The sequence below is a fragment of the Saccopteryx leptura genome, chromosome 2, assembly GCF_036850995.1.
Source record: "Saccopteryx leptura isolate mSacLep1 chromosome 2, mSacLep1_pri_phased_curated, whole genome shotgun sequence".
NCBI lineage: Eukaryota > Metazoa > Chordata > Mammalia > Chiroptera > Emballonuridae > Saccopteryx > Saccopteryx leptura.
The window spans coordinates 379,273,063-379,417,241 of record NC_089504.1 but is presented as its reverse complement, the minus strand read 5'-3'; the positions used below and the strand labels follow the sequence as shown (position 1 = coordinate 379,417,241).

Below are 144,179 nucleotides of genomic sequence, written 5' to 3'. Positions count from 1 at the left end.
ATGAGGTTAGACAACTAGGGCTGAACAGGACCTCAAATCAGTCGACTTGCCTCTTACTCAGGACACTCATCCACAGACAGACTTCACCAGAAAACCACAGGCTCTGAGGAAGCTTCATCACCGTGAGATCTCACTATAAATTCATATATTCACTGATATTCACTCTCACCCCTAAAAGGAGATAAAGCTTCAGTGGATGGTCCAGACAAGGAAAGTCCCTTTTCAGAGGCCTAAGGGGACTACATCTGAGTCTTTCTCATCCTTATTGATCTGGCTTTCTTTGCAGAACTCCTCATTTTGGGCTGTGAAATCCACCTTCCCAGAAGATGGGGTAGGATTCTCCCTAAGGGCTATTGGGCAGGGGACTAATTCCAGCCTATCAAGAAGCCAGCTTTATTTTCAGGTTCCTAAAATGAGATAGGGGACACTTTCCTAGTCTTGGCCATAGGAAATTCAGCATAAGAGCTGTAAAGGTGGAGATCTTCCAACTATTGAAGGGAGGTCATCAATCCTTTTTTGACTGAGCCAAAGTGAGAGGGCTCATCGGTCCTCCTGAAGTCAGACCATTACCTACTCTATCCGCCGTCACCACAGAGGACTACAGATGGGGTCTCCAGTTCCTCCTCGCTGTAATACATTTGGCAAATGGATAGGAAGGGTCAGAGCTGCCAGATGTTTTCAGTGAACCTGTGCACATGCAGCGAAGGATTAAGATCAAGTCGCTGATGAGTTTTCCTTGTGGACCTGCAGCCCCCAGCAGAAGTAGTGACCACAGGAGACAGGAGCCTCACCCTTCGAGGCAGGGTTTTTCCAGGAGATTTAGAGGCTTGACCTGGAAAGGGGAAGGCTGGTTGGAGCTCAGAAAGAAAAATACAATAAAAACTCTGTCTGAAACAGGTTTAGATAGGATCCCACGGGTAACAGAAAATTATGAGAAATTCCATCTGGGAGTCAGTTGAGCAGCATAACCTTGGTTTCTGCACATCTGTAAGTCCTATTAGTGCTTATGAGATCAATTTTCCTGTGGACTGGCTTAGAACTGTGATTACACTAAAGGGGTTATGGAGATATGAGAACTAACATATGGCTTCCTCCACCCCTCATTCAGAGCTTTCTTTGGGGTAAGAAGAATAAGGGGAGCCCCTACCCTAAATTGTTACCACCATCCCTGTGCAGGGGGGTGACTGTGTGTCTACCCAGCTACTGCTCAGTTTCCAGGTAGAGATGCTGGTATGTTGCTGCTGAAAGCCAGATCTGAATTTTCTCCCTAGCATCTTCACAGCCCCTCCAGGCCAGTGCTTTTCAACCCTTTGCATCTCATGGAACCCATAAACAAATTACTAAAATTCTGCGGCACACCAAAAGATACATATTTTTTGCTGATCTGACAAAAAAAATTGGTATAATTCTGATTCATTCACACCGGATGGCTATTGTTGTGCTGGTTCTTCTTCTTCTTCTTTTTTTTTTTTTAACAATCTCAGGGAAAAGAGGGCAGTGCCCCTTTTAGTCAGGTAGTGCATGTTAAAAAGTCTCGCGGCACACTGGTGTGCCCGTGGCAGCACACCGATGTGCTACGGCACATGGTTGAGAATAGCAGCTCTACACCCACGGCAGACAAAGGAACTACCAAAAAGCCTGAAAAAGGGAAACGCTTGCTAAGTGCCTTTCTACAACATATGGCCTACTGTCCTCACTAACGCTAATACGATGGATTCCTACTTAAACATCCTAGCAGAGGATTCCAAAATGGCACCAACTCCACTGTGCATTTTTCTTTTTGTTAGATCTCTGCTTTTACTAAGCTTGACTTCCCTGCACACACATACCTTGCAAATGGGCTGTACCAGATGGGCTCTTAATCATAGTAATCAGTTGGGAAATTAAATGTTGGAAAATCCAGCTAGCCTCCTGAATTTTCCCTCCTGACATCAGGATCTGAGCTGTCCAAATGTCCTGTATGAGACCCTGGTTGCCTTTTAAACAAGGGTCAATGTGATAGACCCGGGTGGGCTTCACATTCTCTGGTCATTGTGTTTCTTTCTCAGAAAGTGACTACTGCTCAGTTCAGTTTTGTTTTGATGCTGAAAGCTGCCATTCATTTCTCTAATATACAAAAGATTTGAGTCTTGGAGGAGCTCAAAACATTTACAGAAATGTACCAAGCCTTGTAACATCTCTGCCAAGCTGGCAGGGACTGGGTATTACTTTTGGGATTCCAGAGGAGAAACCGAGCTATTAAAAGGGGGCATTCCTTTGCCATGTCATATAGATAGGACTCATAACCCACTCTTATGCAGGGCTCTCCTGAAGCTGACAAATAAAGTAGGTATTTATTTATACTGTACTCACTAGCTTATTGTTCTGGTATTACACACACACACACACACACACACACGCACGCACACACACACGCCATGTTGTAAAATCCTGGTGTGTCAATATGTCTTCTTTCCATCAATCTCCCCACACTCCCCACACACGTGTATAACAGTTTCTTCTAGTGGGCAATCAATGCATGTAATTGATTGGTTTGTAATCAACTTGCACCTCTTTCTAGCATGGCTTCCTCCCTCTCTGCCCAGAAGGCTCTCACATTCTGCTCACATGTGACCTCCCCAGATGGCCCTGAGGTTCTAGCAGCAGCTAGATTTTTTGGTGATCCTGAAAGCACGACCTCAGCATTGATCCCAGGCTATTGCAATTATTAAAAGGCATAATCATGAAGAGAAAGTAACCTTGTCGTCTTTGAAGCAGACATACTTCAGTTTGAATCCTAATTCTGTCATTGGGAGACCCTGGACCAGTAAATTAACTTCCATCTATCTACTCATGTATTTAACAGGGATAACAATATTGACTTTGTAATCCACCAAGAGACTATTTATAATGAGGGAAAATATAAACAATTTGATATTTGTCAGTATGGGAATGGTTGAATATATGATAACACATCAATATTAGGAAATACTCTGTGGCTCTTTTAAAGACTAAACATATGTAAAGAAAGAAAAGGCAAATACTTTTCTAGGACATATAAAGTGTGGCCAACAAGTTGCAGAGAATATGTATGATTCTGCATATCTGAAAACCCCAAATTATGTTGTTATTATGTACAGGCTTACCTAAAGGTAAGGAATGAGACAAGTGAATGAGATAAACTATGTATAAGTGTTCAGAAATGGTTGCATGTTTTAATCTTTGTATTATCTCCAGCTCCCAACACAGTACCTTGCACATCATAGGGGATGATTTATTGAGTAAAAAAACAAACAAAGCAGCTTTCAATGAATGGTGCAATCAGGAACTGCTGAGTTAGGAAATAAGAGCACTCATGTGCATCATAAAGTCTTATGTAAAACTTGGAATATTTCTTAACATAGGGAGGCAGCAAAGTCCTTTGGGAAGAAATTGATCATGAGGCCTAGATTCCAGATCAGTGTTTCTTAAAGTGTGGTCTCAGACCACCAGCTGCCAAATTACCCAGGAAGCTGATTCATCAGACAGATTACTGGACCCCACCCCTGATCTGAATCTGACTCTCTGGTAATGTGATTCAAGTATCTATGTTGTAATAGTCTCCTTTTTATCTAAAAAGAAAAGTTTGAGAGTCACTCTTTAGATCCTAGTTTGACTTTGGGCAGATGACTGACTCAGCTTTCCAGAATTCAGTCCCGTCTCTACATTGTAGGGCTTGGTTCTCAGATACTCTTTTAAGTTGTAAAATTCTATGTCTGTGACTAATCCAATTCCCTGCCTTTAAGTAAGCCTGTACCTAAGCCATAGAAGATGGTCTATTCATACCAGGCCTGCGTTGTCCTTGGGTCCCTGGGCTATCACTTGGATTCATCTCAAATTCAGAAGTTGCTGGTTATCTGTATTGCTTCTTAATGCTTAAATTATATCATGTTTATATTTTAATACATTTGTGTTGTAATTATATTAACATAATGTAATTATTATAAGAAATAATGTAAAACACACACATGCACACACACATCAAAAGAAAGATGTTATAAAGGCCTAGGAACAGATACTGAAAACAACATCAATAAAGATTACTGAAGAAGACCAATAGAATGGCTCTCTGAAAATAGAAGAATGCATCCAGTTGTTTTCATGGAAATTAAAAGCCAAGAACACAGATGACTGCATTGAAAAGGGATTCTCTGGCATGTGCTATGTGTAACAGGCCAAGAAATGTCAAGTGATAGCATTCTCCAATAGATCCCACAGGTTTTAGGAAGACAAAATCCAAAACTGAATTGATCCCTCCTTTAGCCTTCAGAAGAGTTTCACAGAGTCACCAAGAAGTGGCTCTGAGTCTTAATAAGAGTTTTGGAAAGAGATTTCTACCTAAGGCAATGACTTTGAAGTCAATGAATCTGGACTTTGGACTTAAGTGCTTTTCACCCTATTTATTAGGTGTGTTGTCTTGGATGACTTCCTTAGCCACATGGAGCCCCAGTTTCCTTATTTATAAAAAGTGAATAATAATAATGAGGTCTATTTATAATGTTATTGGGAGAACTGAATGAAATAAGGCATGTAAAAGTGTCTAGCCTTGTGCCCAAGGCGTGCTAAGCATTAGGTCAATATTTAAGAGACAGCATTCCTCTTCGTACAATGTATAGCAGATAATTGTCCTTTGAGCCTGTCTTGTCTTCCTTACAGAAGCTTGACAGAGTGGTGAGTTAGAACTTCAAAAGGGTTATGCTTTTCAGAATTCTCAAATTTTTTTAATTTTAGAGTTTCCATGTTATTCATCTCTGCTTCTTAATCCCTTTTTTGAATAAAACCAAATCTCACACATGCATGATGAATCCATTTGTTAAAAAATGGACTCTAAAGACCCTTCAGAGTCTTGATGTCAGCATAGGGTCAATGATTTGGTGGCTGATGAATTCCTAGAGCCTAGGACACTGGCACACAGTAAGTACCAAATAAATATGCACTAAATGATCACAAGATATAGTGCTGTTAGTCACCATAAAGCAGGAAACAGACTTAAAAATATTTAAAGGTTGATAGTATATAGATAGCAGAGATGGAAGATGAAATCTGAAAATTCATTGGAAATCTTAGGTCAGAATGAAACAAGTCATCTGAAAATATGCTATCCCCCAATAACCTAGATCAGTGGTCGGCAAACCGCAGCTCGCGAGCCACATGCGGCTCTTTGGCCCCTTGAGGTTGGCTCTTCCACAAAATACCAAGTGTGGGTGCTACCTCAATAAGGAATGTACCTCCCTATATAGTTTAAGTTTAAAAAATTTGGCTCTCAAAAGAAATTTTAATTGTTGTACTGTTGATATTTGGCTCTGTTTTGACTAATGAGTTTGCTGACCACTGACCTAGATTATTGGGGTCATTTAGACATTTCTCATATTTCTACTAAACTCACACTCTGCCACCTCAGCAATACAAATGGCTTTTTAAAAATTCTAAGGGAGAATGTTACAACACCTGAATTTGAAGTCATCATCTTTGCAATTTTTTGGCTGAGAAGCAAGTGACTGAGAGCCCTTCGATTTGGCCTCTGTCCTTTGTACTGTCCCAGTCTCTTCCCTTCCTCTCTTGTACTCTCACTCTGCGTGTACATGTTGACTTTCATTTTCAGGTATGGGTCAGACAATTGTGTCTTGCCTGCACTTTCTTAGAAGCAAGTATCACATCTTTCTTCTTCACTGTTATGTAACCAGACTGTAGATCACGTGATAGCACAGAAAAACTATTTGTTATATAAATTAGACACTCACTAAAATGATCAGGGAGAGTCCACACCAGAGGGAAAAACTCATTTTTTTTTCAAACTCTATTTATTGATTTTAGAGAGAGAGAGAGAGAGAAACAGAAAGAAACATCCATCTGTTCCTATATGTACCCTGACTGGGGATCAAACCTGCAATCTTTGTGCATCGGGACGATGTTCTAGCCAACCGAGCTACCAGGCCAGGGCCAAAAAAACCTCATTGTTTTACCTCTCGAAGCCACAGTAGTCATTGTTACTGTACCCCACTATTTCTTATTTCTAGGCACATATTATTCTATATATTTCAGATATCGTTTTGATCACTGCTCCATGAGCTCTAACAGTCTCCGATCAGGTTCACGTCCTCCTCCTCTGCATCCTCCCACAAGTAGCCACTTCAAGGCTGCACCCACAATGGTTGGTGATTCACTAAGTATGGCTGCCTGACTCAGAACCAATGTGATCAGCACAAACCCATTCTAGACCTTCCAAGGAAGTAGAGAGAGCATGCCTCACTCATGCTGGCATATAGTCCAGTCCCTGACACATCAAAGACTCTCCATAAATATTGACTGAGGAAGGAAGAGTGGTGGTATAAGTGCATGATACTCAAAAGAAAAATATTCAAATGTTTCTGTGAAGCCAAAACGGCAGCACACTAAAATGAGCGTACTCTTCTCGTCATTCTATCCTGAATTCATTCAACAAATATTTATTGAATGCCTATTTTGTGCCAGCAATCAAGCTGGCAACAGTAACTTGAAGATGAATTACATATGAGTGGTAAAACAGGTCTGCATGGAATGTCTACTCTGGAGGGGGGGGGTAAATGGTGCACGAGTAATTAATTGCATGTGTGTTGGTGTTGCCAATAGGCAAAGAGAGTACATTTCTTGTAGAGGTGAAGAGAAGGCATGAAAGAGACAGTGGATAATGAGGGAAAGATGAGGAAAGAGAAGATCAAAGGATATTCAACAAAATTCATCTGCCCTTTTACAAGAAGCAAGGAACTTCTTGTAACCAAACATTGGTAACTCTTTAAACTAATGGCTTTGTGTGATCTCAAATGCTCTAGAGCAGTGGTCCCCAACTCCTGGGCCGCAGACCAGTACCGGTCCGTGGGCCATTTAGTACCGGTCCGCAGAGAAAGAATAAATAATTTACATTATTTCCGTTTTATTTATATTTAAGTCTTAACGATGTTTTATTTTTAAAAAATGACCGGATTCCCTCTGTTACATCCATCTAAGACTCACTCTTGACACTTGTCTCATAAGTTTGACAATTATATTTTAAAATACCACAGTTTTAACGCCGGTCTCATAATTTTATTTTGTCCATTTATCTGTCCCACCCTAAAGGCTGGTCTGTGAAAACATTTTCTGACATTAAGCCAGTCCATGGCCCAAAAAAGGTTGGGGACCACTGCTCTAGAGCAGGGGTTGGGAACCTATGGCTCGCGAGACAGATGTGGCTCTTTTGATGGCTGCATCTGGCTCGCAGACAAATCTTTAATAAAAAAAATAATGTTAAAAATATAAAACATTCTCATGTATTACAATCCATTCATTTCCTACCACTCATGTTCATGGTTGCGGGTGGCTGGAGCCAATCACAGCTGTCCTCCGGGACAACACCAAATTTTTATTGGGTAATGCGTAATGTACATGGGTCATTGTATGGCTCTTACGGAATTACATTTTAAAATATGTGGTGTTTATGGCTCTCTCAGCCAGAAAGCTTCCTGACCCCTGTTCTAAGCATATAGACATCTTTTATGCACAGTGATATTGACATGCATCCAGTCAAGAAACCCTAACATTCCCATTTGCCCTGAAGGGTTCCGTGTAGCAATGCAGAGGCTGGCAGCCCAGGGTTTCAGACAAAGGTCCACTACTTACCTGGCAGCTCTCTCTGGGTAAGTTGATTAATTTCTTCATACTCAGTATTTCTCATCTGACACATGTTGACCTGAGAATAAGTAAATTAACTGGCACTAATGGTTGCCCAATAAATGTTAATTACTTTTTCTCATTCCCTAATAGAAATACAAGGTAAGGCCCAATACCATGTGCTTTGCTCATATGTTTCTGTAAGACGAGGAGGATTCAAGGGCAGCATAAGCGGTGACAAGAAAAGCATACTTGAGACACAGTACTGAATAATCGAAGGTGAGTAGAAGACTTTGAGCAGCAATAAAGCAAAGAAGAAAGACACTGTTTCTCTGGGGATAATTTCTTAGACCACTTGCTCTAAATGTCAGTGTCTCAGGGGCAGTTATGCCTCATGAGAAGCTGGCTCCTGGAGGCAGTGTCCCTAGCCACGTAACTATCTTTCCCCTAACTTCTCAGGTAAGTCTTTCCACCAGGATAAGAGGCTCTAGTCTTCTCATAGAGCATGTGACTACCCTCACTTGTCTCAGCTTCAAGTCAGGAAGGCCAATGCCATTCTGATTTTGCTGGTGATTTATTTTATGAAAGATAAGACTGAGACAAAGAGAGAAGAGTGCAATCTGTAAGACTGTTGTGGGCTTCTATGTATTGTCCTGTCTGAATGGGTGTAATTGCGAAACTCAACCTTTCACACACCCTCATAGAGGCTCATTCAGAAGCCTTACAATAGCCAAGATAAGGAAATAACCTAAATGTTCTTTGATGAATAAATGGATAAAGAAGTTGTCCATTGATTAAACAGAATAATTCTTTAGCCATAAATAAAACAAGAAAGTCACACCATTTGTGACACCATGGATGGATGTTGAAGGCATTATGCTGAGTAAAATAAGTCAGTCATAAAAAGACAAAAATGGTATGATCTCACATGTATGTGAGGCATGAAGAAGTGTCATATATAGGCTCACAGTCAGGAAAAGGAGAGCAGAGTCTAAGCAAGAACAAGGGTCTCTCTAACTCCAAAGCTTGCCTTATGTTGCTCACCTCTGATCAAGTTCAATCTCAAAATCAAAGTGGGAAATCCGATGAATGCTTCAGAACATAGACTTCTTCTATAATTGTGACGCTTCCTACTTGTTGGTTCTCAGACTTTTATAACATTTTTATGAAAGCTGTACACACTATCCCTAGAAAGAGAACATGCACTATGTTCACAATTTTTTTGTATATGCACTTTTTAGGGAGTTCCAAACTCCTTAAAACTAAGGCTTCTGACAGGGATGAAGTGGGTAGAAATGGCTCCTTGTCCAAACCAATCAGGTCTATATAAAATCTATAGTATAAGCAATTCTTTACAAGCACAGAAATCCCTCCAAACAGGGGCTAGTCATGACAGAGACCCCAAATTATAAAGATATTCACAAAGGACACAGGTTACAACTTGATTTGTGCTGGATCTTTGAGTGAAAATGTGCGTCAGCAGCAGTGTCTAAGAGAGTAGGAAAGATTATTGTTAGAAAGAATGTCAATCCTATAGTTGGGCTGTACCCCTTGGTCATGACCTTGAGGCTCAAGGAATAATCTGAGCCAATTCCGAACTGAGTAGCCATTTCACACAGTCCACAGCCCAGCGGGACTCCACCCTCTAACCGTGCCACTGCGATGCTGCCATCTGCAGCAACTGTGCTGAGATTTCTCGAGCTCAAATTTATCATACCTGAGATTCCATTCTTATGTAAGAATCACTTGTCACTGCTGCATAAACTTCAGCCCCTCGCTGAGCCAAAGGTTCTCAGGATTTAAAAGGAAGGGGCCTGAATAAATATCAAGCATATTTCCTCTCTGTGAGTTCTGAAAACAAATCTTTGTGCCCTCATATGCCTCTCAAAGGAGGCTGTGATTTTTCTTTCTTTTTTATTAAGTCAGAGGTGGGGAGGCAGAGACAGACTCTTGCATGTGTCCCAACCAGGACCCACCAGGCAAGCCCTCTACCAGGCAATGCTCTGCTCATTGCTCCACTGCTCGGCAACTGAGTTATTCCAGTGTCTGAGGCAAGGCCATGAAGCCATCCTCAATGTCCAGGGCCTACTATGCTTGAACCATTTGAGCCATAGCTTTGGGAGAGGAAGAGAGGGAGAGAGAGATAAAGAGAGAAGGGAGGGAAATGGAGGGGTGGAGGAGCAGGTGGTCACTTCTCCTGTGTGTCCTGACCAGGAATCGAACCTGGGACTTCCACATGCCAGACCGACGCTCTACTGCTGAGCCAACCGGCCAGGACCAATTTTTTAAATTTCAGTTTGTGTCACCACTGTCAGGGGAAACCTGTTGTAGGAGCCACTGTCTTTTTGGAGGTCCTGTTCAAGTTCAGACCTCAGTGTTCCAGCTTCTGTTTACTTCATGAGTTTCAGCTTGCTCTTGTGATCAGCTAAATTAACCATAAAAGCTTTGACTCACATTACTGAAGTCTGACAGAGATGGTATAAATGTGGAGCTGTATGTCACAATATCGAAGGCTGCTGGCCTAAGAAGTAATATAGGAATGGCCATTCTATTTACATAGCACTTTGGGCAACCTAGAAGATTCCTTTACCTTAAAATATTGCAGGCCTTGGCCGGCTGGCTCAGTGGTAGAGCGTTGGCCCAGAGTGTAGATGTTTGAAGTCAACATAATAATCCTTCATGCCCAGGAAAATTATAAACAATGACTCCAACAGCCTCTGCTTTGCTTTGATTAAATTCTTTGCTTTTGTGTGAGAGGTACAGTGGTTCATTGCTTGGCAGAAAAACTTGAATGTGGCTTCCTGATGTTATTTTGAATTATGATTAATACATAGAACATTCACTATAAGTTAGCAAGATTTGCCTGAGTACTGGCCAGGTACCCAAGAGTCCCCAGAATAGACGAAGAAAAAGTGGGTGACATGGTCAGCATCTTCAAGGATCTTAACAATTTCTCAGAGGTTCACATCTTCCATTTGAAAGCCCAGCAGAACACAACCAGTTATATTTTTCAAAGTCTACTTTTAAAAACAAATATTACTTCTTGCTACTAATGCAAGCAACCGAGTTTGAATTTGCTTGGTTTTATATAAATATTTTTACTAATATATACTGTGTACATATTATTTGCCTTGTTAGGCATATCTTCAAGGAGCCTCACTTTAGTATTTCTAGACCTTACATTAACTTAAATTCTGAGTTGGTTGCCTCTGGGTAAAATAACAAAAGTCAATTGGAAAACTTTTTGAATTTTCAAGCAAATGTATGCTTGTACATTTTGAAGTTCCACTCAAGTACAATTTCTGTACGAATCATTTCATACAGAATCAATTTATTTTAGAAATTGCATTGGTATGTACTTATTTTTCAGGTACAAAGTACATAGTCAGTGATGCCATCTTCCCAGACTATTTGGATTTCTTGTGAAGTTTTCTAAGACAAATCGCAGATCAACATACAGTGGTAACTTGACACACGAGCACTTAAATCATGAGCAATTTGAGAGACAGTCACTTGCGGGATTTTTTGCTTTAAGTCACAAGCGAATATTTGAATCACGAGCTTCCACCACCCTCCACTAGAAGGCCTGCTGAATGTTCTAAAAGAGAGGAAGAAACAAACTTCTACGGAAAGGTTTTTGTTGAAACGGCCTCTAAGTGAAAGCAAGGAAAGTACGGCAAAACAGCCAAAAAAAGTCAGTGAAGCCCTGGCTGGTTGGCTCAGTGGTAGAGCATTGGCCTGGCGTGCAGGAGTCCCGGGTTCGATTCCCGGCCGGGGCACACAGGAGAAGCACCCATCTGCTTCTCCACCCCTCCTCCTCTCCTTCCTTTTTGTCTCTCTCTTCCCCTCCCGCAGCCAAGGCTCCATTGGAGCAAAGTTGGCCTGGGCGCTGGGGATGACTCTATGGCCTCTGCCTCAGGCACTAGAATGGCTCTGGTTGCAACAGAGTGATGCCCCAGATGGGCAGAGCATCGCCCCCTGGTGGGCATGCCGGGTGGATCCCGGTCGGGCGCATGTGGGAGTCTGTCTGACTGCCTCCCCGTTTCCAGCTTCAGAAAAATACAAAAAAAAAAAAAGTCAGTGAAGAAAATGATGATGATTAAGCAAAGTAAAAAAATATCAATTAAGTTAAATTTTACAATTAAATGTAGTGTTAGTGTGAGAGTAAGTTATGTTAGGTGTTAGTGCACAAAATGAAAACCTCCTCCACCAGTTTTCTCCCCATCCGCCAGCACCTTCACCTGACCTTGAAGGTAAATACACTTCATAAACCAGTTTATTTCTTTACATTCTCTCTCTCGTGTGTGTGTATGTGTATGTGTATGTGTATATATATATATATATATGTATGTATGTATTTTTTATTTATAAAGTATATTTTCTTAATTAAAAGCACATAAAACAAAACATTTGTGTGGTTTTGGGGGCAGAAATGGATTAATTGCATTCCATTAATTTAAATGGCAAAATTTGATTTCAACACACGAGCAAATTGAGTCACGAGCTCGGCTATAAAACGAATTAAACTCGTGTGTCAAGGCACCACGGTATTATAAAGAATACTTTCCAAAATAGGCATTGGGTACAAAACACAACTTTTCAGGAAATAAAAATATTTCAAATGAGGTACTTCCAACAAAAACGATTGTTGTTATGACATGAAAGCGCTTGCCCTAACTGTTCTGCATGAAAATGCCTGTTTGTACTTTCAATTACATTTATTTAAACATATAAGAATGATGAAATCCATGGTATGTATACCCATTAATGAAATTTACCAGTCACATTACATATTTCTAAGCAGTTTATAAAATAATGCACCAAGAATTGTATATATTCTTACCTAAGAACTGACATACTGTAGTGTCACATTTTTCTTCCAATAACTTAAGCACTATTTTGGGACCTTAGGCATTCAGAATTGAGTTAATTATATTCTTCACTTCATGAAATGTCAAAGCACCTTTAGATCCACTTTCCTTATGGTTAACACAGCAAGAAGAGAAGCAAATATTTAGAGTGACTAACTATCCTGGTTTTCCTGGGATCGCAGAGGTTCCTGGGACATGACACTGGCCCTGGGTAAGTCCTAGCCAATGAGGGACAAGTTGGTCATTCTATGGGTAGTATAATTCCATTTATAGTTGGGGAAACTGAGGTATGAAGAAGCAAAGTGTTTTTCTAAGTTTATCCAGCAAACTAGGAGCAAATGCGGGACTTGGTCTTCTGTATTCCAACAAGAGCACATTTGTAAGTAGGCAGACCCCTGCTGTTTCCTCTATACCTTACTTTCACTTGGAAGTGTAAGGAAACTGTCGTCTTTGCCTGTTTTTGTGTGCTACCATTCCAAAAGTGGTCGGTCGAAATATTGTGTGTTCTAGTGAATGGGGCCCTTTGTCAGTACCTCACGTTACTCAGGAGGAACGTTATCACTTTGTGCTTTAGAGTAGAATGACAGAGGGACCAAGAACTTACAATTATCACAGCTATTAAAAGCAGAGGCAATATTAGTATAAAATTCTGTTTACTCTACCAAGTACTTCTTAGATCACCAACTATCCAAAGAAACATGTAACTTCACACACACACAAAAAATCAACCTAAAAGAGCCTCAAGAGAAATGACCAGTTGGCCACCTGTTGAATGACAATATGGGAACAGCTAACATTTACTGGGGGCTTACTGTGTGCCAGGTGCTGGGCTTAGGGTTTTACATGGATTCGATCAATTCAGCCCCATAGTCATTTCATGAAGTAGCAACTAATGGTCCCATTGTACAGATCAGAAAAATGAGGCCAAGAATTGTTTAGTGATATATTCCTTCCATGTCATGCAGCTTGAGTTTAAACCCAGACAGTATGACCCTAGAACCAGTGGTTTTAGCCATCCACTATAATACTTGTAATAAAAGTAGCTGAACACCACAATTCCCAATGTCCAGTCTCTCAGACAGCTCTTTGCTAGGGTAAACCTAAGACTAGCTAGACCACACACTCCTGAAACGCACAGCAGGTGTGGTGGTCCTACCTGTTCAGGTCAGAAGGCATGAGGCTTTCTGGTCATCCAAGGATATCCAAGGATCTGAAGGAAGACACTTTAATCGGTGGATTAACCCCAGAGGGAGGTCAATTACCCTGCGACACCTGTGTGATTTTTTTCAGTACCTCTATTTTCTTCCTGAAATATGTAAATCATGTGTGTCCCGGGATTCTATGAGAAAGGACTGGGTAAGATCATGGGAAAGCACAGTGTGAACTGTGAAGTGCTTTGTACAGTTATCCCATAAGGAGCTACCGGAACAGCAATTTTTTCTAACGCCCTTGCAAAGCAAATGAGACACAGCTGCTAGAATGTTCTGGAAAGAGGCAGAAATCCAGCTCTTTAAACATCCATGGGGGAAAAACACACCTTCAAATTACCCTGCAGATGAACTTCCCAAAAAGCACACAGGAGTGTCATCAAGTTCTTCTGTGTTTGGTTCTAAAAGAGTTCCAGAGCACTGCAGAGATCAAGCGTGGCAGGCAGTTCCTCCACAGAAAACCCGGGAAATCCACTGCTCCCCTGACATTTGCAGGGTAGGTAGAAATACGAATGATATTGACACGAGGAGCAGATATGAGGAAGCCGTGTTAACTGGCTCTTCTCAAATTTTTGCAGAGGTAAGTCTGCTGGGGGGCAAAATGGAGGACTTGTTCTAAACTGAACAAAAGGAGGACTTAAAAAGAAGAAAAGAAAGTACTCTAAGGAAGGATGAGGTGTTCCTGGAATGATATGAAGCATTTTCAGCGACTCAGCCCTTGCCAAGGGGTGGCAACCATTAAATGTTTGTTGAAAGAATGCTAATAAAATCAGGATTCTCTGTAACCCCAGATCAAGAACTGCCACTAAAGAAAACGTTCAGCAATGCACTGAGGGGCGGTGGCTTGGTAGAAGTTGCTTGGGGTTGAGTCACAGACCCCTCAGATGCAATGGACTAAAACTAGGGGAAGCAGGACTGGGTCTCTGTCCTCTTCCTTTTTTCTCTTCCTCCCCCCCTGAAGGATTTCGGCCTTTCTGTAACCAGCTAAAAAGAGCAAGGGAGCTGGCCACTGGGCAACACGAATTTGTAGAACCAGTGAAATCAAGTTTCACGGGTAGCACAAAGTATAAAATATATACACTATATACACAAGTCTTGTGATGCGGGGGGGGGGGGGGGGAAGGCAGACTTTTGCAGGATCCTCGGTGCCTGTCTCCAGGTGGGTTAGCACTTAAGTTACTAGAGATGGAGGCTGGGTAGAGTTTTTAAATTCTCCGGGGGGGGGGGGGGGGAGACAATTACAAACGGTCTTAGGAACTCATTTAACTTATTTCTACCTTTATCTACCCTTTAGCCATAAGCTCTGTGCTAAAACTAACATCAATTTCTCCTGTTCTATACTAGTGTTTGTAGATATGGATGAGTATTTCTTTTCCCATTGAAAAGTGAAGAAAGAGCTTACATTTTCACATCTTAAGAGAAAAAAATTTAAAAGGGTTTAGAACTTGAGATTTGACATTTTCATATTAACTTTTTTTTTCCAAAATGCTTATATTGATTTTTTTTCTTTCTGGAATAAAGTCAAGAGTAAAAATATATTTTATGAAATATCAAATGAATGAATTGAATTTACATACTATTCATAAACTGAATGTTATATTTGTCAGGTGTTCTGCCAGCCAAATTGTTCCCCTTCATTCATAAATGACGCTGTTCCGTGTTATTAAATAACTGATCACCAGGAATAAAGGAAGCATGACATCCTCGGAATTCTCCAAAAAGCTGTTAAAACAAGCTACTACCATTTAGTGTTTCCCTTAAACAAAATTATTGTTCTACTCAACTTACTTTTGTTCTGAATAGAAAATTTTAAAAACTGGGATGAATTTTCTTTTAGTTTCTGTATTTTCTTTGCATTTTGGCATTCCTATGGGAAAGAGAAGGAATGTTCTCTTTTTCATCAACCAGAACAGTACCAGGTTGAGTCTGAAACATAACCAGGCTCCAAATAAACTATACTGTAACTTTCTAAAATGGGAAGGGTTTTTTTTTTTTCTCTTGTGGGACAGAAGGTGAGATTTTTTTTTTTCCTTTTGTCTTCAACCTTTGTTAATACCAAAGCATGAACCATATCTACATCCATGTTTGGAAGCATAAACTGAATTTCATGACAGCAAAGTAAGTGGACTCCTTGATTCTTACCAAGAGAACAATGTGCACTTGAATTTGAGTTGGATTTAGATGAGCAATTCAGTATCTTGGACAGCAGAATGAAGACTGGCTTAGGAAGAGGGATATAAAAAGTTCTGACACAGCCCTGCCTTTGAGGAACTTTAATGCTAGTGACCCTGTGTCCTAGGTCATTTAATGACCACTTTCAGCTGATGCTGTAAGGTTTCAGCAAAATCAATAAAAGGATTAGTAAAGACAGTTGATTGCCACGCTAAAGGAGTCTTGGAGCAGCAAGGGTTTTATCATGAGGTGTCCCAAGGTCCTCACACTAAACCCACAAAATTCAATCAAGGCACCAAGATGTCTCCATCTCGGTGTCACATAGACATCTTGGTGATGAAGAGCTTAAAAGTGCCCAATCACATCTTCTTAATATTTTATACCCAGAACAAAATGTGAAGATACCATGTAAAAGAAAATGATAAGCTCGCAGAAAGGCAATGGGAATTGGAGCTGAGGGCCAGAGAAGACTAAAAGCTATTAATGAACAAATCACTTTTTTTTTACGATTAAAAAGCCAAAACAAAACAATGTTCAGATATATTTCATAACAAAGACATGTTAGAACTGGTATGTGAACGGCATGTGACCCTTCCCTTACCCTCTTCACTGAGTATGAAGTTAAGTTGGGGGAGGGGGGTGTCTACATTTTTTTCAAAACACTAGCAGCTCTGCGTTATGGAATGTTCAGATTAAGTCAATACACTTATGTGACTGGGAATTGGAAACCTAAGTTCAGGTCTTCCCTTTGCCACTTGCTGGCTTTATGGCTAAAAATAAAGTTTTGGGGGAAGGGAGTGCACTACTGATGAAAATAAGCTCATATAGCATTTTTTGAGGAAGTTCAAGCTTTGCATAAGGTATTAAAAGCTGAACAAATATGAGGCCGTATCTACCATTAGTCATCATTTGACTTAAGCACCTGTAACATACCCTGAGGGGCACTAGATCCTGGGGATACCCAAGTGACTACAACAAAGCCTTGGTGGTTTTTATTCTATTATCAGAGCAGCTGAGGAACCTGCTCAGAATAGTAACCCAAAATAACCAGAAGTGTGGAAAAACTGCCCCTGAGAGCTTTTTAAATAGAGATTGCTTGATTAAAAAAATAAAAAGACTAAGAAGTAAGCTTTAATAACTTTTTAAAAAGTTTATAATGCCATTTTAAGACACACTTAGGTCAGCCAATATGAAAGCAAAATAAAGGTTTGGGGAAGGGATTAGGATGAAAAAAGAACTTTTTCTAAAAAGAGCCCTAGAGCTGCTCTGTGTTAAAGATATTTTGAAAATGATTAGCTAATTCTCTCCATGGGTTTAAAGATATGACTAAAAGTGGGGATCTAGAATAATCTTTCTGTTCTTTAAGTTCTACTTCTAGAGCTCTCTGAATGGTTACTAGGTGAATTAAAAGTCTTTTCTCTTTCCCTTACTTGGCCAATAGTTTTAATTCCAGATTTGGAAATGCATAGACATTACTATTTAATGTATCATAGACCATGAGTCACTATGAAAAGGACAAGTGTGTAAATCGTCTTGCCAGTGAAAAATCCTCTGCTCGTCCTATACCCTCCCCTTTTTTCAGGACAAAACTTCAGTTGTTTTCTCTCTTTTCCCTTCTCTGATTCATATCCCAAAGAAGTCGAATCACATAACGGCCGTGTTCAATGAAAACTATCTCCAACCCACCATACTTGAAGAATGTGATCTATTTTAAATTTGCATGTTCATTATCTTTCCAAGTAAATTCCCATCAGAAGAATTTGGTGCCCCTTCAGAGTCAGAATGCCACCTATACGCAACAGTTATGTGTTATGTCCCCTTAGCCAGCAAGTCTATCAATTAATTGCATCCATCAACAGCACCATTTTAAATGTGAGAATTAGCAAGAGAAAGAATGAAAGTTTATTTGAGCCCACTGGTATCAGGTGTGCTAGATGCCTTCTATAGTAATAGTTGACATTCACTGAATTCTTAATTAGTTATGAGATACCACTATTCTGTTTGACATGCATTGTTTCCTTAAATCCAAACTGTTCCAAGAGATAAATACTGTTATAGAACCCAAAACAGAAAAGGAAAATGAAGCTCAGAGAGGTTAACTAACGTGTTCAAGTTGAGGTAGCAAGTAAGAAGCAGAGAAGAAATTCAAACCCAGAACTGTCTGACACCAGAGTTTAAACTACATCTTCATTTAGTATTAAAACAAACAAAAAACAACAACAACAACAAAAAAAATAACCAGTAGCTATTGGCCTTGGCCAGCTGGCCTGGTGGAGAGAGCATTGGCCCAGCATATGAACATCCTGGATTTGATCCTGGCCAGGGCGCACAGGAGAAGCAACCATCTACTTCTCATCCCTCCCCCTTCTTTTCCTCTTCCCCTCCTGCAGCCAGTGGCTCAGTTGGCCCGAGCATCAGCCTCAGGCACTGAGGATAGCTCAGCTGATTTGAGCATCAGCCCCATACAGGGGTTGCTGGGTGGATCCGAGTCAAGGCACACAAGGGAATCTGTCTTATTACCTTCCCTTCTCTCACTTAAAAAAAAAAAAAAAAGGTAGATCTAATATTTCCATTATATATATAAGAAAATGGAAGCTCAGAGAAGAAGAGTAGGTTGATCAAGAACACATAGATTATTAATGGTTTTTGGCCTGGGATTTAAACTCAGGTCATGTGGACTTCAACACTTATGTCCTAGCCATGTAATCATTACAGTCCTCGAGATGAGTCACTACTCTCACTTTCGCTCCATAAAAATTATTCTCAAATCAACTCCAATCAATGAAGTTTTGCTCTGTACAGAGCACTGCATTTGAGACGTGGAGACAATATAAAATATTTAAATATACAGTACTGACTCCAAAGAACTTTACATTTTAGCTGGCAGAGAAATGGTAAAATAACATTCTGTGAATTGAATAAGAGCCTAAGAAGTGCAGGAAACAGCAGTGATAAGAGGGAATAAAAAGTTAATCAAGGAAAGCTTTTGAGAGGAGGGATAATGAGCAGAGTTGATCTCATTGCCTAGAATCTATGTGGCTATTTCTTATGCAGAAAGAGAAGACATTTGAAGAACCTACGGAGAGAAAATATAATCTTGGCACTTATGAGAAAGGTTCTGTTGAAGATAGGACTCATGATCACAGAGTAATGGAGAAGCAGAAGGACAGGAAAGGGTTTTCCTGTGGTTACAGCTAAAATGAGTAGCCGTGACTCTTTCCCTGGCAAGTAGGTATCCACAAGGCCCCAGCAAATACAAACTGAAAGTTATACATCAAGCCCAGACTCACTCTTTATAGAAGGGCAAAAGGGTGGAGGGAAAGGAGAGAAAGAGTCAATTTCCCCTAAATTCTATCCAGTCTAAAAGAAAAGAAAAAAATAACTTTTTTTCTGAATTAATCTTAAATATCAAGCTGTACCAGCTGAATGGGCCAGAATGCTAATTGCTTATTCCAGTTCCCATCCCTGCAAATCTTCAATTTAATAAAGGATAGGCTGTTTAAAAGAACCTTGGGGATGGTAAACATGTATTCTTAATTTCAAGTTTGTATGTAAGCTACATTCAACTTTTCTTCAATCTTAGGCATAGATTTCAGACTTCAATAGGACCATTCATTGAAATTTATCTAAGAACATAATTTTCTAAACTGTCTATGGAAGAACAAGAGGTACTCAATATGCTAATGAGTGTTACTAAATAAAACAGTTCTATAGTAAAATTACTTTGGGAAAGCTGAGAGCTTTTTTTTTTTTTTTTTTTTTTGCAGCATCAGACAAGTGCTTGTCCATTTTGTATGTTCAAAGAGGATATATTCAGAACTCATTTAACCTTACAGTATCTTCTTATTTATACCCTACAGACTTACTGTTCTAAGAAAGAAGCCATGTTTTCCTTCCTTACACAAGTTTTAAAAAGCACCTTTAAGAAGAGTTAGATCCAACAAGAACTGCAGGATTCCATACATTGGTGGGACATAAAAATGAGACTAAGAGACATGGACAGGAGTGTGGTGGTTACGGGGGGCGGGGGGAGGGAAGAAGGGAGAGGGGGAGGGGGAGGGGTACAAAGAAAACTGGATAGAGGGTGACGGAGGACAATCTCTCTTTGGGTGATGGGTATGCAACAGAACTAAATGACAAGATAACCTGGAAATATTTTCTTTGAATATATGTACCCTGATTTATTTATGTCACCCCATTAAAATAAAAATTTATTTATAAAAAAAAAAAAAAGAAGAGTTAGATCCAGGGATATTAATAATGGGTGGAGGAGAGAAAGAGAGGGGACTACCAACTGGCCATGACTTTGACCTTGTACTTGGGAATGATGAGCCTCCACTTCCAGGTTCTCCAGGTTTACCCTTGAAGAAGAGGGAGTAACAAGTCTCTCATGATTCATCCCATGCTTTTCAGGGTCACTCTCACAGCAACATAGAAAAGCATCAGAATCAGCTCAAGTTGGCCTCAGCTGGGGAATGTGGGAGACAAGGCAGGGGTTGATTTCCACGGGAGAGCCAAGAATTCTCGCAAACTGAAGGAGCACACAGAGTGAAGTCATTGTGTGACTGAACACACTGTATCAATTAAATTTTAGTGTTTTGCCCATAGTCTTTAAGATAAGCTCCAAGAGTTCAGATTCCTTCAGCAGGTCATTCCATATCTGTTGGGTGTACTTCTCTGCCCTCTCCCACACTTGACCAGAGCATAAGACCGACGCACACTGAGTATAATGGAATGACACTTGTTCGGATCCTTTGTGTGTTGTGTGGTGCTTTAAAATGCTGCCATTGTTTATGACAACTCAAGAGGAGAAAATGAAGGCACTGAAGGGAAACGTTTAGCTCTTAAAGTTCTATAATGAGAAGGAAATTCTTAGGCGAATCTTTAGTCTACAAGGATGTAATTCACTTGGTAGAAAGAATACCTTGTAATCACAACACTGAAATGGTTTATCTCCTAGCATAGCACATGTCTAGTTGAGTCAGACTGCCTACCCTGACTCTGCTCTATCCAAGTCAGAAATGTATAAAAATCCACAGTCAACTCCTTAACATATTATACATTTTGCAATAGCTTTAACCAAGATGTTTAGCCAGTAAGGACAATTAATATACCTCTTAATGTGCATATTATCTTGCCATATAACTATATTTATATACCTTTTCATATCTCCCAAATATTTTTGTCAGTTAATAATTCTGTTTTACAGATTAGCAGGTTTAAATAATAATTTAAGGTTGACTAGTACTTTATGGTTTATTAAATACATTCATTTGCATGTCTTATTTTATCCTCAGTATAACTCTGAGATGAATTTTAGAGATTGAGAAATTATCACCAGGTAAATACTTGTAGTGAGAATGAAACCCAGACTCTTCGATTTCAGATTTCACTGTCAGCTCCCCAAATAGGGAGGCAATACATACATTTCCTGAAAGATTTCCTTCATAAGATCATGGTGATCTCAATTGTTTTTCTAAACTACTAGTGCTTTGTACAATAAAATTGGTTCTTTATTGGAAACTGTCTTATTTTCCAATAATGTCACTTCTGTCTTATCTGTCCCATTCAAACATAAGTCTTATAATTTTAGGCATTCCTTGAGCTCTGATAGGCTGCTCGTATGGCAGAGAACACTCCCTCCCTTCAGACACTATACGCTACGTTCTGTCTTACTCAACAGAATCCAGCCCTGGCCAGCAGTGACCCCTTTCTCTTTCTTGAAAACTCTGGCCTTCTCACCCCTGCCCTTGCTTCAAGGAAGAGACTTTCTGATGTGCTTCTATAACATTAGCGCTGATGTCTGGTTATTGTATTGTATTTGTCTGTTTATATGTCTGTCATGACACTGTATTGCAAGTGTCTATCATATATTTCCTACGAGACCTTGATCATCTTGGGAACAGGAATCTTAGCTTACTTTGAATCTCCAGAATCCATTGCACAGTAGGCTATCAATAATCAATAAGTAAATAATCTAATAAAGTAACCCAAAACCAATTAAGGCAGTTAGTACCTTTAAGAAGTTCCCAGTCCCGCCTGATCAGGTGGTGGTGTAGTGGATAGAGCATGGAACTGGGATGTGGAGGACCCAGGTTCAAAACCCCGAGGTCACCAGCTTGAGCGTGGGCCCATCTGGTTTGAGCAAGGCTCACCAGCTTAAGCCCAAGGTTGCTGACTCGAGCAAGGGGTCACTGGGTCTGCTGTAGCCCCCCAGTCAAGGCACATATGAGAAAGCAATCAATGAACAACTAAGGAGCCACAACAAAGAATTTATGCTTCTCATCTATCTCCCTTCCTGTCTGTCTGTCCCTATCTGTCCCTCTCTCTGTCTCTGTCACAAAAAAAAAAAAAAAAAAAAAAGAAATAAAAAAAAAGTTCCTAGTCTCATGAGGGGGAAAAAACCTGTCAACAGATCATGACAAGCTACACGAGGAGTTGTATTTCCCCAGTACAGATGGGTTCAAGGGGCTTTGAGACCATAAACAGGAAGGGATTGAGCTGCCCAGGCAATCAGCCCTCCGAGATGATGATAGTTGGGCATGGTCTTCAGGAAGAGTAGATCACCGGCCAACGTGAGTGGAGAAAGAGGAGTAGTCGGGGGGTGGGCAGCAAAAAGACACAGTAGGTTCAGTAGAGTTCTATCTTTTTTGGTTGTATACCAACCCATTCTGTAGGGCAGCTGCATTCTCCCAGCCAACCGCATAGTCCTAAAAGCAGCTGCCAGTCATAGTGTCTTGTTCCTCTGGCCCAGGGGACTTCCCAAAGGTTTTACAAATTTCTCTTGGCTCAGAGAGGATACAAAACTGAGAGAATGAACCAATCCTGAGAGAGATGCTAAGGACAGAGTTGGATGGAGGAAGTGTGTCATGGAAGTGCTTGAGTCCCTGATTCTGGTCATTTGTGGAGTCTGGTATATTCCCACCTTTCCTGGAGTTTGGTATTTTACCTCAACTCAGTCAAGCTAGGATTCTGTCGCTTGCAAACACAAGAATCCTGATTAACAAAAGACCTTAAAAAATCTCCTACAACATGCACACAGATGGGCACAAAGTAGCTACTTAATATTTCATTCTTCAAATAGACTTTCCCCACATCTAGTCTTATTTACATGGAGACACAGGATTAAGTACCTTTCCCAAAGCCATCTAATCCTACTCACAACAGAGTTTACAATAGAACTTGAACTCTCGTCCCAGAACAACTATTCTGCACGAACTGTTTCCCTCGTCATTTGTGGCTAATTAACCTCAAGGTAAGAGGTGATAATAGGGTCATATGTGGTTTAAAAAAAGTGGACAAATAATTCACAATACGATTATAAAGTAATGACATTATTGTCTTATAATTCATTTAACAAATAGCCCAACATGCACCTGCCTCTGTGATAGGTGGGTATTTTGAGACAAACAAGGTATGCTCCTTGAGCTCTAGGTCACCAAATAGAGTGAGAAACAGTACAGCTTACCAGAGCTCATATACCATCAAATCAGGCATCTGGAAGAATATTTTACTAATTACTTTGCAATTGCTGTTAGGTCCCTTTTGAATCAATTATAAACTAAACAAAATATCACCTTATAATTTCATAGTTGCATTTAAGGCAGATAATATTTTTATTTTTTAATTGACGAGAAAGAATTGTTGTTCTGCTTATTTATACATTCATTGGTTGATTTTCATATGTGCCCTGACTGGGGATCAAACCTGCAACCTTGGCACATCTGGATGATGCTCTAACCAACTGAGCTATCAGGCTAGGGCAGTAAATTTAAATTTAGTTTTAATTGTAAATGATATCATTCAGCTGGACCAATTACACATGGCATTTCTTTTTTTGAAAATGCAAAACATCCTCCAAAGACAATGATTTTCCCTTACTAAGTATATTCAAAAGAATATGCTCTATGGGTTCTGAGATCTGTAAGATAGGAGGTTCAGAGATGCTCTGCCTAGTGCTAGGCAGCATCACTATCCTCAAGGGAACTCTACTGCTCTGGATGGGCAGATTTTTAATGTACTGCTAAAACCATAAGTTCTAGAATTTATATTAAATTTCCTGATAAGCCTATATCTTTCTAAAGGCAAGTGCCAGGATGACCTTAAGTAACCCTGAGTTCCTTCCAGCTATGTGACTCTGCAATTGCTTATACTAGATTTCTCCAAGCCCAAGATGGGCTGAAAAGCTATTTCTGTCCTATTTCTTTTCCTTATATAGGTCAAATCCTACTCCAACGAGTACCATAACAGTAACTACCTCATGGCCTTGCTATTTTAACAGCCTGATAAAATGAGAATCAAGTATGACCTCCAAGCCAGAGTTGGCTGTTACAGAAATTGACCTGAATATTATTTAAGCAAAGAGGCAGTTGGGGTCTTCAGTTCTTATTTTCATGGCACTGGGCCATTGCAGAACAGTCAGACTGAAGGTACAGAAAAATTACTAGTTGAGTTCAAACTCCAGGACTCACATTTCCGAATCAGTGACTCCATTATCCCAATAGACAATGCAGAATCAGAATGTCTGGGGACTCAATGCTACAAATCTCCATGTGACAATGGCATCCACCTTTATCTCCCAACTCCAGACAAAGAGGGTCAAGGCAACTTGCCCATTCTATCTCAATTTTATTAATAAGCCTTCTGGTCATACTAGGGACCCCTACACCTGAGGTTTCTTTCTCCATTCTTTCCAAGTAGGGTTGGGTTTCTGCTTCCTTTTGCATATGGTCATCTCCTTTCTTGGAATGAAGTGCTAGCTGCAGTTCTCAGTAACTTTTCTCTACATGAACGTAAACTCCCTGAAGGTAGAGACTTGTTGTTTGGTTCCCAGATGCACTTTCTGTCTGAGTCCGCGTGCTAGAATATAAGCTCCATAAAGTGTGGAATTTCACATAGTCCACTGCTTGTCATACAGTTAAGTGCTCGGTAATTATTCGTTCAATTAATGCATGAATACATGATGAACAGTTATTCTTTAGGACCTAACTCCCATGCCACCCTTCCTCTCCCAAAGCAGTTACGGGTCTTTCCTCTGACCCTAACTTAGTACTCTTTGCATTTCTCTATTATAACATCCACATGATACTTTACATGTTGTTTATTCTGTACCTGTTTTTCCAAATAAACCAAGAAAGATTTTATGGCAGGAGCTAATATTCTACACCTTCATATTCCATGTGCTTCAAAACAGTAAGAGCTCACTACATGCTTATTGCTTGAATAATGAAAAGAATGAATAGAAATATTTCTCTTGTAACAATGAACACGAGTGATTTATGATTTAACACCATAATTCAAATTCTGCCTGGACTCCTGAGCTTTCCAAACTGAAGAAGCCATGAGTCACTGGCTTGGAGGGGAGGGGTGTTTGTTTGTGGAAGGCTTGTTTCCCGACCTCGATGAATCACACAGATAATCACCCCAAGTGCATCCTGTCTGGGGAAGTAACCAAAACCCCTATTTCTGGACCCAATGGCATTTTGGTTTTATGAGTAAATGCCACTGGCATGCCATTAAATAAATGCCCTCAGAAAGCCCTCAGCCAGTGCCATAACCCCTGACAGATTACAGAGAGGAGCATTCTTGCAATTAGAGCACAGGAAGAAGGTGTCACCTTATTCGCCTTGCTTACACCATTGCTCTAGCCCAGGGGTTGGGAACCTTTTTGGCTGAGAGAGCCATGAACACCACATATTTTAAAATATAATTCCATGAGAGCCATACAATGACCTGTGTACATTGCGCATTATCCAATAAAAATTTGGTGTTGTCCCGGAGGACAGCTGTGATTGGCTCCAGCCACCCACAACCATGAACATGAGTGGTAGGAAATGAATGGATCGTAATACATGAGAATGTTTTATATTTTTAATGTTATTATTTTTTTTATTAAAGATTTGTCTGCGAGCCAGATGCAGCCATCAAAAGAGCCACATCTGGCTCGCGAGCCATAGGTTCCCAACCCCTGCTCTAGCCACTCACTGGTGACCTTGCCTCCAAGTTCTTTTCAAACATCTGATACATTCTTTCTCAAATCATACAGATAGAATCGTGTCATTCTCCTGAAGAAAAAAAGAAATGCAATGGTTCCCATCTTCTACAGAATAAAGACCAAACTTCTTAACTTACAATTTTAGGTCCTCTAGAATCCAGTTCTGATCTAATTTACCATCTTTATCTTCCTCCACTCTCACATAAATACATGCTCCAAATAGAATGAATGACTTTCTGATCACATACAAATTCAACACTTTGCTCTACGACAATGTTGCTTGTTTCCTCCTAGCATGCACAACCCCTTCCATTTATACATGGCTAGAACCTACATATTCTTGGTGCTAACAAATGCCACTACCTCCATTTTATCTGCACTCCTACTCCATTGCATATTTCTAATGTGCCTTATAAATACACACGAACCTGTTCATGTTTCTATTAAATCACTTCCCGGAATATATCTTGCTCTTAGTCATATGATTATCCTTCAACTCCTGGCAATGTCCACCATAATGGGCACTCAAAATAAAAGTTGGTTGAGTGGACAAACTGAAATAATTCAATATTTCAGTTCTTCTCTTTGGCTAGGAATCACCAGGAAAGGTTTGCTATAGGAGTTTCTTATTCTTGTTTCTCCTGTTTTATCTCTTACCTTCTTTCCAAAAAAAACATAATATTATGGAAATCTGAGACATCCAGTCAAGATGTCAAAGGAAGTATATCCTGTGCTTGCTTCCTCCCTGACATCAACAAGATTACAACTAAATTATAAAGCAACCATCATTGAGAACCACATAAAGACTAGCGGAACAGAGTTCCTATAAATAAGGATTTACAGAAGAAGCCATGTTGAAACTGATAGGAGGGGCTGTAGACTGGTGAAATTGATAGGAGGGGTAGGCAGAACCCAACCCATAGCATGGTGATTCAGAAGCAGGAGGGATATCTTAGCTAAGGATGTCCCCTTGAGGAACAAGAGGCACAGCCCCACACTGAGCTCCAAAACCCAAGGCATCCAGTGCCTGGAAGGGGAATCCCCATACCTCCTGGCTGTGAAAACCAGCAGGGGGTGGGGGGTGGGGGTGGGTCTGAGAAAGACAAAGGGTTGCTCAAGATCAAAGCACCTCTCTTAGAGGACCAGCACACAACTAATTTGCACAAACCCATTCACTCTAAACTCCAGTGCAAGGGCACAGTTCAAAAAGTGTCAGGGGTATAAGGAGAGAAATTAAACTAAATTGACTAACTTCACGGCAAGGACTGGAGAGGCAGGAGATGGGGCAACTCTCTTTACGGCCAGAAGCACTTGTTGGTTCCATAGTTCCTTTGTTGAACTCTCCTTCAAACCAGACAAACTGGAACAGGTGCGAACCAAATCTGCATCTCTATGAACCTGGCTAAAAACATTCACCGTGTCCTGGTAAGTCCCTAAGACTCCATCCCACCAACTCACCTTCTGGCCTGAGCCTTTTGTGGCTGCTCCTGCAAACCAGCAACCTGCTTTGACTCATGCTGTTGACTTTACCCAAATCTCTAAACGTTCCCTACAATCCAGACAAGCAGCGGCTAGCCTCTGCATGCCTTCCAGCACATGCTAAAGAGTACCCAAGCCCAGCCAAGCAGCACTGATCTCAGCTTGCATTGCCACTCCCCTCTAGCGACCCCAAGCCTGACAAAGTGATGGCTAGTCTTGGCCTGGAACTAAGAAGCCACAAACCCGGCGCAAATGGTAGCAGTTCTCAGTTCAAGCCATGGGGCCCACCAGAGGGTCTCAGGCCCAGCACAGTGGCAGCTGGCCTTGGTTTGCAGCACAGCCTCTTCTAAGCACCTTCAAGCCCAGCACAAGTGGCAGTCAACCTCAGATCATTTTGTAGCTCCCACCAAGAGGCCCCAAGCAAGGCTCGGCGGCAGCTGACCTTGGCCTGCAATGAAGCCCTTCCCAAGATCCTCCAGGAACAACACATAGATACAGGGAACAAACTTATGGTCGCCAGAGGGAAGGGGGGTTGGGGGAGTGGGTGAAAAAAGTAAAGGGATTAAGAAATACAAATTGGCACTTACAAAATAGTCATAGGGATATTAAGTACAGCATAGGTGATTTAGTAAATAACATTAAAATAACTATGTTATAGTGTCAGATGGGCACAAGACTTATCGAGGTGAACGTTTTTATGGCATATAAATGTCTAATCACTATGTTATACACCTAAAACCAACATAATATTGGATGTCAATGGTAAATAAAAAAAATAAATTTGAAAAATAAAACAAGAACAGGAAACAAAAAGAAAATAAGAAGAAAAACCTTTTGTTTCTGCAAACTACTTGTTTAATATCTAAGAATCTCAGAGGTGAAGCCTTCATTTCCAGTTTCCTTCCTCCGGGTATCCAGCACCTTGCAGCCCACCTTGCTAGGAGATTCAATGAGGTTGGAAGAAAAATATAATTTTGATAATAAAGTGAGAAAAAACCCCAACTAAGATGAGATTAGCTGTTTTGGAAAGCAAACTTTTAAAAAAGATAGTATATTCCCAAAACAAAGACTTTCTTGTTACTGGTTATTTGGGAACATCCATGCCATAGTTCTAATTTCAGGTTGAAGCCATTCCTTCAGTATGGATAGTGAGAATTAAGGCAATAAAAGTTTTCACTGCAAAGCACTTTGCTCTCCTTTCTGTTGATTAGTATGACTCTGGTTATGAGAATAGGGACATAGATGCAAAATGAGGTTAAAATCACCAAGGCCAAGGTCAGATAAAGAGAGAACAGAATGTCAAGAGTTGTACTTTCTCAACTGTCATGATTGCATCTGGGAGTGTGAATGAGACAGGCAGCCACTATGGCAGCATGAGAGCCATCTCCCTTACTGCTTCTCCAAAGGTTCCATCACGACACCACTGTTTCCTCTTCAGGACCAAGTCTTACCTATGCCACTTCATGGTGGTCCACTCTGGGAAAGTTCACAACTTCTTCATCAGTTGGGCAAGGAGAATAATACACATTACAACACAATGGGGTCAGATGTTATAAACTATCGAGTTCTGTTCAACTGTTAGTTGGTGTTCTAAATTCAAAACGGACTGATTTGGGGGGTATTTTTTTCCTTTCCTGACACCTGGGGTTGGCTAACTTTTTCTGAAAAGGGCCAAATGATAAATCTTTTAAGATTTGCTAACCACGTTGTCTCCATTGTAACTGCTCAATTCTGCCTTTTGAGTAGGAGAGTGGTCATTGACAACATGAAAATGAAAAGACGTGCTTTATTCTGATAAAACTTTATTGGCAGAAACAAGTGGCAGACAGGATTTGATCTCCGGACCATAGCTGCAAATCCCTTTAGAGAAAATGGAACACAACAGAGACAGATCTAAAATATTTCCCCGTGTGAAGATTGATATTGTAGCTTTTATGAGCAATTATCCGGAGACTTTCAGAAGAATCTCTTTAAGGCACTTTTCAAATTCAGAGTTTCAGTTTTGTACATTACAATCGCCATTTTCTTCATCGTCATGATTTTGTACCTAACTGAGAAGTGTTACCAAGAGAGGCATAAAAAAAAATGCTAGCTTCCTAGACCTACTACTTGACTATACCTTCTTCTGGGAAAGACAGCTCTGATTATTGTTAAAGAAAATATCAATCATACTTGTGGTGAAATGTCACTACATTTTTTTTTAACAAATTGGTCCTTTGAGCAAGATGAATTTTAATGGATTGGTTTATTAACCTAAAGGTTGAGCCAGAGTGAGATTAACTGAATGATTTGTTCATGATTAGTATTATTTATAATTATTTTACTTAGGAAAAAAATATCACCTTAAATGTCAGGATGTTTTTTTTTTAATTGCTTCAGATGAGATTCAAAATAATTGACTTGGCAAATGTCTTTTTAAAAACTCATTTAAAAATATCTAAAGCTGCTGAGAATCTGTCTGAAAGAGGCAAGATATTGATATTCATTACTAGGAACAAGGAGAAATTGATCCATGATTTTTTTTAACTACATGAATAGTAGTATATTGTGGTCACTTCCAGACTCTGAAATAGCTGAGAGGCTGATAGGGTGATGTGTTCGTTCCTCTACCCAATAAATCACCTAAGTGAGTATGCCATGTGAATATCAGTGTATTTTTTAGTCAAATATATATTTGTACTTATTTCATGTTAAAAGGGGAGTAAGTACATCCTTGACAGAAAAAGGGATGCACATATATGTATGGCTGGTGGTTTTAGAAAAATACAGTCTATGTACATGTTGTGCATCTAATCATGTGATTTAGATAACTTTCAAAATGAAGAGATGTAGGTCTTTAACTTAGGATCGCTATAAATATTCCATTTTTCAGTCAATTGGTGAAAAAGAAAAGAAATAAGAAGATACAGTAAAATATGAGAAAGTACACCTTTGAAAATATATAATTAAGGTTCTAAAATATAGATAAATCATTAAAGAAGCTTGCAGCAGAATAACAATGATGATGCCTGTAGAGTTAATACTGAAGAGTTACAAAATGTTGGTGCGTTCAGGTATAATCTCACATGTACCTCACATCTACATTTGAACGCAGGAAAGAAGAGTAGTGTCAACTTCCTTGACAGATGGGGAAGAAAGGGCTCAGTGACATCAAGAGGTCTGCCCGATCTGTACTGCCTTCCCCTCTACCATGCTGCTTCTGGAACCCAAGGGAAGGACAAATGTGCCCACAGGATATCAAAACCAATTCCAGCCTTCACAGGGCAACCGAATTAGCCCGACCCAAAGACTGCACAATCCAACTGCCCATCTGAGATCTTTCAATGAATATATAACAACTGGTCTGGAAAGAGCATCCCAGCCAAGGAACAAGGTGATAATAAACCCAGCCTCTTGTTTGCTTCTTTCAAGCACCTTCAGTCTGAGCAGGTGCCTGAGACTCAGTGTGACATTTACACAGGCAGCACAGTGTCCAGGACATAGACAGATCACTCTCCCAAGTGGCCTAGCAGATGCCATCAATCACTATCTGCATGTTTGAGCAATAGAAAGTGGAGTCCAGGGCAGGAAAAGGGCCATCTGAAGGGGGCTACAAGGGGAAGAGCACCATGTTTCCCACTTATTTGCCTAGAAAGTGCTGTAGAAATCGGGGGTTTGTGTATTCAAATTACACACACACACATACACACACACACACACACACACACACGTCCCTGAGAAGCTCAGTAGGAAGACACCCTGCTGAGAGGAGTAAGGATATATTAACTGATTAATTTTTATTAATGCCATCTTTTATATAGCTAGTAATTATAATCTATTAAGAGCATTTATTCACATTATCATACTCATTCAGCCCTTAGAAAAATCCTATAAGGTTTATCAGTAATATATTATTATTCCCTTCCTTCTAAAGAGAAAGAAAATGGAGACTCCACTAAGTCCTTGTTTAAGCTGATCTCACAAAGTGGCAGAATAACTTCCAACTCTTAGTCCATTACCAAGTGCAACTGGGGAAGGCTGGAAGGAGAGAAAGAAGGGAAAGTTTGAAACATTCCTTCAGAGCGGACAGCCCGAACCAGACCAAAATTCCTTCCAGTAGAGGTCCAAAGTCCAGACTGGGTGCAGCCACCGGACACACAACCAGGATGATTAGACAGAACTTCAGGCACACCTGCTCGTTTTGAATATCCTCGAGCAACTGTGCGTTCATTCACCCTCAAACTTCAGCCTCTGACTTCCCCTGAAGCTTCTGGAGGAGCCAAGTTGGAATCATCTTCAAACTAGTTTTAGTCTCTGATTCAGTTCACAACCCCTCCCCCCCTTCCAGCTCCAAGGTCAATCTTTTGCATCACATCCAACAAGCATTTTTGTGTGTGTGCACCTTTGGGGCTCCTCCTTCCACTCTCCTCTCTGCACTGCCTTCCCGCCTTAATCCCTCCTAACCACCCGGGGTCTGCAACATGCACTCCTCCCACCCTCGGGGCTCCGAGCCTCTCGAGCGGAGAGTGCCTCTGTTGTCCTTGCCAGGCACCTACCTGAACTTCGCAGCCACAGGCCCCTCCTGGTCGCCCCTCAGGAGCTTGGTTTCTGTTTGATGCCACAAGCCGGCATCCAGGGCCTGCGAGCCATGCAAGTCTTCCAGCTCTTTGTTACTTTGCCTCCTTAGTTTATAACACTATTAATCACAAAGCACAATAAAATATGGCATCAGCTGTGGTTCTTTCCCGTAGCCTCCAGAAGTGTTATTTCAGACCCCAAGATTGTAACAAAGAAATCTCACAGCTGAGCGCCTGAAAAATCAAAGGGCTAGAGAAGAAAACTTCAGCGCTTCCAAAATTCCGCTGCCCTCCGGGGGCTCCCCCTTGTGGGAGACGTGGAGCATGGCACGGCGGCGGTCAGGGCCTCCGTGGGAGGAGGGTCAGAGAGAAAGGGTGCATGCACGGCAGGGGTATGACCCAGAGGGCGTGGCGTCCGACTCCAGCCATGAATAACAGCCTCTGTGTGAGTTGCAGTGTCGAGGCCCTCCATAATTCATCAGGGAAGGACTTTGGGGACACAGAGGTCTCAGTGCCTGGAGGTCTCTGAGTCCAGGTGAATACAGCATGAATCACGAGCTTGCACAGCTCATGCTCTGTATGCAAAGTGGACCACTGACAACCATTTGCCTCTGCTTCATGTCCAATTCTGTCACTGGCACAAATGTATCATAGAGTCGGACACTGACACAGGGCTGTGCGAGGGAGACAGGCGTAGCCTCCGCCGTCTGAGTAAAGGGTGATCGTCCAGTCTCCTGGACTCCCGCCAGGGTGAGTACACAGACTTTTGGAGTCCTGGTGACATACTGCTCCCCACTTTTATAGAAACAGACCGTATGTCCAAATAGTATCTTTTCTCCAGAGAGATACCATCTTATTCATTCTCACCTACCCTGATGGGCAGGCGGGAAATCAAATACATTACTCTTTCTGCAAACAGAATCAGAGGCACATGCAACCAAGAAAAGAGGCCAATGCACTGAAAAAGAAAAACACATCTGGCGATAAGGGGCTGGGTTTCCTGACTTCCTCCTGCGCCATGTGTCTAGACTAGGCTCTGTCTCTGGAGAGAAGGGGAGATGGAGCTCGCTGGCCTTCCACGGCGCTGGGTGAGGAGCTGCACCACTGAGGAGTATTGGTTGACTCCCTAGCCATGAAGATAGCATGCTGGCTGGGACACAGCGAGAGAGACCCAGACTGAGGCTGCAGGAGAGAATCTGCTGTTATATCGAATGTTGGGAGACAACCAATGGTCCTCTCGGATGTTCTTTATTTACCAGAACAGGTAGTGGGGCCAGAAAAAAATTTGAAGAACGACAGCTGTGCTCTGACCGATGTTTGCCACATGGATTGTGAAATATTATCTCATTTCACTATTACATCGTTTTTGAGATGTTGGTTGTTCAGTGAGGTTAATTCCAATTTTATAGGTGAAGGAACTGAGGTCTGGGTCTTTACCATAAAATAAGTGGCAGAGATAGAAATCAAACCTAAATCTATTTAGCCGAGGGCTCTTCTTGCCACACCACACTGCCTTGGTGACTCTTTTGGCCATCCTGTGGAGGGAACTCTGGCGGGGGTCAATATAAAACACCTCCTATTAATGTTAACAAACCACATCTCATACCGGTTCCCACTGAGTGCTATGAAATTCCACTGTCTCCCTGATGCGGGTGGCAGCTCTGTACGGAACCATATGGGAAGACTGAGCTTGGAGATAAATCATTAAACTATTAAAAACCACAGCCTTTTCACGGACCTTTTCTCCATAAACAGCACAGACACTACTGGAAACAAACACCCTAGGCAAAAGGAGCTATGTGCTACTAAAATGATGATGATGATGATGATGATGATGATAATGAAGAAGAAGAAGAAGAAGAAGAAGAAGAAGAAGAGGAGGAGGAGGAGGAGGAGGAAGAGGAAAAAGAAGAAATAAGGACAAGTCAATACAAGCTACTGATCATGAACTTAATAAATATTCCTTAGATCTATATTGCGCTCTGGACTACATATGAAAAAAGCAAGCTGCCCTGAAGACAGCAACAAGGATTTGAGAATTCAAGGAAAGCTGAAGAAACAAAACAAGAATCCCCTTTCATGCACATGGATCTGAAACTGAGAACCTTCAGGATAAGACTGCTATGAAAGATGAAATGAAAGTCCAGAAATACTTCTCAAGGAGTACATATCAGGATCTGAAGCACGTGCAGGCTACTGTATTAGGGGGTGGAGGACAGGAAACCAATTGGTAGCAGGGAGACTCTTGTTCTCCTTTGGGCTGGTCAGAGTATCTCATTCTGCTCTGGACCCTACACTAGGCAAAATGGAGTGGACTGAACATAGAATGACCAAAGAAGAGAATGGAAATCATCTCATGGGGAATCTGGAGAACTGGAAATGTTTAGGCAAATAAAGATAAACTCCATATAGGAAATAAGTCCTACCTTCAAATATCCAGAGGGCTCTCAGGTAGGGAAGGAATGAGACTTGTTCTGCTGAGCTTAAAATGAAAAAGGATGGAACCAATGGGGAGAAACTCCAAAGAGACTGCTTTTTGACTCACAGGAAGAAAGACAGTCTGCTAGTTCAATCCCAAATTGGAAAGATCACTTCCTGTCTGGACAAGGTTAGAAGGCTCTGCCACCTGTAGTTCTTGGGTCAAGGAGAATGCCAAACTCAAAGAACTATTGGACTGAAATAACCCTTGGGGAGACCTCCAGCTCTGAGAACATTTGGGTCTATTAATAACCTCAGATCCAAAAGGGGAAAGAGGACAAATGAAACATATGACAGCCTCACACAGAGCATTTAACTCCTATTGGTAGATCTCATGGTCTAATATGTTCAATGATCATGGACATCCAAAGGGCGCTAGCTTCCTCTTCCTCTCTTACCCTCAAACAGAATGATTGATTTTTACTATCTTAGGTAATTCCAATATTTAAGCACCTTCTAAGTGGGCAAATGCCCTTTAGTATAATGGAAAACACAAATAAAAAAAAAAAGCCAAACTCTCATACTCCAATTAGTTCAAAGAGAATCTGAGGTTTTAAAAAAAATGTTGCCATCTTGTCAAACACCCTTATCCCTGGCGTCTGAATTTCTGCCATAGCTTCTCTGATTGAGTATTGTCTAATTTCTCTTTGAAGGCAGCCTCCCAAGTTAATTTCATCATAGACCACTTTCACAGAGAAAGAAGTAAAATATACACATATAAAACATATCATCAAGACATGGAAACAAAGGAAAAGAAAAATGGTACCTTTAATATGCACTATGTCAGAGTTTAAAGACAGAACCTAAAATTAACCAGGATTTTAAAAAGCCGGAATGATAGTAAATTTTCATAAACATCACCTGCAGTTTGAGTGGCCACTACTTACGACACATGGTACTAGTAAAAAAGTATAGGTGAAATTGTTGCCTGTTATGCTATCTTTTGCATATATAGGTAGGTATCGCAGTGCATGTAGGGAAGGTAAAAGAATGGGGGGGATAGACAAAAATGTTGAAGGCTGCTAATAAAGAAGAAAGAAATACTATGGAGCTCTGAGGGGTGCTGGGACGTGGTATGTGTTTGGGATTGCTTACATTATGTGAACTGGGGTAGATGTGTGAAAATGAGGGGGAAGCTGACAAGGGGGGAAGACAAGAGGAGGGAGCATGAAAGAACTGACCACTGGACAGGCCTTTAGTAAAGATGATAATGTAGGTAAGTGTGGTACTGGCACCCTCCCACAAGCACGTCAAAATTACAAATAAACTACAGAACAACCATCATTAAGAACTACCTGAAATCTAGCTGAACAGAAGCCCCATGACTAAAGATGTACTGAAGAAGCCACCTCAAGACAGGCAGGTGGTGTGGAGATGCAAAACAGGCTGGTCCCACACCCACATGTGGTGGATAAAAAGTAGGAGGGATATCTCAGCTGTGCAGCTCCTCCCTCCTGAGGGGCCAGGGGTCTCAACCCCACACCAGGCCCCCAAACTCAGAGCTCCCGTGTCAGGAAGAGAAGTCCCCATAACTTCTGGCTGTGAAAACCAGCAGGATTGTGACTCAGTGAGACAGAGGGCTGCTGGAGTCCCAGGAGTTCCTCTTAAATGACCTGCACATGGACTTACCTGATGATGGACTCACTCGCTCTGAGCTACAGTGCTGGGCAGCAGCTTCAAGATGTGAGGGAGATATGGAGAGGAACTGAATTGTCTGGCTTTGAGACAAGGGCTGGAGGGGCAGCTCTCTCCCAGACAGAAGTGCTGGCAGAGGCCAGTGTTCCTTTGCTGAGCTCTCCCCCTGCAGGTATAGGCCAGTGCCATACCTGTGTCTCCATCACCCTGCCTCACCCTGTTCCTTCCACCCTGAAATATTCAAAGTGATGAAAAGCAAGGATCTACAACCAAGACTACTCTACCCAGCAAAGCTGTCATTTAGAATCGAAGGACAGATAAAGAGCTTCCCAGACAAGACAAAACGAAAGGAGTTCATCACCACCAAACCAGTATCTCATGAAATGTTAAAGGAACATGAAGAAGAAGGAGGAGGAGGAGGAAGAGGAGGAGGAGGAGGAAGAGGAAGAGGAGGAGGAGGAGGAGGAGGAGAAAAGAGGAGGAGGAGGAGGGGAAAGGAGGAGGAGGAGGAGGAGAAGAAGAAGAAGAAACAGATAAAAATATAGAAAATAAAATTGTAATAAATACATGTCTATCAACAATTACTTTAAATATAAATGGATTACAAGCTCTGGTGAAAAGACATGGGCTGTTGCATGGAAAACAAAGCAAGACCCTTACGAGTGCTCTCTATAGGGGACTCACTTTAGATCAAAAGACACACATAGACTAAAAGCAAAGGGGTGGAAAAAATATTTCTTGAAAATAAAAACAAAACAAAATCCAAAATTGGGGTAGCAAAATAGACTTTAAAACACATGCTATAATAAGTGACAAAGAAGGGCCCGACAATTCCACTTCTGGGTATTCATCAGAAGAAACCAAAATGTTAAATTTAAAAGACATATGCATCCACATGTTCACTGCAGCATTATTTACACCAGCCAAGATATGGAAGCAGCTCAAGTGCCCATCAATAGGTGAATGGATGAAGAAATGACGTATATATATTGATACAATGGAATATGATTCAGCCATAAAAAAGAATATAATCTTGCCATCTGCAACAACGTGGATGTACCTAGAACATATTGTGTTGAGTGAAATAAGTCAGACAGAGAAAGACAGATGCCAGACGATTCCACTTATATGTGGGATCTAAAAACCAAAATAAGCAGCAGAACGGAAACAGATTCATAGGAACAGAAAACATTTTGATGTTTGCTGGATGGGAGGGAGGATGGGTAGGATGGATGAAAAAAGGGAAGAGATTTAGAAGTACAAATTAGTGGTTACAGCGTAGTCATGAGGATGTAAAGTACAGCATGGGGGATATATTCAATAATATTGTAATAAGTATGCACGGTGTCAGGTGGGTATTAGTTTTATCGGGGTGTTGATTTTGTGAATTATGTATATGTCTAACCACTGGGTTGTATACCTGAAACTAATATAATATTGTACTTCGATTGTAACTGAAAAATAGAAGAAATAATTTAAAAACACATTCACAATAGTTTTCTGAATTGCAGAACTGAAATTCAGAAGATTATTTAAGTGATGTGATTTCTATTATGTAATTTCTATTTAATTAACTGCATCCACTTTATTGTACACACTCATTTTTAATCATACCCAACTGGAAAAAAAGTCTTTCCTTATAACGTTTGAATATTGTTATAACCATATTCAATGCAACTCTTACTGAACAAACAATAAAAACAAACCAAAAACCTCTATATAATTTCTACTAATAAAAGTAATATGTATTTTTCTGATTTCTTGGATCACAACAAAAAAAGAATTGATCTCTGATTGAGTAAAGGGCACAGAGGGCTCAAATAGAAGAAGGAAAAACACAGAGGTTAAAGATAGAGGAAAAGGGAGAAATATGGAATCAGTAAGGAGACTTCCAAGGTGGAGAGAAGGGAGGAGAGAGCCCACAGTGTGGTCCAAGATACCTGGGATGTTTCAAAGGCCATCGCGGGGTTTCAAGAGATGGTGAGAAGTGGGGATAAATGGAAACTCTGAAGAGGAAAAAAGAGGCAAGAATGTAGGAGATTTGAGTGGAACAAAGCAGGAAGACTCATCACAAGACTTAGTTTCTCCATTTCTGTGAAGACTCATTTCTCATGGGAGAAGAATCAAGAGAACCTTTTTGGTTACAAAAAAATGAAAATCATTAGAAAAATCTGAATCCACCCATACATCCTATCCTCTCAGATATCTTATAGAAATAGACATCAAAGTGTTAGTGAAAAAAATTATGAATCGGAATTACTATCAGTCAATCAACAATCATTTGTTTAGTAACTACTATAAACCAAGGACTATGGGAAGCAATAGGTACGTAGTTGGGACCACTGGGCCTTTCCTCATGGAGATCACAAATAATATGGGGGGTGGGGGGGAGGAAGACAGCCAAGTGCAAAAACTATTGCAAAGAAGTACAGGGTGCTGCAGAGTCAAATAACAGATATACAGAATAGCGTTTTTACTTTTTACCTTTAGAAGAGAAAGAGATGTGAGAAGCCATAGAAAATCAGGAGTAGTCAGTCCATAGGAAGTTTCCTCCTGGCCTGAGAGTGTCAGTGTAACCCCTGTCAACTGTCTCGTGCCCAGAGGAAGGTGGCGGATACTGAGACCAGCAGAGGACCTCTGGGGCCATCAGTGGGCAACCAGACTGGGCAAGGTGACTGGCTTCACTGCTCAGGGACGTAAGGAGGCTGACGACGGAAGGAGAAAGCCTTCTAGCTAAGTTCTTCCCCTCTGTACCCCACTGATCCTGTCTTTAATGACCACGTCAGTTCACGTGGCCTCCATCCATGCCTAAGTGAGAGACTAGTTCCTAAGGAGCTCCTCTAATCTCCCGAATTTTCTGTCCACCTTGCTTTTCTCCTTGGGTTCTCAGATGAGCCCAGGGCCTCTCATCTGCAAGAAACACTTGTTTTAGGAAACGATTTGGCATTTAACTTGGCACAGGTAGAGCCTGCTGAATTCTTTTAAGCCAGGCCAGGGACAAGCCCTAAATCTGCCAAGCCAAGTGGTGTCTCCTCTTCAGAGGAGAAGGGGGCCCGCTTCAGGCAGTCTCTGAACGCAAAAAGAGCACAGTCCATGTTTCCGAAAAATCTGAACTCATTCTCACAGGCCAAGATGACCCACATGTGTCCAGAGGTACCAAGAGCAGTCCTTCAGTACGGAACTTTCTTACTCAGACAGAAACTAAAGCGTTCCAAGGTCAAAACTGCCATTTTTAACTTAGAAGACAAAGAAATCAGGGCACGACTCATTCGCAGGTGGTTGAACCAATTTTTTTTCAATGCCTTTATTGAAAAGCTTGGCACGGTGAGCATGAGGGTTGGTGGGTGCTACTAATCCTCCTAGAAGTGGGTTCATTCGAGAGCCTGCAGCACCCCTTGGGCCAGAAGCTCTCCAGCAGTTTGCAGCTCGCATGGGGTGCTGGCCAGCAGAAGGAACTGCAAGCCCATGCTTTGCAGGAAAATCCACGGACTGAAGTTTGCCTGGTTTTTAACTACACAGTTATTTAGTTTTCCTATACCAACTAATGAGAGGAGATATTGGCATTTCCAATCACGAAGAGAAAGAATATTGTAGGCTACAAGCAGCTTTCAATGTGCAAAACCAAATGGTGTTGTAAAAAGAGTAAAATTTCCTGTCTTTTATTAAGAATACAGTTGGATCCTTAAGAGCTGCTCATCTTCAGGGGATTTCATAGGTCCCTGGACAGAGATCAGCCTGAATCGTAGAGAGAGAGAAGCTCTGCGCCTCTTTTAAAACTAACTAACTAACTAGCAAGAGCCTAGTCGTCTGGGTTTTGCTTATTGAAAGAATATTCTTTCTTGTCCTGGAGTCAGCATAAAAGAATGTGGTGGGAACAACCAAAGTGTCCTTCAGCAGAGGATTGGATAATGAAGATGTGGTCCATATGTACAATGGAATACTACTCAGCAGTCAGAAAAGATGACATAGAGCCATTTATGACCACACAGATGCATCTTGAGGATATCATACTAAAGGCTTATAGTAAGTTAGACAGAAAGGGTCTAGAACCACATGATATCACTCATGCAGAATGTAAAACTGAAAGTAACAAATGAACAAACAATACTAAGTGAAATAAGTCAGATGGGAAAAGTCTAGAATTATATGATTTTGTTCTTGTAAAATATAAAACTTCAAGCAACAAATGGACAGACAAGACAAACAAACAAACAAACAAAACCTTATAGACACAGACCACAGTATGGTGGTTCCCAGAGAGAAAGGGGGCTGGGGGAGGTAGGAGAGGGTCAAGGCGGTCAAACATGTGGTGATGGAGGAGACAACATAATATACAGATAGTGTATTATAGAATTGCATACTTGAGACCTATATAATTTTATTAACCATTGTCACTCCAATCAATTTAATAAAATTTAAAATAAAATACAGACTGGTGAAAAAATGTGCTGCCAGGTTATCCCCCCGCCCCCCGCCAGAGGTCCACAGTGGGATACCATGGAGACAAGTCCTGCGTTCCTATACCGTCATCTTTAATCTTGGAGGCCAGTAAGGTGCCATCCTCACCTCCTTTCCCAATGCCTACTGTCTTCAGGTGGCATGACAGCAAAGAACACAGAATTTAATTGCAAGCCATCTCCCACATCATTGTTAAAGCCAAGGACATGTGGTATCGGAGCCCCGACTTCTGAGTAGGAACTAGTGACAAGCAAGGTGAGAACAGGAAGTAATTTAAACACTCAAAGCCATCTGGTGCTGTTGGTTCAGCAGGATGTGTCATGGCCCTTTCTGTCCATCGTTTTCCTCTCAACTCTTTCTCAAAATTTCCCCAGTTCTGTGGGCAGAGAACCCCACTAACTAAAAGCAACCTGATTAGCAGATATCACCAGTAAGAGTGAGAGCTAAGCAGTGACAAACAAATCCATCCAAGGGCATCACCTGCCTATGTCTACCATCCAATTTCTGATTTTGACTCACCCTATGTCAAGGCTACGTTCTACCCATAATGGGGGTAAGTTTACACAGCCCCGGACCATTGTGGCTCCCTCTTTGCTTCTCAGCAAGAAAGTGCAGAAAGTTCGGTTTCTCCCACTGGCTATTGGACCAATGCCCAATTTGACAGTGACTCTATCACAGTTAATTCGTCCCACACCCATCCCCTCTTTCATAGCTGCTTAGTTGCCCAGCTCTGCCCATTCTTTCTGCATTGTATTTCTTGAATTGGTCCTTTTCTTTTATTCCTGCTGCAGTTATTCTTGCTGAAGTTGTTGGGTTTTTTTCTTTGCCGGACTTCTGCTATATCTTCCCATTGGGTTTTCCCATACTAATGTCTACCCAACATAAGCCATTCCACATGTGACTTTTAGATTAGTCTTCTGATGCATGTGTCTGATCAGGTCACTCTTCCATTCAAAACCTTTTGGTGATACTCTGTTGCCTACTATTCACAGTTCAGAATCACACAGTAATTCTGCATTGCCTACCAACCAACGTCCAACAAATAAATGGACAGCTTGATTCACAACAATTAAATTGTCCAATGATTCACATGTGCAACCCTTTGAATAAAGGACTGCGACTCAGAAAGTTGCTGAATCTTCAGTAGCCCACGTGCCAGAGGTAAATTTCACTTTTCTTATCCAAATAGCTTTTGCTCCTATGCACCGTCCTTGTCACAATCAAAAAGTCCTGTCCTCTGTCTACTCTGAATTATTCCTCATGCTCTTGAATTCTGCTGTCTTTAACTATTGTTTGAAATGCGAGTTCCAGTCTCATAAATTGAGACTAGTGTAGTAAAAAAAAAAAAAAAGGAAACAAGTGACTCCCAAGAAAAACACAGCAAATGACAGCATATTTAGTGGAGAAGGGCTGGAACTGGAAAGTAAGCTAATGGATGTTTATGACTCGTTTCTTAAACACTCTACATCTCAAGACCTCCATCATCTACTGACTATTATCTTGATTGTGATGGGTATTTCTCTGCTACACTTGTGCTCCAATTACTCAAAACATAGCATTTTTTATATATGTCACCACAATGACACTGTAATATCAATCCATGATGACAGCAATGATTTAAATGAGGATATAGGAATGACACATAGAGATTGTAGAAAGTAAATTGAAGAATAATGCATAGAAAAACCAGTTGCTTCACCCATATTTACAACGTTAGAAAAACTAGTTGCTTCACCTATGTTTACAACGTTGCTGTTTCTGGGGCAGAAAGCAACACTGGCCAGGAGTGGACAGAACTATTCCTGGTGAGAAGCAGGCACGATGCATCCTGCACAAGTCTGAGGATTTCCTTCTGGAATTTCCTGTCATGTGTGGAACCTGGACATAAAGGGATCTCCCTCTACACAAAGTCTAGGATAATCAGTCCCCTATTCCTAGAACTAGTATAGACTATGAAAATAATAGCCTAGAAAGGTGAAGAGAGAACTTTTTAAAAATAATTTTATTGGGGTGAAAATATAAAATAAAAGAAAAAGAGAAAAGAAAGAAAAACAAATACAAATTCTGGAAGACAACTTATAATTTTGCTTGATTATTTCACCACACTGCACAGTTAGGAAGTTCTTTTTTGATCTAACCTGCATTTCTACTGCTGTTTTGGTTTGTTTTACTATACATTGCTCATAGCCATTTTCCAGAGAAATACTAACAGCCCTTCTCAGTGGGTATTGGGCTTATCTAATGGAGCTGTTCTAAAAACCATAGTTAGGGCCCTAGCCAGTTGGTTCAGTGACAGAGTGTCAGCCCAGTGGGTGGATGTGCTGGGTTCAATTCTCAGTCAGGGCACAGAGGAGAAGTGACCATCTGCTTCTCGACCCCTCCCCTTCTCGCTTCTCTCTCTCTCTCTCTCTCTCTCTCTTTCCCTCTTGCAGCTATGGCTCAATTGGAGTGAGTTGTCCCCAGGGGCTGAGGATGTCTCCAGGGCCTTTGCCTCAGGTGCTAAGAAGAGTTCGGTTGCTGAGCAATGGAGCAATGTCCCAGATGGGCAGAGCATCGTCCCCCTAGTGGGCTTGCTGGGTGGATTCCAGTAGGGGCGCATGTGGAGTCTGTCTCTGCCTCCCCTTCTCTCACTGAATAATAAATAATAACAACAAAAATAAAAGCCATGGTTAACAATTTCTGCCTCTCAAAGGGCCATTGAGCTTCGCCTCGTAAGAGAGCTGTGGATTGCATCTCTGGAGCTAGACAGCCCTGTATGAACTTGAACGCTACCATCAGCACCACTTCTACCTACCAAGAAAAATATAAAAGCAAGATTCATGCACACACATCAACCTGACCAGGGAGAGATGCAGAGTCGGACATCTGGAATGAACTCTATTTCCTTATTTACAGCAGGTACGAGGCCAGGGCATGCAGTCAGTGACAGAGAGGGACCGCTGACACCAGAGATGAATCCTGTGCTCTAACCTTCACATGCTTTTTTTGTCATAAAATCATTTTCATTCCCGGGGATGAGGATTGGACTTTTTAGCAAAATTGTCACTATGTAGTTGTATCCCAAGTTTTTCCTTATACATCCATCATTTCTTCAATCTTATGAGATAAAATGTTACTCTTTGATTTAAAAAACACACACACAAAGGGTGACAGTGTAGACAAGATGGGACTTCTGAAGGCCCCAAGGCTCTCTGCAATCTGCCAGAACCAGGTTGTGCCTCCCTTTGGGTCACCCCAGAGCATGAAGAGTTCTCAGGCAGCAAAGTGTGAAGTGGCCTTCGGGCTCTGTGTCTGGTGAGAGAAGAAGTCTTGAAGGCAAGAAGCACAGACCCAGCCAGTCTGCATTCAGATGCCCAGGGGCAGATTGCTTAAAGGCTCCTCTCTGTTTCCTCACCTACAATACCAGGATAACAAAGTGATGTATTTCACTGGACTGTTAAGAAGGCTGAACTAAATAAAAGGCTCTGCAAATGCAAGGCAGAGGAGAAGTGACCATTTCATGGTGCCTCTTGGTATTACCATATTTCCCCATGTATAAGAAGCTCACATGTATAAGATGCCCCTTAATTTGGGGGCCTGAAATTTGAAAAAAAAAAAGTGTATTGCATAAAGTTATTGAATTCAAGTTTTATTCATCATAAAATTCATACAACTCCTCATCACTGTCAAAACTCCCATCTGTTAGCTTGTCCTCATCTGTGTCTGATGACGAATCACTATCTTCAACAATGAGCACAAAAATAAGCCCGAAAAAAAAAAAAAAAACAGGAAATGCAAGTTAAAAAAACTACAATCACTGTATAAGATGCACCCAGTTTTTAGACACCAAATTTTTTGAAAAAAGTGTGTCTTATACATGGGGAAATACGGTAACATGAACACAGGCACTTCTGAGGCAAAGCCTCAAAGAAAGAGTGGGGAAGAGAGCTCAATGAAAGTCGTGGAGGTACTGCCCTCCCCGTGGCCCTCCCGATGGCCCAGTGGGGCAGGGGCGCAGTGCATGCTCCCACTCAGCCAGGTCCCAGTGATGGAGTGAGGCGAGAGCACAATAAGACCTGCTTCCCTGGCGCTGGGGAAAGAGGAGACACCTCTGTCCAGCTTTCCGATCGGGGCTCTTCCTGGCCAGCCCCTGGGGCACACACAAAGGCCCACTCAGGATGGCTGGATTCTGAAAGCAAGCAGATGAGCCAAGGGGCCTGGGAAGAGGTTGAAGAAGCAGCACAGTGCCTGGCACCAGCCCCTTGGGGGCCAACCTCAGGCGAGAGGGGGTAGAGGGCTCAGGTCTACAGCAACAGCATCACTCTTTGTGTCTCCTCAAGTTCCTTTCTCTGATGGTGGTCCAGGGCGTGGACGACACCAGCTGCCATGGCTGGGATTGAATGGCCTTCCTGGAGGAAGCTGGGATGCCCCCTACCCCACTCACATGATGCTAACCCAATAAGCAGGATATCCAGAGAAACAGTCATCAGGAAGTAGCCTGCCATGACAAAAGCATTTCTTCCTCAGAAAAATGCCTCTCAGAGGTCTCCCCTCTGGGGAGGTACTAGGTCCAGCACTGAATGGGTACATAGTAGCCACCCACTATTGTCCAGGACCTAGGAAGCGGCTCCACGATCTTTACCATTGGTGTTCTCATCTGTACAATGGGGCCTGCTAAAATAATGTGTTGGGATTCAAAGAACAGCTGCTGTGAGAGTTTCTAGGTCGCAGCCTCTCTTCTCCGAGCCAGCAGGCAGGCCCAGCCCTAGCCTTCTTCTGTGCAGACCCCTGGATCACATGGAGAACACCTTACCCAGGGCCCCGTCGGAATGGCCCTATGGGCAGCCCCCCATCAGATCTGACGCAGCAAGGATGTGCCAGCTCTGCAGTTGGACAAGAGAAGCTGCTCAAAGAACCATGCCCCTTGGGTGCAGAGGAAAATAAGATTCCCTCCTTGGCCTCCCCATTCTCGAATCTACAAAAAGCTGTGCCAATACAGTGACAAGTCAAACACGGAACAGAAATCCGAGCCCCTCTTTGTCACCAGGATTATAAAACATTTCCTGTGGGACAATAACATTTCCCAGATAGCTCAGTTCAGAAGGACCGATGGAATTTTGTATAAGCTAAAGATATTGCTACAGCAAATCATCTAGCTGCCCACCTTTCCTGAAATGCACTGGCAGCATCCATTTATGTAAATTTCCTTCACACAATGGTAAAACTCAGTATGAACATCACCTCTTCCAGAAAGCCTTCCCTGACCACACACTGTAAACTAGTGCCCCTGCATCATGCTCCAACAACACTATGGGCACACCTCTGTCTTATCACTTAGACAATGGCATTGAAATTGTGTGTTTATTTGTCTTGGTCTTCTCTGTGGCCAGGCATTGTACTTTATTAATCTTTTTAACTCTAGCTCCTAGCACAGTGTTGGTACAATGTAGAGGTTTAATAAATGTTTATTGAACTGAATGGATGTGTATGTATCCCTAGAGTAATTGCTGGTATACTCCTCCCCCCCCCCCCATTTGTATTTTATAAGAGTAGCCTCTCACCTTTTGCTCTCAGGAAATTCTATCTCCTATCTAACCCAACTCTCTCCTGCATACATACATACCTAGTTACATTTTCTAACCTTAGGATACAACAGCTGGTTATTATCCTTCTTCTTCTCGGACTAACAGTAGCGATCTTTTCCCATCACTCATTTCTCTCTCCCAAGTCTGCTTTATTTGAAGAGTTTAAATTAGGAAAGAACAATCAGAATCTCAGACCTGACAGTTTTTATTTTTAACAACTAGAAAAGGACTTTCAAGGAGCATTCTGACCAGCGAGAATCTACATGTTTTTGTGAAGCGCCTACTACGTGCCAGATTGTGTGTGATGAAGAATAAACAAAGGCATAAATCCTTGCCACCAGGAGGCGATCTTTAAGCTACAAAACAAAGAATGGCAGCACTTAATTTAATTGAACAGAGCACTTCACTTTCTTTGTGGTTTTTCCGTTAGAATCACCAGGTTTGGTGAGAATGTAACAAAGTCCAGAGAGCTAAAAAACCAAACAAAACAAACATAGTTTCCAATCCCCAAGGAGCAACTTGAAAGAAAACTGAGTAGTCCGATGAGGGGACATGTTGGGGACACTTTGTAGAGCCCGTTCAAGGATAACCGCCATATGCATGTTGACATTGCTGTGAAAGAAACCATTTGCATTTTCTCTGCTGTGAAGAGCTGGCCCCCACTAACCACACATTCAGGAAGCTGGCAGGAGCTGCTAGTCACCAACCTCCGAGCTGGCAAGCTCCCTCTTTCTGGCCAAGCAGCTCAGGGTCTGCATGACTTGAGGCAAGTCATCTAGGGACATTTGGAATTCTGATCTAGTGAGCCAGGGGAGGCAGCGGAGATAAGAACAGGACAGAAATCTGGCAGCCTAAATACCATCTGCTTGGTCTGAGGTTTTGGCTCTGGCTCCTGCTGGGAATCTAGGGCCAGACACGGGAAAGCTGCTGCATTTGGAGATGGTAACAGCAGGTGGCGCAAGAGAGCAAAAACCAACCCTCGGAGGGGCCAGAAAGAAAGTGTTCTAGTTAATTCCACCCCCAAACAGAGGCGCTAGGACCAAGGAACGCAAAGGAGAGCGGGTGCTGGAAAAGACAGATTGCCTGGAAGAGGAGTAGAACCAGATATGGGCATTTCTCACCTAAAGAAAAGTCAAGATGAGTCCTCAGAGGTCTGAATAAAGTCACTGGACAGAGCGCAAAAGAGAAAAGCAACAGACAACATCAACGCCAGGGACAAGATAAACACTCCTACACTTGAAAGGCTGAAACCTCTCTGATCCTTAGACAGCGGTGGGTCAAGTAAAATTTCCCTCAGAGCCTCCCCTACCACCAACACCACACAACAAAAATTTATAACAGAAAACAAAACAAAAGAACCCCAACTAAACAAAAAACAGTCTGGTTGGTAAAGTTTTTGAAAGCAGAGTTTAAAAAGAAAAGAAATTGATATACACCCTAAAGCTACTAGAAAAGGCACCTTCTGAACCTCTCTCTGGGGTAGCTGACCTACAAATCGAACCATTCTGGGAAGAGGAGGGCAGGAACGTACCTCTCCCCAATATAGCCATGGCTCTTCAGTTTCTGTGCCCCAAAGGGCAGAAAGCTCTTATTTATTTCCACAGCACCGTGCGTTGAAGAGTTAAGCAGCTGAGGAACTTAAGCACAGCGATAAACCTATCACATAAGATGCAGGGCAACTCCTTCTAAAATCTGAGACGTGCGGGAGAGAATCTACCTTGTACAATTATAAGCTGTATAGGTTGGCGTGAGGACAAATCTTGGGGAATGTCAGGAACTGTACTTATTTTTCCATTTTGTTTATTTTCAGGTTTTTACCTCTCTCTCTGGGAACCAATCCCAACTACTTAAGGTCTGATATAGAAATCAATTCTTGGTATGTCCTGAAGTATGTATACAAATACGCAAAGTTTTGCATTGCTTGAAAAAAAATTGTTACAACATTTGATGCATTTGTTCCCAACCTTCTGCAAAGAGTGAGGTTTACTGCAAGGTTATCTACTCCATTAGGACAGTAGAGGAGTCTAGGAATCTGTCCTGGAACCCACTACTTGCAACTTGTGGGCCCATATCACTGACGTCTCTCTACAGAAAGCGCAAGAGCTAGATGATTCAGGCTCCAACAAAGGGTTCTGTGAGTACAGGGAGAAGAAGGATGAACTCTCTCCGGCTAGGACCGGAAAGGCTTTACGGAAGTAGACATTGGAGTTCTTTCACCTCTCTGTGTCTTTGGATATACTTTGTTCTGACTAGAATATCTTTCCTCAACTTACCACCTTCCTTTTTGGAGGGTAATTTTCGGTCTTCTTTAAGAACCAGTACCAAGTCATTAGAAGGTCTCTTTGACCAGCAACTTGCCCTTGTGCATTCTCAGAAAACCTGTGCAAGTTTCATTCCAAGAACATGGCTGAAAAGTGATGGTGGTGTCTCCATCCTTGTACTATAATATTTACTCTCCACGTTGCACACTCCTTTTTTTCCTGCTCCTTAATGTTTTCCCTCATCTCTCTCCCCCCCAACTCCCTCCTAAGCTGGGTTGCCAGATAAAAACAGAATGCCCAATTAAATTTGAACTTCAGGTAAACAGTAAAACATTTTTAATATAAGTATATCCCAAATATTGCATATGTTGCTGTATTTTCATTTTCTAAATAAGGTGACCTTACTCCTGAGACCTCTGAGCTCATGCCTTGTTGTCTACTTCCTGCTCAGGGGTGGGGGAAGGTCATTCAAAGCTACGAGAGCATTCTATCAGCACTGATCAGACTCCACAGTTCCCTCGGAAGAAAGGGTGACACCCCTAGCACTAATGTTCAGAATGTTAAAGAGTAAGGTCAATTTCAGGTTTATTTTGTGGGTTTTTTAACCTATATTGGGTTTATTTATTCAACAGATATGAAGTTTCAGTGTTTTAGTTCAATGTAAAAACACTTGATAATTTATTTTTATTTTACTTTATTTTTTATTGAATTGACTGGGGTGACACTGGTTCCCAATATCATACAGGTTTCAAGTGTACAACTCAACAAAACATCACCTGCACACTGCACTATGCATCCATCATCCAAGCACAGTCTCTTTCTGCCCCCCCCCAACACCTTGCCCACCTCCACCTACCCCCACCCCCTTTCCCCTGGCTATAGGAGGGTTATCACCTACTTTTGATTTCAGTGCGGTTGAATGAATTGTATAAGTTGTATGATGGCGACACTTTGAAATCTGTCAAATCCTTGCTTAATTTCAAAGGATGGCAGGGCAGAGGTAGTGACATTTACCTTTTCGGTTCCTGCTGACGCTCTGAATCCAGTCTCTCCTGGAAGAGGCAAGGGACATCCAGCTGGACAGGTGTGACCCTGAGGAAACACATTCAGTCCCATCAGCCAGGGCCCCCACTGTGAAATGTCTGAAGGTCGACTTGCTCTCTTTATTGCACAATGTAAGCAAATGAAACTTTACAAAAAAATGACAATGCAACATCTTGGGTTCCTCCAACAAATCCTGTCCACCAATATTATCATCCTTTCCACTTGCAATCAATCTCCCAGGGTGAAAACTTGCAACACACAGAAATTATAGCAGCGTGGCCCTACCTTTCTTATGTTGGCACACAGAGGAGATTATAACTGGGACACGCTGGGAAAAAATTAGGGAGGTTCTATTTGAGATTTAGTAATAAAATTGATTATATTTTGTTAATTAAATCTCTCAGTAAAATAAATCATTTTTCATTTTAAAATGTGAAAGTTAAAATCACACAGGCCTCCTATATTATTAAAATATATATATCAGATAGGAACAAATTAAATTAGAAAAATTTCATTGTTTAGCCCTGGGCTCAGTGGATAGAGTGTTGGCTGGGTGTGCGGACATCCTGGATTTGATTCCCAGCCAGGACACATATGAGATGCAACCATCTGTTTCTCTCCCTCTCTTTCACTCCCTTCTCTCTCTCTTCCCCTTTCGCAGCCAATGGCTCTATTGGTCCGAGCATCAGCTTAAGGTGCTGAGGATAGCTTGGTTGATCGAACATTGGCCCCAGAAGGAGGTTTCCAGGTCGATCTTAGTCAGGGTGTATGTGGGAGTCTGTCTCTCTATCTCCCCTCTCTCACTTAAAAAAAATTATTGTTTATACTACAGGCAAAGCAAAGAACAACGTGACTAGATAATGAGTGAACTAAGACTAGGATGTTTTAACAGGAAGGTTAGAGCAAAGTGATTTATGTACAGTTTTTCCAGGACATTATAAGTTTCAGACATACCAAATAGTCATTAAAGAAGTCAGAGAGTTTATAGACAAAGCCATATAATGAATGCTCAAATAGAAGTAAAAATTGCTAAAAAAAAAAAAAGAATTATCAAATTGAATTTTACCTATTCTACCGCTATAAGACACTGACACCCATTCGTATCTCAGAAAATGCCTGAACTATCCGAGCGTCCCCGAACCTGCCTCAGTGCCCCTGGGGAGCCCTGCTTTATAGAAAGGAACCACAGGGAACTTGCCTCCTGGTCCACATCTACCTCATTGGTGATAACCCTACAAGCACCATCAAAATGACCAGGTACTGAAGAAGAGAAATAGTTTGTATTTTTTAACCAAAGGAAAATCTTCTCTCAATATTAATGATCACAGAACACTGAAGCAAGTGACTCACGAAAAACTCAAGGACTGTCGTCCTCCCCCGGCCAGCTGTGGCGTGTGGAAAGGGACAGGGCAACCATTCCATTCAGCAACCCGTTCGGAGAACCTGTACAGTGCCACGTCCTCCAGAGAGCACCAGAGATAGAAAAAAAAACTATGCAAAAACACCTTGGTCCTGTCTAGGAGCAGCTTACAGTGAGGAGAATGAGACCAATGCAAGAGCAGGGCTGCAAGGGAATCTATGGTTTACCGGGATCACGTCCGGGATGAGGCTCAACAATTCTTAAAAGTCAGTGATTTACGCTATGATGAGACACAAGCTTTTACGAAGCATCTGCCTGTCTTTCTCCTGAATAATTCTTTCTTCTCCAAGAACTTGCCTTAAGTTTGACTCTTTGAAAGTGTGTTTTTTATCCTGCTGAACGGTATGTCACCTTCTTCCCTTCTCAGATGATTTCAGAGCTGGGAAGGAAGAGTGCAGCACTCTCGGTCACCACTGGGTGACGACAGTCCTACTTGCCTAGAATGTAAGACTCAGAGGACTGGAGGGTTGGGTTGAAAATGCACTTGACAGTTTTTAGGGGTTAAAAAAAAAAAGGTTTCTCTACTCATTCCACTTCCTAGTGTTTCCTTAAGCAGATGACTTTGCAATTGTCTGCCAGCTCTCTGCCTCTCAAGAGCCTGTCTCCTTCAGTTCCATCCTAGAAAGATCCCAGTATTGAGCCGTGTGGTTTTCTTGATTCTGTCATGGGCAGCACATCCATCAGGGAGTTCCATCTGAGCTCCCAGCCACACAGAAGGAATGCACATAAATTAGCACCACGTGTCTATGCTGTGGAACAATGACAAAACCATTTTTCTCTTCTACAACAAACACCTGGCTATGCTTCAGTTCCCATTATGCCTCTTTCTTCAACAAGGACCTGCACCTCACCTTGTCTTGTGTTTAGGTTTATACTTTAGCATTGATTTCAAGTGCATTTCCTCACTTGACCTTTGGCGCTCGGGCAGGAGATGATGTAGAGGTTCTTTTTCTACTATATAAATAAGAAATAGCTCAGAGCCTTCAGTGGCAGACCTAAGCCACACAGCTAACACCGGAGGGGGCATCTGTAGAACCAAGGTCTTCTGACTCTGGATCCAGTATTCCTTCCAAAACACCATTCATCCACAGTCAGAAACAATGAGAGGGAAGTTTCAGAAGGCTAATATTGAAGGAGCCACCAAATCCCTTTCTTTAACCTCCGACCTGCAATTCACCAGAAGTCTCTGATTTATTTATTTTTTTAAAAAAATCTGTAAGTGTCAGAATCACCTTTGGTGCACAAATTCTGGGAAAAACTACAAGCATACATGCACACAGAGACATACATTTATATGTGGATAAAATTTAGTATCATTTCGGTATTTAAAACTCTTTACACACTCTGCATTGTTCTTCCCCATTCAATACATGGCTGGAACGTAGTAGAACTTCAACAGCTATTGATTTGATGAATACATTAAAGCTTGTCTTTATGTCTCAGAATGGTCCTCTATCTCAGCACGTCCCATCTCCTTGCTGCCCTATCAATGGCGCTGGAGTATCAGAATAAGCTCAGGCTAAGAGGATGCCAAGTGCAACAACATGGATCAGAACCAGACAAAAATAAAACAGTGGTTTGTATTCTTCTGAAGCATGATCTACAAATCCTAGCTCCAAGGATGACCAGGATGAATGACTGTTTTAAGTCTTTGGGACAGAGACATCTTTAAAATAGATATTCAAATCTCATTTTATAGATGAAGGGATATAAGCTCAGAGAGATTAAATAATTAGCAAAAGATCATAGAACTGGTTAGTGACAGAGGCAGAATTTGAACACAGTTCTGACTATCTAGTTTATCACGGTATATCTAGTGACAGGCACAGTAATTGGCCTCCCTGATACTTTTTTTTTAATTAAATTTTTTTGGGTGACACTGGTTAACATAATTATACAGGTTTCAGGTGCCCGACTCTACAACACAGCTCTGTACACAGTATTATGTGTTCACCCCCCAGTCAAGTCTTTGTCCATCAACATTTCTCCCTCCCATACCCTCCTCCTCCACCTCCTCCAGTCTCCACATTGTCCATGTCCATGAGTTTTTTCTTATTATTTTTGTCCTTTTTTGCTCAATCCCTCCACCCCCCTAACCTGGCACCCGACAGTTATCAGCCTGCTTTCTATGTGTGAGTCTGTTTTTTGCATGTTAGTTAATTTTGTTCATGAGAGTCTACATAAGAGTGAAATCTTCTGGTACTTGGCTTTCTCCAACTGGCTTATTTCACTCAGCATAATGATCTCCAGGTCCATCCATGCTGTCACAAAGGGTAAGAGTTCCTTCTTTTTTATGGTTGCATAGTATTCCATTGGGTAAATATCCTAGCTTTTTTATCCACTCATCTGCTGATGGGCACTTGGGTTGCTTCTAGATCTTGGCTATTTTAAATAATGCTGCAATGAACATAGGGGTGCATATGTTCTTTCAAATTAGTGCTTCTGGATTCTTAGGATATATTCCCAGAAGTGGAATCAGTGGGACAAAAGGCAGTTTTGAGGTCACTCCATACTGTTTTCCACAGTGGCTGCACCAGCCTGCATTCCTTCCAGCAGTTCACGAGAGCTCCCTTTTCTCCACACCCCCATTCCGGATACTTCTTTTTTTTTTTTAATTTTTTTTTCTTTTTTAATTTTTCTGAAGCTGGAAACGGGGAGGCAGTCAGACAGACTCCCGCATGCGCCCGACCGGGATCCACCCGGCATGCCCACCAGGGGGCGGTGCTCTGCCCCTCTGGGGCGTCGCTCTGTCGCATCCAGAGCCATTCCAGCGCCTGGGGCAGAGGCCACAGAGCCATCCTCAGCGCCCGGGCCATCTTTGCTCCAATGGAGCCTTGGCTGCGGGAGGGGAAGAGAGAGACAGAGAGGAAGGAGAGGGGGAGGAGTGGAGAAGCAGATGGGTGCTTCTCCTGTGTGCCCTGGCCAGGAATCAAACCCGGGATTCCTGCACGCCAGGCCAACACTCTACCACTGAGCCAACCGGCCAGGGCTCGGATACTTCTTGAAGGTATCTGGTCCATTCTACTTGAGGACTTCTGTACTGGGATTTTACTTGGTCAACAAGTCTCTCCCACAGAAAATCTACAAGAGGCCACCTAGTTCCCATACTTCCTCTAAGATGTTGCTCATTTTTTTTACCTACTCAATGAGCCCTTTCCCTCACCACCCTAAATTACAATTCATCTTTTCCCCCACTACCATCATTCTAGATCCCCCTTACCCTACTTTGTTTTTTCGATTAGACATATCTTTTTGTAACATATCAAAAAATTAAGTTATTTATTATGTTTATAGGTGCTGTCTAAGTAGGCTTTGCATGGTATGGATTTTTGTGTTTTTTAGTTCATTAACATATCCTGAACACCAAGAATATTACCAGGAATATAGTAAATGTTTAGCAAACATTATCTGGCTTGAGTGAATAAGTAAATTGTAGGCACTCAGTTAATGTTTGCTGAATGAATGAAGAGTCAAGTCTCCTCCCCTTACCTAAGCTGTGCCATGAATAGATTCTATTTGTTAAATGCTTTTTTTGTGCCTGACCAGGCAGTGGCGCAGTGGATAAAGCGTCAGACTGGGATGCAGAGGACCCAGGTTCGAGACTCCGAGGTCGCCAGCTTGAGCACAGGCTCATCTGGTTTGAGCAAAAGCTCACCAGCTTGGACCCAGGGTCACTGGCTTGAGCAAGGGGTTACTCCGTCTGCTGAAGGCCCACAGTCAAGGCACATATGAGAAAGCAATCAACGAACTAAGGTCTCGCAACAAAAAACTGATGATTGATGCTTCTCATCTCTCTCCGTTCCTGTCTGTCCCTATCTATCCCTCTCTCTGACTCTCTCTATCCCTGTAAAAAATAAATAAATAAATAATTTTTTTTTTGCATGATAGGTTCAATAAAATAAGTGATCTTATTTAATTAGCTCTCAAATCCTTTGAGATAGACCATTGAACCCCCTATTATTGATGAAGATATACAGGCTTAAAGAAATTAAATAATTAGTCAAAGACTACACTATTGGTAAATGACAAGACAGAATTTGAACTCAGTTCTCTGTAACTTCAGAGCTTGGGGCTTTTGCCTCCAGCCCCAGCACTTGTCAATGTGCCCACATGTCTATGAGCCGCCTGGAAATACGCTGCTAGCTCTCTAATGAGATATTGTCCTTGTCAAATAGGTAAGCCTTCATCATTTATCATCAATATTATTTTCCTATTAGACTCAGGTGAGACCCAAGAGCATTCTATTACCGAAGTGAGTCTGGCTATTTCCTCTACTGTTCCAGAGCCAGGCAGCAATGCACTTTACAGAACTAGTTTGGTAATTTGCATTTTTAATCATTCAAGAATTTAATTAGGATCATGGCCTTAATCAGGTATACTAAAATACAGCTGATGTCATCAGAGCTGAATTAGTTTGAAGGAGAAAGAAGTTTTTATAATCTGAATGTGTCTCCACTGGTATGAAGGTGAGGTCTAACAGGGGTTCACAAAAGAGCAAGCGAGTTAAAATCTAGATTGTCGTTAAAGACGTTTTTTAAAAAAACTTTACCTGCGAGAGGTTTTTGAAATTGTAATATCACTAAAATAAAAAATATGATGGTGCTAAAGCACCAACTTAACCATTTTTACAAGTCTATTGAGGTATAATTTACATATAATGGCATTCACCCATAGTAACTGTGCAATTTAATGCTTTTAAATGTGTAGAGTTGGGCAACTATCACCATAATCCAGTTTTTTAAGTGAGAGGAAGGGAGATAGTGAGACAGATTCCTGCATGCTCCCCAACTAGAATCCACCTGGCAACCCCCTTCTGGGGCCGATGCTCAAGTACTGAGCTATTTTTAGCACTTGAAGCCAATGCACTTGGACCAACCAAGCTATCCTCAACACCCGGGGCCAACACTCAAACCAACTGAGCCACTGGCTACAGGAGGAGAAGAGGGAGACAAGGGGGAGAGGGAGGAGGTAAGAAGCAATGGTCCCTTCTCTTGTGTGCCCTGACCAGAAATTGAACCTGGGACATCCATATGGTAGGCTGATGCTCTATCCACTTAGCCAGCCAGCCAGCCAGCCAGCCAGGGTCACACAATCCAGTTTTAAAACATTCCAATTACTGCCCAAATTTTCTTCAAGCCTGTCTGCAGTCATTTTCTGCTCCTACCCCCAAGTTCCCAGTACCTACCCAATTCCAGGCACTCTGCTTTCAGTATCTATAAATGTGTCATTTCTAGACATTTCATATAAACAGGATCACATGATATAAGTACTTTTATGTCTATCTTCTTTCACTTAGCATGTTTTTGAGGCTTATCTAGGTTGTACCATGTATCAGTATTATTTTTTTAACTATTGAGTAACATTCACTGTATGGATGTAACCATTTTGTTTATCTAGTCACCAATTCATGGACATCTGAATTGTCTCCATTTTTTGGCTATTCTGAATAATGTTGCTGTAAACATTCATGTATAAGTCTTTCTGTGAACACATATTTTCATTTCTCTGGGGAAAATTTTAAGAATAAAATGATAAGTCTTCTACTAAGTTTTTATTTAACATTTTAAGAAACCACTAAGCTATTTTCCAATGTGGCTGCTCCAATTTACATTCCCACCATCAACACATGAGGGCAACCTTCAATTCTTAAAATGACCTTAGATGGTAGAATTGAAAGTCTTTAACTTTTTATGTTTTATCTTGGAACTGTAACCTTGAAAGAAATTTGTAAAAATACTAAAATCCCATTGTGGACAGTGAAGAGAGAAGGAATGATATAAAGTTAATGGAAACAAATGAGGTTTAGATAAGAGAAGGGATTTGTAGCAAGTGAGTGTATTCAGGGATAGTATTTGCTAGCAAATTAAATCAAGCAATTAAATAAAACAGCTCTCCAGAAAAATTAGTTACATTAGTCATATAGACTGCTCATTTACCCAAATATACCCTGAGATTTATATAACAAAGATACTGGTTGGCTTTATGTCTTTTTTCCATTTTTTTATCTCCGTGTCTTGGAGAGAAAAAACATTTTGCGGGCTTCCTCCATTTTTAGTATTTATTAGTCAAACTGGACTGAGACCACTGGCATATGGGAAACTCTAAATTGTTTTATTTTTCTTGTTTTCTTCAAAACTCTTGATAAGATATATGTCATCAAAAGAAAGATGATACAGGCCCTGGCCGGTTGGCTCAGTGGTAGAGCGTCGGCCTGGCGTGCAGAAGTCCCAGGTTCGATTCCTGGCCAGGGCACACAGGGGAAGTGCCCATCTGCTTCTCCACCCCTCCCCCTCTCCTTCCTCTCTGTCTCTCTCTTCCCCTCCCACAGCTGAGGCTCCATTGGAGCGGGGATGGCCCGGGCGCTGGGGATGGCTCCTTGGCCTCTGCCCCAGGCGCTAGAGTGGCTCTGGTTGCAACAGAGCAATGCCCCAGAGGGGCAGAGCATCGTCCTCTGGTGGGCAGAGCGTCGCCCCCTGGTGGGCGTGCTGGGTGGATCCCGGTCGGGCGCATGCGGAGTCTGTCTGACTGTTTCTCCCCATTTCCAGCTTCAGAAAAAAAAAAAAGAAAGAAAGATGATGCAAACAACTCTGGAGTTGCAAATTTAGTTTGGGAATAAATTCAGGCTCCTTGTTGTTCAATGTATGGGTTCATTCATTTATTTTGAAAACATTAAAATGTTCCTTGAGACTATCACATGGTTCAGATAACAGTGTCTATCAGAGTTCTTATTAAACTTCCACATTCATGACAAGTCTAGTAGAACATGGTTAGACTACAGTTGTTCAATTTTTTTATTGTGTCCCGCAATCAGAATTATAAATATGGACTAATAAAATAGCCTATGTTTACTGAAGGATTGTTTCACAGCAGGTACAACGCTAAGTGCTTTACATTAAAGATTTCACTGAGTGCTCACAGTGACCATAAGTTGATATTACTATTAGTCTCATTTTACAGATGAGAAAACCAAGACTTGGAACACTTAAATAAAGAAGGTGAAGTCATTAAAGGAAGGAATTTGAACTTAGTTCCAGCTGAGTGGGATCTTAAAATGATCTCATATTGTTTCTCAAGTTTCCATTCTCTATAAACAATGAAAGACGTGAATTTAATGCAATGGAAAATAAAAAAAACAGAACCTGGAGAATGCACAACCCTACTTCACAATGGTAATCTCAAGAATTACCAGCTGGAAATTTACCCCCACCTCTTTTTTAGTGGTATAATGCTTAATATTTAACATGTCACTCTCCAGGAGGAAAAAGCCCTGATTTATAGGATTTGCATATTTCTATAGTATAAATACTCTCATCAACCTGCCATTTCTAAATGTGGTGTTGGAAAGAGATTATACATTGTGTCTGTTCCTGGATCAAGAAGAAGATACTTGTCCTGTTTTGTGGGAGGACCCAGTGCAGGAGAAAGCATGGTGCTCGACTACTAACAACAGAGTGGTGGAATGTAAGTGCCACCAGGCTATTTTTAATTAAAAAGTGATGACAGATGAATATATTCTCTGACTCTACATTTAATAACTCCCTGACCTAGATCTCACTCGCTAGAACCAATTCCCAAAACAGACTGCATTATTCCCTATGGAGCTTTTATTATGGGCTAGCCCTCTCCATAGATGCAGGTCTAACCAGGTCCATGTCTAATATAAGCAATACAAATGGGGAGATAAAAAAGAAAATACTTCTGTGCTGAAATCACAAGCCACAGTGGGAGCAGTGGGTAGAAGCAGCTGTCTGAAAGGGAGGACACCAAAGGTCATTGTCATGGAGTCTCTAAGCAACACAGAATTGATTCTGTCCAGCTGTCATTATCATTAATAGCTGTATCTTTTATCTATTCATTTCTCACATTAAAAATATTTGATTAACTGTCCTCTTCTGAAAACAGTGTATGTGTTGGATAAAGCATGGTTTTTGTAGCCAGACTTATCTGAAGTATTACATCTGCTCCCAATACCATATAATCCTCACTAATATTATGCCTATTTTACAGCTAAGAAAACTGAGTCACAAGGTCATAATAGCTTTTGAACAGAAACCAAGATAGATCTAATTCTAGGGCCAGAGCTCTTTACCAATGTACTTTCAGAGTTTCTCTCCACTGCCAACCAGTTTTCTTCTCTTCAGACCTGAACAATCACATTTGTTTCTTCTCCTGAGAGTTTAACAGATTTTCATGCATTTATTCTTTTCCATTTTAAAGATTTTTTTAAAAGGCCCAGAGAAATCAAGAAATTTGCTAACATCATATTATTAAATTAACAGCAAAGGTACAACTTAAATCTGAACCAGTCTGACTCCAAAGCCCATCCCAGCCTGCCCTGCAGGTCACCATGTCCCTTGCCTGGCATCTGTGAGTGAAGGCCCCTAATCAAAACCTCAGGGCGTGAGTATTACGCCCAACTCAGGAAGCAACTCCGAATGCTCACAGGGTAATGCCTCCCAGGTTCTGTGAACCTCAATATTCAGAAACTTGTTCTTCATGTCTGCTATTTAATTCTCTCTTACTTCTGTTTCATGCCATCTGCCTTTGTTTTGTAGGCAAGAGGACAGACAAGAGCTGGCTACCATTTCCTGTACAATACTCCTGCGTGGACTGGAAGGAAACACTCAATGATATCATCTCAATTTCATTTACTCTGGTAGGAAATATAGCCATATGCCTCTTGGAGTGAAGGTGGTCCTAACTGATAGGCTTTCCTGCCCAGATTGAGCTATGACTATCAGCAGGGGACGCGAGGGAGAGCCATCAGCAGGACTGGATGAGCAATCAGAGGACAGATGTTTCTGAATCAAAGATTCAGGCTGGAACCAGCTGTCAAAACATAGTATCAAAGACGATGGGGGAAAGAAGGACGTTGGGAAACAACATGCACCCCCTCCACATTACCTGCTGTCAACACTTGCTTCAAAATAGACTCAGAGTCAGGATATGGCATTAGAGGAGGATAGAAATGAGCCAAGTAAGCCATGGCAGCTACTAATTTTGGGAAACCATAGATTGGCAGGCAGCCCCCATGCCCTGGCACCTGGGAAATAAGGGCAGCTGCTCAGGAAACATAAAAACACAGTGCAGAGCAGAGGAGGTGAGCCTTTCAAATAAGAATGCCAAATGTTTGGAACCCAGTGGCTAAGGAAGACACTGCCAAATGTCACACTGCAAACAGAAAAGCTTCCCTGGGCCCTGGGTGTGAACAATGGAAGGGGACGCTGGTAAGGAAAATCACAATGACACAAAGCCTGCGCTAGTCTGATGAAATCTCTTTGCTTTCTTCCAGGAAGCAAAAGACACAACAGTCTAGCAGTGGGCCTGTCCTCCACGCCACACCTCCGTCCCTGAACGCATGTGGGGTCAGGGAGGGCAGTGGTGGGCCGGCTTCTTTAAAGGAATCAGAACAGCACACTTCAAAACCATAAGCCTGTGCCGTTTACCTGCAGATCAAAGTTTGCTCTGAATGTGTGTTGAAGAGAGGGAGAGAGAGGAATGTCGCCCCTTCGTTCCATTAAAAAGGGATTATGGGCTGACTGACCAGGTAAGCGGTGAACAGAAGCTGGTCCTTTGGAGCTGAGACCATGGCTAAACAAAAGCCTTAAGAGACACAATCAGCAATGGTTCACTGCAGCAGGGTGGGAAAGCATGATGTCTGTGTTTGTGCATGTGTGCAAGGGTGTGTGCAATATTCTCTGCTGCTGTTGCTAAGATGGTTTCCTCCCTCACTAGCCTCGCATCCAATCAAAAAGTGGCTGCTCCTCATTGGTTGCCTGGCTTTATCGAATGACCATGACGAGCTGGAGTCGAGCCCACCTCATTGGTTTATTCCTTTAGCCCATTGTCAGGGGAGAGCAAATCAGACACCTAATCAATATTTTGTGAAGTGACACTAGACTCCTGGATGAATTTGCATTAAATTCCTCTGCCTGTGCCTTTGCACTCAGATAGCATCATATTAACTTCAGAGGTAGAAAGAGAGGCAATCATTCAAACACTGTCATCTTCGGTCACTTTGGATGTATTTGTGAGTCTAGGCAAAAATCTTGAAATGCCAAATATACAACAGAAGAAGTAGTTATAAACAAGATGTGCATCTTCGGAGCAGAAACATACATAATTTGGCTAGATTAGTGGTGTCCTTTCTAGATGCAAATTAAATCCTTCCTCCCTCCCTCTCTCCCTCCCTCCCTTCCTTCCTTTCTTCCTTTCCTTTCTCCCTCCTTCCTTCCTTTCTTCCTTTCCTTTCTCCCTTTTCCCTCCCTCCACCCCTCACCCTCCCTCTCTCCCTTCTTTCTTACTTTCCTCCCTCCTTTCCTTTCTCCCTCCCTCCTTCCTTCCCTCCCTCCCTCAACCCCCCTCTTCTTACATGTAGTAATACCAGAAATATTTACTGAACACCTACCTAATCTGAGAATCTGAGTCAGGTTCTATGATGGCTCTGTATTTATAATGATACATCACTGTGCCAGGCAAGAACTGTTTCCTTTGCGGGACACTCTATAGCAAAGCAGGGCACTAGAGGTTCAGGGTTCATTACATTCTAAACAAACTGGGTCTAGCCCTGGCCGAATAGCTCAGTTGGTTAGAGCACTGTCTGAATGCACGAAGGTTGTCAGTTTGATCCCTGGCCCAGGCACATACAGGAACAGATTGATGTTTCTGTCTCTGTCACTCTCTCCTCTCTCTCTAAAATCAATAAACTAAAAAAATAAATAAACAAACTGGGTCTAAAGAAAAGGGGTCTCTGATCATCATCCATGAAGTGAGATGAGACCAAAGTTCCACAGTTGAATGTCTTCTGGAGGGAGACATAGATAATGAATCAAAAGTTAGTCTAGTGACCAGGATTTCTCAGAATTCTACATAAATCTCAGATAAAATGTGGTTGCATAATGACCCTCAGGAAGAGAGAAATTTCAGGTTAAAACAAATGTCCTCTTTCACAGAGAAAATAGAAGCAGGAGGGGAAAAAATTTTCCATTTGCTCTCGGCAACCACTTAGCAGCTACCCTATGGCCTCCTCCAGCTCCTTCCTCTTACAGAAAACAGAGACGGCGTTCCTACCAAAACCAGCGCTTTCCTTCATGATTAGCCCCTCCTCCACTCACAGACTCAGGGATCTCCTGTATTTCTCACCTTGTTCTTTAATATCATTCAATTTTTAAATAGTCCCTCTCTTCTGGTCATGAAACTAGACTGCAATATCCCCATCTTTAAAACAAAAACAAAACCTCTTTATGGAGTCAAGGCTGAGGTTCAGCTGAAACACATTGGTGTTTCACACTGCCATGCTGACTTTTAAAAATATGTAAACACTTTGTGGACCTGTTGGTAAGAACTCACACTCGGAGCTTCCCAAATACGCCCCTTCTACTTTTTTTTCAGCCCAGCCTCTCCCCCTGGGACCTCCTGGACATTTCCGAATCCAGGAACCGTAAGTTCAAGTCTGGGTGAGCAGGGACCTCCAAAACTCTGCTCCACACCTACATCCAGCACCCAATCTGATCAGTCAGTGCCTAGGCCACCTGTATTAGTGTTACACCCTCCATCTTATTCTAGTCTTCCCCTCCTCAATTATTCTTCTACCCTTTAAAGCAAAACCCTTGTAAGAGTTATCTATTCCCATTGTTTCTGTTTCTCTCCCTCTTTTCTTTTGAACAAATTCCAGTTATCTTTCCAATCTTTCTATCCTCGAAGCTTTTGGCAGGGTTATCAATGAAACTTTACTTTGTCAAATCTAAAAATAAAGTCTTAGTTCTCATCTTGTTTTGCTTACTATCAGTGTTGACACAGTTGACTACTTATTTTTCTTCTCCTTAAAATATATTTACTTTTAAACCTTTTTTTCTTGTCTCTGAGACACCAACCTCTCTCTGAGCTCCCTCCTTCCTATCAGCCTACCTTTTATTTTCTCTTGCCAGTTACTTCTCATCTTCTCAACCTCTAAATATAGACGTGCTCAGTCTGAGGAATTTTGTCTTCTTAACTTTCTATAGTCACTCTCTGGTAATCACTTCTAGTCCTATGACATTGACTACGATCTATACTACAATAATTGTCAAATTTCTATCTCCTGCTTCAATATTTCCCCTGAAATCAAGATTCAAACATCGACTTGTCAACTCTGCATCTTCACTTCAGTATCTAATATATTTCTCAAATTTAAGTTGTAGAAAGCTCTATCACTGATGTTTCCCTCAAAAAACTTCCCACCTGCTCCCAGTCTTCTTTATCTCAGTATGTGACAACATCATCTTGCCCGTTCAATCCCAGAATTCTTAGACTAAGGTTTGCCTCCTCTTTTTCTCACACCAGACTACAATCTATCAGCAAATTCCATAATTCCACCTTCAATCAGATCCAGAATTTGACCATTTATCACCACTGTCCACCACAGCCATGCAAAACCAAATCACTATCGTGTTTCCTCCTTGTTGTTGCAATGAACATTCCAAGGTCTCCCTGCCTCCACCTTTGTGGTCTTTATCATCTGTTCTCCCCATGTAGTCAGAATTAGTCTTTTCAAACAGTCAGTTCATGAAACTCCTATATTCACTGTTTTCAATGACTTCCATCTCTTCTAGAATAAAATCTAAAGTTTATACAATGTTCTTAGACATTGAAAGGCAGAGTAAACTATGACATGGGTTTTACCCTCAAGGAGTGCAGAGTGTATTAGCTATTCTAAATTTACTTTACAGCGTGACCATCTTGCAAAGATGTTGCTAATTACAGAGAAAACTGTGTGAGAATATGAATTATTTATTACATAAGTTTAAAAACAAAACAGAAAAACAATTTATGCACAACTTATTGGTCAGTTATGAACTTTAGCTTTTCATTTAAGGACAGGAGATTCCCTTAATATGCATTAAAAGATATTATTTGTCTCCACTGACATCATAAGCTGACATTAAATTGCAGTTGGACATTAAATCTAACTTCCAAAGTATCAATACATAGTGAACATTCAAAATAACTCTTGAGTAAATAAATGCTTAGGAAATAGACTTATTTCTTGTGATAATGATGATGAGAACCATGAATTGAATATCTACTGTGTAAATAGTGGTATTTCATATATTTAAATTACATTTTTACCTTAACAACTTATTATCTCCATTTTAAAGGCAAAGCCTTAATTTTGCAGCTCAGAAAAGTTGAATACCTTTCTCGGAGTATCATAATAAATGGCAGGGTTTGAGACTTGAACGAAGGTCTGTGTGACTTCAATGCCTACGCAGTCACCATAGCTACACCAAGATGGGTCATTGTATAGCTGTAAGACTTTTTAACATTACATAGTGGGGCAAAAGTAGATTGACAGTTGAGAGTTGATTCTTTTATCATCTATTACTTATTTTATTATTTTCCACACAAACAACTGCAAACCTACTATTGTCTCATCCTGTATAATGTTCTCATCATAATTATCTTGACAAACCTCCAGAGATTATTGAAAGGTGAGAGGCAGATAATCCTGTCTTTAGTCTATCTGGACATGCTAAGCTTCAAAGGCTCAAGCAGGGAGATGCAAAGCCCAGTCTTCTGCTCCTTTTCCCCACTATGTCTTAACTGCTGTCCCAGGTTATCTTACCCATGTTTTTCTTAGCTAAATGAATTGGACCCATCCACTCTTTATGTCCCAGAACAGATTTTTGAGAGTTTGTCTATCCCATAATTTTTACAGTTTATTAATCACCTTTCTCATAAACCATTTCCCTATCTCTTGAAAAGGGAGGAACAGAATGCTGTTTTCTGGAGATGCTTTTAAGATCATGGGAAGTTGAAACTAATTAATCACACTTCTAAAGTCAAAGTTCAATCAGGTATTTACTTATAATATGAAAAGGCATCAAAGCAATTTTGAAAAGTTTACTTATGTATTGTGACATAATCCAATAAAGAACCATATTTAAAGTCATGAAAACTTTATAGATTTCACTGTATTTTTGAGAATCAACTTTCTATTCATAGTCATGACTTACCCTTATTCACATAAAAATACCCCTTTTTGTCAGTAGCTTCAGTGTTGAATGATTCTTCTATGGTCAAGGGAAAGAGCCAAAGAGGAGAATCCTATTAAGGAAACAGAACAGTAGGATGACAGTGTATAGTCTTCGCCAAAGGAGGAGTGATGATCAAAGCCAAGCAAATGGGAAACCCCAGCTGACTGAGTGAATCAAGATGAAAGTGTAGTTATTAGGAGAAGCACAGCTTTATTTCAGTTCTCCAGAAAGGAAAATATTAATTCATACAAAGCTTTGCAACAGGGTCAACTCCATGGAATGAATAAATGAATGAATGGTCATTCAGTCATTCAACAAGCAGGAATACTGTTTTCAAGGGACTGCTGTCAGTGTCACAAAAGGAAACCACTCATGAAATGCTCTATTATATGGACGAGTTGTCTATAAATAGCTACCTTGTTTGAACATTGCACTGAGGCACTTTAGCACTGTATACCTGTATATCCTGCTTAAGGAAACTGACCATGAGAAAATCAGGATTAAAGACATAATTGTAGACCCTGGCTGATTGGTTCAGTGGTAGAGTGTTTGCCTGGCATGTGAATATCTTGGGTTCGATTTCCAGTCAGGAAACACAGGAGAAGTGACCATCTGCTTCTCCACCCCTCCCCCTCCCCTTATCTCTCTCTATCTCTCTCTTCCCCTCCCACAGCCATAGCTTGGTTGGAACAAGTTGGCCCTGAGTGCTGAGGATGGCTCCATGGCATTGCCTTAGGTGCTAAAATATCTCGGTTGCCAAGCAACAGAGAAATGGTCCTAGAAAGGCAGAGCATCGCCCGGTAGGGAGTTTTCCAGGTGGGTCCTGGTTGAGGTGCATGAAGGAGTCTGTCTCTCTGCCTCCCTGCTTCTCGCTTAAAAAAAAAAAAAAGTAATAGTATAGTAACAATCTTTTTAGTATGGTCCACAAAAAGAATTTTAACACATATATGTACACAACAGAGGCAGGGAAAACAAGAAAAAAGGTTTGTTTTGGGTTTTTTTTTTTTGTATTTTTCTGAAGTTGGAAACAGGGAGGCAGTCAGACAGACTCCTGCATGCGCCCAACTGGGACCCACCCAGCATGCCCACCAGGGGGCGATGCTCTGTCCATCTGGGGTGCCGCTCGGCTGCAACCAGAGCCATTCTAGCACCTGAGGCAGAGGCCATAGAGCCATCCTCAGCACCCGGGCCAACTTTGCTCCAATGGAGACTTGGCTGCGGGAGGGGAAGAAAGAGACAGAGAGGAAGGAGAGGGGGAGGTATGGAAAAGCAGATGGGCGCTTCTCCTGTGTGCACTGGCCTGGAATCGAACCCGGGACTCCTGCATGCCAGGCCAACTCTCTACCACTGAGCTAACCGGCCAGGGCCAGAAAAAAGTTTTTAAGTGAATTACTAAAAAATATTTTGAGATAAAGACAAGTCTAGTTACATTGCATAAGCTATGTAACTCCAGATCGTGGTCCAGGAGCCCAAATAAATCCATTTTTTAAGAAGTAAATCCATTTTCTTAAGATGTGGCATACACTGGAGATATACAATAGTTGTCACATTTGTAGAGTTAATGTGCTTTCTTCTAAGTATTTTCCATGCATGTAATTCATTCATAATCATAGAAATTCTGAGACAAACATTAATGTTTTGGAGGCTTCATAGTCTCTAGAATTTTATCAGTGCTGAGTATAGAAAGGAGTCTTACTGAAAATCCAAAATCTAAGTCAATGGTCTCACAAATGAGAACACTTCTATGGAATGGAACAAGTTTATTATGACACCAAGAATCAAGTGCATGTATGTATTGGGGACCTACCAACTCACATGACCCAGAGTTGGAAACGACTGGGTAGCTCCTGACGTCCCTTTGGCACATCTGTGAAGACTATGGAGTTCTGAGGAGAACAGTTTGAAACCCACTGACCTACCCTGCCTTCTCATTTCTCAGAGAGAAAAACTATGACCAAGAAAGACAAAATGCCTCCTCCGAAATCATATAACCAACCACTGCTGAGCTGGAATGAGTTTCCTGATTCCCAAGACAGCACTTCTTCTCATACTAGACTCCTCCTAACTTCAGAGCCTACTGCAGCCTTCCTACAGCAAAGTGTCCCCTCTATTTCAGGCAATGAGAGTGGGCCAGGCTGAATCAGAGCCACTTAAGGCCATTTGTCAGTGCCAGCCTCCCACCAGGCAATGCCAGCCTTGGCATCTGGTCCTGGTCTTCAACACTTATGCTTTCATAATTAAAAAACTGACACACACCAACAAACCATAATTTAAGCACTACATGGTCAGTGAGTAGAGGTCAACATAGATGAACGTTGACTCATAAGGTAACAAGGGGCCGGTTTACAAATGTTCAGTCTTATTTGTCTCTGGCAACAGGTACATAAATATTGCCATTGCTACCAAAAAGGGGGTTTTTTGGTGTGTTTTTTTTATACATATATATATAACTCTTAACTCAAAATATTCCACAACTCCATAGCAAGTTTAACGAAACTTACTCTATTCCACTTTGGGTAAGTGGCACCGTTTGGTGGCGAATGGGTTGGAGTTATTTTCAGGGAGACATGCCAGTAGCAACATTATGGGAAAACACTTAGTGGCTCTTTGTGGAGCACTAGGACACCTATTGGCTCAGACCAAACATGGCTGCATATGACTCTACCATCCCACTTCTTGGAATAGACACTATTCCCAAGAGGTCCACCCAGATAATCTAAAAGATCTGAAGCAGCTGCAGCCACCACATGACTTGAGACTTGTGCTGTTGCTGCCCCATTGCAGCAATCTGATTGTGGTCATTTTGTTGCACTAACAAGTCATATTTTTCTTTTCATGGGACAGTCTAGAGACTCGTTACTCAAATCGTGGTCAAGCATATTGGCATCACCTGGGAGTTTGTTAAACAGGCACAATTCCAAACCTCACCCCAGAACCACTGAATCAGAACCTGCATGTTAGCAAGATCTCCATGAAATGCACATGAAATGTGAGAAGCACTGATCTAGAGATTAAGACCACCATACTTTGGTTTCACCATTAGCTTCATCTATAAATTTTTAGTGGACCACCTTGGGTTTTCTGAACATTTAATTAAAGAAAGAAAGAACCCCAATAAAATTCTAAACTTACTTAAAATGTACATGTTTTTTTTATTTGTTCCAGCAGGTTTATCGCTTCCATTTTCTCTCTCTCCTTCTCTTAGGGCTGCTGGAGTAGAATGTGCTTTGGGTCACCAGTAAGGATTTGAAGGAGGAATGTGCATTGTGGGTGGTGATAAGCAGTAGTAAATCTATTTGGCACTAAAATACCTCTCTTTCACTTCTAGACACCTTGTCGGCCACCAAGTCCTTTAGATTTTACTTCTAAAATAATTTTTAAATCTGAGCCCTCCCTTCTTTCCCCACTGCTTTCCTTTAGCTCGGGTCCTTATTATCTATAAAATGGACATTAAAATAGTCTCAACTGTATACTTGGTCTTCCTGTGTGATATTTTGCTATCCTCCATTGCATTCTCCGAACTGTCATCAGAAAGAACATTGTCAAAAACAAATATGATTATATTATCATCCTGTATACTGTAAAGCCCTTTAATGATTTCTGACAAAGGCAAGTTCCAAATATTTCATGCAATGTCTTTGGTGATATTGCTTTTTCTTTTTTAACCTGCCCAATTCTGTATTTCCAGCTTTCTTCTTTTACAACAACCTCCTAATGCACGGGCTCTATGCCCCTGCCTCTGCCCAAGCTACATCTCTGCTAAGATTAGTTTTTTTTTTCTTTTATCACCTCTGTGAATTTCCTGATCGTTACTCTGTCACCCAGGTATAGCTCATAGTCCTCAGAGCCTGATGGCACTCTGTGAGCAGCACTTTCACTGAACGGGAGGGTTTGCCACTTGTCTTTCCCTTGCGTTTGTCTAAGAGACCATAGAAACAGGAGCCGTATCACATTTTCCTTTTGTATCTTGAGTGCCAAGTACTAGTACCAACATATAGTGGGCACTCAATGAATGATGAATTAAATAATTAATTTAATAATGTGTACAATAGCTATCATGTTATCCCCGGGAACTGTGAAAAACAACCAGAAATCACAGATCTAATAGAAATGTTCTCAGTGGATTAATCTTTGAGATTCCCCAGTGATGAATATTAAAGACGGATTGATGTTCATAGTGAAAATTACTCATGTAGCTCTGCTACTACCCTAAAGGGAAGTGATCTTTGGGCTAAGGACCAGAAGAGAAACTTCTCCAAAGAGGATACTGGTGGAATGGCCAATAAACATATGAAAAGATGCTTGACATCACCAATCTTCAGAAAGATGCAAATTAAAACCACAATGAGATAGCACTTCACACAGGTCAGAATGACTATCATCAACAAATAAACAACAAGAGTTGATGGGAATACAGAGAAAAGAGAACTCTCATACATTGTTGGTGAAATGCAGATTGGTGCAGCCACTGTGAAAAACAGTATGCAGTTTCCTTTAAAAAAAAAAAAAAAAAGAACTTCCTTATTATCCAGCAATTCCACTTCTGGGTATATATGCAAAGAAACACAAACATTCATTCAAAAGAATACATGCACCCCTATGTTCATTTTGGTGTTATTTACAATAGCCAAAATTTGGAAGCAACCCAAGTGCCCATGAGTAGATGAGTGGATAAAAAAATAAAAAAAGGCAGTGGTACATTTACACAATAGAATACTATACTACTTGGCCATAAAAAAGGGAAATCTCACCTTTTGAGACAGCATGAATGGATTTGGAGGGAATTATACAAAGTAAAATAAGTCAGTCAGAGAAAAACAAATACCATATGACTTAATGCATATATGGAATCTAAAGAACATTATAAATGAGGAAACAAAACCGAAACAGACCCATAGATACAGAGAACAGACTGATGGTAGCCAGAGGGGAGGAGGTTGGGGACTGGGTGAAAAAGGTGAAGGGATCAAGAAATACAGACTGACAGTTAAAGAACAGTGACTGGAAGGGAAAGTACAGCATAGGGAATATAGTCAATAATATTGTAAGAACTATCTATGGTGCCTGGTGGGTACTTGAAATACCTCGGGGGGTGGGGGACACTTTGTAAAGTATATGACTGTCTAGCCACTATGCTGTACTCCTAAAACTAATACAAAATAACACTGAATATAACTGTAATTGAAAAAGAAATTTTTTAAAGAAGGCATCATTTTGCAGGTATATTCCAAACTCTTGTTATAAAACACAGAGTGTCCATTAACAAACCGGAGTATCTACACACAGTAAGACACAAACCATCACAGTCCTATTACCTGGGAGAGAGAATCTGTTAGAACACCTGGAACGGATCCCAGATTTTGTCCCTAACAAACCTTTTCAATGGACTGCGCATTCATTTACTCTCGTATTTGCATAGTTCAGATCATAACAGCTCTCTGTTTCAGGCTCGGTGCTGTGGTCAATGTCACAGAAGCTGTTTAGCAACAATTCCCCTTTCAGATGACAGTTTTATGACCGGGTAGGAAAGAAGACTTGGAGAGGACAGAATGGGAGCAATTTACTGCCCTGGGCTTGGAGCTCTAAAGCAGACCGTATTTCCAGACACACAGACATGGGTGTGCAGGTCAGTATCGTCTGGGGAACTCTGAGAGACAGATTAGATTTCAATGTGCTCCTCCATCCCTCTAAGTCAGACCCTGACAGCTAGGGCCTGGGTATTTATATATTCTTACATAAATAGAGCTAGCATGTAGAAAGGAGATTCTGATACATATTAATTAGAAAAAAAGCATTAGAATTATCATCTCAGAAGAACATGGACAAATTAATCACTTGTATATTCTGTTCCAATAATACCTGAAAATGTAAATAAGATACCAATAAAGTAAACCAAAAGAATTAGAAACACAGAAATGTCCTTAGATTTAGAAGAATCCTGTCCATGGTGAAACGGGCTCTGCATAAATCTCGTCAATGATCAATGCTCCTCAGACAGATCAAATGTGAAGAAAGAAAGAAGAAATTAATACAGGCTGGTCCTCACCTAAGAGAAACACGAAGTAAAAATTCTTAAATAATGAGAGATAAATTAAGAGCATGCATATAAGTTTTAGAAAAGATTCATGACAATGTTTTTATTGTAATCCACTTACTATTTGGTCTATTTCAATTTAATTTATAAATATATGATGACCAGAAATTGAGGAAAGATATATTTATCGACTCTGTAAAAATAAATTCATGACCAGATGACACGTCACAAAGGTGAATTTTCCTAAGCTGCAACACTGATGAGATTTTTCTCCTCGCTGCCTGTCAGCTTTGCCCTTCCGGTTCATGGCAGCACACAGACTGGTGGTTTAAACAACAGTCCTGAGTCAGGGAAACCATCTAAGACAAAGTCATATGATGGATTGTGAAGGTCTTATACCAGCAAGAGCTGCACAACACTGTAGGAGCTTCGGGTCTTTTTAAACTATGACAGGTCATTAAAAGAAATGAAAAGATGTCTTCTGGAGGCTTAATTAAGGAACTTAATTCTAGGCCCCACCATAGGCCTATTAACCTTTCTCTGTTCCTAAAATATCTTCTGTAGTGTCAAAAAGAAGCCAAGATGGGAAAGAAAAAAAAAAGCTGTGTAATTAAACCTACTTAACCTCAAAATAGAAATGTGTCAAAGGATAGAAGCAGTTGGTAGGAAGCTCCCAAACTGTATTTATGACCCCAAAACCCATAACCCACATGCTTCTCTTTCCTATACTCGACTCGCATTTTCTTTGCTATGGAGTTGGGTAACTCGGCTGGCTAATTCACTTATTGTGTCTGGCCTGAACCAAAAGAATTCAGTTCTGAAAATGCCAGAAGGGCAGTACCATCCTGGTACAGGGAACAAATAAATGTATTGCTGGCTTCTGTTAAAGAATTTTTTTGCAACGCAAAAAAAAAAAAAAAAAAAATCAAAAAAGATGTTTTTTCTTGACCCAGAAATGCCCCTCTTCTCCATCTGGTAAGAAAATAGCCAGGGTGGGGTTGAGTTCTGTTCAACGGCCAAGAAAACCTGGCACGTGTATTTTCTTCCAGGGAAGTGCACGGTGATCAATGTTAACTCTTCCAGAACGCCGGCATAAGGCTTATAGGAAAGGGCAGAGCACGACAAAAATATGGCTGCCTTCTCAACTCTAGCAGAACCTTGCAAAGGGACGTGTAACTGGCAGGCTCCTTCCTGCCCCATTGGGGAACATTACAGGACAAAGGAAAGATACTTACAGTTGCTTCTGTTCTGCTCCTACCTTCCTCTAAATTCTGTGTCCCGGGCTACATCCGTAGGGAGAAGAGCATTTTTCATTCATCCAAAACCAATCTGAAATGCTCCAAGTTCCAAAATGTAACATAAGCGTACAGGTCTCTATTAATACTATACTCAGATGGGGCACACTACAGATTATTCATGATACCTCTGTGTTTTCCAGGGACCTCTCAGTGTACCTTCTAATATTAGGGTTGACATAAAAGACAGGACACCTGTAATTCTATTTGCTATCTCTGGCAACTGTACCTAATATTCAACTGGTAAACATCACCCATCACCCTAAAACAGGACATTTCAGAGAGAAGTTGGCACCAGCCTTACTATTTCATTTTACATTTGAGGAAATCGAGACCCAGAGCTTTTTGGCAGAGGGTAGAAGGACTGCTTCTCAATTCTCAGAGCTACCTAGAGGCGGTATCTGGACCAGAACCCAATCAGGTTTATATCCACTTCCCCCCACTACCCATGCTGTTTCTCTAATGACAATGCAGTATTTTTCGTTTCTGTATGTTTATTTAACTAGGCTTTCCAAAGTTTAACATTTCTTCAGCATTACCCTGTTTTGACTTCTTTGCTAAATTCTGTGGATAGACAAAGGAAGTAATATAGTCTGCCCTGAATTTATAGCTTTTGTGGTTTTAACTGGATATGTGGGTAAGAAAAACAAAAATTTTAATTTTTTGAATACCGGGAAAGGATCCAAAATAATTTTTCAAACCCAAGTATAAAGATGTTCTTGTTCATATCCTATTCTTTAAGGGTTTGGGCCATGGAACCCCTCTGTCAGTGTTAACAGTCCATGCTGGTAATCCAGGGAAAGGGTCGTAAATACACTGGAGTCTGCAAAATCTTTTGGGAGAGATTATTCAAGTCCATTTGGAACATGCCTCATACCTTCAGTCACTATCCTTTCAGAGCCTTCTATATACACTTCTGCCAGGAGAGGATATGGTGTGACAATGTATTATGTATGTAAACCTCTTCGTTATGAAGAGATGGAGGCAGAAATAGCCTTGGCTATGTTAAAGGGAAACTTGTCCCTTTCTGTTTACCCACACTACTTGAACATGATGTGTGCTCACGACCTTCTTATTTATTATACTTTTTCTTCAGGTCTTTCTCTCTTAGAAATAACTGACATTGTACCTCTTTTTAAAATATAGTCTTGGACTTTGAAATAATGTAGGCATCACATACTAATAATATAAGTGAGTTTAGTCTAGAACTTACACAGTGTTAATATTAATCTTGATCTTTGACTTTTAGCCTCCAGAATTGTGAGAAAATAAATTTCTGTTGTTTAAATCACCCAGTCTGTGGTGTTTTGTGATGGCAGCTCTAGCCGACCAAAATAGCACAAATAACTCTCACAAGCATTAACTAAATAATCATTGAAGTACAAGAGAAACGAAAGCAAGAATTGTATCATGTTCATTGTGATATTCACAACACCTCATGTAGTGCCTAGGTAGGACATAACCGGTATACAAAAAATTGCTGATAAAATAGAAGAACAAATAAACAGCTTTAAACTATGCTCCACAGAGCCATAGTTGTCCAATGTAACCATGATGTGAGATTTAGACAAGCAAAGGTTTTGGGGCCAGATAGACTGGTTTCATTACCCATGACGTTGGGGAAATGTCGTACTCTTTCCGAGACTTAGTTGTAGAGCCGTAAGTTGGTGATCGTAATGTGTTAATCATTCAGTTGTCAAGAAGGTTAATTGAGATAATATGCCTGGCACATCATAAGCACAAGTCCAGTGATAGTTGCTATGGTAATGATGCGCTTCATCTTTTCATTCCTTTATTTATTCAGCAGCTACTTATTGAGCAAGCCCCCTCCATGTGCCCAGCATTGTTCCTGGCATTGAGGACAAATGAGTAATAAAATAATATCTTAGCTTGCGTGTGTCTTATATTCTAGGCAGTGGAATCAAAATGAACACAAAACAATAAAATAATTTCAGAGAGTGGTAAGTGCCACAAAGAAAATAAAGCAGGATGACGGGATAAGGACTGTGAGCGGCAGGGAATGTGCAAGGAAAGAGAGGGTAAGTCCTGACTAATGGGGAGTCAGCCTGGAGAAGGTCTGGTGGAAGGAACATTCGGAGAGAACAGCTGGCACAAAAGGCTTCAGGAAGAACCTGTCTTAGCATATTCAAGGAACAGAAGAAGGCTGGGATGGCTGTAGGCTGCAGCGTAGGGATGAAAGTGGAGAGAGGTACAAGATGGGATCCTAAAAATTATCTAGGGCCAAATCATGTTAGGACTTACAGGCTGGGGTGAGAAGTTTAGATTTCTTCTAAATGCAATGAGACACAATTGTAGGATTTTAAGCAGGGGTGGGGCATGCTTTGGTTTACAGTTTTAAAAAAATAGCCTCCTGCTACAAGGGAGAGTGAGGGTAGAAAGACGTAAGTGGGAGCAGGGGGCTGGTCAGGAGTCCTGTCCAGTGGTCCAGGAGGGAGAGCACTGGCTTAGGCTAAAATGGTGGTTGAGACGAATAAGGGATGAATGAGGATTATTGTGAAGGCGGATGGACAGAACCTCCAATGAGTTTAACGTGAGCAGGAGAGAGAGAGAGAGAGAGACAGAGAGAGAGAGAGAGAGAGAGGATCAAGGATGACCTCCAAGATTTCAACTTAAGAAATCAAGTGAGATGGTGCCATTTATTGTGATCTGTCATGGAGGGTAGGGGATAGGGGAGAACCAAGAGAGATATTAACCTTGACTTTGTTTCTATTCACTGGTAGAGTTGATGCGAACTTCACAGCATTCCCAGCAGAAGCCTGTCTCTTAAGAAAAATCACTGTGAGATGGTACTCAATAACTCAGGTTAATTACCAATTCATTGACCATTGCTAAGCCTCACACTGTAACTGGATGCTTGTGTTTTTTTTTGGTTTTTTTGTTTGTTTGTTTGTTTGTTTGTTTTTCTGAAGCTGGAAACGGGGAGAGACAGTCAGACAGACTCCCGCATGCGCCCGACTGGGATCCACCCGGCACGCCCACCAGGGGCGATGCTCTGCCCACCAGGGGGCGATGCTCTGCCCCTCCGGGGCGTCGCTCTGCCGTGACCAGAGCCACTCTAGCGCCTGGGGCAGAGGCCAAGGAGCCATCCCCAGCGCCCGGGCCATCTTTGCTCCAATGGAGCCTTGGCTGCGGGAGGGGAAGAGAGAGACAGAGAGGAAGGAGGGGGGGTGGAGAAGCAAATGGGCACTTCTGTGTGCCCTGGCCGGGGATCGAACCCGGGTCCCCCGCACGCCAGGCCGATGCTCTACCGCTGAGCCAACTGGCCAGGGCTGGATGCTTGTGTTTTTTACCAGACTCATACTGGAGACCTTGGTTTTCTTCCCTATGGAAAATAGCTTTTAGAGGTTTACTTCCAATGTCATCTCCCCATATCATTTATCCTTACTCTAGAGAAGCACAACCATGGCAGAAGCATCCTGTAAGAATTACAAGGATGAGAGAAAAGACAATGGCCAATATCTGGACATTGAACTTCTTGCGCACAGTTCAGATTTCCTGCTCTCCCTACTTCCCTCATTGCTGCTTCTCCCTTCCTCTCTTGGGCCTCAGAGTCACGGCAGCACCTCCTTCAGGCTGGGTTCTTCATAGCTACTCCTGGCTGGCTTTCATTAGTGTGTGGTACCGAGCATCATTACAATATCAGTGGTGTTCAATTTCAGTGTATTCAAATACCATGAGCTGAAGTCACAGCTCATGACAGCCACAGGGAAGCTGGCCTTGAACTAAACTGGGAGCTGATTAGAACAGGCAGGAGCGACAATGGTTCATCATGGCCTGTCCTGCACTCTGACCTCACCACCCTCTTTTGATGTCATGTCTTTCTTCCTTTGTCTTACTCATTTTCTCTCTGGTAAAGGTTACTCCAAAGCAAGCAGCTAACAAGGACGACAGTGTTATGAGCGAGGAAAGAAAGCAAGGAGAAGCACGAAATGTTGTTCTGAAAAGCTGCCTTTGGTGGGTTTCATATCATTGTGGGACACAACCAGAATAAATTGCTCAGAGAGGTAGCAAGTAGCAAGTGTGCTTCTCTAGCCCAAAGACTTCATTAGTCTTCCTATTGTGTCTACGTAAGGGTAAGCAGAGTTTTCTTTCCATTATCACTAAAACAAGAGAAGAGAAACACAAATAGCTCACTGAAAATCACGGACAGTTTTTGGAATTTACTTAGGCAAAATGCATTTAACCAAACATATTTATTCTTTGTCACTTATTCTAAAATTCACCCACCCATGAACCACCATTGTCCCTGAAGCTTAGTGAAGTACAAAGACCTCTGACTGGCAAACAGAAAACTTGCCTCTGTATGACTTGACTAAATCAGTTAGCCTTGTTATAAATAATTGTAAGACTGGATGCTAGGAGATGCTATCATGGGAGCTGTTGATATAAAAAGGCAGGTAGATGGCTTAATATCTAACCCCGAAGCAGAGAACTTTGCAAAACTGGCCTGAAACACAAGACTCCCCCACTTTCAGATTTAAACAGTTTTAGACAAAAGTGAGTTCTTTTTTTTTTTTATACAGAGAGACAGACAGATAGGGACAGACAGACAGATAGGAAGGGAGAGATGAGAAGCATCAAGTTTTTGTTGTAGCACCTTAGTTGTTCATTGATTGCTTTCTCATATGTGCCTTGACCGGGGGGCTACAGCAGAGTGAGTGACCCCTTCCTTGCTCAAGCCAGTGACCTTGGGCTCAAGCCAGCAGCCTTTGGGCTCAAGCCAGTGACCATGGGGTCACATCTATTATCCCATACTCAAGCCAGTGACCCCGTACTTAAGCTTGCAACCTCAGGGTTTAACACCTGGGTCTTCTGCATCCCAGTATAACTCTCCATCCACTGTGCCACCACCTGGTCAGCCAAAGAAAATCAACCAGGTGTGGTGTTAGAGAAAAAAGTGAGGAGAGGGAGTGACTAGGAAAGGTTAAATTTAAAATAAAGCATAAAGAATGAGAAGCAGCCAGGCAGAGAGGCAGGGGGGGGGGGGACAACATGTAGGAAACTCTCCAGGTGGGAAAGATCTTTCTTCTAGAAAGTGTTAGAAAATCAGGAAGGTGATAAGGGGAATATGAGCCTGAAATGAGGTTGGGGAGTTAAGCACAAGGGCAGTAACCAGATCCCATACAGCATTTAAGATAGTATAAGGAGTTTGAATGTGATCTAAGTAGAATGAGAAGTCATTAAAAGATTTAAGCAAGAAAAAGACATGAGTTGCTTTTGTTTTGTGTTTCAAAGATCTCTCTAGATACTATCTGGGGAATGGCTTGACAGGGGTGGGGTGGAGAGGTAGAGTGGCAGCAGAGATAAGTTAGGTGGCCATTGCAGTGACCTGGGCAGTAGACATGATAACTTGAGCTGGCATGTTGGCAAATGGAGATAAAGGAGAAGAAAACAGTTTAAGAAACATTGTATGTGCAGAATCAACATGGTCAACAGATTGGATATTCGATCTGATGGAAGGACAGAAATTTAGGGTAATGCTTAAGGTTTTGGTCTGAGTATATGAGTGGTTGGTGGTGCCCTTTTTCTTTGAGGTTAAGACTGGGAAGGATGAAGGTTGAATGCAGAGGGAGAGAGTTTGAGAGTAGGAGAAAGTCAAGAGTTTTATTCTGGATATCTTAACACTGAGATTCTTTCAATGTATTGAGTTAAAGGCATAATCTATAGTTAGTTATATAGTTACACATATTAATATGGAGTTCTGATGAGAAGTTAAGGGTGAATATACATATAAACCTGGGAGCTGTATCGTAGCAATGGCATGTAAAGTCATTGGATAGATGAGCTAACTTAGGGAAAAAACAATGCGTCAAGAATATTCCCCAGAGTTTGAAGAGAGGAGAAGACTCTTACTTTCATAATATAAAGGTAGGGTAATTGAAAGCATGACACCAACCAGAAGTGAATGGAACTAAAAAGAGAGAGACAGCGATAGAGAGTGTCTCCCACCCAATGCCTAATGCCTACCTAGACAACCACAATCAATCCTTGGGAGAATTAAGTGAAATAAGGCACAGAGTATCATTTAGTGGATGATGACTTATTATTTTACTTACAGCGGAATCATTACCTGATTGTCTAATCAGTAATTTATTTATGTGTTTGCTCCTTTTCTTCTCACTAAAAGGTAAACTCCTAAGGAAAGAGGTGTCATTATATCCACTGATGCTTCCTATGGTATCTATAACAAGTAGGGGGTTGACTGACTGGCTGACCATTCTGGCTTCTGATAAACCATCCCTCAGTCCTGGCTACTTCCCGCAATGCCACATTTGCAGGGCAGACATCACAACTCTTTAGTCCCGAGGAAAGCACACAGAAAAAGCGACGTTTCTCCAATCAATAGAAGAGGAGAAATGCTCCTCTGTTCAGGATGGGTGTTTTCTTTTTTCAGCTTTGCTTTGCCAAGAAAATTCAAAATCACATACAAGAGTAAGTGAACTCACTTTAACTAAAAGGGAAAAAAGGATTTAAGAATAAGTTCTTGTAAGAGCTCTGGACTTCAGCTTATTTCCATATGGGGAGCAGCAGTGTCACAGCCATCAACGCCAGCAGGGCAAATGTTACTGGAGAATTTGTGAGGGAAAAAAATAAACTTTCTTACTTATTTTCTGTCAAGTTGTTCTGACCTATTTTTCAATAAAAGCTTTTACGTGGCTTCTGTCTTGTGAAACCCAAATGCCATTTGTAGAAACAAAAAGTAAAAGGTTCTCTCACTCACGTTAGAAATTCACCTTCTCAGACTCCTAAACTTTCTTCTCCATCTAACTTAATGAATGGGAAGCTGAGATAAGAAAAGATTGATTTTACAGCTTAATCCTAATTCAAAAACCAGATTTAAAAAAAAAACAGAAAGTATAGGCTAATATCCCTGATAAACATAGATGCAAAAATATTTTACAGAATATTAACAAACCAAATCCAGCAAGACATTTAAAAGATCATACAGCACGAGCAAGTGGGATTTGTTCATGGGATGCAAGACTGGTGCAATATTCACAAATGAATTAACGTGTTACACCATGTAAACTAAATGAAGGATAAAATTTATATGATCACATCAACAGATGCACAAAAAGCATTTGACAATATCCAGCACCTATTTATGATATAAACTCTCAGCAAAGCATGTACAAAAGAAAGATATTTCAACATAATAAAGGCCACATATGACAAACCCACAGCCAACATTACAATCAATGGGGAAAAACTACAAGCATTTCCCTTCAGGTCAGGAACAAGACAGAGATGTCTGCTTTCACCACTATTATTTAACATAGTACTGGAAGTCCTAGCCACAGTAATCAGATAAGAGAAATAAATAAAAAGTCACAGTAACCAAAATAGCATGGTATTGGCATAAAAACAACCTATACGTCAATGGAACAGAATAGAACCCAGAAATAAACCTAGGCCTATATGGCCAATTAATATTTGACAAACAAGTCAAGAACATACAATGGGATAAAGACAGTGTATTTAATAAATGGTGTTGGGAAAAGTGGACAGATATGTGCAAAAAAAAAAAGGAAGAAAGAAACTAGACCACTTTCTTATACCATTCACAACAATAAACTCAAAATGGATTAAATAATTAAATATTAGACATAAAACTATAAAGATCCTAGAAGAAAACATAGGCAGCAAAATCTTGGACAAGTGGTTAAAAAATCTGTGGTATATATAGAAAATGGAACATTACTCAGTCATAAAAAATAATTAAATCTTAATATTTGCAACAGCATGGATGGATCTAGAGGGTATTATGCTAAGTAAAATAAGTCATTCAGAGAAAGACAAATACTATATAATTTCACTTATATGTAAAATTTAAAGAACAATATAAACAAAGAAAACAAATCAGAAAAAGTCTCCTAGACACAGAGAACATGTTGAAGGTTCCCAGCGGAGGGGGGTTGGGAAAGGAGGTGAAAAATGTGAAATGATTGTGAAGCACAGATTGATAGTACAAAATAGTCGTGGGGATATCAAGTGCAGCACAGGGAAGCTAGTCAATAATATTGTAATAACTGTGTCTGGTCCCAGGTGGGTACTAAAAACATTGAAGGGGGGACACTTTGCAAAGTTTATGATTGCCTAACCACTGTGCTGTACACATGAAACAAATACAAATGAATACTATAATTGAAAAAAGAAATATAGATATTTTTAAAAAACATACTTTTACTACTTAAAGAGGAAGAGGCTTAGAGGTGAATCCATCCCATCAGAAAACAGTTGAATATCTTTTGAAAACATATTTTTGGAAGATGAACACCATCCTGCTCCTCCCTCCCGCCACACACACACACACACACACACACACACACACACACACACAAAACAAAATTCCATGGCAGCAGCCAACATCTGTAAGTCAAGACTTAGAACTCTAAGTGGTATCAATCTCACACACACAGAATTTTTCTAGAGTTTGTAATTGATGAGAATTCTAATTTGTCGGCTAATTTGGAACCTTGGACAAATTATTTCTCTGCGCCTACTTTTTTTTATCATAAGGATGTATTGATATCACAGACCTTGAGATGTTTCTTGTGAGTTTAAGATATAAACCTCAAAGTGTTGGGACAAAGCATGCTGAAGATAAGGAAGAGGAGACAAGCAAACAGAACACCAGCACTTGTTTTTCCTACTCCTATGGTGATAAAGATCCAAGGAAAACAGGGAGGTAAGAGTAATGACAACAGATGATATTTTTGAGCTCTTTCTATAGATGTAGCAAACTGAGGGAAGTACTATCATGAACATTAAGACAGTCTCTTAAAGTCACTAAGTAGAAAGTAGAAGAGATGAAATTCATATCCAGGCGTTTGGACTCCTGAGTTTCTGGTCTTCCTGCTACCACATACTGACTCATAGGTGCGGGGTAAACAAATACATGGAAACCAGGATACTAGACCTCTAGATTTTATTCCCCACAAATTAAGTAATTTGACCCTGGGAAAATCAACTCATCTCTCTGCTCCTTCGTCTTCTCAATTGCAAATTGGGAACACTAGACAGTACTGGACCGCTCAGGTCATGTCTCTTCTGTAGTCCAGTGATTCCTTTATCAGTTTTATTGAGATACGATTGAATATACCATTGTATTAGTTTAAGATATACAATGTAATAATTTGGTACATGTATGTATTGTGAAATGATTATCACAATAAGCTTTGTTAATATCCAAAATCTCATGCAGTTACAAAATTCTTGTGTGTATAATACAAACTTTGAAGATCTACTCTCTTAGCAACTTTAAAATATACAACACGGTATTGTTAATTCATAATTTTCATCTTGTACATCCCCAGAGCCTAGTTATAACTTGATGTTTGTACCCTTTGATTGTGGTCCTGTGTTTTATGCTCATTTTAATCATTAAGGTCATTTCACTTTCAAACTGGTATATTGTTTGGCTGATAGAATAGAAACCAAGAGAGTCTGTAAGGAAAACCACATCTGAAGTGGGTTAGAAAAAAAAGAAAGCCACTGGTTCTACCTCAAACTTCCAAAAATGAAAGAAAGTGGCATTTTCCAGACATAATGGGACATTGTACAGTGCTTCCCCATCTCATAGTCTAGACAGAGTTTCCTGCTGCACTCAGACATGAAATATTTTACAGTATAGATGCCAAGAGAAAGTGACAGATCTGAAGACACGAGGGAAGATCTAGAGGCAGCTGAGGCCACAGGGCCACAGTCACAGCCCGCTGTCATAACCAGTTATCTATGACATACCCATTGCACCTGCGGAAAACAGGTCTGCTACTTACCTAGAAAATACAGCAATCCTGGAGCAAAACCATAATTGAAAGCCAATGTCTAACACTAATATGCTGATTTTTAAACTTTCCTGTTTAATAGCATCACATAGAACTCAAGGATCAGACTATCTTGATCCAACATGATTAGGCCTCAAATTTTCAGGTACAGAATGAGTGTTCCCTCTCTTAAAGAGCAACGATTAAGTCCCACAAGTAATGGCTGACAGGAAAGCCCTGTCACGGCTCCTGTCTAAATTGTTGAAGCATCAGAGTTATATGGTGCTTTTATTATCTTGTGGAATGCATGTCCCCGGAGTACCCCTTTGGGTTGAACTACAGTGACAATTTAATTCTCAGTAAATGAGTGCTAATTAAAACGCTGGGGGAATGACTGTCATAATTGAATAATGAGAATAATGCAGCATAAATTTGTTTAAAGGTTCTGGTAAGCTGATTTTAAGAATCAAAAAATGATCTGTAGCAGCTCACAGGCAAAACCAACTCTCTGAAAAGACTTTACTACTTAGTATTTGTGTTCACTAAGCTGACTCAGCATTTTGAGTAGGAATTGGTTCAAAGCTTTCCGAGAGTCTATGTCTTATCTTCCCATTAGTCTTTTGCAAAAATGTTTGTGAATATGTTTTTTAATCCTAGATTCTGTGAAACGTAGGCTGGAGTGGAACCAGTGATGTGAAAATCTATTTCTGATTTATTTATTATAAATAGAAAATCTATTTCTCAGACAGGTAGCTGTGATCACCTCCCTAGATTAAAGTCTTGAGGATGGCATGCTCTTTGACTTACTAATGCTTTTAGAAAACTGTACAATTAGTGCCAAGATTAGAAGCTTGTAGAAGGAAGTAATGTGGTTTAGTGGAAAGAATGCTGAATTCTAATCTTAGCCTTGCCAATAATTTAATAAGACACAATGTAAATAATTTAGCCCTGATCCTGATCGCTAAGTTAAGCTTATTTAGAGAAAAAAAAAATGATGTATTACATTTTAAAATAACTTTAATATATATATTTTTAAAAACTTTATCTTTAGTAGCTGGCTGACTGTGGTATAAATAATATAGGCCTTATATTTATTTTTCTAATTCAGACGACTCTAGTATATACATATGTTTTTAACAGTCATATTATCAGTAACATATAAATTATCCTAAAATTCAAAACTTATCCTTCATTCCACACAATGTCCAATTTATATACTAGCTCCACCCCCAGTTGCTAAGATAATTAGATTGATGTTAATGCTTCTCAGTTCCTACCTTTCTTTTAAGCTCTTCCACCTTAGAAACAGTTCATTTCAAAAGCTTCAGGATTGTATTAAATCCCACACATTCAGTGAGTGTCTGTCCTGTCCTTGAAGATCTATTGGAAAAAAAAATAAATTCTGCAACCCCTTTCTATGCCTAACAACTTTTATGAGTAAATTCTGTGCACGCTGGATTCTTTGATTGGGAAAAAATGTCCCCAGAGCCACCCATGGGGAGGTCTCCCATGCATTTACTAATCCAACGGAGCTTAGAGGCCTTGACAGCTCCAGCAGAGCTGCTTAGACACCCCCTTATGAATATGCAAAGACAATCTTTCACTTACAAAAGAAACTGATATATCCATTATGGTCTGTGGTTAATCAAACCTCCATTCACTTCCCTCTGCTTTGAGAACCCTCATCAGGAAAACGTGTTGCTAAGCAAACTTAGCGGTAAGAACCCGGATCTCATAAAAATGATTGCCCAGAGGCCAGTGTGCTTAGAAGTAAGGATCCAGGATATTTTTCAGCCTGTAATTTGATTTCCTATAAAATCTGAGCTCATCATGCACTTGAAGATTTGAACGTTGCTCACACCTTATTTTAACAAGTTAGCATTACACACACACACGCATCACACACGCATGCATGCACACACTCACTCATACCAAGCCCTGCCACTTGCTTCTGTAACTGCTTCTTGGAAAACATCCAAGTTTAGGCCAAGGAAATGCATAATAGAGAAACTGTTGATTTTCCAAGCATCTGGTGAATTCACAACTTTCATTGAACCTTACATAATGTATCATCAATATTCATTTTTTTTTTCATAGACATCTATCTTAGTCATTCTACCTCCCCCAGGAAACACAATCAAGAGAAAACAGAAAAGACATTACATAACAGACTTTTCATAAAGAGTAGTACACAGGAGTAGAAATGCACTTCCTAGTTTTGCAATTACTTTTCAGTGCTACCTCAAAAGATCACTGAAAACTATCTCTGCCATTTAGTCTCCAAATGGAGAATGACAGTTTCTGTGACACCAAGATGTGGCTGTAATCCTGCTCATACAATAATTTAGCATCTTTCAAAACTACCTGGATTATCAGATCCTGACCAGGTTAGTAAAAAAATTCTGGTTTGTAGTATCTAAGACCTAATTTCCTCCAATAAGTGGTGGAGTCCAGTGGTCTCAATTCCCATTCCAGCATTCCAGGCAACAACTTCAATTTTCCACGTGATAAAATGATTCAAGTAAATGTGACAGATCACAGGCATTTGGAAATTGCATTGTGGTCTAAATAATCAAAATTAACTTCAGCTCTATTAAGTTTATTTCAGAAAAATTACTATTCTAGTTGGTGGGTGTAGATTACAGATTGTCATAAAATGTTTATATTTAATTGCTATATTCCAAATAACATTGCTTTTACACCTTCCTTGGCTTTTTTTCATATAACAAGCTTGTTTATAAAATTATGCGCCTGCTCTCAAACTAGTCTGCTTTGGTATTAATATTATTTAATATAAGAAATAACAACTGCCCTCTAAGACATTTGAGCTCCACTCAACTGCACTTCTTGAGGGCAGAAATTGTGTGATTTTTATTTTCTGTATCCCTGGCACAGTATTTGGCATATGTAAGGTTCTAATTAATCCATTTCAATTGAAAGAATGAATGAATGAATGAATGAATGGCTAATGTAACATTTTCCCTCAGTTTGATAGTGGCCATCAGTCACTGTTTATCAGAATATGTCCTTGAATCATCTGAGACCTGTTAAAAGGTGAGAGTTCCAAGTCCTGCTTGAAGCTCTCTGAATCCTAGTATTTTTGGGTGGGGATCAGCAATTTGCTAGTTCAACAAACTCCTAGATAGTTCTTGGGCATATTTCTGTTAGAGAAACTCTGCATTTTTCTTTCTTTCTTTTTTTTTTTTTTTTTTTGTCTAAAAAGCATCATTTTGACTGTCAACATGAAGCAAATTGTGATTCTGATGTATGAGAAGCTCATGTTCCAAAGGTTTCATGTTCATACTTGGTTTGAGAGCTCATGTGTTGATATTCCAAAACCTGTCACCAATGCCAATGCCTAGGTGACTATTTGTTGCTGCTAAATCCATCTTTAACATCCAACATATAAAATCAGTGACTCTTCTATATGTTTTTCCATCTGATTGTCAAGGGTTGAGGAGCTAAGGTTTTCCAATAAAAAGAAGCTAATAGACCTTTGAGCCAAGTATGTGCATGTATGCATGCGTGCATGTTCACATATGTGAGCATTTAAATGTTTGATTTTCTTTGATTTTCCTTTATTCAATTAACTCATCATCTTGCAACTAGTCAAGTGTATCCTTTTAATATCACAGGTCATGTTTATTTCTTCAATCAACTGTTGGCATCGAATGCTCCTAGCTTCTTTTCAGATCATTTGCATACGACCTCTACCTGCTTTGTCTACATTGTTGGAAAAAGTTCTTTGTGGGGCACTTGTAGATTTGTATGTTCAGCTATGAGTGAAACATCTGAAAGAACATGCTAATGAATACGCGGGTCTAAATTCCTGAATGAGACGGTCCTTAGGGGCACCGTGGCAAAGCCTCATGAAGAAGGCCTCCTCTAATAACGGTTGATGTGAACCAGGGTCTTGTCAAAGCCTTCCGTGAGGTTTCTCAGCCAATCTTTTTTTTCTTGGAATTGACATGTCTCTGACACTCCTGTCACCACTGTACTTACAGCTTCTGCAACATGACTGAAACTCCTCAAGGGTAGTGAGCAATGGTATGTCTTTCTTAATTTTTTTTTCTTTCATCTTACTCTCTGTCTCCCCCCAAAGCATCAAGAAAAAAAAATCCAAGATAAGATGCTTAATTCTATGCAGGGGACAATAGAGTCATGTGAATTAGTAATTAAGTATAACTCAGTTTCACAGACCTCATAGGTCCAGAGAATTAAAATTGACGGGGAGAGGGGTATACACAGAGTTTCCCTGGAAAATTTGCTGGAACATCAGCTCCTCCAGGCCTAATTCTAGGCCTCTGGAGAACCTGCATATTCTCCCTGAGGGCTGAGAGTCCCTTTTGACATTGCTGATCAGTCTCTCCTGTGTGCTGGGTGTTCTGGGATTTATTAATTCCCCTTATTGATCATCATTGTTGTTGACCTGCTCTGTTTTATGAGTCCCTGAGACATGCAATTACTTTGGTCCTTATATGTACTGAACTACTTCAAAATTTACACAAAACAAATGGAAGAGGAAAGGGAAGAAAAAAAATGTAGATGGGCTCCCTTCCTCCAGAAATAGAGTTTCTTTATTTAGTCCAAAGAAAACATCATTCTTTCTCAGTCTCCTATTATGCTTCTGATGTAAAAATTATTTCATTATATTTGGTTTTCCAGGGGTTTTTTTTCATGAAATTACATCCCTCAAAAAACAAAATTTTAAAAGCTTGCAACTGGTTTTCTCTGACTCAGACAGAAATATAAATGTGACCACGCCCAGGACCAAGGTTCTCAGCTCCCCATCAATGGCAGCCCCGGGTAAGAAAACAGCAGTGACTGTTCCCTCCTAGATGTCCTAGTTGCAGAGCCAGCAATGGACACTACAGCTCTAATCTGTCCACTCATAGCTCCTCCTTTATGAGACCTTGAGGAAGCGAGAGTTCAGCAGGACTGCCTGGTGAGGACCAAGTGCCCTAAAGCAGCTCCTTTCCAGACCCTTTGCTTTGTACAGCACAGCCAGATCTGCCTGAGACGAAGGTGAGACCCTCCTAGAAATTCAGTGCCGTTGCTAATTAAATCAGAGTAAGTGAATAGTATCTAGTGGATGTCTCTGACTGAGTGGCCTTAGGAAAATAGTGTCTGTCAGCAGGTAGTTCAGAACAACTCTTTGTAATATTCATTTCTTGTTGCTTAAAGATATGACTAAGACCAAGTCTACCAGCTTCTGGTACTTGACAAACCAGATTACTTTGGGATCATATTTGAACAGACAGCTGTGTCTGCGTGTGCCAGGGAAAGTCTTCCCAAGCAATCAAGTAAGGTTAGCTCAAATTTCCCAGACTAGCTAAGAATTGGTATGTAGCCAATCCCTTAAAACCCTAGTGGCAAGTTATGTGCACTGTTGATTCTTTCATACACACATTGGTTCATTCACCCATCTTTTATTCACCAGATGAACTAACCCCAATTTACAACTCCCTGAGACCCCACCCTGCCAAGCTCACACCCTGCAGAGGAATCAACTGGCTGTATTTAGCCTAGGACTATGTTGCAATCTTTGTCGAAAAACCCATGAGGAAATCCAAGCAAAATCAGAGGTGCCAAAGACATACAGAAAGAGACTGAGTTGTGTGCACAGAGCCCTCCTTTCACATGGCCAAATCCTAATCTGTGTTAGCCTGATGAACTCTATTAATTCTACCCAGGTAGCTCCCTGGGACCCTGCCCCACCACAAAAATCCACAGCCCCTGGCAGTGATCTTTTTGTACCTTAACATTTCTGCTGAGTGGCCTCACATTCAGCATGAGTATTGAGTTTGAATCTCTATTAACCTGGTGAACACCACTCACCCTTACTGGTGACTCCTTGAGTCAAGCAACTCATGTACTGACTGAAGTTCTATCAGTGTCTGAGCCTAATAAATAGCCAACAGGCAGTGGTGGACCTTGGGGTACCTTGGCTTTTATTGACCAGCCTTAGGCCCAGGATTGGTGACACCTGATCTGGGTATGTGACTTAGCTTCGACCATGCACATCTAAACCCAGAAGAGAGAACTGCCAAAAATGGATGGCCCTACAGATACCAGCAAGTAGCACATACCAGTCACAGGCAGCATCTGACATTGACCTGGACCTGAGTCCCTCCCAAGAGGCCCCAGAGCCAACACAGCAGGGGGATGACTTCAGACCACATGACAACACAATCACATTAGCTCCACAAATGGCAAACTCAAAGCCAGGTCTTGGCAAGCACCAGAATCTGATGAAACAACTTCTGGGTCATGGGAGCAGCCCTCCCACAGCAACTTGTACATGGTGGTTGGAGTCAGTCCTCACAGTCAGCCAGCCTGAGGGTCGATCCCACCCATAAATGAGCTGATTGATAACAAACAAGACTCCACTGCAACAGGAGGATTCACTTTATGCATACAACAGACATTCGTGGATCACCCAGCTCAAGTGACTGAGGAGGCTGCATCACTGAGTGAGTGACACAGGACATCCACTACATAAGCCATCTTGCCAAGGCTGGGAGATTTAGCAGATCTATCTAATACACACACACACATACACACACACACACACACACGCACACACAAATGCAGAAAGGCAGCCAAAATTGGAAGACAAAGAAACAAGCCTCAAATGAAACAACAGAACTCTCCAGAAAAAAATAAAAAAAAAAAGGAAAAGAAAAACTAATTGAAATGGAGGGAAACAATCTATCAGATATGGAATTCAAAACAATAGTTATAAGAATGCTCAAGAAACTTAGTGCAAATATCAGCAGCATAAAAAAAAGACATAAAAATCATAAAAAATAACTATGCATAAATGAAGAACACAATAACTGAAAGGAAGAACAGAATGGAAGAAATCAATAGCAGATTAGGTGAAGCAGGGGATTGAATTGATGATTTGGAGGACAAAGCAGCAGAAAATGTCAAGTCAGAACAGCAATAAGGAAAAACAATTTTATTTTTTATTATTTATTTATTTTAGGAAAAACAATTTTAAAATAATGAGGACAGTTTAAGCAACCTCTGGGACAACAGCAAGTGTAACAACATCTGCATTACAGGGGTACTAGAAGAAGAAGAGAGAGAGAGAACAAGGTATTAAGAACCTATTTGAAGAAATAATGACTGAAAACTTCTTCCCTAGGATAGTACAGGAAAAAAGACACAAAAACCAGAAATTGCAAAGAGTTCCAAATCAGATAAAACCAAAGAGGTCCACATCAAGAAACATCATAATTAAAATGGAAAAAGTCAAATACAGAGAGAGAATTTTAAAAGCAGCAACAGAAAAAGTTACCTACAAGGGAGTACTCATAAGAATGTCAGCTAATTTTTCAACAGAAATTATGTAGGCCAAAAGGGACTGGCAAGAAATATTTAAAGTGATGAAAATAAAGGACCTACAGTAAAGACAATTCTACCCAGCAAGGCCATCATTTATAACTGAAGGAGAGTGATAAAAAGCTTTCATGGCAAGAAATAGCTCAGGGAGTTCATCATTAACACACTAGTATTATAAGAAATGCCAAAGAAACTTCTTTCAGGAAAAAGAGTAAAAAGGGGAAACATAAATATAAATAATAGCCTGACCAGGCGGTGGCGCAGTGAATACAGCATCGGACTAGGATGCGGAAGGACCCAGGTTCAAGACCCTGAGGTCACCAGCTTGAGCGCAGGCTCATCTGATTTGAGCAAAAGCTCACCAGCTTGGACCCAAGGTCGCTGGCTCGAGCAAGGGGTTACTCGGTCTGCTGAAGACCCGCAGTCAAGGCACATATGAGAAAGCAATCAATGAACAACTAAGGTGTTGCCACGAAAAACTGATAATTGATGCTTCTCATCTCTCTCTATTCCTGTCTGTCTGTCCCTATCTATCCTTCTCTCTGACTCTCTCTCTGTCTCTGTTTAAAATATATATATATATATGGTCTACCAGAAAGTTGTGTCCATTTCTATCACAACAAGTTTTTTTTATTTATTTATTCATTTTAGAGAGGAGAAGAGAGGGAGAGAGAGAGACAGAGAGAGAGAGAGAGAGAGTCAGGGGGGAGGAGCTGGAAGCATCAACTCCCATATGTGCCTTGACCAGGCAAGCCCAGGGTTTCGAACCGGCGACTTCAGCATTTCCAGGTAGACGCTTTATCCACTGCGCCACCACAGGTTAGGCCACAACAAGTTTTGACACGTAAGCACATGTTTATTTGGCGCATGTGTGCCTCTCTATTTTTATCACTTAATGTATACATACTGACATAGCAAATTAACTAAAACAAAGTTGATTCACGTTAGTCTTATGTCTGAAGTGATAGTGTACCCATGGCTACTGATAAAGTTCATTTACGCCACTGTAAGTTTTACAAATTTCAACAAGGAAGAAATGCTACAGAAGCATGTCTGTCGCATCCACCATATTCCTGGACTTAGCACCCTCCGACTATCACTTGTTTTTGTCCTTACAAAATTTTTTGAAGGGCAAAAAATTCAAAAATGAAGAAGATATCAAACAAGCACTGGTTCAATTTTTTGCATCAAAAGATAAAACATTTTTCAAAAATGGGATATACAAATTGCCCCCACACTAGCAAGAAGTCATTAATAATAATGGCAATTATATTATTTAATAAAGTTTATTGACGGTAAGAAAAATTTGTATCTTGTTTTATTCCAAAGACGGACAGAACTTTCCAGTAGACCATATATATATATATAATAAAATGGAAATATACATACCTATCATTAACTTAAAAGTAAATGGATTAAATGCTCCAATCAAAAGCCATAGTATAGTGGTATGGATAGGGAAACAGACATATATATATATATATGTCATCTAGAAGTGACCCACCTCAGGTTAAAAGACACACACTGACTGAAAATAAAGAGATAAAAAAAAGATATTTCATGTAAATGAAAATGAAAATAAAGCTACAAAATAAAAAATAAACAAGTGACTACATCAAAGTAAAAATCCTCTGCACAGAAAAATGATCAACAAAGTGAAAAAAAAACCCTACAAAATAGGAAAATATTCGCAAACCACATATACATCCAGTCTTATTTTCTACCTGTATGCAGAAGACTAGAACATCCATTTTTTTTAATTTTTTTAAAATTTATTCATTTTAGAGAGGAGAGGGAGAGACAGAGAGAGAGAGAGAGAGAGAGAGGAGAGACAGAGAGAGAGAAGGGGGGGAGGAGCTGGAAGCATCAACTCCCATATGTGCCTTGGCCAGGCAAGCCCAGGGTTTCGAACCGGCGACCTCAGCATTTCCAGGTCGACGCTTTATCCACTGCGCCACCACAGGTCAGGCAGAACATCCATTTTTAAATGGCAGTTACATATCAATTATAAGTGCTAAATAAATCCATGAAAGTAAATAGAAAAAGAAGAAAGAGACAAGAACCATTCTTCTGCTGCCATGAAAATGAGGCAAGTTACCTAGACAAAGATTTTAGAAATCTCTTAATAGGACAGCCAGAGATGTTTCCATTCATTTTGGAAAGGACTAAGTCCTTCTTTACTTTCCACTGAAGATACACATCACTTATTTGCTGAATGTCTCCCCATTAACCTCAGAGGAGAAAGGATGCTATGAGGAGGCAGAGAATGACTTGATAGAGGACTTGGCAGAAGGCTTCCAGGTAAAAGCAAATTCCGGTGGAAAATGCAAGATCAAACTGCCTACGATCACTATTGTTTCATTTAAAATGCTCAAAAAGCATTCAGTAAAAAGCATCAGTCTCACACATGAAGACCCCCAACTGCTGCAGATGAAATTTATAAGAAATTAAATCCTTAACCGGAAACTATTTCATTTTTTATTAACAGTGCTGTCACAAAGAAAGTGATTCAAAACTCTGGTGGGCAAGACTTTCTCTGAAAGTCATTTTTATATGAAAATGACTGCACAGCTCATGATTCATTTTCGATGTCTGTTTTCCTTCTCCTTGGGTGTTGCCTACAGGTCATGTGTCTGTGTGGGTATGCTTTGTTCCTGCAATCTGCATTTTACACTGAATATCATAATCTTGCTCATCTCATTTTTCAGTTAATCAATAGTATTTTTAAAGTAACAAATGGGGGCTCTGTGTAATAATATTTCCTATAATTGCATATTTTTCAAACACGAGGCTGTTAAAGTAGCTGCCCATGAAAGCAGGCATCCAGTTCCCCTATGAGGCGCCCCTTCATTCTGAAAGGGTCTCCCTCACCAAGTGCAATACCATTTCTTGGCACCCTGAGAAGAAGCAAGCAAGGGGCAGAGGGGAAATAAACCCTATTTTCCAAATCAGAGTAAGCCCTACTCTGTTGCCACAGCTCCCGACCTCTCCTTTTTCCTTTCATTGACCAACAAAATTTTTCTCAAAGCCCTGTTTTATTTATTTATCTATTAACTAATTTATTTTTGCCCAAATTTGTTTTCTCATTGAGAAAAGTGGTCATTAAAGTATTAGTGTAGGTTGACTGGTTCTTCAGCAGCAGATGACGCTTCCCATGTTTTGTTATCTCTGACATAATCTCAAAAGAGTGGCCTAATTATTATACAAGAAAGAAATAATGACTTGAAGCAGTGGACTTCCTTTCTGAAACCCACACAGAGAGCTGGGTATATGATTACACACATAAACCACTGGTCTTATCATGAGTGCTTTCAGGGAATAGGTCACCAGCCACATCCCTAATTAAATGAGACTTCCCTTCTGTGCCCTGGCCATCGAGTTCCCCTCTCATGTATTTGAACTGCCCCCAAGTTGTTGAGGCAACTGAGCGCTGACCTGCCTCCATTTAGACCAACCAGTGGTGCATTCAGTAGGAAGAATGAGGAGAGGGAGAGGGATGGCTTTGATGTTTCCAGGGGCCGGAAATTCATTGGATGATTCTTGCAGGGCTACTTGGTAGCAGGTAGTGGGTGTGACAGCTGGTGGGAAGGCCAGCTGCTGGGGTGTGACTGCTCAACCATAGCAGGGAACTACACTGCTCTCACAAACAGAGAGGTTTATTTCTATCGTTTGATGGGGAGATAGAGATGAGAAAAAAAGGTCAGAGAACCTGGCACATAGCACTTGGGAAAAAGAGGATTTAAAGTGATCAAATAACATGCAGGAAGCTTTCATTACTTTCTAAGACCAATTGACCCATGTCTTCAAGTTCAAACTATTAAGAATGTATAACTGCAAACACTCAAGAGCTGGGATGCACGGTGGTTAGCCACATGGACCCTGAATCTAGATCTCAAGCCTCTCTTGACTCGTCTGTTAAAATACAGTTTGTAACAGCTTCACAGTGAGGATTAATAATAATGATGCTTACTGCATACTCACTATATGCCAAACACTGTGCTTAACACTTGAGGTACATTATCTTATTCCCTACTCACAAACAACTCTGTGAAACAGTCACTATTAAAATACCCCTTTTGATTACCAGGAAACAGGCATAAGGAGTGAAATAAGTTATCCAGAGTCACACAGCTGGTAAGTCAAGCCAGGCTTCAAGTCCAGACAGCCCAAACTCTAGAGCACTATTAACCACCACTTAGGAATTAACTAAAAATAATATAGAAAGTATTAACTCTGGTACCAGAACCTTAGCAATATTACTTATCATTCATTTCACATTGCCAACATTATTATTAAACTCCCTCTAAGTGAAGAAAAGTATGTGACAATTAAGTGAAAGCCCTTTTAGAAAGCAAACACATATTGTACAAATCGTTATGATAAATGGAGCTGTAACAGAGAAAAATTAACAGTATTTATTGATCCAAAAAGTCCATGGAGATGATCACACTTACAAGACTTGCTAGGGGAAAACAGGGAGTAGGGAAACGGGAGTTTATTTCTTGAGGTAGCTCAACTGAGATGTACCGCCCAAAGTTCTAGAGACATTGGTGGGTAGAGGAGAAGATGTGGATGGATGTTTCAGGGGTAGCCGGATAGAGTGAGGAAGTAGAGCTAACAGATACATCCCAGTGAGTCAGCTAAAAAATTCCTAACCACACACTTACCACCATTTTTACTGGGAAAATACAAAGACAGAGGGACTAAATCTTCCATGCTCTTATCTGAAGTTTGATATGATTTTAATATCCTTAAATTTATTGAGACTTGTTTTGTATCCTAACAGGCTGTCTCTCCTGGAGAATGTTCCATGTACACTTAAGGATGCATATTCTGCAGCTTTGGGGTGAAATGCTCTGAAGATATCAATTAAATCCAGCTGGTTTAGCGTGTTACTTAAGGACGCCGTTTCCATGTTGATTTTCTGTCTGGATGATCTATCCATTGATGTCAATGATGTGTTAAAATCCCCTACTATGACTGTATTGCGGTCAAGCTCTCCTTTTATGTCCATCAAGATTTGCTTTACACATTTAGGTGCTTCTATATCGGATGCATGAATGTTTAACAAGGGTTATATTCTGTTATTGAATTGCTCCCTTTATCATTATGTAGTATCTTTCTTTACCTCTTACTATAATAGCCTTTGCTTTAAAGTCTATTTTGTCAGATAGAAATATTGCTAACCCAGGCAGCTTATTTTTTCATTCATTTGCATAAAATATCTTTTTCCATTTATTTACTTTTAATCTGTGTGTTTTTCATTCTGAAGTAGGTCTTTTCTAGCATATATATATATATGTATATATATACATATATATATATATCTTAAATTCTCATCCATTCAGCTACTCTATGTCTTTTTTTTTTTTTTTTTTTTTTTTTGTATTTTTCTGAAGCTAGAAACAGGGAGAGACAGTCAGACAGACTCCCGCGTGTGCCCAACTGGGATCCACCCGGCACACCCACCAGGGGGCGACGCTCTGCCAACCAGGGTGCGATGCTCTGCCCCTCCAGGGCGTTGCTCTGCCGCGACCAGAGACACTCTAGCACCTGGGGCAGCGGCCAAGGAGCCATCCCCAGCGCCCGGGCCATCTTTGCTCCAATGGAGCCTCGGCTGCGGGAGGGGAAGAGAGAGACAGAGAGGAAGGAGAGGGGGAGGGGTGGAGAAGCAGATGGGCGCTTCTCCTGTGTGCCCTGGCCGGGAATCGAACCCGGGACTTCTGCACGCCAGGCCGATGCTCTACCACTGAGCCAGCCGGCCAGGGCTACTCTATGTCTTTTGATTGAAGCATTTCAGCCATTTACACTTAAAGTGATTATTGATAGACACGTATTTATTGCCCTATTTTTTTCTTTTAAGTGTATTTCTGTTTCCTCCCCCCCTTTTTTTTCTTAAAGAAGGCCCTTTAACATCTCTTGTAATGTTATTTAGTGGTAATGAACTTATTCAGCCTTTTCTTGTCTGGGAAGCTCTTTATTTTTCTTTCAACTTAAATGATAGCTTTGCTGGGTAAAGTAGTGTTGGTTGCAGGTCCTTGTTTTTCATCACTTCTGAATAGTTCATGTCAATGCCTTCTGGCCTGAAATGTTTCAGTTGGGAAATTAGCTGACAGTGTACAGGAACTCCCTTGTAAACAACTAACTGCTTTTCTCTTGCTGATTTTAAGATTGATTCTTTGTCTTTCACTTTTGTCATTTTAACTATAATGTGGCTTGGTTTGGGCCTTTTTGGGTCCATCTTGTTTGAGACTCTGCACTTCTGAGACTTGAGTGTTTTTATTTCTTCCCAGGATAGGGAAGTTTTCAGTCATTATGTCTTCAGATACGTTCCGTATCCCTTGCTCTCTCTCTTCTCCTTCTGGTACCCCTGTGATTCAGATGTTGTTGCACTTCAGGTTGCCCCAAGGGTCCCTTAAACTCTCCTCATGCTTTAAAATTCATTTTTCTCTTTGCTGCTCTGATTAGTGTTTCTTTTCTATCTTGTCCTCCAAATTACTGATTCAATTCTCTGCTTCATCCAACCCATTGTTTATTTTTTCCAGTGTATTCTTTATGTCAGATATTATATTCTTTATTTCTGAATGGTTCCTTTTCATGGTTTCTATGTCCTTTTTCTATGCTTGCTCTTTGTTGAAGTTCTCACCCTGTACCTTGAGCATCCATATAACCAGTGGTAGTCAACCTAGTCCCTACCGCCCACTAGTGGGCATTCCAGCTTTCATGGTGGGTGGTAGCGGAGCAACCAAAGTATAAATAAAAAGATAGATTTAACTATAGTAAGTTGTTTCATAAAGATTTATTCTGCCAAACTTAGCAAAAATCCAACATAAAATATTTGGTAAGTAATTATTATTATATGCTTTAACTTGCTGTAACTCTGCTTTATAAATTTTATAAAGTAAAGTTACTTCTCTCTTTATAAATCACCATTACTGTGGAACCGGTGAGTGGTTAGAAAATTTTACTACTAACAGAGATACAAAAGTGGGCGGTAGGTAAAAAAGGTTGACTACCCCTGCATATAACCATTACTTTGAATTCTTTATCTGATAAATTGTTTATCTCCTCTTCAGTTAGTTCTTTTTCTGGAGATTTCTCCTTTTCTGTCATCTAGGGCCTGTTTCTTTTCCTCCCCATTTTGCCTGTCTCTTTGTGTTTGTTTCTATGTGTTAGATAGATCTGCTATGACTCCTAGTCTTTGTGGGGTGGCCTTATGTAGTAGGTGTTCTGTTGGGTCCTTGGTCACCTGAACTGGGTGTTACAGGAATGACCCTTGGGTGGCTCGTGTGGATCCTCCTGTTGTATTGAGACTTGATGCTATCGGCCTGCTGTGTGTCAGTTCGAGCCACAGGCTTACTCACTGTGAGGTTCTACCTTGACTAAAGCATGTGAGCTGCAGTGCAGGGGCTACCCATAGGAAGCAGAAATCACTTCAGCTGGATCTGGTGCCTGACAAGATCTCCATCTGAATACACGATTTGTGAAGCTAATATGATCTTGCTCTGATGTTATCTGAAGCTGTCCACCAGGTTTGACCATTCAGGGTCTCTTGGGAGGGAACTTGGTGCCTACCAGTATGAGACACTGCCTGTGACTGGTCCTCTACAACTTGTTGGGAGCTACAAGCAATCCACAGTTTGCTGTTGCCTCTGCTGAGCTTAGGTGCATGCAGGAAGGACCAAGCTATACTCTGAGTTTGGCTTTCAGCACTGAACCTGGGGACAGGTCAGCAAAAGACCCAGACACCCTGAGACCCACACCTGCTGGCTGCCTGTTAGACTCAGTCACTAGGAAAGCCTCTGGTGGAGTAAGGAAGACATGGCTAGCGGCTTTTCCCTGAGGGGGAGGTGCCTCTCTGGCTTCAGAGAATGTGTTGGGTTGTCCCCACTCCAGAGCCTTCAGTCTCAGTCTGTCCCTTTGCAACCAGGAGGACAGTTCTACTGATCTACTGTGAGGTGGGGAAACACCAGTTAGATTTACGGGAAAGTGTGGGAAATATCCCCCTTCCTTAATGCTGGATAACTGAATCACTGTCAACCCCCTGAGTCTGTCCAGACCTCTACTCACTGACCCAGGCCGCTGACTCCTCTGCAGGGCCTGATCTCCACAGGGTGGGGCAGAGCGCTCGACCCAAGAAAGATGATGAATATGGCACTGGAGAATGGCTCAGCACAGGCATCCTAGTGGCCGTCCTCCACCCCTGTCCCTCCCCAGAGCCGCAAAACCCAGAGACTCCACATGGGCCTCGAGTGCAGTGGCTCTCCTTCCAAACCCACAGAAAGCCCTGGCTCTGCTCCATTCTCCCGTCTCCCTGCACTTGGGCAAATTCAGCCACAGCTGTGGGCTCAGCATCCCAACAGTCAGAGTGGGAGAGGCTGCTGGTTGTGTGCTTAAGGTGCTGGAGAGTGGCTCTCCTTCAGATATTGCAAATAGTACGGCTGGGTGCCATTTTCCTTTCTCCTTGCATGCGGCAAATTCAGCCCAGAGTCCTTCCAAGTTGGGGGAGGGGAGGAAGGGTTGGAAGGTCACTGGCTGTGTGCTCAAGATGGGGGAGGTGGTCTTTTTCCCAAAGGCTTCCTGCCCAATCACTGTTTCTATCGCTCTCACATGCCTCCCCTGAGAAAGAGTGTCCCAAAAAGTCACTGCTGGTTGCGCCCTGCAGACCCCTCTGCAGGATCAAGCACAGCAGAATGGCTGCACCAGCAGTTGGGGGTGGGGAGTGCATGCCCATTCCGATGCTGTAACAATGGGAGGGCTCACTCCCATGTAGGTGGTTTCTGGGTGGCCCAGGTCGACTCAGCCTCCTCTGGTTCTCACCAACAACGCTTTGTGGACTCCTCTTCCCACCTCCGCCTCTGCCACCTGGGCCTGGATCCCTTGCTTGGGGCTGCGAGCCCCCACTCCTCTGGGGAGGGAGCCCTGCTGCTGTCACCACTGCACCTGGGCCGAGCGCCAGGCCTCTCTGCATCTCCACCCTTTCCACCAATTTCTATGTAGCTTCTTCTGCAAATTCTTGGTTATATTACCTCAGTTCAGCTAGCCTTCAGTTGGTTATTCAGGTTAGTTGCACTATAATTTAGCTGTAAATACAGCTTAGGGTTAGAGCAGGTGAGTGAAGTGCTTACCTACTCTGCAGCCATCTTGGAACCATCTTTTTTTCTTAATTAACTCTCAATTCTCTCTATTCTTCCAACTGAGTCATGTCTAGATTTCTCTGCACATGCTCACTAAACCTGTCTTCCACCTCATTTGCTCAGTTCCTAATACTCTCTAACGTATCTCTCATCTTATGTATTCGAGTTCTTCAACTCCAAATTTTGTTTGGTTCCCTTTTTATAGTTTTACTTTTTTCAATAAAGTACTCTTTTTGTTCATTGATTTTATTCCTGAGTTCGTTGAACTGCCTTTCATGTTCTATGTACCCTGTTGAGTTTTTTCATAACTCAATGTTGAATTCTCTGTCATTTAAATCACAGTCTTCCGTGTATTTGAGTTTGATTTTTAGAGAATTTTCTTTTCTTTGTGAGCTATCCTGATATTACCTTCATTATTCATGGTGTTGAAGGAATTATTTCTTTCCTGGGCATTTGAGGTAGTGGACTATTTTCTTTGATAAGAATTGTTTTGCTCTTAACAATTCAGCAGGTTGATAAGTAGAGGTCTTTCTTTTGACTTCCAGTAGATGGTGCTATTTGCAAGTTTTTGTTTTCTCTCACTTGCACTATTGTCACCTCTGGGGTCTTGGTGGACCTGTGCCACCTGTGTCTGTCCTACCCCCTCTCCTGCCTCCCCTGCTGCTCCAATATATCCACCTCCAGCTGTCCCAACGCGTGGCTCTCACACATGTTAATGTGTTGAACGGGGAAATCCTTTGTTGAATTATAGTTGTTTCACTTGTAACTTTTAGGACTGAAACAAAAGGGTCTTCTCACTCTGCCATGGTGCTGACATCAACAGCATTTTCTTATTCTTTATATGAATTCAGGGTTTACAAAGAGCCTGGATGGACTTTCATTAAAGATACCATATGTGAAAGTCTTTCACAATTGTTGCAAAGTTAGACTAAATGACGTCTAATATCACTTATAACTGTGAAGTTGTATAATTTGACAATCTCACAAGAAAACTAGAAGATCATTCTATGACATGGTCATTACTGACACATTCCATCTCTGCTGGAAAGGCCTCTCCTTCGTTACTTGGGAGAAATTGCTGAGACAATAGTCAATTCTCCGCTCACTGACCCGAACACCTTGTCACAGTCTTCATGCTGCCTGGGCCCTGAGGACTTGATTTCATGTGCCCATTCTTCATCCCAAAACGTGTGTCTTCAGTGAAATCTTTGCGGTTTTGGGGGGGGCAAAATCAAAGTAGTTTTAGAGCCCAAGAAATTTTGGGTCAACTAGTCCATCAGCAATCAAAACTTAGAAAGTAAAGCCTCGGGAAAAAGATGACATTATTCAACAAATATGTCATCGATGTAACAGTCATAAATTAGAAGGGCGGGGGGGGGGGCACATGTCTCTCTTGAGGTCTAGAAACGCAAGTGCTTCTCTTTAGTGTGTCAACACTATTTTTTTTTCAGCCTAAGCACCGAATCTGAAAAATGTAAAGTCTAGGGAAGAAAACAGCTAACGTGAGTAGAAGACAAGAACATAGGAAAAAAAGGAGGGGCGCAGAGGTGTTATATCATGATTAGCACTCCCATCATGGGATTAATCAGATGTGGGGTGTATCAAAAGCAATCATAATAAAAGTTCAACCACACAGTGCCTACCCTTAGAATCCAAGGCCTGTAGAAAAATATGGAATGTAAGACATAACTTCTGTTACCTATTCATAGATGTTTAGAAATAAGAGCTCAAGGAAGTCAAGTAACTATTTGAGAATGAAACAGGAGCAAAGCCACAACCAGAACTTAGGAGCCAAGTTCTGAAAACCAAGCAAAACTAGAAAATACTCTTCTTTTTTGTATTAAAATGCTTTCAAAGAGAGAAAACTAACCTGTTACATGGAAGAATGTATAACAATGTACAGTATTTCATACATAAGCATTTTTCATTCAATTATCTAAATAACTGCCCCAATTTCTACTGCCTATTTATGCATTTGAGTTTATGTTTTGTCATTCATTTCACATTTGTTAGTTCTGTTACTCAATTATACTCCAAATGCTTGAAGTGAACCTCTTTTTCTTTTATCCATCTCAATCTCTTGCCATGCTTATGACGGTTGGCAAGCACCCCGTAGAATCACTACAAATGTTTCACAAAAACCCACCTTCTGCTTTTTCTCATGACAGAAGGATTCGTTGAAGTGCTTCATACAAATGTCACTAGGGAAATTCTCCATTTGAAATATTGCTACTAACTACTGTGTACCTTCTTTTAGTTGTATGTACGTCTTTACAGCCTTTCAAAGCATTATCATGATGACCACTTCCTTTTGGTGTTGGTTTCCTGAACAGACCTCAAAGAACATTCAAACTACCAATCCACAAATTGCCTCACCCCCTAATGAAAGTCACGTCTGAAGTGGTGGTGCCTTTTGGTTAACTGGTAACTGGTCGTTCCTCATTCAGGCAAGTAAATTCCCATTACAACTCATCTGACTGGAACACAACAGTGGGCAGTACCAGAGAGAAACAATGCCCAAATGACAGGTCACTCAGACTGCAGAAGGATCCAGAAGGTCAAAACACAGGTCTTCTTAGTCTTTGTAATGTTGAGAGAACAGATCTCAGCATCCTTCAGTGACCCCAAAAAAAATAATGTGTCCAGGATGTTTAGAGCATCCTCCCACCGTAATATTTTCTCCTGATTTAGCATTCCTGGGAGGGCTGAAATGAAAGCTCAATTTTTCACTAGAGCTAGGTCATGATGACAGTGATAGCAACTGACAGGACATTAAAAGGGACCTAAGATACCCATGTTGAAAATGTCTAATCAAGGTCACCCACTCATGATAAAACAAGTGGAGAGTGAGGCAGAGAGAGAGGCTTACTGCTGAAGAACCAGCTAGGACAGAGACATTATCTTTTCATTCCCATCTCTTCTAGCTGCCCACTCCTACACACATGCTTTTAAGCAAGTCTATTATTTTAAAATTACTATAAGACAGTTCTCCATATCAGTCTAAGGGGCAGCTGCTGCAAAGGCAGCTCCATCAACCTTACCAATCCTGCCAAGAAGAAGTAGCCGCCCAATTGGCACTCAGCTCACCCCTTTACAAAAGCACTCACATATTACATAACTTCCTTTCCCCAACTGTGGATCCTTCGGGTGTTTTAAGCACACACCCCTCTTCTTTCTACATGAACAGAGACGGAGCTGGCTGGTTAGCTACTAAAATTGACAAATCTCCTTCTTTAATACCAAATTGTTACTGGGAAGCTCCTACCAAACCAGGGGTTACATGTTTAGCATCATTTATTGCTAGCTGTGGCCACATGATTAATGTTAGACAATAGGAAATGACCAGAAGTGGTGCATTTCATTTTGAGGCTTTCATAGCACACCACATTTCCACATTCTCTTTGCCTCCTTCCAGATGCACATGCATGTTGGTGAGGGCTCGGGAGCTGGTGGAGCTATGTGACAGAAAGTATACAGGTCTCTATATCACTGAAGAAGAAAAAAAGAGAGAGAAAATTCATGGACATGGATACAACAGTGTGGTGATTACTGGGGGAAATGGGAAATGGGAGAGGTGGAAGAGGGTAGAAGGGGTATAAATGGTGCTGGACGAAGACTTGACTTGGGGTAGTAAACCTAAAATGCAGTGTACAGATGATGTGTTGTTGGAATCATATACCTGAAACCTGTATAATTTTGTTAATTGGTGTCACCCCAACAAATTCAATAAATAGGAAAAAATTAAAAAACTAAAAAAGAAAAAATTTAAAAACTACAATTGACTAGAAACAATATAGTGGACTATTACAAGCAGAAGAAATATACTTCCTTTTTTTTTTAGCAAGATAGAGACAGGGACAGATAGGGACAGACAGACAAGAAAGGAGAGTAAGTGAGAAGCATCAACCCATAGTTGCATCACCTTACTTGTTCATTGATAGCTTTCTCATATGTGCCTTGTCCGGATGAGGGGTGCGGACTCCAGCCGAGCCAGTGACCCATTGCTCAAGCCAGTGACCTTGGGCTCAAGAAACCTTGGGCTTCAAGCCAGTGACCTTTGGGCTCAAGCCAGTGACCATGGGATCATGTCTATGATCCCACTCTCAAGCTAGCAACCCCACTCTCAAGCCAAGGACCTCCAGGTTTCGAACCTGGGTCTTCAGCATCCCAGGCCAATGCTCTATCCACTGTGCCACCGCCTGGTCAGGCTACTTCCATTTTTAAAAGTCTTTATATATTTTCAGGCCTATTTGTTTCTGGAATATACTATAACTAATACATAAAACTAAAATAGTGACATTCAAGAGATAATAGAATAACTAAATATCCATTTGCCTATGAAAAACATGATTATTTTTATTTTCCAGGGAAGATTATGAACCGCATCTCATAGAATTATATCCAATAATTGCTTTTATGAAAATCACCTCAGAACGCTATATGAAACAGACTTGTGTTTGTAAGGTTTTATTTAATCTTGTAGGCATTTTTTCAAATTCATAGATACATATTTAAAATTTGTTTCTGTGGGAGGTTGCCATGGTAACAAGTTAAAGCAACATAGCATATGTGATATGCTTGGGATTCCTAGTGCTAGCCGGGCCAGCATAGCCTAAAGTGATTATATCACACAGAGAAAACTATACTGAGGGCTAAGGTATGATAGTGTACTATTGTCTTTTACCTTCTGGGAACCATAATATTTTGATAATGTTGCCAATATGGATTGAAACAGATTTTAGAATAAAGAGGAGATCATTGGGTAGAGGATCATCACACTACCCCCACCTTCGCAGAAAAAGAAAATACATACAGGGAGAGACACAGAGACAGATAGATGATTGATAGATAGATAGATAGATAGATAGATAGATAGATAGATAGATAGATGATAGATAGGTAGATAGATAATTGGGCCCTATACAAACAAAATTTGATAGAATAATGAATTGAATGTACAATAAAATTAAAGCAAGCAATCAAATTAAGCTCCTCCTGAGCAGAGGTTTGGAAGCAAATTTCTTAGATAATCACCCCCACCCTTTGATTGACTTCAGCATGCAGACAGAGCCTTATTGATTACTCTTCTGTGGACCAGGAGCTGAATTCTCTGCAATATAATTGCTACTTATTCAAATTATCATTATTCTTTCATAAAAATTAAATATTTCAAGAAGGGCTTCTCTACATTCCCTGGGGATCTAACTTTACTCTCCAAGAGACCTCAGGGCTTCAGGTGTCCAGAAGCAATAACTGACACAGCGCAAGTGGCAGGGGACTTGGATGATCATGCAGCCTCACAGTAAAAGAGAAAGACAAGCTGGCTTGCATTCATGATATGTAGCAAGCTGAAGTAGGGCATTCTGACAGGCAGGAATGATTTGGGTTGATTAATATTTCCCGACGATCTTTGAATGGGTAAAATAAAAGGGTAAAGAAAAAAATTCTCCTGACTTCTTTTCTCACTGAAGCCTCAGATTATTTAGGAAAACTTTAAACTCTAAGAAGGAGGAATAAAGATGGCATTCCTGCTTTTAGTCTTGATTCCCCTTGTTCTCCTCATCTTACCCTGTCATTCCTGGGTGTATGTCAAAGTTTAATCATTCCTTCTCCAGCCCCCTCCTTATTTCACTCAGAAACTACGCTGGCCACTTCCTAAGCTTTGAGGGTGCTTCCCTCCCTGGGACAGCAGGAGCCATGCTGGGAAGGGATTCTGGCCCTGAGAGAAGCCATTACTGCATTGAGAGAATGACACAAAGGACTCAGATTCTGCAATGGCACAGACCAGTTCAAAACAGAACAGAAAGGCATATGCAAACACAAAGAGGAACTGAACTCAATCACAATGCCAGACGGTCTCAAGTGGTCTCTCCTGAGACCCTGGTACAAACCAGGGTCAAAGACAACTGATGTGGCTCAGTAGACAGCGGAGATCAATAATGCTAAAGAGTAGTGTCTGCACTAAGAAACAAATCATTGCAAATTTAGATAAAATGGTCTCCACGCTCAGGGCTCTTTATGGAAGCCCTCCATCTGCTATAGGGACATCATCACTATGACACTACCTCCTTGGGAGGGGAGCATGAGGAAGAGGGTCAGGGAGAGAAACAGCAGGAGCACGGGTGGTACTGTATGATTGTGTTGTCTTCAACCAGAGACACCCAAACAGTTCAGTGCCCATCAGCCCCATTTAAGGAGTAAACACTGAGGACATAAACTATTCTTAGAATGATGGGGATAAACTAATACTTCAGTCTCAGAAGAGGCCAGCAGGTAGCTAAACAAAGTTATTAACACTAGGTGAAACAGAAAGCAAATTTTATGTAATAACTTTAACTTATTGAGAACTTATTACATGAGCCAGGTACATTTTACTGGAAACTAAAGCTTAGATATATTAAGTCACTTTTCTAATGTCACAAGATGGTAAGCAGTATATCCAGGGCTCAGACCAAGGTGTGCCTCACTATAAAATCAGACAGTGGGGGTCACTGGTGTGCACTTAACCCATTTAGATCAGCAATTTATTTTTTTGTGACAGAGACAGAACTAACTAAAAACAACAACATCACTCTGGCTACACTAATAGCCGTCACCGCCCTACTCAACCTTTTCTTTTACATACAAAGAGAGGTACAGATAGGGAAAGACAGGCAGCAAGGGAGAGAGATGAGAAGCATCAGTTCTTTATTGCAGCACTTTAGTTGTTCATTGATTGCTTTCTCATATGTGCCTTGACTGGGGAGCTCCAACTAAGCATGTGACCCCTTGCTCAAACCAGCGACCTTTGGGCTCAAGCCAGCAACCATGGGGTCATGTCTGTGATCCTACACTCAAGCCAGCAACCCTGCACTCAAGCTGGTGAGCTCGTGCTTAAGTCTGTGACCTTGGGGTTTCAAACCTGGATCCTCTGCATCCCAGTTCGACACTGTATCCATTGCACCACCTCCTGGTCAGGCTAGATCAGTGATTTTCAACCAGTGTGCCACAATTTTTAAAACACGCAATATCTGACTATTTAGTCAAGGGCACTAACCTCTTTTCCCTTAGATTGTCAGATAAAAAAATATGACAACAGCCAATACAATAGCTATGTGGTGTGAATGCCTTGTCTTAAACCATAAATATGATATATCAGTCAAACAATAGAGTTGTACCTTATTGGTCATGTTGCATTATAAGGTTGCATCTGACTGGTTAATTCTTGGTATCAGAAATTCTTATATACAAGCAAAAGTACCTGATTTTTAAAAATTTACTTGGAACAAAAAGGGTGGGTAATTACTATTATCATTTTTTGTGTAAGTCAATCAAAAGTATACTTATTTGTCAGATCAGCAAAAAATATATATATATTTTTGGTGTGCCGCAGAACCTTATGATTAGTTTATGTGTGACATGTAACAAAAAGGTTAAAACCAGCTGATATAGCTGCACAGAAGCATGGACAAAACATCTCTACATGTGACTAAGCTCTCCAGGCGAGGGTAGAGGAATACCACGGTGCTGCAGAAGGCATAGAGAGGTAAGCCTCCTTCCATCCCGTTGGCTAAGTCTCCTCAAAGAAAGCTGGGTTGGTGAATTAAAGCAATAGACTGATGAATTCTGCTGTGGGTTGCTCACACCTCTACATTTATGTTGTTCAACATATGACGTCATTGTGAGAGCCTACACTGAGAGCAGCAAGAATAAAGCAACAGGCAGAGAGCCAATTGCCGGGACATAAGTTCCGTATGGAGAGCCCACTTTCAGAGCCTTCTGCCAGGGGAAATGGTCTGAGTCTTCCCAACCATCTTGACCCATTTCTTAGATGCTGCCAGTAACAGTAAACATGGAAAAAAATTCTAAATGACCAATATCCACCTTGTTTTATTTGTGGTTGAAAATTACTTTTCTGACTTACAGAGGAAACAAGGATTTACTGAGCAAGTACAAAGCATCACCCTTTGAACTGGGTGATTTACACACCTGTTCTCACTTATCCACTTCTCACAACCACTTTTTGAGGTTCTACATATATGCCTTGCAGCTTGGGAAACTAACGTTAGGGTATTCTATTCAACTTGTCTAGAGACATTCTCTGTGTGGCTGCTAGAGGATTCAAGCTTGTACTCTGAGACTTGCAAAATCAGTCCTCTCCTTCTGTACCCTCCCTTCGCTGTCTTTAATGATTTAGGTCCTTGCCATATGTCACCATTCTAAATGTCACAGTCAGAGTCCAATAAGGTAGAAGGTACATAGATTATTGAGCTAAAAAAAATTGTACTGAAATAAGTTGTATACCCAAGAAGTTAATGTTTTGTTTAAATTTCTAAACTAAGTGGTTTGCCTCTTTTGTCTCTTTCATCTAAAACTGGAATATAGAAGAATCCTTTCAATTATTTGGAGGTTTGGATTAGTGGATATCAGGTTTTCAGAGACTTAAAGAGAAGTATTTTATACCGAAAGAAACACTCACAGATTCTGGCTATTTGGCAAAGGGTCTCGGATGAGGAGCTGTAATGTGTGCACGAATCGCTCCACCTCTTGGAAGAGCAGGGGCCTAGGAGTGACCCAGATCTGAATGAGTGTCCTGTCTCCCTCACTGGCTGATGCTGAGCAAGTCATGTTCCTTCTCTGAACTTCAGTCTACTCACTTTTTTAAATTGAATTTAACAGTGTGACAGTGGTTAACGTGCTCACACAGGTTACAGGTGCCCAATTCTATAACACATCTCTGTACACGGTATTGTGAGTTCACTCCCGAAGCCGAGTCCCTATCCATCACTATTTAGGCCCCCTAAACCCTCCTCCACCTCACCCCACCAATCATCCTGACAATCACCACAGTGTTGTCCATGTCCACAAGTTCTTTCACTTGTTTTTCTTTTGCTCAATTCCTCCACCCCCCTCAACCTAGCCCCTACCTCCCACAGCTGTCAGCCTGCTCTCTATGTATAAGCCTGTCCCTATTGAGTTGTTAGTTCATTTTATCCATTAGATTCCACAGAGTGAAATCATGTGGTACTTGTATTTCTCTGCCTGGCTTATTTCACTTTGCATAGTGCTCTCCAGGTCCATCCGTGCTGTAGCAAAAAGTAAGATTTCCTTCTTTCTATGGCTGTGTAGAATTCCATTGTGTCAATATACTACTGCTTTTATATCCCCTCATCTGCTGATGGGCACTTGGGCTGTTTCTATAGCTTGGCTATTGTAAATAACACTGCAATGAATGTGGGGTGCTTCTATTCTTTCGAATTACTGTTTCAGGCTTCTTAGGATATACTCCCAGAAGTGGAATCGCTGGTTCAAAAGGCATTTCCATTTTTAATCGTTTGAGATAACTCATACTGCTTCCACAGTGTACCGATTCTGCATTCCCTCTAACTGTGCCTGAGGGTTTCCCTTTCTCCACACCCACCAACGCTTGTTTGTTGATTTATTGATGATAGCCATTTTGACTGGTACGAGTTGCTATCTCATTATAGTTTTACTTTGCATTTCTCTGATGAATAGTGGCATTGAGTATCGTTTCATATGTCTATTGGCCATCTGTATGTCCTTGTTGGAGAGGTGTCTATTTAGGTCTTTTGCCCGGTTTCTAATTGAACTGTTTGTTTTTTGGTGCTGAATTTTATATGTTCTTCATAAATTCTGGCTATTAATCTCTTACCAGATGTATTGGCCCAATATGTTCTCCCATTTAGTAGAATGTCTTTTCATTTTGTAGATGGTTTCCTTTGCTGTGCAGAAACTTTGTAGTTTGATGTAGTGTCATGTGTTTCTTTTTTCTTTTGTTTCCCTTGCCCAGGGAGATAAGAACACTACTAATCGCAAGGTGGTTTTGTGAGGACCAAATGAGATGATCTATGCAAAAGGCTAAGCACCGTGCCTGGCACATATACACACTCAGTACAGCTTCGTTTGTTTCTCCATCCCGTCTGATATAGCTGTTGGTTGATAGAGGGACTGATAAATAAGATGTCAGGAAGTCGTGTGCAGTGCCCCCTGCTGGTCAAGAAGATGAACTCATCTAGGGAGAAAAGCAGGCATCATTTTTTTCCTTTTTATTCTCACTTTCGGCAATTTTAATTGGCTGGAGGAAGAGACAGTTTATAAACACTGCCATTTGCAGCCATGGCTACCCTGGTGTTCATAGTCAGGAAGGCTTCATTTCAAACAAAGGACTTCTGACAATCGTCAGGCCAGATGAGTACTACTATTTGTTGTATTGTACAACAGATCTCCATATTGTGCCATTCAGAGTCTCTCCCAACTGCCTGGATCCCCCAGATGGAGGCTCTGCTTTGACACTGCCCTACATTCCCAGAATTCTGCCTCTCCAGGGCCATTACCTCCTCCGACTCTCTCACACTTATCCTATTATGCTATTATCCTGCGCCCAGCACTGGCTGTTTTATTTTCCACTTTCTGCCACAATTATTATGGGCCCTGAGAGATAGGCTCTTAGATAGTGGCTGTGTGCTTGCTGTTTATGTGCTCCACCAGGGAAAAGCGAGCTGCGGAGCCTGTGTGGGTTAGCCGCGGAGAGACAATGCTGGAGCAGGAAGCCTGCTGTGGGAATGCTCCAGGCAGAAGAAGAGGTGGGCCACTCCAGCCAAAATGATTGAAACCCACAGTTTAAAGTCACCGCCTACCCTAATATGCAAACACCTCAAACTAAAAGAGAAAATTAGCAATTGGCTGCCAAATCATCTTTACATGCATATCCCTTTAAAAATTGCTGTTTCTTAAATTTATTATTTAAAAAATTTTTTTTTAATTTATTGGGATGACATTGGTTAATAAAATTATATAGGTTTCAGGTGTACAATCCTATAACACATCTCAGAGTACTGTACTGTGTATTCACCACCCCATGTCAGGTCTCTTTTCTTTACCATTTACCCCCTTTTACCTTCTTCTACTCCCCTACCCCACTACCCCTCCTGTAATCCCATACCATCGTCTGTGTCCAAGGGTTTTGTGGGGGTTTTTTCCTAATCCTTCACCTTTATGTAACTATAATGGTTGTCTACACGAAATTCTCTTCCTCTATTACCGCTGCATTTCTGTATAGACAGAGTCGGATGGAATCTGTGGATTGTTAGAGCTGGTGCTGGGTTCTAACTGCAGTTGTATTTCTAAGTGTTAGCTGTGTCGCCTGGGTCCCAGCTCTGCAACTGATATCCCAAATTACTCAATGACTTTGAGCTTCCATTTCCTCATTTATAACATGGGAAAACACTGCTTATCTTGCACAGTTTTGAAAATGAGTATAAGCTTGTGCTACCATGCCCACAATCAGAGTAACTGAAATGTATTTACTCGTCTCCCTTTTCTAATACTAAAATTGGCCCTCAATGCATCAATTCACACATAGCTTTATCGTATCATTCCAATGGTCTATATTCTTAGCTGAACTGAGGTTTCCATGGGCTGGGTTCATCCCACTGTACTCGGCGCAGGGTCTTAGAACAAGGGCTCCTCAAATATTTGTGGAATTTGGAACAAGTGAAATGATAAACCTGCAGAACAATTAGTGAGTTAAAAGAAGAGAGGATCGCTTCTCGGCCTTTAGGCTAAGATCAAGTGTAAAGAAGAGAGGATCACTTAGATTTTTTTCAGCCATGTCCCCATAGATTAGCATTAATGGAACCCTCTAAAAAATGATCTATGTCCCTATTTTCTGCACAAAATCTGAAAAAGAGAAAAAGAAGGGAGGGTTATGAGGAAGGAAGGAAGGAAGGAAGGAAGGAAGGAAGGAAGGAAGGAAGGAAGGAAGGAAAAGGAAAGGAGAGAGGGAGGGAGAGAGGGAAGGAGAGAAGGAGAGAGGGAGGGGGGAGAGAGCAAGACAACTCCTAGAACTTCCTATATCCAACCAACAGCAGGTGCTGACCACCCATCTTAAGAAGACTGCTCATAGAAAACAAATCAATTTCACAATTAGTTACTCCTAAAGATAATTAAGAAACATGTGATTTGGGGAAAAAGGGAGCAGAGGACCTCTCTCACTCCCTAAGCTAACTAGAATGACTTTTCAATTCTCCTTTACTGTAATATTTCAGTACTATTCCATTCCAGTGATGAAACAAACAGAAAGCTGATTGTGTGTCTTTCCTGGATTCCCAAACAAATCCCAAACAGACATCATCTTTACTTACTGAGCACCTACTACGCATTTGTACCTAAGAAACTAATTCAGCTCAGCTCAGCTCCATGGGATAATGTATGAGCTATGCATGATAAAGCTTGAGTTAAATGCTTCTTTAGAAGGAAGAAACAAGCAAGTCGCCTCAAAAGGAAGGACAAGGGCATCAGCCCCCATTCTGGGAGGGACAACTACCCAACCTCCCCTCAAAGGAAGTCTTGTGTGTGTGTGTACCCAGGTGCTGCTGAGGGGGCCTTGAGTGGTGGTGAGGGATCAAAGACTTTGTGGAGGCCCTCTGACCCCAGCCAACCCGGGGGAAACAAGCGGGAAGGCTGCTGGCCGGCAAACAAGCAGGTGTACCTTTAAGAAACCATGGAGATTAGCAGAGGCTCATTCAGATCTCTGCAGGGGGCAAATCTCTCCTGGCTCTCTTAGACCTCAGGGCTTGCTCCTTGGGCATGAAATAAGCCAGAAGCAAGAATGGATATTAACTTGGCCTTTTGTGAACCCAGCACCCCAGAGTGGAAATCTACTGACCAGCGCCCCCAGTGAGAACAAGTTTTTGAAGAATACAGGGATGTGCAAAAGTAAGTTTACAGATGTGAGTCCATGAAACAATTTATTCTTGTATTGTTACTTATTAATGATTGTATTCTTTATTGGTATTACAACTGTCCACCTACTTTTGCCCAGCCCTGTATATTTAGAAAAATGAAAAAAAGAGAAAAAGAGATGACAGCTGATCATAGATCAGTGAAGCCTCACTTTTGCTTGACCTTTAGGACAATATTTTGTCCCCCAATTTTGATCAAGAGATTCTTCTTTCTCCAGAAAATATGGACGGATGCCAGGGAAAATAAATTGTGTCTGCTCTTCAACAAAGATAAAAGCCAGAAGACTCAAAGATTAAGAACTTCCTTCTCAGGAGCCCTAAGGAAAGGAAATTAGGAACTTGAGTGGTGAAAACAAGGGAAAGGGGGTCCCCAACAGTTCAGAAAACATCTGCTTTGTATCACGTCAACGTCAAATGATGTGGAGAAAAACAGCACTGGCTATAGAGACAACAAATGCTCACTGGAGTCCTTATTCTGCTACGGAGAAGCTGAGCACCTCAGACCAAATCCATTAACCTCTCTGAGCATCAATTTCCCATCCTAACATGAGCCTAACAATGACTCCTTCACAGAGCTGCCTGAGCTTTAAACAAGATAACTTACATAAACAGCCAGCATAGTACCTAGCATGTAGAAGGTAATCAATAAAAGTTCCTTCCACATTGCCCCTCTTTCAACAATCCAACTATCTATAGAAAACAATAGATTAACTCATTACTATTTCACATTTGCAGAAAACTCACTCCTAACAAGAGTACATCACTTGCCCAAACCCCACAAGATGAAAAAGGTAGCTGTCAAAACCTCAATTTTCCTGATGCTGTTGCTAGGCCTTGTTCTTTGATTGACACCTCAAAATAACCCAATACCAAGTCTCAGAAAGGTCCAATAATGGCCAGGCAAAAAGGAGACCTCAGAATCAGATACTAGTCTACCACGGCCCACCTCTTCCAGAGGTGTCCATCGGGGAGACTGTCACTGTAACTGTCTCTCAAACGTGGTTAAAACTCATCCAGGAGCCTGACCTGTGGTGGCGCAGTGGATAAAGCATCGACCTGGAAATGCTGAGGTCACCGGTTCGAAACCCTGGGCTTGCCAGGTCAAGGCACATATGGGAGTTGATGCTTCCAGCTCCTCCCCCCTGTCTCTCTCTCTCCTCTCTCTCTCTCTCTGTCTCTCTCTCTCCCTCTCTCTCTCCTCTCTAAAATGAATAAATAAAATAAAATAAATAAAAAAAAACTCATCCAGGAAACATGTGGTGTCTATACAATTTGAAGATGGAGTGGGACTGATAATATTGTTTTAACTAACAGTGTAATCAGGAACTTCCTTGTTTTTTAAATTGGTTGTGCCAAGCATATATCCAAGTATAAGACAGCTGATCCTTGAATGCTAAAATGTGAAAATGACCTTGATTCAATAACAATAAGGATTTTGTTTTCAATTCACCCCCTCCCTGCCAGCACATGTGGCACAAGCAGAAACATAACTTCAAAGGCTAGGAGCAGCCTGTTCCCTACCTGACTCTTTGATCAGTTCTGGGGAAAGAAAGTTCTCTGTGGGAGGCGGGACTGCAATGAGTCTTGTCATTGTTTCTTCCCAGAAGTGTTTGAATTTCTACTCCTATGGAATTGTCTTATCACCATTACCTAAACTTTTCTGATTCTAGAATGAGTGCTCTCATATAAATGAAGACTCTGAGGGTGGCTCAGAGATATGGAATCACTGGCTCCAGGTCACAAAGTTAGCTTTGCCAGCGATTGATTCAGGGCCTCCTCCTCTGGTTGACCCAGACTTTCGGAAACCTGTGTGGATGGCAGAAAAAAGTCTTGCGTAATCATTTTTATGGTTACGTAGCTGTGCACAGATCCCATGATAAAGGTACTCACAGACAAGTGTGATAAAAACACAGTTATCACAAAAATTCCAATATTCCATTAGACATCCTAAATACAATGCCAAACAGCCGTTGAAAGCAGTATCACTTTTTAAATTCAAAGATTTCTTTGTAGTCCCCTAAGGCATTTCACTGTAACGATCATGGAGATGGAAAATTATTATACATATATTCTTTGATATGCTTTTATTATTTCTGATACATTTCACTCAAGTATAACTTATTGAGCATCTACTACGTGCCAGGCATATGCTAAGTGCTAAGAATACAAAGATGAGCAGTCACAGTCTCTGCACTCAGAAATTTACTGTCTAGGGAGTGGTAAAACAAGTACTCCATAAAATAGATCAAAGACCTAAATGTAAGACCTAAAACTATAAAACTCTTAGAAGAAAACATAGGTAGGAGAAAAGTTTCATGATATCGAGTTTAGCAATAATATCTTATATATAACATTAAAAGCCAAACAGATAAAGAAGAAACTAGATAAGTTGGACTATACAGCAAAAGTAGAAACTTCTGTGCATTAAATGACATGATTAACAGAGTGAAAAGGCAAACCACTGAGTGGAAAAAATATTTGCAAGTCACATATCTGATAAGCAATCCAGAATATGTAAAGAACTCCTACAACTATACAACAACCAAACTAAACAACTCCATTCAAAATGTGCAAAGAATTTGAATAAACATTTCTTCAAAGACATACAAATGGCCAATCATCACATGAAAAGATGCAGCACTAATTACCAGGAAAATGCAAATCAAAGCTACAATGAAATGCTACCACACACACATTAGGAAGGGTCCTATAAAAAAATCAGGAAATAAGTGCTGGAGGAGATGTGGAGAGGTCGGAGCCCGTGTGCACTGTTGGTGGAATGTAATTGGTATACCACCATGGGAAACAATGTGGTGGTGCCACAAACACTTCAAAATGGAACTACCATATGATTCTACAATCTCATTTCTGGGTACATATCCCAAAAACAATTGAAAGAAGGACTTTGAGGAGATATTTGTACATCCAAATCATAAGCAGAGGCCCTGGCCGGTTGGCTCAGTGGTAGAGCGTCGGCCTGGCGTGCGGGGGACCCGGGTTCGATTCCCGGCCAGGGCACATAGGAGAAGCGCCCATTTGCTTCTCCACCCCCCCTTCCTCTCTGTCTCTCTCTTCCCCTCCTGCAGCCAAGGCTCCATTGGAGCAAAGATGGCCCGGGCGCTGGGGATGGCTCCTTGGCCTCTGCCCCAGGCGCTAGAGTGGCTCTGGTCACGGCAGAGCGATGCCCCAGAGGGGCAGAGCATCGCCCCCTGGTGGGCAGAGCGTTGCCCCTGGTGGGCGTGCCGGGTGGATCCCGGTCGGGCGCATGCGGGAGTCTGTCTGACTGTCTCTCCCCTCCCCGTTTCCAGCTTCAGAAAAATACAAAAAAAAAAAATCATAAGCAGAATGATTCACAATAGCCAGAAGGAGGGAGTGTTTTAAATGTTTATCAACAGATGAATGAATAAATAAAATGTGGTCTCTATACACATGGAAATTCTGGTACATGCAACAACAAGAATGAACCTAGAGGTCACTATGCTGAGTAATATGACCTGGTCAGAAAACAACAAATACTATATGATTACACTAACATGCAGTACATAGGGTAGACAAATTCAATTTTTTAAAAAAGGGAATAGAATATCTGAGAAGACCAATCACAACCAATAAAATCAACAGAGCAGTCAAATACTTCCAAAAACTAGTCCTGGACCTGACGTCCTCCCAGGTGGATTTTAACAAACTATCAGAGAAGTAACACTTATCCTTCTCATACTATTCCAAAAATTAGAAAGGAGGGAAGATTCCCAAGCTCATTTTACCAGGTTCGCGTTATCCTGATTCCAAAACCACATAAAGACCACTCCAAAAAGAAAAGAAAAAGAACTAAAGGCCAATACCCCTGAAGAACATAGATGTAAATGATCAACAAATATTAGCAAACCAAATTCAGCAATACATTAAGATCATATACCATAATCAAGTAAAATTTATCGCTGGGATGCAATGATTCATCATCTGCAAATCAATTAATGTGATATACCACATAAACAAAATGAAGGACAGAAATGATCTAATCACAACAATAGCTGCAGAAAACATTTGACAAAATCCAGCACCCATTTCTGATAAAAAAAAAAAAAAGACAAAACAAAACAAAAAAAAAAAACAAAGGAACAAAAAAACTTGCAGCAGAGTGGAAATAGATTATAACTCAACATAATAAAGGCCATATATGACTCACAGCTAACATCCTACTCAAAGGAGAATAAAACTAAAAGTATTTTCTTTAAGGTCAGAAACAAGACAGGAATCTCTACTCTCATCACTCTTATTCAACTTCATATTGAAAGTTCTATCACATGGACCTTGATAACATTATACTGAGTAAAATAAGTAAATTAGAAAAAACTAAGAACTGTATGATTCTATACATAGGTGGGACACAAAATTGAGACTCGTGGACATGGACAAGAGTGTGGTGGTTGCCAGGGGGAGAGGAAGGGAGTAGAGGGAGGGGGTGGGGAAGGGGAGGGTCATAAAGAAAACCAAATAGAAGGTAATGGAAGACAATTTGATTTTGGGTGATGGGTTTACAACATAATCAAATGTCTAAATAACCTGGAGATGTTTTCTCTGAATCTATGTACTCTAATTGATCAATGTCACCCTGTTAAAATTGTCTAAATAAAATTTTTTAAAAATGTTCTATCACAGTAGTCAGACAAAAATAAATAAATGAATAATACAAAGGTATCTAAATAGAAAAGTTAAAACTGTCATTTGTAGATGGCCTATTACTATATATAGAGAACCCTAAATATTCCATAAAAAAACCCTGCTGGAACTAATAAATGAATTTAGTAAAGTAGCAAGATACAAAATAAATATCCTGGAGGCAGCTGCATTTTATACACCTATGATGATCTCTCAGAAAGGGAAATCAAAACACAATCCCATTCACAATTGCTTCAAAAAGAATAGAATACCTGGCCCTGGCCGGTTGGCTCAATGGTAGAGCGTTGGCCTGGCGTGCGGGGGGACCTGGGTTCGATTCCCGGCCAGGGCACATAGGAGAAGCGCCCATTTGCTTCTCCACCCCCCCTCCTTCCTCTCTGTCTCTCTCTTCCCCTCCTGCAGCCAAGGCTTCATTGGAGCAAAGATGGCCCGGGTGCTGGGGATGGCTCCTTGGCCTCTGCCCCAGGTGCTAGAGTGGCTCTGGTCGCGGCAGAGCTCTGCCCCAGAGGGGCAGAGCATCGCCCCCTGGTGGGCAGAGCGTCACCCCTGGTGGGCGTGCTGGGTGGATCCGGTCAGGCGCATGCAGGAGTCTGTCTGGCTGTCTCTCCCCGTTTCCAGCTTCAGAAAAATAAAAAAATAAATAAAAAATAAAGAATAGAATACCTAAGAACAAATTTAACCAAGGATGTAAAGACCTATACTCAAAAAAGTTTAAGACACTGAAGAAAAATATTGAAGATAGTAATAAATAAAAGCATATATTGTGCTAACAGAGAAAATTAACATCATAAAAACATACAGACTACCTCCTAAAAATCAATCAATTCGACACACTTCTTATCAAAATAGCAATGGTGTTTTTCACAGAACTAGAACAAATAATCCAAAAATTTGTATGGTAACACAAAAGACCCTGAATAATGACAGTAATCTTGAAAAAGAACAAAGTCGGTATTATGAAACTATCTGATAACACACTATACCACAAGGCTCTAGCGATCAAGCCAGCATGGTACTGGTATAAAAACAGACACAGATCAATAGAACGGAATGCAAAGCCCAGAAATAAATTCACACCTATATGATCAATTGATCTATGACAAATGAAGCAAGAACATACAATGGGGTAAAAACAGTCTATTCAATAAATGGTGTTGAAAGATTGGACCAATACATGCAAGAAAAAAAAATGAAACTAGACCAACTTCTTACACCATGTCCAACAATAAACTCAAAATGGACTAAAGATTTAACTAGAACTGCAACCATAAAACTTCTACAAGAAAACGTAGCAATAATATCTCAGACATTTCTTGTTGTGAATTTTTTCTGATATATCTCCTCAGGAAAGAAAAAAGAAACAAATGGGACTCCATCAAACTAAAATGTTTTTTACTAAAAACCATCAACAAAACAAAATGGCAATCTATTGAATGAAAAAAGATATTTGCCAATGACATATCTGATAAAGGATTAATATCCAAATTTGTAAAAACCCATATGTCTTAACACTACAAAAATAAAATAGGCAGAGGACCTAAATAAACACTTCTCCAAAGAGGACATACAGATAGATGCTCAATGGACATATAAAGGATGCTCCAAGTCACTAATCATCAGATTAACACACATTAAAAGCACAATGAGATATCACCTCACACCTGTCAGAATGGCTAACATCAATAAATCAACAATCAAGTGTTGGTGAGGATGTGGAGAAAAGGGAACCCTTATGCATTGTTGGTGGGAATACATATTAGATACTGCTAATATGGAAAATATATGGAGGTTCCTCAAAAAATTAAAAATGAGACTGCATTATGACCCATTTTCCACTTTTGAGTATATATCCAAAGAAATCCAAAACACTATAATTCAAAAAGGCATATGCACCTTTATGTTTATTGCAGCATTATTTGCAATAGCCAAGATGTGGAAGCAACCCAAGTGCTCATCAATAGATAAGTGGATCAAAAAGTTGGAATATTACTCAACTATAAAAAAGAAAAAGCCTTATCATTTGCAACAGCATCGATGAGCCTAGAAGGTATTATGCTAAGTGAAGTGAATCAGACGAAGACAAACACCATATGATTTCACTTATATGTGGAATCTAAAGAACAGATTAAACAACAAAACAAACAGCCTCATGGATACAGAGAACACACTGAGGATTGTCAGAGAAAAGGGGGCTTGGAGGGTGGGGTGAAAAAAGTGAAGGGATTAGGAAGTAGATTGGAAGTTGCAAAATAGTCACAGGAAATAAAGTACAGCATGAGGAATATAGTTAATAATAATGTAATAACTAAGTATGGTGGCAGGGGGTACTAGACTCATCAAGGGGATTACTTCATAGAGTATATAAATGCCAACCATTATGTTGTTCATCTAAAACTAATATAAAATGGAGTGTGAACCATAATTGAAAGAAAATATAGTATAAAAGTCTAGAAGAAGATGAATGAATAAAGTCAAGAATTGAATCAAAAGTCCAGATTAGTCTTATAAAATCCGATACTAGGAAGAAAGATAAGTCTGGGCTTGAATGATTTTAACTTCTTATCTACATGGCCAAAATTTATTGCTAAAAAATTAAGTCATACAGAATATTCAAAATAACTAGTCCTAAACAGGAAAAGACAGGTCTTACTTAAGATCAGCACCCTGCAGATCTAAATTGCCATTATTTCAGATCATTTCTCAGATTAGCAAATAGTAAAAATGACATCACATTTTGAGAAGTTTCAACAATTCTATTATCATCCATCCTAACATCTATATGTCCTACTTTGTCCAACTTTTACATGAAAGGAAAAGAAAGTTCAAAATCTTTTTAAAATATCTCAATGCAAAAGGGTGGAGTCTCTCTACCAGAAAATGGGTTCCTTAAATCAGCAAAGTGCCTCATCTTGAAACAACTTTCCCATCAATTTTGAGCTGTTTAAGGGCAGCCTAGGTCTCAGGTTCTACTAACCAACCCAGAGCATCAACTAAATTATAACTTTGAAAAGTGATGCATGCTGGCACAAAGAGCTGAGCTGGGAGGCTTAGGTGTTCACCTCACTGTATGATTCAGCACCACGTGTTTCTTTACCTTGGATAAACCAAAATGCTCTTTGGTTCTCTATCTCCCCTTTGTGTACAAAAACAACAATAACAACAAAAATACCAAACCAAGCAATCTTTCAAGAGTATGAAGACAAACTGGATGTCTCAGTCAAATGAGTAGCTGTTTTGAAAAAGTTTTTGCAGCAAAAAAAAAATTAAAAAAAAAAACACAACAACAATCCTGACCTGTGGTGGCGCAGTGGATAAAGCATCGACCTGGAACACTGAGATCGCCAGTTCGAAACCTGGGCTTGCCTGGTTAAGGCACATATGGGAGTTGATGCTTCCTGCCCCTCATCCCCTTCTCTCTCTCAATCTTTCTCTCTCTCTCTCTCTCTCTCTCTCTCTCTCTTCCACCTCTCTATATGAATTTAAAAAAAACTGTTTTCTTCAAGAATTTGAACAAAAATTACACGCATTCTATGAACTCTTGATGTATGCTTGACTAACCTGGTTTCAATGACACCGAGCTTTCCTGTTGGGCTTGATGTTAGCCTCACTGGCCCACGGTTAGGCAAAGGTTGGTGACAAGAGACCACGAATGATGGAGATTGGTCAAAGGAACTGAAGAATATTAAAGAGGCATTACAAAATTGCTAACTTTTTTAAGGATGTCTAACCAGAAATATTCCTTTTAACATCCTCCCACAAACTTTCTTGTTACAAGTTCCAGGGTAGGCATTTTACAAACTCTCCTCCCATCCTTCCAGATCAGAAAAGTGGGTTGATGGAACATTTTCTATAAACCATCACTCTTTCTTTTACATAGAATTTCACATTAAATGACTATGAAAAAAATGGATTCCATATAACTTCTCTAAGAATATTCTTGGGTGTCACAAGCTGATTCTAAAACATCAACTGTCAAAACAGGAAACTCATCTTTGAGGAAATCTCAAACATTTAGTTAGTCTAACAAATCTATATAAATGGAATAGTGCCAACCTCTCCCCTCTCCTCCAAAAAGTAAATCTGGGGAGAAAATAGAGCTTAGCCAAAGCATCCTCTATAGATGGAATCCTCATTTTTTTTTTGTATTTGTTTATTTTAAAAACCCCAGTTCTTTGAACATAACACATCATATCCAAGTGTCAGCTCTTGGTTAATCTAACAAATCACTGCAAGTTTTCTGTGTGTTTCTTAAAATATCACAAGAAGAGTTTGTTGAGCTGGTTGATTAGCACCATACAAAGTTAACATGCACATTTTGTTCATATGTTTCACACTTATTAGTACCAGCATCCCCACACCTCAAAGAAAATTAAATGATCATTTTCTCTCTGAAGCTCTCAGTCAGAGGAAGGTGTACTAGAAGTAACAGCCCAATCTGGAGGAGAAAAAAAAAAGAAATCTGAAAGGGTCTGTAACAGGGGTTGGGAACCTATGGCTCACAAGCCAGATGTGACTCTTTTGATGGCTGCATCTGGCTCTCAGACAAATCTTTAATAAAAAAAATAATGTTAAAAATATAAAACGTTCTCATGTATTACAACCCATTAATTTCCTACCGCTCATGTTCATGGTTGCAGGTGGCTGGAGCCAATCACAGCTGTCCTCTGGGAAAACATCAAATTTTTATTGGATAATGTATAATGTACACGGGTCGTTGTATGGCTCTCACGGAATTACATTTTAAAATATGTGGCGTTCATGGCTCTCTCAGCCAAAAAGGCTCCTGACCCCTGGTCTATAAAGTGATAACCCTGAAAGGTGCATCTGCTACTAAAACTGCAAAGTCTCAAGGAAGCATATGCTTTTGAAAAATAAAATGTTTTCAGCTAATGAGGGGATTGAAAGTAAGTTTTGTATTTTGGGGCCATTCAGTGCCATTTTAGTGGTTATTTGAAATCAACCTAATAGCATGTGTGTAAAAAGGAGAACTGCTACATCCTATTTTAACTTCTGTACACACACACACATGTGATCTTTTGCTTGATTCTTAATAAGTTGTCCTTCTAAAATACTCAAAGATGTTATTCCTCCCTTTATTTTATAAAGATGTTTATATTTTTAGAGCCCAAAAAGTATGACAAAGATAATATTCTGACCACATGATGTTTGATGTGTAAAATATACTGCTCACAAAAATTAGGGGATATTTCAAAATGACTATGAAGCAATAAAATATCCCCTATTTTTTGTGAGCAGTGTATTAGAGGTGATGTGAGTCCATTTTCAAGAAATGCCCAAGTTAGGTCTTATGTATGATTTGCAAGTTTTACGTCTACTGGAACAACTACAGACAGTTGCGTAAAGTATTTGAGTTAATGGCTGAAGTTGAATCTGTGCCTTTTAAATGTCTGGGGATTGACCTTGGCCACTAAATCTTGTTATTTCTTTTAAGTTGATCCAGCAGAAATTAAATATCTGCAGGAGACACAGACTAAGAGATTGGGTGCCCTCCAAATCTGTTCTCTCATGGGAACGAGCATTCCTTCCAGCTCTGTGGAGAATTACACTGTTCTGAACTGCAAAAGGAACTGGTTGACTCTACTTCAATTACAGAGACCTTGAACCTTTCATTAACCTCTTTGTCTTTAGCATTTTAAAGTGAAAATACTAGCTGGCCTTGTAATCTTTCAGCCATTTGCCTCCCTCATTCCACCCTTTACCAAAGTAGAATTGGTCAGAAGAGGGGGGTGCTCATTTCTCTCTGCCCAAAATTCTATGAAGAAGTTAGCAACACAAACTTCTTCGCACACAAAAGCTTTTGAAACATTTGTTTAAATTTGACTTTTGAACCAACCCCAAGTGACTGTTCCTTGGCAAAAGAGATGTAACTTTATCCCAGCTAAACTTTTCTTGCTCAAAATTCCTGGCCTAGGGTTGCTGTAGAGATCCTGCAGATGTGTGTTGGAAATTAAATAGAGTACTACCGGGTGGCCTCAATAAAATTCAGACTTTCAAACCATGGCCTGCTCTGCATTTTTTTTGAGAAGTTTGCTTTGTATAGGTCTTTCAAACTGTATAGATAGTTCAAAAGAAGACAGGGTATCTGAGCCCAAGTCCCCTAAATCTAGGTATACTGAGAATGGAGAAGCAGAGAATGTATTTGCAAGGTACCAAAGTTAGCTGTTCATACACATGGATATCGAAGACTTCCAATTTAGGGTGTTTTATGTAATCCAAAATTTATTTTACCCCTACATTAACAAACAGATGCAATCACTATTTGGAAAAGAAAGAGATCATGAGCTCATATTGAACATCAATTTGCCAGCATGTGTTATAAAATGGAACGGCTTTTTGAAAGAAAAAGATTACTTCCTCTGTAGGTAGATGTAGTCTATTTTGACTTAAAACACATTCTAGAATTGCAATACTGAATGGTTAGCAAATTCTAATGATACTCAAGTGTCCTGGTCTCGTGCCAGAAGTTAGATGGCTTAAGAAAAACAAATGGTCAATTTGGAATGTATTTTTCTATATAATTTCAAACAGTACAATATTTAGAGGAAAACTATGGAGAGCCAATTACAGATATGTGATTTTTCTAAGCTAAAACTAAGTTTATAAAGTTTGCAAATATTTTGTTTGTTAGCAAAATTATTTACATATGAAGTTTAATTTAATCTGCCTTCTAATTCCTTCTGTGTGGAATCAGTTTTAATTACTTTACTTACTTGAAGAATTATAGATTATGTACAGTTAAAGTTGCTGGAAGAAAATACCCAGTATTTTCATGCTTATGTTAAATGCCCATTTGAAATATTTTCTTAAAAAATCTGTTTTGACAGTGTGACCCTGTAACCTCTGAGAACTTTGAGAGTTAGGAGTTGGCCTGTTCAAAGAAGATATCACCCAAAAGAACAGCTTCGGTGAAGGTTTAACATAACATAAACCCAGTATTGATCGCCACACAAACAATGGTCTAAACTACTTTATGTAATGTCCATTAGAAAGTGACGCATAAGCTTCAATCATCCAAAAAAGACAAAGCCTGGTTCAGGCTGAAGTGATTTCAACATATGAGCAAATCACAAACAGCAGGTTTGGTCTGGCTGAAAATTTCCATCTAGCTGTTGAGCAGCTGAACAAAAAATAAACAAATAGAAAGCTGAAGAGAAGAACAAGACTTTTCTCCTGGTTCTTTTAAAAACTGAAAACACAGCAGATAATAAGTATCTTCACAGAAGTCCTTGCAAAGAAACTGCCTTTGGCATCTAATCTTTGGAGCAAACGATCTCCAAAGCCTCCCCCCACCCCCACAGCTCTTCCAGCAGAACGATCCACTCTTGCTGTATTTCCTAATTTCATGGGCTGTATTGCTGGGCTGTTTATTCAAATTGTGCAATATATATACACATTTTTTTTAAAAGGCTCCACTCTCTATGAACTCGTGCAATTTTCTCCCTCTTCCTGGACAGAGGCCACTAGTAAGGAAAAGCCTCAAAAAAGAGAGGAAAAAAAAAAAAAGCAAAGCAGTGAAAGCAAAGAAACAATAGACAACCGTGGCTTTGACAATGCCTTCCAACACCCTCTTTCTGCTCCTGCTGTGACACTTGCATTCAAGAGCAAGGGCTATAGCCATCAGTTGCAGGAACAATGGGTTGAGGAATACAAGGCAGGGGGGAAAAAAGGGAATCAGATGGATTCTAAGCTAAGATGGCAGGGATCTCACCTTTTCCGTTTTTTTGCGAATAGTCTGGATGGAGGCGTCCTGCAGTGCAGAAATAAAAAGGGTGTCTGAATTGTTGCGTGGTTCTGAAGGCTTCTGCATTTGCAAATGCATTTTAGAACTATTTGCACGGGTGTACTTGCTGCCAGCCATTTCTCTCCCTTCCTCTCTCTCTCTCTCTCTCTCTCTCTCTCTCTCTCTCTCTCCCTCTCCCTCTCCCTCTCCCTCTCTCTCTTTCTCCCCTCCCTCCCTCCCTCTCTCCCTCTCCTTCTCCCCTCCCCTCTCCTGTTTTATGTCCTGCTATCTCTATCAAACCTCTGTTAGTATGAAGACTTTCTGCCTGTGTAAATAAGTGAGAGTGTGTGTTTCTTAGTGTGTGAATGAGACCCGCGTCTGCATGCATTTCTAATCTGAGGAGCCTGCAGCAGTTACCACAACTATGAATTAGTCAGCAGTAGCTGAGACCCTCAAGCTCTGAAGGAACAAAGCTTGAAAGACATGCAAATATCTAGCCCCTGGATCACCCAACTTGCTGGCTACAAATAAGGGCATGTTTTCCTGTTTTGTTTTATTTTTCCTGTTTAACTCTCCCAGCTACATAGTATTACAGGTTATTAAGGTATACAGCTGCATAACTAGGTTGCAAGTGTTTCTTTGCCACCGATGGGAATAAAATGAAATACATTCAGCTGAACTAAAAGGAAATACCTGGTGACAAATAAGAGTTTATGACATTTGATCCATGACACATGTTCATCAACCATCACTAGAACTTAAATTAACCATATGGTGGAGTTCTATGTCCATGTCAGTGGCCTTTTAGGAAAGAAACTAATAAAATAATGATGAAAAAGAAGAGGAAAACATCCACTTATAGGAAAACATATAAGAAAATTAATTCTCCTCTATAGGCAATGAGATTATTTTGGTTGAAATTCAATTCTGGATTTTGATTACCACTGGGTGGATTTGTTTTTGACTGTGTGTGTGTGTGTGTGTGTGTGTGTGTGTGTGTGTGTGTGTGTGTGTGTGTGTGAGTGTGTGTGTGTTTTAACTGAACTTGTGAGTACCAGTTTACATTAGTTATATCTATAGTAACACATTGGATGTATTCTGTGCTAACCATCTGAAGCAATATACATAATTCTATTATCCATTTTGCAGAAACCTCAAAAAAATAAAAATAAACCCTTCTGAAAAACAATAGTTTGCCTTTCAGTTTTCAAGGACATCAAAATATTGTTGACAAACATACAAGAAAAATAAGGAAGATATTAGTAACAGCTGATCTTTTAACGTGGGTTCATTTAAAAGGAAATGATGGTATCTGTGCTTTTTGTCCCTCTTCTCTGGTGCATGCAAAGCTGCATTTCTTTCCCCAGCACTTCTTGGAACACTTGAAATTATTTTCTTTTTTTTTTATTATTATATAATTTTATTTTTTTAATGGGGTGACATCAATAAATCAGGATACATATATTCAAAGATAACAAGTCCAGGTTATCTTGTCGTTCAATTATGTTGCATACCCACCACCCAAAGTCAGATTGTCCTCTGTCACCTTCTATCTGGTTTTCTTTGTGCCCCTCCCCACCCCCTATCCCTCTCCCATTCCCCCCTCCCCCCCGTAACCACCACACTCTTATAAATGTCTCTTAGTTTCACTATTATGTCCCACCTACGTATGGAATAATACAGTTCCTGTTTTTTTCTGATTTACTTATTTCGCTTCGTATCATGTTATCAAGATCCCACCATTTTGCTGTAAATGTTCCGATGTCATCATTTCTTATGGCTGAGTAGTATTCCATAGTGTATATGTGCCACATCTTCTTTATCCAGTCATCTATTGATGGGCTTTTTGGTTGTTTCCATGTCCTGGCCACTGTGAACAATGCTGCAATAAACATGGGGCTGCATGTGTCTTTACGTATCAATGTTTCTGAGTTTTGGGGATATATACCCAGTAGAGGGATTGCTGGGTCATAAGGTAGTTCTATTTTCAGTTTTTTGAGGAACCACCATACTTTCTTCCATAATGGTTGTACTACTTTACATTCCCACCAACAGTGTATGAGGGTTCCTTTTTCTCCACAGCCTCTCCAACATTTGCTGTTACCTGACTTGCTAATAACAGCTAATCGAACAGGTGTGAGGTGGTATCTCATTGCCGTTTTGATTTGCATTTGAAATTATTTTCAAACAAGATATGGAAACTATCTTACAGGTTGACATCTTTCTCTGACTCTGGGAAGAAGACAGAAAGTTTCACCTGCAGACACATGCTTACTACAGCCATATGGTAGCAGGGGATGCAAAACACTATCACCTTCTTTCTCTCCATTGTTTATTCCTCTTCTGGGGATTATCTCTCTAAATAGCAATTTCTGTTTTCTTTCTTCCTACTCAAAATGGCTCAAACAATCATTTTACCCCCCCTTTAACGTATGAGGTCACTCCAGAAGCTGAGAAATTTGGAGATAACACTCCCAGAGAAACCCCCAACAAGAGAGCCTGAAAACTGAATGACACAAACAAGTGTGAGAGTCGAGCAACCTTTCAGAATGAAGAGAAGTGTGAGAAATCAGTGTCAAGCGGTCCCCTCTCCACATAAAGCAGGGGTAGAGAAGGAGGCTCAAAATCCCTGATCCAATCCTGTCAGTTAAACAGGAAAAAAAATCCAAGCCATGTTGAGAGGGAAGAAGGGTATGATGCTAAATAGCTAACTAGGTGGCCTTGTTGGCATCTTGGCTCTTGCCAAGGGGAATGAGAGCCACAGCAGTGACAAGGGAGTGGTAACGAGCCAAATGCCACCTCTGCCTAGGGCTCTGTGCCTCTCAGACAGAACATAACAGAAAGGAGTAGGTGCCATTGACAAGTCACGAACCCCATCAGCACCAGCACCTATGACAACTCTATATCAAGGTTCTCATTCAAAAGGCAATGAAGAAGCAGAGACAATAACAAATCAAAACCTGGCAGGGCGTCTGGAATAATTTCATTCCCCACTCCAGAATTTAGAAGGGTAGAGCAAGAAACACAGGCAAAAGCTCCTTCACATCAAGGCACGAGCAGATGCCTGCCTCTCTGTGGATGTATTTTTAGACACAGTATCAGGGGTAAAGCAGCCTGTGCTCTTATCAACAGCATTTACTTCCTAACACTTACAGACTTTTTCACTCTGAGAGGAGCTGATGATCAGAGGAAGCAGTCCACATTTCTCACCCAGCCAAAGGACAGCTAGGTAGACCCTAACCCATAAGCAATTGTCACAGCACTCAGAAAGCATCAAATACACTTTTACGATGTGTTCCGAAATGAGGTCATGCTGTACGGCAATTGGCTCACTTCCAATCGTCCAACAAATGACTTATTCTACCATCCAAAATCACACCTTGAGAAAGATCATTCAAACACCATAGACTGAGGATAAAAATTATTTGGCAGGACATGCATATTAGTAACATGTTCTAAATACCTAAACTTCCCCAAACAACAATGTTGATGAAAAACAATAGATAAATGATGTTTTATGTCATTTAGATGTGCTTTAAATTTGAGTATTCCTTCCATTCACTTCAATCTTCAAATATTTAAAATAATAATTACTAAAGTGTAACTAGAAAATAAGAAGACAAGCTTAGACTTTACCAACAACTGAAACATAATCTGCTATGTTCCTGTCCGAGCCCAGGAATTTTCCTTTAACATACAGTATTAGGATATTTTAAAACATCCTTCAAAATTTTTCATATTAGAGTATACACTTATTAAATGTGTATATGGGTATATCTGTACATATACAAAATTCTCAAGTTAATTTAAATATATGGAAGACATTCATAATATAGTAGATCACATAATCTCCCCCCAAATAACCAAAGCAAAAAAATCCCTAACTATATAGTAGTCTCTCTCAAGTTTCATATACCACCCAGATGAGATCAGCATACTGGCGGTGAATAAAACGTTTCACTACAACCATGTTCCACATGAAATTACTTAAAATGCAGAGTAAAATGCTCACTTCCTTATTTTTGAGTGATAATTTGTTTCTGTAAGACATTTTTTTAAATATCATATATGTAATTCACAGAAGACAGTTACAAAATAAGTTATTTCCAACTCTACATATAAGAAGTCTCAGTTTTGATTTTTTTTTTCTTTAAGAGTAGACACAGTTTAATATCTAACATTGTAAATCTTACTAGGACGGAATGTTCTTACAAGAAGTGACAAAGGAAAAATAATCCATGTCAGACCAAAGGCTTCTTTCAGTCATTTTCATGCAGCTTTCTTCCAACAGATCTGGGCTAAAATGAATGTGGGTTCTTGAGTTGAACTATCTGTCACATTTCCCCAGTCTTTCAATTAACAGCACTGCAATCAGATCGATAGAATGTAATAAGAAAAGAGCTTTGTGTGTCTATACCTATTAATTCGCTGAGTAACTTCAGCAGTCAAACGTGACTTGAAAGGAAACACACGCAAGGAAAATGAATTCTCTTAGCATATTGAGCAATGACTCCCTGACCCAAAACTGAACACTGGAGTTTCTACCTTCCAACCAGGATTATTAAGATCCAAAGGTCAGACTGCTTTGTCAGGAGAAAGCTTATTCTTTTTTTCTTTTTCCACAAGATTCTCCGGGGTGCACTCACATGTTCACAAGTCTAATGAAATGAGTCATTTTTATTTGGAAATTTTATATAAACATCCTTGAAATGAAAGTCAGAGAATCTGCTAGAGCAGCCATTGCTCTGGGATTCCTAAACCAGCCAAACTGTCAAATTTGTGATCTTAGTTTTCTAGGGCATTTTGCATAGAGGAAATAGATTTAGAAAGAGTAGGACAGGGAAAGAATAAGAATGCTAATGTATTCAGCCCATCCAAATCATTGCCCTGGTTTGAGACAATGTAAACAGTGACAGACAACAATGTAACTGCATTCTCCATGTTTATCCCAGCAACAGAGGGCTAGGAAAGCCAAGTATGAGTTCTTTGTGAGAAGGATGAGGCAAAGAAAGGCTGTTCTACGACATCCTCTAGAATCAAGTGCAAGTTCAGATCTTAATATCTCCAGAAGTGAAAAAAAACAGTGACTCTATGCACTCAGAGCAGAGAGAAGAGTGGCTGGCCAGGACCTGGAGTGGGAGAAGTGGAGGAGATGTTGATCAAAGGTATAAACTTCCAGGTACAAGATAAGTAAGTTCAGAGGCTCTGATAACCAGCATGCTGACTGTAGTTAACGACAATATATTGTTTATTTGAAATTTGCTAAGAGAATGGATCTAAGTGTTCTTACTATAGACACATAAAATGTGGTAGCTCTAGGAGGTGATGGATGTGTTAATTAGCTTGATGGTAGTAACCATTTCACAGTTTTAGCATCTATCAAAGCATCACTTTGTACACGTTAAATATATATATATATATATATATATTTATAATTTGTCAATTATGCCTCAGTAAAGCTAAGAGGAAAAAAAAACAGTGACTTTAGTCATTAAGCAGACTTCTAAATGAAGGTTACAATGTAATTAATCAACCCTGGTAGAGTGGAAAGAGCATAGGTTTTGTTGCCAAACCAAGAATTGGAATCTCAATTATATCATATACCAGTTAGCATCTCTGGACCTTAGATTTGTGTTAGTAAAATAGAAATATTGCTGCCTACCTCAAGGGCTACTATGAGGCTAAATGAGGTAACGTCTGCAAAGCATATGGCATGTATTAGGTTAACCCCATCTCCTCCCAATCCTCAGACAGCAATAAAAATATAAGGCTATTGTATAGATTGAATAGGTAAGGTATATAGCACTCTATATAAACTGTTCAGCACCACATAATAGAAGGGTATCATTATCATCAAATAACAATATTTTTTTAAACTTAACACATTATTCAGTATAAGAAAAAAATGGATGAAAAATTTAGCCTGGCACCTCATTGTGTATGTAACTATATATATAGGGGAACAATCAGCAGTCATCTCTACTGGAAGAGGTGTGTCACATGAACTGATCACCACCAAAGAGTCTCCCTGTGGGTTCTCTCTTAGTTGACATTATTTAAGCACAGACACTAAGGATTGAAAATTCTCAGATGAAATGACAAGAAGAAATCAAGCAATGTGTCACAGACATCTTCGCAAAGAGGTAAGAATATTATTGCTCAGTGTTCCCTGTGTTTGAAATAAAAGGAGAAAGGATCTAACTATTAATGTAACAAATATTTGTACATCAGCAAAATATTCATGAAGAGGTTCATGAGTAGAAGGAAGAGGTAAGAAAAATAGTTTTAGTGATAGAATGAAATAATTACAAAGTGGTAATGAGAAAAATACAACAGGTCTTGGAATAAAGTTTAGTGTTGACTGGTGTTTGACATCTATAATATCAGAAGTGTATTTAAAGGATCCTTTTTATTACCTTGTATTATAGTTATTCACTAATGAAATGAGAAAGATGAGTGAGCTTAAAGTAATTGCTACAAAGCTTCAAGCTTTATGAAGACATCAAGTTCATTATCTATGAATGATTTGTGTAGAAAACATTGGGTGGCTTATAGAAACTAAAAAAAAATAGTTCAATAGCTATGGTTAACTGAAAATAATAGCTACTACTTAAATAGCACTTACAGCAGGCAATGTGCTAAGTGTTTGACGTCTAATAACTACTTTATCCTCACAGCACCCAATGAGCTACACACTATTGTTATCATCACTGTTTGACAGACGAAGAAACTAAAACACAGACAGGTCAAGTTACCTGCCCAAGATCAAAGAGCTAGCACATGGAAGAGCCAATTTTCACATGCAGGAAATTTAATGCCTGAGCCCACCCTCTTGACCACTGTACTCAATTGCCTCTCATCTTTTTTCTTTCTCCTTAGCTCCCCACCCATTGTGATTTTCAGTACTAAGTGGGCCAACAAGCTAAGTCTATTCTGAGTAAACTCGGAGAGAAAAAGAGAAAGGATCCACATAGTCAAGGGAAATTTATAGATACAAACAAAACATAATAGTGTGAAGCTGCTACAAGCCTGTATTCGTTTCTCTAGTTCAGTTTCCAAGTTTATTCATTCATGTATTCATCTAGCAAATATTATTGTGCATGCCTCTACCAGACATCAGAGCTGAAAGGCTAATGTAAGAAACTGGCATTAAAGCCAATGATGAACCATACAGGGAGATAAGTGCTTTGTAAGAAAAACTAGAATTGCAATATCAACATATTTGTTTTCTATCAGGGATAACTTTTGGGAGAGTAGGTTCATGAGATCACAAATGTCGAAATCCAGAAATTTTTTCAGAGAGGAACAGATGTAAGTAGTATTTTCATCTGGTTCAATACGAACCACAATCACTCCTTTTCATTCCTGTCTTTTATTTCCTCGGGTCTTGTGTGATATGTAAACTCACTAGTTCTACCCTGCAGATAGATGCATATTCCCTGCTTCTCAGACAGCCTACTCAAGCCCTGATATGACAAGTGAAGGAAGACACCTTCATCTTACTTCTCTGACACTGAACAGACACTCAAAAAAAAAATTCAAGTAATATATATTTTAATGTTTAATATTTTTTCTGATTACAATAGTACCACAAGTTTGCTATAAAAATTTTAGAAAAAAAATAAATTCTAAAAATGACAATAAAATTATTCATAATAATAATCAAATAGGACCATTTTGGGTATTTTAATATATGTCCCTCTAATGGTTTTACATCTATGGGTGCATATTTATTTATGCATCTTGACAACATTTGGATCATAATGTAAATAATTTTGCTTACTAGCCTCTTACTTTAACATCATATCAGGAACATTTTTGGTGTTTAACTCTCCTTCAAAATTATTTTAAAACATTATATAATGTTCTATTTTATAGATATGCTATTTAACTATTCCTCCAAGATTGAACATTTAACATGTATTTAAGATTTATATTATACAAAAGTTTGTAATAGACATTTTTTACATAACTATCTGACCGCTTAGTTTAGTACAGATTAGGAGTGGAATGATTAATTCCAAAGGTTTTCATTGTTTTTTATATCTTGCTAAATTGCTTTCTAGAAAGTCTTTGCTAAGTTACATTGTAGCTACTGGAGGAGATTCTCATTTCTCTGCAGTCTGGCTGAGCATCGTTTTGTTTTATTTATTTTAATATCTATTACTTATTTCCAGTGCTGTTTACTTTGTATTTCTTTGAATTCTAGTGAGATTGAACTGATATTTCAAGAATTCATTGACAATTTATTCTTTTCATTTCATTATTTACCCATTTGCATCCTTTCCATTTTCTCTGTGTTGCTACCCTTTCTCTTATTGATTTATAAGATGCATGCATACATATGAATACCTTATTCACGCAAATGAATAATCCCCTTTGTTGAATACTAAAAATGTGTTTTCTAAGTTGTTTATGCTTTTTATTTTACATAACTTTTTTATTCTATAAATGCAAATGTATTGATATTTTCTTTTGTGATAGTGTCAGATGCTTTTATATTTTGAAGTACTTTTCATTCAAAATTAAATATTCCCCTTTATTACCTTCAAGTTATGTTATGTGAAGAATTTTTGCATGTAATCTATTTGAAATTTATTTGGATGCATTTTGCAAAATAAGAACATAACTTGAGGGTTTTGTTTTGCCTTCAACTGACAATATTCCTAGTATCCATCTCTATTTTTATTGTGATAAAGTATGTATCTTTAAACCTGTTTCAGGGTCTCCTATTTCATTCACTATTTGTATTTAAATATTTTCTAGTAAATGAATCCGTGAAAATATTTTTCTGCTTCTTCATCTCTAAGACTGAAAGACTTCTGCTATCAGAGTGATAGACAATCACTCTGTATATAATATAATATCCTATTACTGAGGATTGGGCCAAGGTGTGTTGCTGATTTTAAGTGAGATATAACTGCTGATAAAACTGGCTAGGTCTCAGGTTTCTGGACAAGATGACAGCATAGGTAAATGTGGTACTGGATTCCTTCCAGAACCACATCAAAATTACAACTAAACTATAGAATAATCATTCAGAACCACCTGAAATCTAGCTGAACGGAAGTCCTACAACTAAGGATATAAAGAAGCCACATCAAGATTGGTAAGAGGGGTGGAGATGCAGGCTGGTCCCACACGCCCATGTAGCAGATTAAAATCAGGATGTAGGTCTCAGCTGCAGGGTTCCTCTTACGGATTCAGAGGTCCCAGCCCCACATCTGAAAACCTAGCCTTCATGGTAATTAAAGGGCAGAAATTAAATTCAGAGGAGTAGAAATCAGGGCACAAGGTTCCACTGTATGGCAACAGGAGAAAGCCGAGGTCAAAGGGTTAGTCCAAACAAAATCTGCAGGAGAAAGTCAAGTGTCAGGTACCAACAAGAACCCTTACAAATTAATGTTTGAAGAGAGCAGACCAAGGTTGTGTTCATCCTCAAAAAAAAAACAAAACAGGCCCTGGCCGGTTGGCTCAGTGGTAGAGCGTCAGCCTGGCGTGCAGAAGTCCCAGGTTCGATTCCCAGCCAGGGCACACAGGAGAAGCGCCCACCTGCTTCTCCACCCCTCCCCCTCTCCTTCCTCTCTGTCTCTCTCTTCCCCTCCCACAGCGAGGCTCCATTGGAGCAAAGATGGCCCAGGCGCTGGGGATGGCTCCTCGGCCTCTGCCCCAGGCGCTGGAGTGGCTCTGGTCGCAACAGAGTGACACCCTGGAGGGGCAGAGCGTCACCCCCTGGTGGGCAGAGCGTCGCCCCCTGGTGGGCGTGCCGGGTGGATCCCAGTCGGGCGCATGCAGGAGTCTGTCTGACTGTCTCTCCCTGTTTCCAGCTTCAGAAAAATATAAAAAAAATAAATAAAAATAAAAATAAATAAATAAATAAACCAGATGATGATGGAAGTCAATGTATCTCAGAAAGGAAGAATGAATATGTGGTGTGGGGAGAGACGGGGTACAGAGATGATGTGTAGAAAGAGTGGGTCAAGGCCAGTAAGCACCAAATTCATTGGGCATCTGGTTTGCAGACCCTAACCGAAAGTTTATACTGTCCCAAACAAACATGTAAATTTATGATAGAGAACTGACTTGGATCATTTAATTCCCCCCCCCCTTTTTTTCTTATTGGTACAAAGATAGAGTTTTGACTGAAATAAACATAAGAAAATACCGGCCCCAATTTATCTTCTCTCTGTCAAGTACCGGAAGCAGTTCAAGTGGAAAGGATGAGACTGAAGCAGCTACCGGAAGTGGGCTAGTTTGGGAAATGGGAGAATTCTCAATTGGAGAAAACAGGTCAATCTGATCGTGCAGGGTTATCAAAAGAAAAAAAACAACTTTCTTTTTCCAAGGTATACCGAGGAAAAGACTGTTAAAAATAATAAAATAATAATAATAAATAAGTAAATAAATAAAAACAATAATAAAACCTGTCAGCTTTTAACTGCAGTTTTGATGGGCTATTTGCATGGCACACAATTACCTAGTCTGTCAATACTACCACATTGAATAATCCACACAGGGCATTTCTGGGATTGTGTAGAGAGAGTAATGTACAGTGGCTGCTAACATGGTCTTCAGAGTAAGATATTCAAAGCTGGAATCTTGTAATGCTAATAACTAGCTGTGCAATCTTGAATAAGTTTCCTAACCTCTCTGAGCCTCAGTGCCATCACTATAACTTGGGCATAATAACTGTATTCACTTCATAAGATTGTGACACTAAACAAGGAGACATATAAGACCTATACACAGTAGAGTAAAAGTATGTTTACAGTGGAGAGTATGCAAAACAGTTTATTCTTTATTATTCTTTATTGATTACTGAATTAATTTCTATATGAACAACTGTAAAGCTACTTTTGCCACACTCTGTTTATATGAATCTGATACACAAGTAGCATTCAAATCAATATTAGCCTATGTGAGGCAGAAGAAGGAATGCAGTTCTATGACTTGATCAAACACCAGCTCTATTACTTGCTTGTTCTGATATATCCCTCTATACCACCTCTATCAAATGGGTGTATCAATACAAAGATATCTATCTACTCCATAGGGCTACTGTTACAAAGATAAAATGAAATGATATCCTGAAATCCTCCAGGTCAAAAGTCAGTGAGAAACTGAAAATGTGAAATAAGGGAAAATTCATTTTCCTCCAGAAATATTCTATCACTCAACCTGATTTTCTGAGCTTATTTTCTCATCCCTAATAGAACATCCACATTGCAATAAGATGAATTCCTGTGGCAATGCTACAGGCACCCAGCACGTAATCACAGACAAGGCAGCACCTCTACAACAGCTAGGCTGACATTTCCAAGGGTCTACTGAGTTCATTCAGAGGGCACAGGGATGTCTTTTCTCTAGACTGTGACAGCAGGCATTCTCCCTCAACTGTTTTCTTAGAGACCCGATGGGTAATTGCAGAGCCAGCAGCCAGAAAACCTCCCTGCTTATGATAAGAATCCCAAGAAGACATTAGGTGTCCTAATTCTTAAGAACCCCCATCTCTATCCACTCATGATTTTATTTAAAATTTATTCATCCAACCACCAAACATTTATTTTTGTGTATAGGCTAGAGTCTCGGTATATATAGTGAACAAAACAAATTATGTCCCTGACTCACAGAGCTTTCATTCTCCTGGGAGAGTAAAACACTACTCTGGTAAATACACAAGCCAAATATATAATTACAAATCAAGATTGCAGGACCACAATTAAGAAAAGAAGAAAATGTATCTAGAGAGAAAAATACTGCTGAGAAGGTGGCACTGAAGCTGACACGAAGCATGATATATAAGAGCAACATCAGCGCCGAGTTATAAAATACCATGAACACTGGCTCAAGGAAGGCTGTCCACAAAGCTGGAGAAATCACTGCCCACCAGAAGTTAGATAACTATTAATGAGCACTGTGCTCAACAATGCACGAACCCTGACTCCCCAAGTATACTAACCCTTCATTGAAGGAATAAAGGGAAGGCAAACCCCCATCTAGTACTGCACCATTAGGAAGGAGAGAAAATGTGGGCAGCCACAGAGCCTACCCATGGAGCCAGTTCTTGCTACAACAGCTAATCTACATAGACAGGGAGTGGTGTGGAAAACAGCCAGAACAAAGTTCTGTCAATATGAATAATAAAACTTGGGAAATTGCCTGACTGGGCGGTGGCACAGATTGGGATGCAGAAGGACCCAGGTTTGAGACCCCAAGGTTGCCAGCTTGAGCATGGGCTCATCTGGTTTGAGCAAAGCTCACCAGCTTGGACCCAAGGTCGCTGGCTCGAGCAAGGGGTTACTCGGTCTGCTGAAGGCCCGCGGTCATGGCACATATGGGAGGGCAATCAGTGAACAACTAAGGTGTCGCAACGAGAAACTGATGATTGATGCTTCTCATCTCTCTCCGTTCCTGTCTGTCTGTCCCTATCTATCCCTCTATTTGACTCTTTCTCTGTCCCTGTAAAAAAAAATAAAATAAATTTAAAAAAAGAAAGGAAGAAAACAAACAACCCAATTAAAAAAAAAAACTTGGGAAATTGGGGAAGAAAAAAAAACTATGGATTATAAAATAGATGAGATGATCCTTACAACTTGGGTAGTTGCAGCCTATGAGGAAAAAATGGAATTGAAATTTAAGTTCCTATATAATCTTCAGAAAGTTAAAATGTTTCTCCCCAAGTCAATTATTTCTATCAATTCCAGCACATACCTCAAAGGTCAATTCAAGACAGAGAGATCCAAGATGGCAGTAGTGTAGATGTACGTTACACTCCCTTCCAGGACCAAACTAGAATTACAACTAAATTTAAGAGCAATCATCCTGAATAACCAACCTAAGATTAAATGAAGAGGAGTCCTATAAACCAAGATTCACAGAAGAAGCCAAAATGATAACATGCTGTAGTTGGAAAAAAATAAATAAATCTCAGGCTCTAATTAGAGACCTTTTAGAAATACCTTTTAAACATAAAACAATGGAACGTATTTAACAAAAATTAGAATTATTAAAAATAAAGTAACTACACTATATAATACATTAATGTATACATAAATAAACTTGAAAAAGGTTTTTTAAAATGTCAGTTCAAAATTGGCTTCATTCCATGAGACTTCCCTAAATATCAGAGCATGTATTGCCTCCCCCACCTCCCCCACCCACCCACCTCGTCCCCACTCCATTATCATACTTCCTCTGCACGGAGCTTGGTTCTCTAGTCACTAGATGAATTATTTTCTTGCCCATTTAATAGCATATGCTCCACAAGGACGAGGACTGTATTGCCTTACTTCTTTTATATTACCCACTTTGTTAGGTTTGGTGTTGTACCTACTCTAAGCACTTAACATATCAATGCCTGTTGGATAAATGAGCGGATTAATAAATTCATGTTACCAGTAAGCTTCTAGTATGTTAAAATAATAATAATAATAATAAAGTGCTGAGTATAAAAAAATGAAGCCAAGGCCCTGGCCGGTTGGCTCAGTGGTGGAGCATCAGCCCGTTGTGTGGAAGACCCGGGTTCGATTCCAGGCCAGGGCACATAGGAGAGGCGCCCATCTGCTTCTCCACCCCTCTCCCTCTCCTTCCTCTGTCTCTCTCTTCCCCTCCCACAGCTGAGGCTCCATTGGAGCAAAGATGGCCCAGGCGCTGGGGATGGCTCGATGGCCTCTGCCCCAGGCGCTAGAGTGGCTCTGGTCACGACAGAGCGATGCCCCGGAGGGGCAGAGCATCGCCCCTGGTGGGCGTGCCGGGTGGATCCCGGTCGGGCGCATGCGGGAGTCTGTCTGACTGCCTTCTCGTTTCCAGTTTCAGAAAAATACAAAAAATACAAAAAAAAAAAAAAAAAAAAAAAGGAGGGCATAAAGTCCTACATGGGGAGTTTTTCTTCTGTCTAGAGTAATGAAAGGGGTTCTCCATTCAGTGACATGGGATAGAGAAAAAACACTTAACAAACCTCTTTGTGTTTCTTATTTTGATGCTATGGATTCTGATTCTACCATCTCACTCCAAAGAATTCGGGGTAGGAATACAAGCTAATCCTTAGAACAGACCATGAGCCATCTCACTCAAAAGATACTGTGAACACATCACCTCCTTCTCAACTCAGGAGTGAACCCCACCTCCACCACCACCACCACCAAATCAAGCAGAATTTCAGAGACCACCAGAGTGAAACCACTGCTTTAGCCTCACTAGTGCTGGGCTTATATTTGGGAATAGGGAGAAGGGAAGATTGTTGCCTGAAACTATTTGTTCAAAAATAAAACGAGGCAGGTTCAGGCCAGAGCAGACCGCTTTTGCTCTCTGTCTAAATGGAGGTGCTGCAGAAAGTCATCTTTTAAAAAACTCTTAGAGAGTTGAAGTGATTCTATCATAATTGTTTTATTGTTCTCATTTAAAAATCTCAGCTCTCTTATTCCCGGTTAGGTTCAAAGGGCTCCTTTCTACCTAGTTCTACCAAGTGTTCATAAGAAACATAGGAACCTAATGCTTGTTGCTTGGAAGGTGCCCATAGTCCATCAAATCTGATGCCATTAGCTCTGAAGATGCTGAAACAAAAGGCCAGCATCCCGCAAGCCGGTTAGTTATCTCACAGGGCCCAGCAGCAGCCCGGCCCAGGGACTGCAAGGTCCGACTGAGTCTCCGTGCATAAAGCATCCATCACTCCCCGGACTGGTGCCCCGGCACAAAAGGCTTGGTTTTCTCTGGTCAGGCGTCTGGTCACATGCTGTGACCTCCTAGGTTGGCGTGTTCTTTGTCCTCTCACCCTACCCCCTCTTCAAAATACTCAGCCAGCACTGCATCAAAGCCCCACCAGGGTTTCATTTTTAAAAAACTGCCTTAACTGAATTTATTGGGCAACACTGGTTAAGATAATTATACAGGTTACAGGCGCCTGATTCTATGACATACCTCTGTGCAGCACCAAGTTTTCATTTCAAATGTTGTCCCTCTCTTGAGAGTCTTAGATGAATTCTATAGTAGGCAGGTGCTATGCTTTCAAATTAGAAGAAGTCATTGTTTTTATACACATTGTCTACCTGTAGACAGGTAAAACACACACACAAGCACACATACACAGCCTTCCCGTGAGGACATCAAACTATGTTTCTCCCAAGACAGGCCCTATTAGCTCACCAGTTTGGAATGAGCTTGGTCTCTTTAACTTCTCTAGTTTTGCTTAGTACTTATCTTGTTTGCTCACCCCCACAAACCAAAAATCCCAGTTGGAGTTCAATGAAATCAAACCAATAGGGAAGGAAGAAACTATTTAGACAGCCAGATTCCCCTCACAGCAGAGACCAGCAGCATAAATCACAGGGGACGATACAAAGAAGGGGTGGTGAAAAGCCCAGTGAGCCCCTTAGCCTATGAGGCGTCAGCCTGGAACAATGACCCCTCCTTTATTTAGCTATATTACTTGTTCTTGTCTTTAAACCAGGGGACCTCGTTTATTCCATAGTTCATCTACTCAAACATTTCTTCTTGCGTAACCATCTTTTCTACCTTGTATTTTTTTGGTTCTTCATGCTGTATTAGCTCTCCTGGCTCAGTCAGTGGTCTGTACTTTCTCCTCTGCCTTTCCGTCTGGTTGCCTCTGCTTTGGGCAGACAATAGAAGTGATATAGGCTGTTATTCAGGAGTGGCTTCAAGTGCAACATGAGAAATGCCTCATCTCCTGACCCCTCTTAGCATAAGAATTACTGAAAAAATTCTGCACCGAAAAGAGAAGTTCTGAGTAAAATATCAGAGAGCTACTCACTCTATAAGCAGCTTTCTAGAGAAAAGAGCTGGGGAGGGGTAGTGGTTAAAATTAAAAAGGAAAAAAAAAAACTTCAATGTTAAAAACCAAGCCTTTCACAAAGGAGAGAATATTGAGGAGATTAGGAAACAGATGTGGACATAGGGATGACAGAGAGAGGAGATGGCCATCTACAAGCCGAAGAGAGAGTCCTCAGAAGAAACCCATCATGCCGACACCTTGATCTTGGACTTCTAGCCTTCAGAATCAAGAGAAAATAAACATCTGGGTTTTGTTTGTTTGTTTGTTTTAAAAAACTGTCAACTTGGAAAGGTAAAACAAATTTAAAAATAGCGCTACAATATCATGATAGACAATACTGGAAAGGGTTTATCTCCAATCCCATTAAACTTGAGGTCGTTTACCCGCAGCCAAGTGGCCGCTTCTGTTTTCCCTCTTCTCACTTTTACTTGATGCAGGCGCAGATGAGCAGGGACATGACAGAAGGTGCGCAGTGGGGAGGAGAAAGCCTAAGTCACCTACTGACTGCTTAATAATTTCCTAATTACACAGGAGTCACCGGTCAGGGAAGTGTGCCAACCCAGGGAAAGGCCGGAACTGCGGCTCTTAGAGGAGCTGTGTCCACCAATTACTGTTCACTTAGTGAAACCTCCCAGTCTCCACAAACACAGGCAAAACAGAACAACTTACACTCATTCTTCTGGGGCTATTTCACAGCTGAGTCTTCAACCCTGTCTATTCCCCTGACAGTGCTCATTCGTATTCCCTCTGCCATTCCAGGTCTCTGTCCTGCACTCTACACAGATAGCTTCAAAGTCCCTCTAGACCTCTCCTGGTGCTCATAATGGACAACCATCTCCCCTGTCACCCAAGCAGCAACCTGGGAGTCATCCCAGCCTCCTTCCTATAAACTACTCTCCACTCCCAACAAACTATCCTCCCAAATATCTCCAAAATGCTTCACGGATCTAGGTCTCTTTTCCAGGGTCCCTGCCCAAGTGTGAGTCTACATTCTCAGTTTCTCTTGCTTGAAAGATAGTAGGATCTAAAACTCTGCTCCTGGTGATTGTGTTCTCCAATCTTTCACGTGGAAGACAAATACTAGATGGTTTTACCCAGATGTGGAATCTAATGAACAAAGTGAATAAACAAACAAAATAGAAACAAACAATACATACAGAGAACAGACTGACAGCTGTCAGAGGGGCGGGGTATTGAGGGGCTGGATGAAACAGGTGAAGGGCTTAAGCAGTATAAATTGGTACCTGCAGAATAGCCACAGACATGTGGATTACAGCATGCGGAATATAGCCAATAATGTTGAAAGGACTATGTATGGGGCCAGGTGGGTACTTGGAGCAGTGGGGACTATTCCATAGAGTGCATAATTTTTTTAACGACTTTGCGGTACATCTGAAATTAATACAGAATAACTAATAACTAATACAGTACATTGTAGTGAAAATTTTTTTAAAAATTAATAAATAGCATACAATCCCTTTGCAATGTGACTCCTATCTTCTTCCTAAGACTCAATTTCTGTCAGCTCTTCAGTATCTGAATTCCTTGGTTGAGTCATGTTTTCTCACAATTCTTTCCTCTGTATACACCATTCCCTCTATTTGTAATGTCCTTTCTTCCTTTGTCCTTTTGTCTAGTTAGCTCAGACAATTTTGCCAAACTCTCTGGGCATTTAGTTGCTTCCTTCCTTATGCGTGCCAAAGCACCTTGTACTTGCTCTCATTAGGCACCTAAATGAATGATTAAATGCCTGGCACACTGATTTTTGCACATCTGTCCCACCCACTTAGATAGGAGTTCTCTGAGTACAAAGACTATGCCACAATTAGATTTCAGGAAGCCCAACGCTTAGCACAGTGCCAAAGTCAGAAGGTTGGTGACTAAGAGCACGTGAGTAGATATATTGGGCATATACAGGCCAAGGATTAAAATGCAAATGGTACACTCTTTTCTCCCCACACACAAATACTTTTCCTTCTAGTTTCCCTCCCAGACCCTGAAAAACAGTAGTGTATATTAGCAAGAACATTTCTCTTTGAGTTAGAACTCCCAGATTCTAGACCAGCTCTGTCATTGGCAATGTATGAGATCTGGATTGAACCTCCAAAAGTTGGTCAGCACATGTTCAATATTGTTAATGCGGTGAACTTCTGACAAAACATGTTGCGTGTGTGACCTTATTTTTGTCTTGAGATAGATACTAATATTATGTACCCTGGACTGATTAAGAATCTGAGTAACTCAAGCCCATGTTTGATGTTGCCTCCCTTCATCCAGGTTATTGAGGGTCAAAATGAGACATTGTATGTAACGGAGCCTGTAACTGTTGAGAGCTAGATAAACACGTCATCACAATTATGGAAAGCAATGGATGCATCTAAGTGTAATCAATGCTTTGGGATTATAGCAAAAAATAAGAAATAAAGATCTTACAAGATGATAGTCCAGCCACATACCTGAATTAAGAAGACAGCTGAAGTGCATCCCCAAAATCAGAGCTATATTGTAAAATCATTGGTTAAAAAATGCACGCAGAGTGTCCAACCTCCTCTCATTTTGCAGAAGAAAACTAATGTCCAAAGCTCCAGAGAGCCACACAGCTGATTTGTAAATAGGTCAGGACTCCTGAATCAACACTACACTGTGTTTCAGACCACCTTGTAGAAACAATACGCAGAGGTCTGCTGTCACAGTGGCCTTCTCATTCTCTGTGTGGCTGGCCTGACAGCTCAGGGCCAGGATTGGGTGTGCCTTTTCCACTGCTTGCCTCTGGCCACTGTTGCCTGGAGACCAAGCTGATGTACAACAGGAAAAAAATATAAAAACATCCAAATTTGAAATGCCAGTGAGAAAAAAGACACTATCTTCCAAGACATAGAAAACAGCTGTTGACCAGAACTGGCCTAGAGTTTATCCTGTGGTAGCATCATGTAAACCCTCCCTCTTCCTGCTAGAATGAGTTATCCGGTAAAAATAGGGGTGTCCATGGCAAAAGAAGGAAATCTAGAACTCTTAAACATCCTCAGTTTTCTGCATTTGACTGCTGTCACAATTATAAAGTACCATGAAGCTCTTAAAGACTTTTGCACTCGATAGTGATGAAAAATGCAAGAAGCATTTTCCAATAGAAATTGACACAGCTGATTGTGTTTCATTGGGACCATCTCTTCAAAAGCCTTCAGCACAAGTAGTAACCTTAGGGTTAAACTTTCCAGTTGGAATTTAGATCATCATGCAAAGAAGAAACTTCTTAAACCCGTAGAAGAACAATACTGCAAGACCACAGATGTGCTTTCCTTCAGAGAAGACAAGCGCCCTTTAAAGAAGCAGAATTATAATTATGCACTGTATCTGCTAACAGTTTTATACCATAGGTCTTGGAAGACTGATGAATGGGAGAAAAATAAGGCTGATGAAGACAAAGAAGAGTATATATGGACAAATAGCTTCTCAGAAAAAAAAATCCTGGAAACACTTCTCCAAAGGAAAGCCACAGAGGAAAACCTAAAAGTAAATCGGGAATAGCTCCTGGGTAATAAACAAGTTGAAGATTAGAACAAATCTGTGGTTAGTCTTAAGAATGGGGGGGGGGGGGACAATAAAAACACCTTTTCTAGGTACAGATAGTGGAGAGACTACTAAAACGTGAATTATGTAGAAAAATATGCTTGGTTTATTATATCTATCATCTATGTGTAATTGTTATCTAGTTTGATATATGTTGAAAATGTTAAAAAAGAAAAGACATGGTTTTACTTCAGCAAAACAGTGGTAACAAAAATTATTTCTTTCATGCTAATGAACAATGGCAATGATTATTTCCAAATTTTCTTATTTATACTTTGGGGAAATAAAACTAATTAGATCTCTGTGATTTCTTCTGGTTCTAAAGTGATCTGATTTTAGTTTTGCCCATCACAACTTAGAATTTAAATATATAATAAATTAATATGTATTATATATAGATATTTTGTCACCTGCTACATTTGTTTCCCTGCACGTTAGCACGTACTGGATGCTTCTGCATTATCATTTAGGTTATTTGAGAAGCTAGGCCCAGAATCCAGTCCCCCGACTGTGGTTCAATGTTTCGATTTACATATCTGCTAGCTAACCAACGCATTTTTGCAAATGATTATTCTTACAGAAAGAGGTTCTGGGGAATATTTTCTAACCTAAAATGTTGGTTCCATTCCTCTGTTTTGGGGTCATTTTATGTTGAGTCAATTCTGTTTAGTGTCTTATTTTCTATTTCATTTTATTTAGCTGTCAATTCAATATTTTATTTATTCTTTTTCTTTTTATATTTTCTTCTTTTTCCAAGTGAGAGGAAGGGAGACAGAGAGACAGACTCCTGCATGCTCCCCAACCGGGACCACCCAGCCACCCCTGTGTAGGATGGATGCTCTGCCCATCTGGGGCCATGCTTGCAACCAAGCTATTTTTAGCACCTGAGGTGGAGGATCCACAGAGCCATCCTCAGTGTCAGGGGTTGATGGGCTCAAACCAATAAAGCTACAGCTTTGGGAGTAGAAGAGAGAGAGAGAGAGAGAGAGAGAGCAGGGAGAGGGGGAGAAGTGGAAAAGCAGATGGTCGCTTCTCCTGTGTGGCATGACAAGGAATTGAACCCAGGATATCTACAAGCCAGGCCAATGCCCTACCACTAAGCCAACTGGCCAGAACCTACGGTAATTAAGTATTTTTAAGTGTATCTGTAAGTCATTTCTTACCACTTTTAAATGTGGCTGCAAGTGATTAATTTAAAATCAAAATAAAGGACTTATTGTTTTTGTTTTTTTAAAGAAAGGGAATATGCTGTTTAAGA

The 144,179-nt window shown here is 40.6% G+C and overlaps 1 pseudogene; it reads left to right on the top strand.

Annotated features, from left to right (window-relative positions):
• The first annotated feature begins 141,433 nt into the window (after window positions 1–141,433).
• On the top strand, window positions 141,434–142,981 carry LOC136392457 (small ribosomal subunit protein mS35 pseudogene; annotated as a pseudogene).
• The last annotated feature ends 1,198 nt before the right edge of the window (window positions 142,982–144,179 follow it).